The sequence below is a fragment of the Rutidosis leptorrhynchoides genome, chromosome 4, assembly GCF_046630445.1.
Source record: "Rutidosis leptorrhynchoides isolate AG116_Rl617_1_P2 chromosome 4, CSIRO_AGI_Rlap_v1, whole genome shotgun sequence".
Taxonomy (NCBI): domain Eukaryota; kingdom Viridiplantae; phylum Streptophyta; class Magnoliopsida; order Asterales; family Asteraceae; genus Rutidosis; species Rutidosis leptorrhynchoides.
This window is the reverse complement of record NC_092336.1, coordinates 413,621,154-413,765,332: the sequence shown is the minus strand read 5'-3', so window position 1 is coordinate 413,765,332 and position 144,179 is coordinate 413,621,154. Positions and strand designations below refer to the sequence as shown.

General features: G+C 33.9%; 2 protein-coding genes, 1 long non-coding RNA gene and 1 pseudogene across 3 annotated transcripts; 2 read left to right on the top strand and 2 right to left on the bottom strand.

Annotated features, from left to right (window-relative positions):
- Positions 1 to 38,198: 38,198 nt before the first annotated feature.
- On the bottom strand, positions 38,199 to 40,853 carry LOC139844365 (uncharacterized). The gene is made up of 5 exons (XR_011757916.1): positions 40,762 to 40,853; positions 40,579 to 40,674; positions 38,838 to 39,999; positions 38,544 to 38,676; positions 38,199 to 38,378 (listed from the first exon to the last, which is right to left on the bottom strand). It is a non-coding gene; the product is annotated as an uncharacterized lncRNA (long non-coding RNA).
- Positions 40,854 to 60,751: 19,898 nt separating this feature from the next.
- Positions 60,752 to 90,793, bottom strand: LOC139842019 (secoisolariciresinol dehydrogenase-like; annotated as a pseudogene).
- Positions 90,794 to 90,985: 192 nt separating this feature from the next.
- On the top strand, positions 90,986 to 111,265 carry LOC139842018 (uncharacterized). Its single transcript, XM_071832199.1, has 5 exons — positions 90,986 to 91,360; positions 91,404 to 91,577; positions 91,793 to 92,874; positions 93,113 to 93,558; positions 110,952 to 111,265. Exons 1-5 carry the CDS (start codon positions 90,986 to 90,988, stop codon positions 111,263 to 111,265), a joined length of 2,391 nt encoding a protein of 796 aa, XP_071688300.1.
- A 6,828-nt stretch (positions 111,266 to 118,093) lies between these two features.
- Positions 118,094 to 118,540, top strand: LOC139842017 (uncharacterized). The gene has a single exon (XM_071832198.1). It carries the CDS (start codon positions 118,094 to 118,096, stop codon positions 118,538 to 118,540), a length of 447 nt encoding a protein of 148 aa, XP_071688299.1.
- The last annotated feature ends 25,639 nt before the right edge of the window (positions 118,541 to 144,179 follow it).

Below are 144,179 nucleotides of genomic sequence, written 5' to 3'. Positions count from 1 at the left end.
TCTATATGATACATTTTACAAACATTGCATTCATTTTTGAAAAGACAAACTTCCATTACATCAAAAGTTGACGGCAGGCATACCATTTCATAATATATCTAACTATAATTGACTTAATAATAATCTTGATAAACGCGGCGACTCGAATGCAACGTCTTTTGAAATATGTCATGAATGACTCCAAGTAATATCTCTAAAATGAGCAAATGCACAACGGAAGATTTCTTTCATACCTGAGAATAAACATGCTTTCAAGTGTCAACCAAAAGGTTGGTGAGTTCATTAGTTTAATATAAATAATCATTTCATAATCTTAATAGACCACAAGATTTCATATTTTCATTTCTCATAAACATACGTCCCATGCATAGAGACAAAAATATCATTCATATGGATTGAACACCTGGTAACCGACATTCACAATATGCATATAAGAATATCCCCATCATTCCGGGATCCTCCTTCGGACATGATATAAATTTCAAAGTACTAAAGCATCCGGTACTTTGGATGGGGCTTGTTGGGCCCGATAGATCTATCTTTAGAGTTCGCGTCAATTAGGGTGTCTGTTCCCTAATTCTTAGATTACCAGACTAAAAGGGGCATATTCGATTTCGATCATTCAACCATATAATGTAGTTTCAATTACTTGTGTCTATTTCGTAAAACAGTTATAAAACAGCGCATGTATTCTCAGTCCCAAAAATATATATTGCAAAAGCATTTAAAAAGGGAATAATGGAACTCACCATCTTGTATTTTGTTGTAAAAATACATATTACAAAATTGAACAATTGTAGGGTTGACCTCGGATTCACGAACCTATATCATTTATATATATATATTAACACATATAATTATAATCGAACAAATTTATATATTATTATTAGTGATATAATTGTTATATATTACTCCTGATTTACAATTAAATCCCTAATTAATATAAACCTTTTTATTCCTCCTTATACGTATATTACATTACATATATACGTAAATATGTATGTATGTATGTAACTTACTCTTAATATACAATTAAATCCCTAATTTAGTATAACTACTATAAATTATAATATTATTTATACATGAAGACTTCCTCGAGTACCATTATTTTGCTGAAATGACTAAAAATTTTATAAAATTAAACTAGCGGGTTATACTTTTATTAAAAAAAATAATTTTATATAATAATTCTAAAATAATATAACTTATACCTTACTAACGATACGTTCTATGACAAATTTTCAATATACTCATATTTTCTCTAAATATTATGTAGTATATAATTTATATATAATTAAAACATATTAATGGTGAGAAAGAAAAAAAAAATGTAGACATTAAGTTTCTAACACCACCTAAAACTATTTTTAAAATTTGTCAACATTATGAGCTCTTAAACTTAAAAGAACTTTTAAAATTTATCAACACCATGACTTTTAAACTCAAAAGAATTTTTAAAATTTGTCAACTCCACGGTTTTAAACTCAAAAGAATTTTAAATTTTTTTTTTAAAATTTTTTTTTTTAACACACACTCGTGCAACGCACGAGCTCAAAAACCTAGCATATATATATATTCAAGAACTCGCATGTTACCAACTATTTAAAATTGAACAAATTATTCCATCTCACTCAAAGTGATCATTTTAAAACGTCCTCCTATCCACTAAATGTCTTTTTAATTGAATATTTTAAAATTTAAAATGTGGCCATTTGTATGAGGTAATGCCATTTCTATCTTTAATTATTTATCAAAAATTTGTTGATGGGACAATACAATGATAGGTGGACTAAAAGAATGCATGTAGATTTTTGGCGTGCATACATAATAGACTCATTATCCTTATAGATTAAATTTAATTGATTTCAACCAAGAGATTACATATTTTTATGTGGAGCAACTCCATTCCCAAAAGTAATTCAAAATAAGTAATATAGAATATTGTACGAGCTGCAGACTAAATGTTACTTTTTGATTATTAGTGTGCTTAAGCAGTGTAATTATCGAAATGAAATTATTATTTTAATTATTTGTATAGTTAAAGTTAATTAATGGTTTACAAAATAGTTCACACCATGTGCCAAGTTCCATCCCAAAAAGCAATAATTCTATAATTCTATAATATTACAAGATAACTTATTATTTGTACGAAAAAGTTATAAATGAATCAAGATATTATTTTTTTTTAATTTTATGCGGAGTATTATTTTAATCAATGCATTTATTTACTTAAATTTAAAATTAACTACCTACATATTTGGTCTAAGGTTCCACCATAAACATGATTCACTTACTTGCTTAATTCTAAAACAGCTCCTGTAATATCACATTAAGATCTAGTCAAAAATTTTAAACAAACATATAATTATCACATTACGTTTCTTATTATTTTGTATATATTTAAATTAATATTATATTATATTTACATTAATATTTAATATTTATATATATATATATATAATTTGTATTTAAGGGAGGTTATTTAAGCCTGATGAAATGATGAATATAAATAAATAAATAAATAAATAAATGAATACTATATGATATGTAAAACGGTACCGTAACAGTAGTAATGTCGAACAGGCTCGATTTCCGGCGTCTCCTATTATGATTTGTTCGTCGGAGAAAACTCTTCTGAGCGTGACTCGCTACCTGAGTCGGTGTTCATCATTTTTTTTTAACATCATCACATCTTCTTGAATCATCATTCCTCGTCTCGCTCATCTCGTTTCATTATCATTATATCCATCACTATTCATCTTCTTCTTCAAATCATCATACAATCTTCAACATCATGATCATCATTATCTTCCATCGTTGTGCTCATGTAACATCATCATTTCGCTACTGTTCTTCTTCTTTATTTCTCAGAACCAGAAACCTAAACTTACAGCAGCAACAGGGGTACTTCATGGTGGATTTAAGTGGGTTGGACGGTTGAAATTAATAACGGTTGGTGATGTATATTTCTATCAAGAAAGGTGGTGAAGTGGTGGTTTGTTGATGGTGGCGGGTGGTGGTGTACCATGGTGGTTCAAGGTGGTGTCGGATAGGGTGGAGATAGAAGGTTGGAGGATCATGGGTGATTAATATCATGTATGTATGTATATGTTTATATATATAGATATCATATATTTGGTATGATGAAATGAAAGAAATAAAAAAAAAAAAAACAAGAAAGAAGCAGTATCCAAATTTTGATATCGAGCAAGTGGGAAAATAATCATCTATATTACCTCTAAGTATTTTATAATATGGATATATTTAAAAAAATAGGTGGAGGGTTGAATGATTGAAAAGAGAAAGCAACAACTCAAATAATACTGTTTCAAATAGTAGCCAATATTAAGCAGCCAGATGTTTGTAGTCTTGTACCGACGGAGTGCAATATCGTGTCCCGTTGATAATTAGTGGCGGATAAAAGTCTTTCAGAAAAATCCCAAATTTTTACAATAATTATCTTTATTTATTTTAGTCATTATGGTATAAAATTGGTCATTAATTTATTAAATAAAAATTACATCAACTGTCCCTCTCATTTATGGGTGAAATATAAAAAGTGTTTAAATTTAATAATTAGATCCTAAATACATTTTTAGTAAGCCTAAAATTTATTGAACTTAATTTCGAATCACCGTTTATTTTAAAATCATATAAGTTCGAATTAAATTTGTTTAATATCCATCGAATGGTAATTGAGTGTTACTGTCGTTTACTAAATAGATTCGAAATCATAAAATATATATTTAATATACTTTATTTATATATAAGATATGTTTTAAATAATAATTATCATAATATCATATTTCATAACAATAACATTTAATATTTCAAATTATACTTCCAATTATTATTTATATATACACACACATATCTATTTACAAATAGTTATTCGTGAATCGTCGGAACTGGTCGAAGGTCAATGGATTCATGAAAATAGTTCAAACATTTTGAGATTTAATTTAATAGACTTTTCTTATCATGTCGAAACCATATAAAGATTAAGTTTAAATTTGGTTAAAAATTTCTGGGTCGTCACAGTACCTACCCGTTAAAGAAATTTTGTCCCGAAATTTGAGTGAGGTGGTCATGGTTAACAATAAAAAATGTTTTCATGACGAATATGAGTTGATAATTTGAGTTTTATCATCATTGAGTAATATGGATAAAAATAATTCGATTATTCGAAGAGTACGAATGAAGTTATCACCAAAGAGTGAAATAGGAAAGTAAAGATTCATCTTAATTTTTGACAGAGTCAGGGTTGAATTCCGGAATTCAAAGGATTTAAAGAAAATTTTCGAAATCTAAAAGATTTGATTCTTCGGCGAGTAAGGAAATTAAGATTTCTATAATTAAATGCGGTGATCTGCCTCGATTCCTCTGTCTGATATTTTCACTATAAATTTTACCTTTTTCGTTCCATTAATCTTCATCACTTCAATACTCAATTCCTAAATTCAAAAGATCGTGAAATGCTTAATCCAGTTCTGATCCTTGTCCTTATCCTGATTATCGCAACAATCATTCTCCTTTTTCAACTTCCACCGGAGGAATCCGTTTTTTTTCTACTATGCTTTAGGGATTATTGTATTTATAATCCTCCCGTGTCTTTATATTCCTATACGCACTGATATCCACGGTTTGTAATTTCGGTGTTGTTGTTGGGCTTTATATTTTCTCCTATATTTTGGATCTCTTTGCCTTTTTATTCTCTTCTCGACCTCTAGTTAAGCGAGTAATGGTCCAGAATTCGTAAATATGGAGTTTCGAATGAACTCCATGTTCTAAGCAAGAAAGAACGTGATCGCACGATTTGATTTGTCAAATTACCATAATCACTGAGAATAGAACTATCAAGAAGATACTTTCTTGATATGTTCAGAAGTTAAGCAGAATGAAAGAGCTATGTAACACGGCACATGATGACGTTATGAACTGTGAATCATCACGTTTCATTAGAAACTCAGCACGACTTACTGTAATATAATCACGTTGATCAAGTGTCATTATATTATACTAACCCATGCATCAGTTCCCAACATTACTTCAATAACATTCATATTTTAAGCTCGAAAATTTACAGAATATAGAAACTAACAGTTTCTATATGATGTAACACTGATAGCACGAAGAGATTAATAATTTCAGATAAGAATAGTTATGAAATTATCTTCAGAAATATGGTGGATATTTATAACGAAAGATACGATGATATCTTGGAATTTCTAATATCGAAGGATGGTGAAGAAATTTTTTTTTTCCGCAAGAGTTTGGAGTCAGAAGCAAGGTATTCGCTAAAGATTTCAGCAGGCATTGAATCATTTGGATTCTTTGAAGTCAAACTTATTCTTTGTGATTTGTCCACGGCTTCCTTCATAGTTTCGCATAATCCGCTTTTCGGTACTAAATTTTCTATTGAATGTTTCCAATATAATGATACACAGGAAACACGAAGAGGTATATAATTTCGGACGAGAATATTTATGAAAATATCCTCAGAAATATCGAAGATATTGATGATGATATTTTGGAATTTCTAAGTTCGATGGTTGATGAGGAAGATTTTCCGCAAGATTTTAACCTGAGTACGGAGCAAGATATTCGTTGAAGGTTTCATCGGATCCAGAATTACCTGGATTCTTTGAATATATGGTATGTCCTTGTATTTGTCCTTGGTCTCCTTCGTGGTTAGCTCAATCCGTTTTCCAGTTCTAACTTTTCTGAGCTTTTCCAACATTCAGAGTATCGATTCGTAAACTGGGTGCCTTTTCAAAATTTCAGAATTGAAGATCGTAATCCTAGGAGATAATTGTTATATGTATACATATAACTATTGATGTAGAAATGCTACGAAATTCGAAATACTGATTGCTGATTCCCGGTAATTGGTATGACAATTATTGTTACAGGGTATAGATGAATACAAGATGGGGTTTCAATGAATATAATGATTTTTCGAAAAGTCCAAATTTATTGAAGTTGCTGGTAATTTTACTGCTAATGTGGTGAAATATAAACGGTTCTCCGGGTACGATGACGACAGGCAAACTTATATAACGAGGTTATAATAAGGCTAATTCGAATGGAAGTTGAAGTTGATTTGTTAAAGCTGTGATAAAATTGGCTAATTTGAAAAAGAGTTGCAATGTTATTTTCGGTAATAACAATGCCAAAGGAGCTAACACAGACACGTGTTAAACTTCTACTTAGGGTCCAGGAGTTTTCAGGTGCATAACTATATGCGTCAATCTTTTCTTCCATAGATGAAGTGCGGTTGGTTCATCTTCTCAATTGTTTCTTAATTGAGAGGTTTCAAGAATCATGAAAGATTTGAACGCAGATTGTAATCGTCGAGATACAAATGAAGTTTAAGATGAATTCAAGTGGCAAACTTGAAGAATGTTTAGTTTCATATGTTATAATCAATATTTTAATTCATTTTAATTGTTCAATGTTATTAGTCCACAGTCGATAGTCCACAGTTGACAGTCCAATAATTCATATATAGTTTAATATATAATATTCGAATTAATTAATACGTGTCGTGACCTGTATTCGCCTCAGACTCGATCACAACTCAAAGTATATATATGATTATAGAATCAACCTCAACCCTGTATAGAGAACTCAATCATTACTGCATATAGAGTGTCTATGGTGATTCCAAATAATATATATAGATGCGTCGATATGATATGTCAAAACCTTGTATACGTGTCCCGATATTTAAAGTGCGTAAAATAAATGACAGAAATTAAATAACGATAAATAAAGTGCGTAAAGTAAATAACAGAAATTAAATGACAATAAATATAAATTGCGATAAAATAAATTGCGATAATTAAATTGCGATAAATAAAATATATTACGGAATTAACAGTTAGCTAGGAACAGTTAGCTAGAATTTTGTTAGCGTGGTTTCTTAATAAAATTTAATATTGTTAATTAGTCTGTTTCTAATCAATTTTTATTGTGTCCATTATTTCTTCATTATGCCACTTGTTGGATTCTGATAGGTCAAAATCCAAATATGAAATTGAATTTGAATGAAAATAGTTATTCTTTGGTGAACGGATATGTATCTAGGTGGTTGTAAATAGGATAGTGAATAACTGTTGAATCAGATTCGAAGAATATACAGTGTAACGTATTAATGTGAAATTTAAATATTCCTTGGGTATTACCTACCCGTTAAAATATTTTCACCATTAACAGTTTGTACAAAAGAATTTTTAATTACAATCTTTTTGAAAACATATATACATATATATTTTCTTCAGCTGTAATCATGGATTTAATGAGTCAATATGATATTAAACTAATTTAATTTATCGTTAGAACAAGAATATATAATCTCTAACATATTAGAGATTACAAAATCACCATGTCGAACGAAGATAAATGATGTAGAACAATAATTATATTCGAGGTACAGAATGAGATGTCGAGGCATGGATTGTAGATGGTACTGGTGTTGTTACTGATGGTTATGTCGATGTCGGTGATGTTGCTGAAGCTGGTAAGTTTTGCACCATGTTCTCCAAATTGATTACTCGAGCGCGAAGCTCGTTGACTTCTTCGATTACCCCGGGATGATTGTCGGTCGGAACGAGCGGATGAATAAGGTTTAGAATCTGAGTTATGATATAGTCGTGGCAAGATATTTGGGAAATGATGGTGAATTAGTGTTACGAACAGGTTCGCCGGTAAGTGCTTCAGGTTCTTCGCCAAAAGGTGAATTCGGTTAGTGGATGGGATCGCCTTCTGCACGTCTCCATTGATTAGATCGACTATGAATCCATCAGATGAATTGGGAATGGATGATTGGTTGATTTATTATGGTGTCGTTGTTTCCGGAGCTTAGATGACTATCCATTCTGAATAACTGTCGGGATAACTATCGGAATAGCTGTCGGAATCCGAGGGACTCGATCTAGTTGAGGGATTCATCTCGTACGATCAGATGAAAGATTTTCGATAAGAAATAAATTATAGGATGTAGATTAGTATCCTGCAATACATAATTTACATATACATATATAATACTAAAATCTCATAAGTTACGGAGGAATTTACGGAAGCTGTCAGGCAAAGATATCAATAACAGATACGCTAATATATGAATTAGCAGATACGCTAAGATATGAATTTTGTCTATACACTTTTCATGCAGTCAATGCAATAAGATGTGTCTAGACTAAGAATAATGAGCAGGTAATTTACTAAGGATGATAAGCAAATGATTTCTGACTAGAAATGATAAGTAAAGCTTATGACATGCAGACACGGTCGAAGTCCAGACTCACTAATGCCTCCTAACGACTTATCAGTTAGACACACTAATGCAGACCTGGTTCGCTAAGACCTCTGCTCTGATACCAACTGTGAAGACCCGTCCTAATCCATCCGGACGAAGTCCATATCGATTATAAACGATTCACAATAGTTGATTACATCGTGAGGTATTTGACCTCTATATGATACATTTTACAAACATTGCATTCATTTTTGAAAAGACAAACTTCCATTACATCAAAAGTTGACGGCAGGCATACCATTTCATAATATATCTAACTATAATTGACTTAATAATAATCTTGATAAACGCGGCGACTCGAATGCAACGTCTTTTGAAATATGTCATGAATGACTCCAAGTAATATCTCTAAAATGAGCAAATGCACAGCGGAAGATTTCTTTCATACCTGAGAATAAACATGCTTTCAAGTGTCAACCAAAAGGTTGGTGAGTTCATTAGTTTAACATAAATAATCATTTCATAATCTTAATAGACCACAAGATTTCATATTTCCGTTTCTCATAAACATACGTCCCATGCATAGAGACAAAAATATCATTCATATGGATTGAACACCTGGTAACCGACATTCACAATATGCATATAAGAATATCCCCATCATTCCGGGATCCTCCTTCAGACATGATATAAATTTTGAAGTACTAAAGCATCCGGTACTTTGGATGGGGCTTGTTGGGCCCGATAGATCTATCTTTAGAGTTCGCGTCAAATAGGGTGTCTGTTCCCTAATTCTTAGATTACCAGACTAAAAGGGGCATATTCGATTTCGATCATTCAACCATATAATGTAGTTTCAATTACTTGTGTCTATTTCGTAAAACAGTTATAAAACAGCGCATGTATTCTCAGTCCCAAAAATATATATTGCAAAAGCATTTAAAAAGGGAATAATGGAACTCACCATCTTGTATTTTGTAGTAAAAATACATATTACGAAATTGAACAATTGTAGGGTTGACCTCGGATTCACGAACCTATATCATTTATATATATATATTAAGACATATAATTATAATCGAACAAATTTATATATTATTATTAGTGATATAATTATTATATATTACTCCTGATTTACAATTAAATCCCTAATTAATATAAACCTTTTTATTCCTCCTTATACGTATATTACATTACATATATACGTAAATATGTATGTATGTATGTAACTTACTCTTAATATACAATTAAATCCCTAATTTAATATAACTACTATAAATTATAATATTATTTATACATGAAGACTTCCTCGAGTACCATTATTTTGCTGAAATGACTAACAATTTTATAAAATTAAACTCGCGGGTTATACTTTTATTAAAAAAATAATTTTATATAATAATTCTAAAATAATATAACTTATACCTTACTAACGATACGTTCTATGACAAATTTTCAATATACTCATATTTTCTCTAAATATTATGTAGTATATAATTTATATATAATTAAAACATATTAATGGTGAGAAAGAAAAAAAAATGTAGACATTAAGTTTCTAACACCACCTAAAACTACTTTTAAAATTTGTCAACATTATGAGCTCTTAAACTTAAAAGAACTTTTAAAATTTATCAACACCACGACTTTTAAACTCAAAAGAATTTTTAAAATTTGTCAACTCCACGGTTTTAAACTCAAAAGAATTTTAAATTTTTTTTTAAAATTTTTTTTTTAACACACACTCGTGCAACGCACGAGCTCAAAAACCTAGCATATATATATATTCAAGAACTCGCATGTTACCAACTATTTAAAATTGAACAAATTATTCCATCTCACTCAAAGTGATCATTTTAAAACGTCCTCCTATCCACTAAATGTCTTTTTAATTGAATATTTTAAAATTTAAAATGTGTCCATTTGTATGAGGTAATGCCATTTCTATCTTTAATTATTTATCAAAAATTTGTTGATGGGACAATACAATGATAGGTGGACTAAAAGAATGCATGTAGATTTTTGGCGTGCATACATAATAGACTCATTATCCTTATAGATTAAATTTAATTGATTTCAACCAAGAGATTACATATTTTTATGTGGAGCAACTCCATTCCCAAAAGTAATTCAAAATAAGTAATATAGAATATTGTACGAGCTGCAGACTAAATGTTACTTTTTGATTATTAGTGTGCTTAAGCAGTGTAATTATCGAAATGAAATTATTATTTTAATTATTTGTATAGTTAAAGTTAATTAATGGTTTACAAAATAGTTCACACCATGTGCCAAGTTCCATCCCAAAAAGCAATAATTCTATAATTCTATAATATTACAAGATAACTTATTATTTGTACGAAAAAGTTATAAATGAATCAAGATATTTTTTTTTAATTTTATGCGGAGTATTATTTTAATCAATGCATTTATTTACTTAAATTTAAAATTAACTACCTACATATTTGGTCTAAGGTTCCACCATAAACATGATTCACTTACTTGCTTAATTCTAAAACAGCTCCTGTAATATCACATTAAGATCTAGTCAAAAATTTTAAACAAACATATAATTATCACATTACGTTTCTTATTATTTTGTATATATTTAAATTAATATTATATTATATTTACATTAATATTTAATATTTATATATATATATAATTTGTATTTAAGGGAGGTTATTTAAGCCTGATGAAATGATGAATATAAATAAATAAATAAATAAATGAATACTATATGATATGTAAAACGGTACCGTAACAGTAGTAATGTCGAACAGGCTCGATTTCCGGCGTCTCCTATTATGATTTGTTCGTCGGAGAAAACTCTTCTGAGCGTGACTCGCTACCTGAGTCGGTGTTCATCATTTTTTTTTAACATCATCACATCTTCTTGAATCATCATTCCTCGTCTCGCTCATCTCGTTTCATTATCATTATATCCATCACTATTCATCTTCTTCTTCAAATCATCATACAATCTTCAACATCATGATCATCATTATCTTCCATCGTTGTGCTCATGTAACATCATCATTTCGCTATTGTTCTTCTTCTTTATTTCTCAGAACCAGAAACCTAAACTTACAGCAGCAACAGGGGTACTTCATGGTGGATTTAAGTGGGTTGGACGGTTGAAATTAATAACGGGTGGTGATGTATATTTCTATCAAGAAAGGTGGTGAAGTGGTGGTTTGTTGATGGTGGCGGGTGGTGGTGTGTGGTGTACCATGGTGGTTCAAGGTGGTGTCGGATAGGGCGGAGATAGAAGGTTGGAGGATCATGGGTGATTAATATCATGTATGTATGTATGTATATGTTTATATATATAGATATCATATATTTGGTATGATGAAATGAAAGAAATAAAAAAAAAAAAAACAAGAAAGAAGCAGTATCCAGATTTTGATATCGAGCAAGTGGGGAAATAATCATCTATATTACCTCTAAGTATTTTATAATATGGATATATTTAAAAAAAATAGGTGGAGGGTTGAATGATTGAAAAGAGAAAGCAACAACTCAAATAATACTGTTTCAAATAGTAGCCAATATTAAGCAGCCAGATGTTTGTAGTCTTGTACCGACGGAGTGCAATATCGTGTCCCGTTGATAATTAGTGGATGATAAAAGTCTTTCAGAAAAATCCCAAATTTTTACAATAATTATCTTTATTTATTTTAGTCATTATGGTATAAAATTGGTCATTAATTTATTAAATAAAAATTACATCAACTGTCCCTCTCATTTATGGGTGAAATATAAAAAGTGTTTAAATTTAATAATTAGATCCTAAATACATTTTTAGTAAGCCTAAAATTTATAGAACTTAATTTCGAATCACCGTTTATTTTAAAATCATATAAGTTCGAATTAAATTTGTTTAATATCCATCGAATGGTAATTGAGTGTTACTGTCGTTTACTAAATAGATTCGAAATCATAAAATATATATTTAATATACTTTATTTATATATAATATATGTTTTAAATAATAATTATCATAATATCATATTTCATAACAATAACATTTAATATTTCAAATTATACTTCCAATTATTATTTATATATACACACACATATCTATTTACAAATAGTTATTCGTGAATCGTCGGAACTGGTCGAAGGTCAATGGATTCATGAAAATAGTTCAAACATTTTGAGATTTAATTTAATAGACTTTTCTTATCATGTCGAAACCATATAAAGATTAAGTTTAAATTTGGTTGAAAATTTCCGGGTCGTCACACCCAGGACCTTTCGTTCCCTGACCACACACTCTAACCATCTGATCCACCTTATTCTCTGAAATATATCATACCTAATATCTATTTAGCCATTAACTGTTTCATTTTCTTCTTCAATACAAAACCCAGGACTATTCATCCTCATCAACATTATCTCAAAACATTATCAACTTCATACAACATCATAATCATGCGTTAACATCCTTCTTGCTTCATCATCATCATTCTCGCGTTATTATTATTATCACCATTAGTTTTTGCTAAACAGAAGTAATGACACTAGGAACTTAATAAGTGGGTATTGAATGGTTCGGTTTTAGTTTATTTCGAACAGAAACAGTAAAACCCAGCTTACCATATAGCTATTCATTATCACCCTTGTTTATCTTATTAACTATTCATCATCGTCTTCCCTATTTCGTTCCTGTTTCATCACCTTTGTTCGCTCAAAATATGAATAACAGTAGCTTAACAGAAAAAAATGATAGTTTACATGGGTGGTGTTCTTGAAGATGGTCGGTGGCGGTGATATATGAGGGTGGTGATTCAAGATGGTGGTTACAGCGATTGCAACAACAACCAAGTAGCGATGGTTTGCAGTAGTTTTGGTTGGATTCTCCATTGTACAACACTACTGTAACAGTGCAAAATAGAAGAATAATCGCAGCAGTCCCTAGTGGTGTACTGTGGTGGTTCACGGTGGAAGAGGGTGGCCGTAGGGTGTTGTCCATGTGTAAGACCCGAATATTTGTAGTGTATATAAGTGTAATGTTCGATACTTGAAACGGGGTTTTGGTTATATATTTAAAAGCAAGAAAGAAGCTGAACTGGAGGTGTCGCGCACCGCACGGCCTGGAGGCACACCGCGCCATCTGTCTGCGACAGATTCTCCTCTTCTTTTAAAATAGATATTTTGAGGGCATTTTGGTCAAAACACATTAGAGCCCGAATTTAATGCCTTGGATTAGTTTTGGAGCTTCATTCACTCCATTCCCAACAACCTTATCTTCTCCAATTAAACTCTAGAGAGAGAGTGCAATCCTTGAGTGAGAAAGCTCCATTAAAGGGTGAAAGAGGTTGAATCGGGTCTTGGTGCAAGTTATAAAGTCGTTCATCTAGTCGATAGCTACGTGGTGATTGTGTTGGTAAGTTATAAAACCCGATTTCTTACTTTAATTGCTTTAAGGGTTAGGGTTTGGGTTAGTATTGCACATAAAACCTATTTGTGAGTAATTTGGGGTTTTTGGGTAAGTTTGGGTCATGAAGACCCAAATGGTGACTAACCTAGGGTTTTGAAAGGATAAATGGTGTAAATGGGTCTTAAAGACCTAAGTAAATACTAATACACTTATAGTTAATGTTTGTGAGTGTGATTTGGGTTGTGGGTGACCCAAATGGGTGTGTTGACCTAGAAATGGGTCAAGTGGGTCTTTGACGACCTAGGTTGTCTTGCATGTATGAAACCGAGTTAACTTTGTGGTTAAAAGTGTGTTAAGACCTTAATTGGCTAAAGTTAGGGTTTTTGGTGAAGTTAACCCATTATTAGGGTTAAAGGTGCAAAATGGGTCGGGATTGCACTTAGGGTCAAAAGACTCTAGATTGTTAAGTGAGTTGCTTGACCGACTTGAGTTGTGAATTGATTATGTGCTAAAATGTAATAGGTACGTTACATTGACGTTGCAAGTTCGGTTATCTTACACGAAGACTTCGAGGTGAGTGGAATAATTATATGCGTATGTATATAATGTATCTATTTGTTGTAGCGTGAAAGGTGTAGTGTCGAGGTGTTAAGACACCACGTTTCACATGAAGAGTGTAGCATCGAGGTGTTAAGATGCCACTCGGGTGTAGCATCGAGGTGTTAAGATGCCACCTAGGAGTGTAGTGTCGAGGTGTTAAGACACCACTCCGTAAAAATAATGAGTGTTGCATCGAGGTGTTAAGATGCCACTCGGGGTGATGTGCCGAGGTGTTAAGGTGCCACCCTAGGGGTTAGTGGTGCGAGGTGTTAAGTGCCCTAACGGATGTTATGAACACCGATGGCGTTTTCGCGAGCGCCGTTCCCTTGTACTATTGGTCGACCATGGTTATTTGTGTTGTAAGCATATTATATTATTCGAGTTATATTTATATGCGAATGTTATGCTAGCTTGGGGGTATTGGTGATTTATAGCTTGTTATTGCGACGATAAGCTAATGTTGTTTGCTAGCATGTTTGCGGTTGTGTAAGTGTATGCAAGTAGGTATAATTATATATGTATTCGTATAATTATTGCATTTACTAAGCTTTGCTTACCCTCTCGTTGTTTACCATTTTATAGGTTCGGTTTTGGACAAGGGTAAGGGCATCGTTTTGGACTAGAGATCCCGCTTGATGCTAGGGGACGCTTTTGGCTTTAGTAGCTCTTGGAGTTTGACCGATAGTTGGGTAGTTTAATCTCAAACGCCATGCTCATTGTGTAGTTTGGAACTTAAACTTTTTGGTGGTCGAAACTCGTAAATTGTATTAAACTCGTAAAACGGCCGATGTGGGCCCCGCCTGTAAAACATTGATTTTATATTTGAAACAAGTTAGTTTTACATATTTGGATGTATGGTAAAAAGCGTTTCGTCTAAATGTGTCAGGAACTAGTCAATCTTTTTCGCATTTTGAGACTTTCCGGACAGTCCACTTTGGCGCGACGCGCCCCTACCTGGCGCGCCGCGCGGGTATGCTGCACAGGAATTTTTTTTTTTTTTTTCTATTTTCGCGTGGTTTGGTCGAGGGTTGGTTTGGGTTGTTACAACTGGTATCAGAGCATGGTCTAAGGGATTTAGGTGACTTGAGATAGGCGCCTAGACTTAGACTTTTTGTGTGTGCGCTATGTGGGACTTGTAGGACTTTGGGTCGGATCGGGATTGGTTTGTGCATAGGTTTATGTAAACTAATCATGCGCTATTTGTTATGTATGTTTAGCGAGCATCGAGCGAGATGGACGTTGTACTAGCAAGTTAATGTGACGTGCTCGCGTAACAATAATTAGCTACCATTGTTACGGGCGCAAATTGTGTCGAACAAGCAATATAAGATGATTGTTGAGCAAGATGGGGCAGTGTGGTGTATATGTATATACATACGTGTCATGTCTTTTTGTTTCGCCGCTTAACCTACTTCGTTTTATAGAATGAAGACGAGAAACGGACCCGATCATGATAACGGAAGTACAAGTGAGGACGCCGAGTTTTCGGCCAAGGTTGAGGCCGTCTTTAAAAAGTTAAAAGCGGATTTTCTTACGGACGTCCGAAAAGTCTTCCAAGATTCGGTCGATGGACAAGTGACCGATTTGATAAATGAACGAATGAAGGCCACTATCTAAGAGGCTCTTGATGCTAGAAACATTTATCCTCGTGGTGAAGGAGGTGAAGGAAGGCGGGACTTCCACTACAAGAACTTCAAGGATGCTCAACCCCCGATGTTTAATGGGGTGCGAAATCCCTTGAAAAGTACATGTTGGATCTCCGATATTGAGGGAGCTTTCCGTACCTCGGAATGTCCTCCCTAGAAGAAGGCGAGGTATGGCTCTAGCATGCTACGAGAAGAGGCTAAGTTATGGTGGGATGATAAAATCAACTTGTACGGTCAGGAACAATGTATGGGCTTGACGTGGGAAGAGTTTAAGAAGGAGTTTTTCAAGGAATACCGAACTTCTTCCGATCTCGATAGAATCCGGGACGAGTTGCACCATTTGCAACAAGGCTCAATGGACTTAGTTACTCTTAAGTCTACATTCTTGGCAAAGACTCATTTTTGCCCGGAATATGTGGGTGATGATCATAAGCTCATGAAGGATTTCTACCGTACTTTGAATGATGAGTACAAGGGGAAGATTAGTCGGGGTATGGCTAAGTCTTTTGATGAATTGTTCGAGTTGGCTCGGGGTTTTGCGCCGGAGGTTCCAAGAAAGAGTGATTTCATGTTTTCCAAAAGAAAATTTGAAGGTTTTAGTTACTCTAACGCCTCAAGCAAGAAGAACAAGAGCAAGAGGGGGGCCGAAAGTGTCAATAGTGCAAAGAAGGGCACCACCGATGGGTTTTCTTATACGTGCTACAATTGTGGGCAACCGGGTCATATGGCTCGAGAGTGTCCGAAACCACGTTCCGGGAACAAAGTCACTTGTTTTAATTGCGGTAAAGAAGGGCATAAGAAGCCGGAGTGTCCCGACTTGCAAAACGACAATGTGAGACGGTTAGAGAAGGCGGCGGGTATGGCTAGGGGTCGCAACTATTTGATGACCAATGATGAAGCTAAACAATCGCACGAAGTTGTCTCAGGTACTTACATGGTTAATTCTAATCCGGCAAGGATTCTTTTCGATAGAGGTGCAAATTTGTCGTTTGTGTCTCCTAAATTTGTGCCTAAACTTAATAGACCGTTAGCTAAGTTAAGTCGTCCGATAGAAGTCGAAATAGCGGACGGCAAGACGGTGCTAGTGGTTGATGTGTGTGAAAATTGTGATGTTGTTTTTGGTGCCGAAACCTTTAAAATTGATCTTATTCCAATGACCTTGGGCGACTTTGATATTGTCATTGGTATGGATTGGCTCGATCGTTATAGAGCCGATATTGCATGCCATGATAAGTTTATTCGTGTGAAGACCCTAAGTGGGGGAGAGTTAATTATTCATGGTGATAAGCGAAGGAGACCGGTGCCGATATGCACTTTTGCACGGGCACGTCATTTTGTTGTTACCGGTGGCATGGCTTTCCTTGCTCATGTTATTGATACTCGCAATGAGCCACCACCTATTCGTGAAATTCCGGTTGTTAGTGAATTCGAAGACGTTTTTCCGGACGAATTACCGGGTGTTCCGGCGGAAAGACAAGTTGAGTTTCGTATTGAGTTGGTTCCGGGAGCTACTCCCATTGCTAAAACTCCTTATCGTTTAGCACCAACGGAAATGCAAGAGTTGTTAAATCAAACCCAAGAGTTGCTCGAGAAGGGTTTTATTCGACCGAGTGCTTCGCCATGGGGCGCTCCGGTGTTATTTGTGAAGAAGAAGGATGGTAGTATGCGTATGTGCATTGATTACCGTGAGTTGAATAAAGTGACGATCAAGAATCGTTATCCATTACCTAGGATTGACGATTTATTGGATCAACTTCAAGGTGCAACGTATTTCTCCAAGATCGACCTACGGTCCGGCTATCACCAAATGCGGGTCCGTGAGGAAGACATAGAGAAAACGGCTTTTTGAACGCGTTACGGGCATTATGAGTTTGCAGTTATGCCCTTTGGTCTTACGAATGCACCGGCGGCATTCATGGATCTTATGAACCGAGTGTGCCAACCTATGTTGGACAAGTCGGTAATAGTGTTCATTGACGACATACTAGTCTACTCGAAAAGTATGAACGAACATGAACATCATTTGCGTGAAGTACTGAAGATGCTACAAAGGGAGAAGTTGTATGCAAAGTTCTCCAAATGTGAATTTTAGCTAAGGGAAGTTCAATTCCTTGGTCATATCGTGAACGAAAACAGGATTCAAGTAGATCCGGGGAAGATCGAAACGGTGAAGAGTTGGGGACGACCGACTACGCTTACGGAAATCCGAAGTTTTCTCGGATTGGCCGGTTATTATCGTCGGTTTATCCAAGACTTTTCTAAGATTGCTTCTCCATTGACGAAGTTGACGAGAAAGAATGCTAGGTTTGGTTGGGAGAACGAGCAAGAAATTGCTTTTCAATTGTTAAAAGTGAAGTTGTGTCAAGCTCCGGTGTTAGTGTTACCGGAAGGTGTTGAAGACATGGTGGTTTATTGTGATGCTTCCTTAAATGGTCTCGGGTGTGTTCTAATGCAAAGAGGTAAAGTCATCGCTTATGCCTCTCGACAATTAAAGGAACATGAAACGAGGTATCCGACTCATGAGCTTGAGTTGGCGGCGGTAGTGCATGAGTTGAAAATTTGGCGCCATTACTTGTATGGTGTCAAGTGTACGATTTATTCGGATCATAAGAGTTTGAAACATCTCTTTAATCAACGAGATTTGAATTATCGCCAACGTAGGTGGATGGATGTGGTGAAAGACTACGATTGTGAGATACTCTATCATCCGGGGAAGGCGAATGTTGTCGTGGATGCGTTGAGTCGAAAGAGTCAACATCCGGCGATAAAAGTGGGGTCGTTACGTTTGATTATTACCAACGATTTTCTTGAAAAGCTTAGTGAGATTCAAATAGAGGCTTATGTTCACAACAAGCATACGGAACGAATCGTGGGCCAATCGGAGTTCATTACTATGGGCTCGCGTGGTTTGTTGTCTTTTCAAGGAAGGGTGTGGGTGCCTAAGATGGGTAATTACCGACGAGTGCTACTCGATGAAGCACATAAGTCAAAATACTCCATTCATCCGGGCGCGACGAAAATGTATCTTGACTTGAAGAAAGATTATTGGTGGCCGGGCATGAAACGTGATGTTGTGAAGTATGTTGAGCAATGTGTCACGTGTTTACAAGTAAAAGTCGAACACCAAAATCCGTATGGTAGGCTGCAACCGTTAGAAATTCCGAAGTGGAAATGGGAACACATTACCATGGATTTCATTACAAAGTTACCTAAAACGGCGAGAACCCAATTCGATTCGATTTGGGTTATAGTTGACCGATTGACAAAAAGCGCTTTATTTCTTCCCATTAAAGAAGCGATATCGTCGGAGACCTTGGCTAAGTTGTTTATCAAGGAAGTGGTCTCGCGACATGGGGTTCCTATATCTATTATTTCGGATCGAGATACCCGTTTTACATCTCGGTTTTGGGAAAAGTTTCATGAAGATATGGGTACGCAATTGAAGTTGAGCACGGCATATCATCCTCAAACGGACGGTCAAACCGAACGTACGAATCAAACTTTGGAAGATATGCTACGAGCGTGCATCATTGACTTCGGTGGTAGTTGGGATGAGCATTTGCCTTTGGTGGAATTCTCGTACAATAATAGTTATCATACTAGTATCGGGATGCCACCTTACGAAATGCTTTATGGGCGTAGGTGTCGAACTCCCGTTTGTTGGGGAGAAGTGGGTCAAAGAGAGATCGGGAGTACCGATTTGGTTTTAGAGACCAATAGCAAGATCGATTTGATTCGGGAACATTTGAAAAAGGCTCAAGATAGGCAAAAGTCGTATGCCGATAGACGTAGGCGATTGATTGAGTTCCAAGAAGGCGATATGGTGATGCTTAAGGTTTCGCCATGGAAGGGTATTATTTGATTTCGAAAACGGGGAAAGTTAGCTCCTCGGTTTATTGGGCCATTCAAGGTTTTAGCTCGTGTTGGTGAAGTTGCGTATCGATTGGAATTACCCGAAGAGCTTGCGGGGATCCATAATACATTTCATGTTTCCCACCTCCGTAAGTGTCTTGCGGATGATTCCTCATGGATGCCTTTAGACGAGATCGAGCTAAAGAACAAGTTAGAATATGTCGAGGAACCGATTGCTATCCTTGACGAGAAGGTGAAAATGTTGAGAAATAAAGAGGTGAGAACTTTCAAGGTTCAATGGAGACGAAGTAAAGGTTCCGAGTTCACTTGGGAACCCGAAGAGTTCGTGTTGGTTTATCTTCCCTCGTGTCATGCGGCTTGGATTGCGAGGACGCAATCCGAATAAGTGGGGGAGAGTTGTAAGACCCGAATATTTGTAGTGTATATAAGTGTAATGTTCGATACTTGAAACGGGGTTTTGGTTATATATTTAAAAGCAAGAAAGAAGCTGAACTGGAGGTGTCGCGCGCCGCGCGGCCTGGTGGCGCGCCGCGCCATCTGTCTGCGACAGATTCTCCTCTTCTTTTAAAATAGATATTTTGAGGGCATTTTGGTCAAAACACATTGGAGCCCGAATTTAAGGCCTTGGATCAATTTTGGAGCTTCGTTCACTCCATTCCCAACAACCTTATCTTCTCCAATCAAACTCTAGAGAGAGAGTGCAATCCTTGAGTGAGAAAGCTCCATTAAAGGGTGAAAGAGGTTGAATCGGGTCTTGGTGCAAGTTATAAAGTCGTTCATCTAGTCGATAGCTATGTGGTGATTGTGTTGGTAAGTTATAAAACCCGATTTCTTACTTTAATTGCTTTAAGGGTTAGGGTTTGGGTTAGTATTGCACATAAAACCTATTTGTGAGTAATTTGGGGTTTTTAGGTAAGTTTGGGTCATGAAGACCCAAATGGTGACTAACCTAGGGTTTTGAAAGGATAAATGGTGTAAATGGGTCTTAAAGACCTAAGTAAATACTAATACACTTATAGTTAATGTTTGTGAGTGTGATTTGGGTTGTGGGTGACCCAAATGGGTGTGTTGACCTAGAAATGGGTCAAGTGGGTCTTTGACGACCTAGGTTGTCTTGCATGTATGAAACCGAGTTAACCTTGTGGTTAAAAGTGTGTTAAGACCTTAATTGGCTAAAGTTAGGGTTTTTGGTGAAGTTAACCCATTATTAGGGTTAAAGGTGCAAAATGGGTCGGGATTGCACTTAGGGGCAAAAGACTCTAGATTGTTAAGTGAGTTGCTTGACCGACTTGAGTTGTGAATTGATTATGTGCTAAAATGTAATAGGTACATTACATTGACGTTGCAAGTTCGGTTATCTTACACGAAGACTTCGAGGTGAGTGGAATAATTATATGCGTATGTATATAATGTATCTATTTGTTGTAGCGTGAAAGGTGTAGTGTCGAGGTGTTAAGACACCACGTTTCACGTGAAGAGTATAGCATCGAGGTGTTAAGATGCCACTCGGGTGTAGCATCGAGGTGTTAAGATGCCACCTAGGAGTGTAGTGTCTAGGTGTTAAGACACCACTCCGTAAAAATAATGAGTGTTGCATCGAGGTGTTAAGATGCCACTCGGGGTGATGTGCCGAGGTGTTAAGGTGCCACCCTAGGGGTTAGTGGTGTGAGGTGTTAAGTGCCCTAACGGATGTTATGAACATCGATGGCGTTTTCGCGAGCGCCGTTCCCTTGTACTATTGGTCGACCATGGTTATTTGTGTTGTAAGTATATTATATTATTCGAGTTATATTTATATGCGGATGTTATGCTAGCTTGGGGGTATTGGTGATTTATAGCTTGTTATTGCGACGATAAGCTAATGTTGTTTGCTAGCATGTTTGCGGTTGTGTAAGTGTATGCAAGTAGGTATAATTATATATGTATTCGTATAATTATTGCATTCACTAAGCTTTGCTTACCCTCTCGTTGTTTACCATTTTATAGGTTCGGTTTTGGACAAGGGTAAGGGCATCGTTTTGGACTAGAGATCCCGCTTGATGCTAGGGGACGCTTTTGGCTTTAGTAGCTCTTGGAGTTTGACCGATAGTTGGGTAGTTTAATCCCAAACGCCATGCTCATTGTGTAGTTTGGAACTTAAACTTTTTGGTGGTCGAAACTCGTAAATTGTATTAAACTCGTAAAACGGCCGATGTGGGCCCCGCCTGTAAAACATTGATTTTATATTTGAAACAAGTTAGTTTTACATATTTTGATGTATGGTAAAAAGCGTTTCGTCTAAATGTGTCGGGAACTAGTCAATCTTTTTCGCATTTTGAGACTTTCCGGACAGTCCACTTTGGCGCGCCGCGCCCCTACCTGGCGCGCCGCGCGGGTATGCTGCACAGGAATTTTTTTTTTTATTTTGTATTTTCGCGTGGTTTGGTCAAGGGTTGGTTTGGGTTGTTACACCATGGTGGTGATCAAGTTCCATGGATGGTGAACCAGAGATGGGAGATGATGGTTGATCGAAGAAGGAAGGAAAACAAGAGTGATGGGTGAGTCTTAAATACGAATTTTATCATGTATACATATATCTAAATTGGATAGTGATTGAGAAAAGTAAAAGAATCAGACAAGAAAACTCAAGTGGGTTTTGTTAATTTATGGTGATGGAGGGTGGCCTATTGGTCGAGTAAGATGATGGTTATGTTGTGGTTTGATCTGTGACAACCCAGAAATTTCCAACCAAATTTAAACTTTAATCTTTATATGTTTCCGACACGATAAGCAATATTTGTTAAGTTAAATTTCAAGAATTTTAAACTATGTTCATACATTCATTCAACCTCGACCAAGTTCCAACGATTCACGAACCATTAAACGAATATGATTATATATGTATATGTGTATATATATTATAACTTGAAACGTAAACAAAATATTAGATTAAATACTTTATATGATTGTATCTGTTTCAAAATGTTTATCAATGGAATTAGAAGATAAGATTAAATGATTGAATTATCAGATATATTGAATTATGATTACAAGTCTCTGTTGAAAGGCCCACGTTGATTTGAGAAATCTTTCCATTTTAACAATATTCGAAAAATGGTAAAGTGATTTATAAATAAGAATAAATTTTCAATCATTGAGAACTAGACAAAGGATAGTGGAAGATTGAATCTCATAAAGACTCGATTGATCTATTTAGTTTCAAACGTACAAAAACGTTTTCAGTTTAAAAAGAATTTTATTATTAAAACTTATATAACTTTTATAAATATCTAGAACCACTTTTGACAACTCATTACTTAACTAGTATGATAAAGATAATGATATTTATATTTTATTTTATTAAATATATATAACGATTTAAATTAATATTATATATATTTATACGCGTATTATACGTACATAGTTTTATACTTTTACTATACTTAAACTTTACCTTTACTTTATTTTTACTTTACTTTAACTTTAATAATTCACTTTAATAATTCATACTTTAATAATTCACTTTAATAATTCATACTTTAATAATTCACTTTAATAATTCATACTTCAATAATTCACTTTAATAATTCATACTTTAATAATTCACTTTAATAATTCAAAAATCTATTATAAATAGAATTCAATAGGTTTCATTATTTCATAGAAACTTGAAAATATTTTTCTCTAAATTCTCTCAATCGATTTACATATATATATTTACTCCGTATTATTTCAAGATATTATTAGTATACATAAAATATTACGACGGAGTGCTGTCCGAGTGGTTTCGAAATTGTTTTTCGAGTAGGATAGGATTAAGAAAATTATGGGTTATAGCTATGGAGGTGATTGAGTATGGTTCATGGGTATGCTCGTGAGGTCAATATAGTGTTTATCATTTCCGTTGCATCTACGTACCTTTCCTGCAATATTGAATCTCAATATTGATATGTGAGTACTCATAATTTAACTTTTATATACTAATAGTATATCCCTAACTAGTGCTCGAGTATTTAGGATTATGCATGCTTGTACTTTTGATATTGCCCTTAGACAGGTTAGGTTGAATCTTGAATTAGTTACACTTGCGGTTGAGATAAGGTATAAGATATGCATGTCCTTGAAAAGCTAGCGAAAAATTAAGAACTTTTTCTTTAGATATCGAATGGTTTCGATGAACGAATTAGAAGTTATAATCAATTGAATTTTCGATATTTTTATTAAAAATGATTATTATTATCGTCGTTTTTATCGTCGTTCTAGTTTTATCTCATTATTATGATTATTATTATCTTTATCAATAAAAGGGATTTATCATTAAAAATTGTTATTTTTTTATTATTACTATCGTTATTATCGTTAAAGTTATAATTAGTATTGTTATTATTATCTAATTATTATTATTATTATTATTATTATTATTATTATTATTATTATTATTATTATTATTATTATTATTATTATTATTAGTATTATTATTATTATTATCATTATTAATATATATATCATTATTTAAAAATGGTTATTGTTATTGTTATTATTATTATTACTATATTATCATTAAGATAATTATTAGTATTATCGTTAATAATTTTATAGTAACTATCATTATTAATATTAGTGTAATTAAAACAAATATTTGTAACACCTAATTATTTTGATTACTATTATTATCATTATTATGAACACAATATAAAAGACGATTAAAAGCTATTAAACCAAACGATTAGGAAATAATAAGTAAGAGTATCATGATGAAATTAAAATATTATAAGATATTGATTTAGATAAAATTATCGTTCTTATTATTTTTATCATTACTATTATTATTAAAAGTATCGTTAGTATTAAAACTATCATTTTAACAAAAATTATCATTTTAATAGAAATGTCATTGTTACTATAAAATATCATTATTATTATTATTATTTTAAATAGAATTATTATTTTAAAGATAATATTAAAAATTATCGTAAATATTAAAGTTATCATAATTAGAATTATCGTTTTATCATAATATCATCTTAGTAATTATAAATATTGATATTTTTATAATAATAATTGTTATTACAAAATAATACAACTTGTACTTACTATCATTATAGATATTATTTTATCAAATAAATATGTGATACAAACATATTTTAATACGTGTAATAACTTACTTTAATAAGACCTATCATATTATCTTTATGTTATTAAATGAACCCTATAAATTTTATTACTTAATATATATAAAAGTATATTTTATTATATAAATTTAATATAAAATTTTATTTATTAATAAATAAATTATATTATTTACTCTAATAAATCTTTTAAAAATATTTAAAAATATAAAACGACGATATTTAAACTATATATTAATCATGTATAGATTTTTGGAAATTATTTTGAGTCAAATTTACTTTTATTGACTTTTGCATATTAGTCTCGAGCATTAGGATTGTGGTACACTATAACTTGACCTAATTTGTTAGACAAATATTGACCAACACATAAATATATATAATTAATTTAGGTTCGTGAATTTGAGGCCAACCTTGCACTTGTTCAATGACATTATATGTATTTTTACTGCGAAATACAGTATGGTGAGTTTCATTTGCCTTTTTACCCTTTATATTTTTGGGACTGAGAATACATGCACTTTTATAAATGTTTGACGAAATAGACACAAGTAATTGAAACTACATTATATGGTTGAATTATCGAAATCGAATATGCCCCTTTTTATTAAAGTCTGGTAATCTAAGAATTAGAGAACAGACACCCTAATTGACGCGAATCCTAAAGATAGATCTATTGGGCCTAACAAACCCCATCCAAAGTACCGGATGCTTTAGTACTTCGAAATTTATATCATGTCCGAAGGAGGATCCCGGAATGATAGGGGATATTCTTATATGTATCTAGTTAATGTCGGTTACCAGGTGTTCACCATATGAATGATTATTTTTGTCTCTATGCATGGGACGTATATTTATGAGAACTGGAAATGAAATTCTTGTGGTCTATTAAAATGATGGAAATACATGATTATGATAAACTAATGAACTCACCAACCTTTTGGTTGACACTTTAAAGCATGTTTATTCTCAGGTGTTAAAGAAATCTTCCGCTGTGCATTTACTCATTTTAAAGATATTACTTGGAGTCTTTCATAGCATATTTCGAAGAACGTTTCATTCGAGTCATTGAGTTCATCAAAGATTATTATTAAATCAATTTATAGTTGGATAGTGGATATTATGAAATGGTATACATGCCTGACAATTTTCGATGTAAAGAAAGTTTGTCTTTTAAAAACGAATGCAATGTTTGTAAAATGTATCATATAGAGATCAAATACCTCGCAATGTAATCAACTATTGTGAATCGTTTATAATGTATATGAATGGGTCCTTTCAGTTGGTATCAGAGCGGTGGTCTTAGCGAACCAGGTCTCCATTAGTGTGTCTAACTGATAAGTCGATAGGATGCATTAGTGAGTCTGGACTTCGACCGTGTCTGCATGTCAAAATTTTTGCTTATCATTTTGTGTCAAAAATTAACTACTTATCATCCTCAGGAAATTACCTGCTTACCATTTTTAGTCTAAGACACGTCTTGCTGCATTGATTACATGAATAGTGTATAGACAAAAATTCATATCTTAGCATATCTGCTAAATCATATCTTATCGTATCTGTTACTTTAAACTTTGCCTGACATATCCCGCTAAGTCCTCCGTAATCTACGAAATCTTTTGATCTATATATATATATATATATATTCTATGTAATTAGAATACCATCCGTTAGCCAAAATCATTTCATATCGAAAAAAAAAATCCTTTATCCAATCGTACGAAATGGAATTCGTCATCAGTTCAAGTCACTCAGATTCCGAAATGGAATCCCATTCAAGCTCCGAAAGCAGTGTGACCGGAATAGATCAACCAATCAGTCATCACCTATTCTGGATGAATTGGGGATGGGTTTGTAGCCTCCTCAATCATTGGAGACAAAAAGAAGGTGATCCCTTCCATCCACCACATTGCCCTCTTGACGAAGAACCTGAAGCACTTACCGGCGAACCTGTCCGAAACACCATTTTCTCGCTCATTTCCAGAGTATCTCGTCACGATTATATATTACATCAAATTTTAGATTTTATTTATCCGCTCGTCCGAACCGAAAATCACCCAGGTGTAATAGAAGAAGTCAACGAACTTCGCGCTCGGGTAGTGGCTTTGGAGAATATGGTGCAGAGATTACAAACACCAGCAGCAGCATCAACAGCATAACCAGTACCACCATCATCAACGCCAACAGTACCATTACCACCTCCAACCACAACCGCGTCGTAAACCTCAACTTCACAATCTGTCCCACGAGCATCAACGTCATATGCACCATAGATACCAAGGAGTACCAACAACAATAACTAAAGAAGTATTAATTCATAACTTCATTGGAGAAACATTCCGCGGCGATTATGTAATCTCTTAAGTCTTAGAGATTATCTAATCTAGCCCTAACCATAAATCAGTTAAGCGAACCAAAATGATAGAAGGAAGAGTAGAAACCCTGACAAAAATGGTGTGTGATTAACAAGCTAAACTTGCTTTACCAACAGCATCAACAGTACCGTCAGCGTTACCAGCATCGTCAGTACAGTCAACATCCGAATCAACAACACAGATAACATCACAAACTCTGTCAGTTCAAGAATCACTGTGGACATCATTACGAATCAATAACGTGTATATTGTATCAACGAGTTATGAAGAATTAACTCATTCCCTCTGAAGAAATTATATGTATATTATATATATATATATATATATATATATATATATATATATATATATATATATATATATATATATATATATATATATATATATATATATATATATATATATATATATATATATATTGAAATAAATCTTTTCGTGCTAAGCTATTGTGTGTGAATCTTAACTACTCGGTTAATTCATATTACAAATATGCAATAATGTACGTCCTTCGGCCGCAACTTAACCAGCGTTAACTACAATCTCTGTCGCAATTCAACAAATTTCAATTCATAATAAATCAAGTATATATTTGATTTTACACTTTCATCATCGATGTACCCGAAGCTTTTCAGATAACATCATTCGTACTTTGCGAAATTCACAAGAATTCCACGAACCGAACATCATACATCAACAAATAACGAAGTATTGATTCATAATTTCAATGTCATTAAAGAAATACTGCGTAAAAGTTATGTGCTTTTTAAAGCCTTTAGGGATTATTCAATTCTAGTTTCAACCGTAAATCAAATGAGTTTAATTTAACATTAATTCATTAAATCTATGTTACATCTGAAGAAAATATACATATATATATTTTCATAAAGACTGTAATAAAATTCTTTTGTACAAAATATTAATTGTGAAATTTTTTTTAACGGGTAGGTAATACCCGAGACATATATAAATTCACAATTAATATGTTACATTCTTCGAATCTGATTCAGCAAATCATCCATTATACTCCCTACTTTCACAACAATATACATTCTTTTATAGAAATCAAAACAACCATACTCATTCAAAATTTAATTACATATTCTGATTTTGAAATCTCAAAATTCAACTTGAGATATGACCAAAATCATCACTCTTAGATCCTTACATCTTTCACAAGCTATATTTTGACTTCAAAACTGTGTTAGAACATCAAATGTATGTTAACGATTACAATCTGTGTTCAAACCCTTCGAAAATTTCTGAAGACACTTCGAATGATGAGCAATCGAGATGATGATCCAACCACATGTTACCCACAGTTATGTACCCGAAAAACTCTTGAAACCAAAGTAAAAGTTTAAACAACGTATCCGCATCAGATTCTTTGGCATTTATTAGCAAAAATAACTTTGCGACTCCTATTCAAAGTAGCCAGTTTTGTCACAGCTCCAGCAAGTCAACTTCGACTTTTCAGTCAGACTAACCTTATTATAACCTTGAGATATACACCAACGTTACCAGGGAACCTTTTACATTCCACCACATTATTAGCAGATGTACCAACAACTTCATTACCCTTTGACTTTAGCCTCTCCAAAAAGTCATTATAATTATTCATTGAAACCCCATCATTTACTCATTCGCATCTTGTAATGAGAATTGCCATATGAATCATTGGGAATTAGCAATCAGTATTTTGAAATCTCGCAGCATGTCTACGCCAATAGTTATATGTGTATATATAACGTCTATCTTCTGGACTTAATTTGAATGTGAAGTTTCTGAAAAACACTTCGAACTACGAATTGGTTCTCCGAAAAAGAAAAAAAATGCTGATGAAGCAGCAAAAACTATAAATGACTTTAAACGGTAAAAGCTGGATGATAATGATGAAGTGTGCTGGCAAAGCGCAGAAAAAGAGAAGATTTGGAACTGAAAAACGGATTGAGCAAAGTAGGAAGGAGGCTGTGGACAAATTACAAAGACTGAACCTGACTTCAAAGGATCCAAATGATTCAGTACCTGCTGAAGTCATTAACGAATACCTTGCTCCTGACTCTAAACCCCTGCGGACAATATTCTTCATCATCCTCTGATATTAGAAATTCTAAAATATCATCATATCTTTCATTATAAATATCCTCCATCTTTCTGAAGATATTTTCTTAATTTTTCTTATTTGAAATCATTTACCTCTTCGCGCTATCTGTATTACATCATAAAAGAAACTATTTTAGTTTCTAAATTCTGAAACATTCAAGTTTAAAATAGGAATAGTTTGAAGTAGTGTTGGGAACTGAAGCATGAATTAGTATAATATAATGACACTTGATCAATGTGATTATATTACAGTAAGTCATGCTGAGTTTCTAAATGTAACGTGATGATTCACAGATCATAACATCATCATGTGCTATGTTATACGACTCATGTATTCTATTTAACCTCTAAAATATCAAGAAAATATTTCTTGATGATTCGGCCTTTTCCAAGGTATTCTAGTAATTTGAAAGTCAAGATCGTGCCATCACAATTTCCTTCCTAGAACATTAACAATGTTCATTCCGAAATTCATATCTGTGAATTCTGGACCATTACAAGCGGTGCTTAATCGCAAGAAGAAGAAACAAAGGGACAAAACTCCGAAATAGAAATTGGGGTATAAATTGCAGCAAATAAAAGAGAGCATTAACTGTGAATGATAATGATTATAGAAGACAGAAACAGAGACTTTGAAATATAAGGGAACATATAAAGCCCAACGACAAACCAGAAATTATAAACCATAAATATCGATGCATATAGCAATATAAAGACACGGGAGAACTAGAAACACTATAAACCCAAGAGTATAGTAGAAGTAAATAGATTCTTTCGGTGATAGATGAAAAAGAAGAATGACCGATATGAAAGTTAGAAGTATATCGAGAATCAGAACTGGATGGAGCATATTGATGAATACTTTAAAATATGAGTTGAGGGGGAAAGAATAGAAGGTGATGAAACATGACTAGGAACTTAGAAATCAACAGATTTAACTCACACAATGGCAGAATAAGTGAATCAAACCCTCTAGTGAATAGGTTAAGTTTTTTTTTTTTGATTAATTTAGTCAAACCACAACTAAATCAAGTGTGATTAGATCAACACCTAGAGCTATTATTCACCACCTGGGTGATTTGGACTAAGAGAGAATCGGAGGAGCTCACTAGATCTGAGTGTGTGTAACAAATGAGAGGCTTAACCTAAAATGAAGAACATAAGACTTTATATACCCCTGCTGTTGACTCACCCATACGATTCATTCATCATACGTACAAGTTGGCTTCATCAGCCATACGGGTGATCACTCACTCGTGTCTTCTCATTTAGGTTGTAATTGTGGCTTAGCTCAGCATCAACCGTGCGTATTAGCCTGTCAGCCGTACTAGTGAGGCTTCACTCGTACGTCTGACTAAGTCTAACATAGTCAAACATCTAAATCTCGTTCCTGCAGTTCTTGTAACCACATACAAACACGGATAGGATAATAACGAGCAATCATGGTGGCCTGTAAATTGTTGTACCTGCAATGGACGTGGGTAGATGTCTAGGGACTTGCATAAAATGCATCAACAGAAGGTGTGAGTTGTAAGGAAACGAAGGAAGTGAATTTATAAGAAAATCTCCGACAGAACAATTAAAATGGACGATCGCATTTAAAACGGATCCTAATTCCCTTGATTACCGGAGAGTAAAATCTTATTAAGAAGATTTTCTTCAAATCCCTTGAAATCTGGGAATCAATCATATCTACGTCAAATGATAAGATGAATCTACACTTACTCATTTCACTCTTCTATGTTAGCTTCATTCGTACTCTTCATATAAATGGATTGTTTATCCAAATTATTCGCTGATGATAAAACTTTAATTTTCAGCCCGTATGCATCATGAAAACATACTTATTATCATTCACGACCTTTCCACTCAAATTTCGGGACGAAATTTCTTTAACGGGTAGGTACTGTGACAACCCGGAAATTTCCAACCAAATTTAAACTTTAATCTTTATATGTTTCTGACACGATAAGCAATATTTGTTAAGTTAAATTTCAAGAATTTTAAACTATGTTCATACATTCATTCAACCTCGACCAAGTTCCAACGATTCACGAACCATTAAACGAATATGATTATATATGTATATGTGTATATATATTATAACTTGAAACGTAAACAAAATATTAGATTAAATACTTTATATGATTGTATCTGTTTCAAAATGTTTATCAATGGAATTAGAAGATAAGATCAAATGATTGAATTATCAGATATATTGAATTATGATTACAAGTCTCTGATGAAAGGCCCACGTTGATTTGAGAAATCTTTCCATTTTAACAATATTCGGAAAATGGTAAAGTGATTTATAAATAAGAACAAATTGTCAATCATTGAGAACTAGACAAAGGATAGTGGAAGATTGAATCTCATAAAGACTCGATTGATCTATTTAGTTTCAAACGTACAAAAACGTTTTCAGTTTAAAAAGAACTTTATTATTAAAACGTATGTAACTTTTATAAATATCTAGAACCACTTTTGACAACTCATTACTTAACTAGTATGATAAAGATAATAATATTTATATTTTATTTTATTAAATATATATAACGATTTAAATTAATATTATATATATTTATACGCGTATTATACGTACATAGTTTTATACTTTTACTATACTTAAACTTTACCTTTACTTTATTTTTACTTTACTTTAACTTTAATAATTCACTTTAATAATTCATACTTTAATAATTCACTTTAATAATTCATACTTTAATAATTCATTTTAATAATTTATACTTTAATAATTCACTTTAATAATTCATACTTTAATAATTCACTTTAATAATTCAAAAATCTATTATAAATAGAATTCAATAGGTTTCATTATTTCATAGAAACTTGAAAATATTTTTCTCTAAATTATCTCAATCGATTTACATATATATATTTACTCCGTATTATTTCAAGATATTATTAGTATAAATAGAATATTACGACGGAGTGCTGTCCGAGTGGTTTCGAAATTGTTTTTCGAGTAGGATAGGATTAAGAAAATTATGGGTTATAGCTATGGAGGTGATTGAGTATGGTTCATGGGTATGCTCGTGAGGTCAATATAGTGTTTATCATTTCCGTTGCGTCTACGTACCTTTCCTGCAATATTGAATCTCAATATTGATATGTGAGTACTCATAATTTAACTTTTATATACTAATAGTGTATCCCTGACTAGTGCTCGAGTATTTAGGATTATGCATGCTTGTACTTTTGATATTGCCCTTAGACAGGTTAGGTTGAATCTTGAATTAGTTACACTTGCGGTTGAGATAAGGTATAAGATATGCATGTCCTTAAAAAGCTAGCGAAAAATTAAGAACGTTTCCTTTGGATATCGAATGGTTTCGATGAACGGATTAGAAGTTATAATCAATTGAATTTTCGATATTTTTATTAAAAATGATTATTATTATTATCGTCGTTTTTATCGTCGTTCTAGTTTTATCTTATTATTATCATTATTATTATCTTTATCAATAAAAGGGATTTATCATTAAAAATTGTTATTTTTTTTATTACTATCGTTATTATCGTTAAAGTTATAATTAGTATTATTATTATTATCCAATTATTATTATTATTATTATTATTGGTATTATTATTATTATCATTATTAATATATATATCATTATTTAAAAATAGTCATTGTTATTGTTATTATTATTATTACTATATCATCATTAAGATAATTATTAGTATTATCGTTAATAATGTTATAGTAACTATCATTATTAATATTAGTGTAATTAAAACAAATATTTGTAACACCTAATTATTTTGATTACTATTATTATCATTATTATGAACACGATATAAAAGATGATTAAAAGCTATTAAACCAAACGATTAGGAAATAATAAGTAAGAGTATCATGATAAAATTAAAATATTATAAGATATTGATTTAGATAAATTTATCGTTCTTATTATTTTTATCATTACTATTATTATTAAAAGTATCGTTAGTATTAAAACTATCATTTTAACAAAAATTATCATTTTAATAGAAATGTCATTGTTACTATAAAATATCATTATTATTATTATTTTAAATAGAATTATTATTTTAAAGATAATATTAAAAATTATCGTAAATATTAAAGTTATCATAATTAGAATTATCGTTTTATCATAATATCATCTTAGTAATTATAAATATTGATATTTTTATAATAATAATTGTTATTACAAAATAATACAACTTTTACTTACTATCATTATAGATATTATTTTATTAAATAAATATGTGATACAAACATATTTTACTACGTGTAATAACTTACTTTAATAAGACCTATCGTATTATCTTTATGATATTAAATGAACCCTATAAATTTTATTACTTAATATATATAAAAGTATATTTTATTATATAAATTTAATATAAAATTTTATTTATTAATAAATAAATTATATTATTTACTCAAATAAATCTTTTAAAAATATTTAAAAATATAAAACGACGATATTTAAACTATATATTAATCATGTATAGATTTTTGGAAATTATTTTGAGTCAAATTTACTTTTGTTGACTTTTGCATATTAGTCTCGAGCATTAGGATTGTGGTACACTATAACTTGACCTAATTTGTTAGACAAATATTGACCAACACATAAATATATATAATTAATTTAGGTTCGTGAATCCGAGGCCAACCTTGCACTTGTTCAATGACGTTATATGTATTTTTACTGCGAAATACAGTATGGTGAGTTTCATTTTCCTTTTTACCCTTTATATTTTTGGGACTGAGAATACATGCGCTTTTATAAATGTTTGACGAAATAGACACAAGTAATTGAAACTACATTCTATGGTTGAATTATCGAAATCAAATATGCCCCTTTTTATTAAAGTCTGGTAATCTAAGAATTAGGGAACAGACACCCTAATTGACGCGAATCCTAAAGATAGATCTATTGGGCCTAACAAACCCCATCCAAAGTACCGGATGCTTTAGTACTTCGAAATTTATATCATGTCCGAAGGAGGATCCCGGAATGATAGGGGATATTCTTATATGTATCTAGTTAATGTCGGTTACCAGGTGTTCACCATATGAATGATTATTTTTGTCTCTATGCATGGGACGTATATTTATGAGAACTGGAAATGAAATTCTTGTGGTCTATTAAAATGATGGAAATACATGATTATGATAAACTAATGAACTCACCAACCTTTTGGTTGACACTTTAAAGCATGTTTATTCTCAGGTGTTAAAGAAATCTTCCGCTGTGCATTTGATCATTTTAAAGATATTACTTGGAGTCTTTCATAGCATATTTCGAAGAAAGTTGCATTCGAGTCATTGAGTTCATCAAAGATTATTATTAAATCAATTTATAGTTGGATAGTGGATATTATGAAATGGTATGCATGCCTGTCAATTTTCGATGTAAAGAAAGTTTGTCTTTTAAAAACGAATGCAATGTTTGTAAAATGTATCATATAGAGGTCAAATACCTCGCAATGTAATCAACTATTGTGAATCGTTTATAATGTATATGAACGGGTCCTTTCATGATCGGTTGAAGATGATTCAAGGTGATGATGTGTGTGTCGACATGGTGAGAGTGAAGGTTGAAGAGGGTTCCAAGTGGTGGTGATTGAAGACAACCGAATGGTTTGATTCGATGGTTTCACTCAACCAAAAGCAAAAAAGAAAAATAAAATGTAGCAGACTTTTGAGAAGTGGTGGTATGTTATTGTCTATATCCATGAGTATATGTATAAAGATATAATAATAAATATCTTAACTAACACAATCACAATAATTCTGATTCATAAATCAAGTACAGTGACCAAATAGTAATAATGGTTGTTAAACGGATTGTCTTGTGTCGAGCAAATTGTGAAACATAAAATGGGTTTGTTACCTATCCCTCTCAGTATATATAATTCTAAATATTATAATGATTAATAATAATATATAGTACACTAGTAATCAATCATGTAATATAAACGTGTGATTACAGTGAAGCAGCCGGAGGTTTGTCCTACTACGGAGTGTTATATTGTGTCTATTGCTAAACAGTTACACATAAAAGTTTTCCGAAAAATCCCCAACTTTTAAATTAAGTCCATTTATTTATTCTGGTCATTATGGTATAAAATTCGATCAATAATTTATTAAATAAAAATTACATCAACTGTCCCTCTCAATTCTGGGTAAAATATAAAAAGTGTTAAAATTAAATAACTAGATCCTAAATACATTTTTAGTAAGCCTAAAATTTATAGAACTCATTTTCGTATCACCGTTTATTTTAAAATTACATAAGTTTGAATTTAACTTGAATAATATCAATCGGAACATTAAACGAGTATTACAATCATTTAATATTTATTTTAATATACTTTATTTATATATAGAGATATATTTTAAATAATAATTATTATAATATCCTATTTTTATTTTATTAATTTTTTTTAGTAACAACAACATATAATACTTCAAATTATATTTCGAATTATTATTTATATATACATACACAAAATATCTATTTACAATTAATTGTTCGTGAATCGTCGAGAGCAGTCGAAGGGTAAATGAATACATGAACACAGTTCAAAGTTTTTGGGATTTCAATATTACAGACATTGCTTATCGTGTCGAAACATATAAATATTAAGTTTAAATTTAGTCGAAAACTTCCGGGTCGTCACACCGTAACCATGATGTTTGACATTTTGATTTTAATTTATTACTCTGGGTTAATTGTCCTTTGTCCTGGCTTATTTGATACCTATCTGGATTTTACCCATAATAGTCCATCGGTCATAATTATAAAATGCTCGTCAAATTAACCTTATACCCGAAGTCAAATATTCCAACTAATTAGGGATTTAAACTGTAACAAGGTTTTAATACTTTGTTAATAATTACACCAGGTTATCGACTGCGTGTAATCCAAGGTTTTAATACTTTGTTAACAATTACACAAATTATCCTTGTATGTAATTCACCCTTGTTTTAATTAGTCCATGATACATTAATTTATTCACTTGGCCATAATGAATAATCAATTAACCAATCCAATTGATTAATTAAATGATTGTAAACGATGTCGTATAAACGTCACTAAATAGGACATTCGTAATCAATTTAATAATTATTAGATTAACTAATTTGAAGATAGGTTCGAAAGATTCCAATGAGTTGTCATTCAATTAGACAATACCCCCTACCTATTAATAGTCAATAGTCCAATGTTCACAAGTGTCGGTCTTTTGTCCAAACCCTAATTATGGTACAAAATCCAATAACCCCGTCTTAATATTTAGCCCAACATCACGATTACTTCGGCTCAGATAAGCATAATAATAACTTAGTTACGAGACATTAATTTAAAAAGGAAGAACATAGCTTACAGTGATTATTTATCGCGTAGCGTTACACGGACAGAGTTCATATATATATATATATATATATATATATATATATATATATATATATATATATATATATATATATATATATATATATATATATATATATATATGTATATATATATATATATATATTAGCTTACAGTGATTATTTATCGCGTAGCGTTACACGGACAGAGTTCCTACTTTAAAACCAGTAAAACATTTCTTACAATAACCCAATTATTATTAATCTTAACTTAAACTTAATATTATAAATAATAAATATAAATATAGTTTACAGAAAGAAAGAAAGAAGAGTGTGAAGGTGTAGTATCATTCGTCGAATTCGTTGGCTATTTATAGCACTTGGCCTGACATTTGCTTCCATGCGATCGCATGGAATTTGTGCCTCCAGACCATGCGATTGCATGGCCTCCTGATCCAGCTCATATGCTTGCCAAAAACGTGGGCGGCTCTTATATTTAATATATATAATATAATATATATAATTTTATATAATTATATATATATTATATTATATTCTTGTGCAATGTTGACTTGTAATTTTAGCTCCGTTGACTCGCGCGTTGATGCTCGGTTCATGTCTCGGTTCCGGATTTTCGAACGTCCTTTCGTATGCGTAGATATCTTGTACTTTGCGTTCCGCGACTTGTAATCTTGTAATTTTTAGACGTTTCTCATCAATAAATTGAACCACTTGGATTGTATCTTGTACATTTGAGCTTTTTGGTCATTTGCGTCTTCAAATCGTCATTTGCGTCTTCAGTCTTCGTACTTATTTATTTAAACGATTATTACATAAAAATAGAACAATAGTAACTAAAATCTTTACATATTAGGATAATATTGCGATTAAATATATGTTCTTTTGGAGCACTATACACATTTATTGGCCTTATCTCCGTGGCATCAGTTAACTATGGTGGTCCATGTTTGACTTGACTGCCTACTTGACCCAATATACTTGTTGTTTAGTTTCTCATATACTTAAAGATATGGGTTTAATTTATGTTTACCTCTTCTATCTCTAAACCCTCAAGCTTCTTCTCAAAGTGGGACAACAGAAGCATAACAAGGTTGCTTTAACTTTTTCAAATGTTCATTAGTGTTGCTTGTATGAAATTTGCTCAAACGTTTACCAAGCCACGATCATTTTGTTAATTAACATAACTACTGAACCGAAGTATTGTAACATCCCTAAATATAACGAAGTATTTGACGGTACGTATTCGGAATCATTGTATATACAATCTACAACATGTACACTTCTAATCAATAACGTAAGTTGATATGTAACAATATCTACCGAATGATGAAATTACCAAAAGTAACTTCAAAATCGTATATGTGATCTACAACATACCAAAATATTGCGTAATTTGATTTATGCAACAATATCAACAATGATAAAGTGATCAATAATCACTTCAAAACCCTAATTAACAAGATAGAAAGGTCAACATCAAAATCAGCTATTCAACATCAATTAACAAGTATTAGTCACTTCAATTACAACAATAATGAAACTGGAAGCTTATATGTATTAGTGATAAATAGACACATATAAACCTAAAACAACTTTAAGCCAACACCTAACCAAAAACAGTAACCCAAATGTCCCTGAAAGAGATAAACAACATCGTAATCAAACTCCAAGGTTTAAGTTCATTAAAGTCAATATATGAAAGTTGAATAAAAGTTAAACCCTAAACTTCACGAGAATTAATAGATGGCGTTCAAGAAAAAAAAAAAAAAAAAAAGAAAGAAAGAAGAAAGAAGTAACACCTGTCATAAAAAGAAGACGAATTGGATTAGAGATGAAGATTACCGAAACTCACTTCAGAACCCTTTAAAACCCGAAGCATCAAAATCACATCGAGTCAACATAAACAATCGGGTATCCAACGTCCAAATATACCTGAAAGAAGCATAAACAACGTCATAATCAAATTTCAAGCCTAAAGTTTATGAAAATTAATAGAGGAAGCGCGAATAAATCAAATCCTGAAGCTCATGAGAATCAATATATGAAAGGTTTAATAAAGCCAAAAAGAAAAGAAAAGAAAAAAAAAACAAAACCTGTGAAAAGAATTGGATGAACGTTTGGTGCAGATACGTATTATGAAATATAAAAGGTATAATATAATACTCTGAAAGATAAGATCGGAAGAAAGAGTCATCAGCTGTTAAACACAACTAGAAAGGGTTTGGCCGCGCGATGCGGCGGTTGCGTTTGAATATATGTGGCTCGATATTTGAGCATAGTATCGGTTCATAATTTGTACAAAATAACTATGTTTGTTTACGCAGCTGATGTTATATTAGAAACCCAGGAAAATGGCTATGCATGTAGACATAGCTTACATTACTTACTTTATTGTCTACTGATTATTTAGTACTCACTACATACATACTGATGGTCTTACACACTTACTACATAAAATGAAACTATAGGGTGTGAATTCGAAATGGTGTATAATTGGAGTCGGCTATAGGGTGTGAATTCGAAATGGTGGGCCGGGAAGCCAATAGCAGGTATGGTTTGGATGTCTGCCACCCGAACAGGTAAAGTTATGCACATTTAGATATTGAAGGGTCAAAATGATTACCTTAACGAAAATACTTCCAAACTCATTTTTAGGGCACCTGAATATTCCAACAAACTTAATACAACATACTTGACTTAGTTTATGTGACTATTACTCTATTTGATACCAAAATGATCAAACGGGTCAAAAGGGTCTAAATGGGTAGAAAACAACTTTAACTTTATAATACCCAAACGACCTTAGTTATCATCCCAAAGTGATTAACTCAAGTACCACAACCATATATCAAAGACCGAAAACCTACGACGGTAGTGAAGACCTTTTCAAATGATTCGAGAATTTCACTTCAAAATCCGAAATGGTTCCAACGAAATTAAAAACCTTATCGTTCAAACACAATCTCTACCGGGACAAAAAGCCACAAAATCCAAACCCGAAGGTTGGATGATAATCGTACAAACAAAAAGCCACAAAATCCAAAACCCTAGGGTTAAATCGAGACCACCACCACCCAAAAGATAAACCATTTGATCATGTGATTGTTTGCCAACGAAATCTTAAAAACTCAGGACTGATAAAGACAAAATAACTAAACAAAATAGAAACTGTAATTCTACATTTGACATAATAAACATGATATTACCTTTTGCAAGTAAAGACACAAACCGCAAATCGAAAATTCATCAAAGAACCTGAAAAAAAGCAACACAAACCACATTATAGGCATCCATATATGAAATAACTACTTAAAGTTATAAGTTTAAACACCAAAAATGTAAGTGAGTGACCCACCCATATTGATATAAAAATTACAGACAAAAATAAGAACCAAAATTGCCTCCAAAAATTATTATGTAAACGAAATAGAAAGTACAATTGTAGATGTTACAAATTATCAGTAAAAATATGAAGAATATAAAGAACTCTAAATTAGAACTATGTACGATAACTAAACAACCAACCTGCTCTAATAACTCCATTAGAAAGCAAATAATCAAAGTACATCCAAAATTTCCAAAACTAGTTCATTCACAAATATAACATTTACCAGTCTATTCCAAGAGTAACAGAGAACGAAACGAACATTGAAAAAACAAAAAACAAAGAACAATCCAACGAAAAAAAAGATGGTGAATTAGGCTGAAATATAATCACCAAATATTCATAACATTACCGCAACAATTTCAACTACTAAGTTAAATATCGGTGGATTTAAACAGAAATTAAAATCAGCAAACGATAAAATTCATAATTTTCATATAACAAATTACCTTTGAAAGGGAACTGAAATCGCTTGTAAAAAACCTATTGTTGTTGTTGTTGTTGTTGTTGTTGTTGTTCGTGTAACTCCACACCTCCATCTTCATCTAATTTAGGTACATATCACAAAGGGAAATTAGGTTACATATCAAAATAATAATGGGTATTATTTATTAAAGTAAACACCTCTTTACCTGGTGATTCGCGCTGCCTGACGACTGCCGTTGCTGCCTGACGACAACCGCCGGGTCCAACGGCAACACCGTCGCGGCTAACAGCGACGTTTGAAGTGTTTTCTGAAGGAAATGGCCAAAATGATGGTGGCATTTAGTATAAGGATAGTATAGTATAAGGAATAGGAAATGTGGCATATTGATTGTTATGCGAGGTTTATACGAAATAATTATATTTTTATTACGAAATACTATTAAATACGATACAATTTTACACAAAATTTTACACAAGTTATTTATTTATTTATAGAGTAGATATACCTAAACCTTGCTACAACACTTATAGGCAGTGTACATAATCGTACAGTAGTGTAATTTTTAGTAAGTCCGTTCGTTCCGCAGGGAGCTAGCCAAGTTTAACGCTATATTTTTCTAAAAACTATATATATATATATATATATATATATATATATATATATATATATATATATATATAAGTAGTATTATTATTATTATAAAAAGGGGGTTTTACCGTTTAATGACATATTTGTCGATTTTATGTCTTAAGTCACAATTAAAACCTAATGTAAAATATTAAATATACAAATGACTTAATTTAAAGCGTAAAGTAAATAATAAAAGTGCGATAATTTAAAGTGCGATAAATAAAATGACAATAAATAAAATTGCGATAATTAAAAAATAAAGGAATTATGCTTATTTAAACTTCCGTAATCATGATGTTTGACGTGTTGATTTTAATTTATTACCATGGGTTAATTGTCCTTTGTCCTGGATTATTCGATATGTCCATACGGTTTTGTCCTTAATAATCCATCAGTCATAAATATAAAGTGCGAGGATCTTCGTCAAATTATCCTTATACCCGAAGTCAAATATTCCAACTAATTGGGGATTCAAATTGTAACAAGGTTTTAATACTTTGTTTAATGAATACACCAGGTTATCGACTGCGTGTAATCCAAGGTTTTACTACTTTGTTAACAATTACACCAATTACCCTTGAATGTAATCCACACTTGTTTTAATGAGTCCATTAACTATTAATCCATCCCCGTATCCGGTTAAATGAACAATAATTTGTATTTATAGATATCCCGCCCACCGTACCCGATTAAGCGTATGTGGTTATATATAGATACGTCAAATTGTAACCTTTATATTAAATTAACGAGGTATCGTTTAGTTAATATAAAGCCCATTAATAGCCCATAGTCTAATTTCCATAAGTGTCGTTCTTTTGTTCAAACCCCAATTATGGTACAAAGCCCAATTACCCCGTCTTAATATTTAGTCCAACATCACGATTACTTCGATTTAAATAAGCATAATAATAACTTAGCTACAAGACATTAATTTAAAAAGGTTGAACATAACTTATAATGAGTATTAATTGTGTAGTGTTACACGGACGGAATTTCGACTTACAAACTTACAACATTCGCTACCATAACCTTATTATTATTAATCTTAAATTAAAATTAAAATTATAAATATAAATATAAATATATTTGAGAGATAGAGAGTAGATAATTTTTTGTGTAAAATTCGTCGACCAAACGTTGCAATTTATAGAACCTGACCTGCTACAGCCTCTCATGCGATCGCATGAATTTAAGGCTACCAGGCCATGCGATCGCATGACCTGCTTTTCCAGCTCACCAAGCAACAAAAACGTGGGCTGCTGCGTATTATTTAATATTTATAATATAATATATATAATTATATACATATTATATTATATTCATGTGCATCGTTGACTTGTAATTTTAGCTCCGTTGCGTCGCGCGTTGATAGTTGGTTCATGTCCCGGTTCCGGGTTTTCGAACGTACTTGCGTACTATTTAATATCTTGTACTTTGCATTTCGCGGCTCGTACTCTTGTCAATTTTAGACGTTTCTTATCAATAATTTGAACCACTTGGATTGTACTTTGTACTTTTTAGCTTTTTGGTCGTTTGCGTCTTCAATTCGTCGAATCCATCTTTTGTCTTCACCTTTTAATATTTAAACGAATATCACTTGTAAATAGAACAATTGCAACCAAAAACTTGTCTTTCTTGAAGGATAATGCTATGAAATATATGTTCGTTTTTAGCATTATCAAATATTCTCACACTTGAGCGTTGCTTGTCCTCAAGCAATATAGAACTTGAATATAACTTTACTAGAATCACTTCTTTATTCTTCACACTTTGTACATCAGTGATTTTAATACGGCGGTATGAACAATGATAGTAACGATGTGGTTTACGGTCCCACATGACTATGAAAATTTAGATCCTTTAAGGAAATTGGATCTTTATGAAAACTTTTGATCTTTTGAAAATTCAATCTAGCTTTTACCCTAGATAAATTTTCCGGAATAACCCTTCACCGGTGTTTGCAAATTGTTTTTGTGGGTTTTGTGGGTTTCAGATTTGAAAATTTTAGCTCAAAACTTGCGGTTTTGTGTCACCCACTTGCTAACCTTGTATTGGGAAAGCAACACGTCCAGTTTACTTGCTTCGTATATTACCTTTCGGTAAACTACCGTCCGGTTGTAAAGGAAAGCGTTGAACAAGCAACTGTTAAGGCAATGTCCCGTGACATGCTTTTGATTATGGTCTATATCGTGTCGGATGCAATTACTATCCTTTTTAGGAGCAATAGTAAAGATCACCCTATAATTTTTCGGTCTGGCACAAGGTCCTGTCTTCGACCATGCTATGAAACCACCGTTCTTACGGTTGACACCCGATTTGGTTCAGGTGACCTAATGAATTCTAGGTGAATTCCTAGGATTTTACGTTCAATGGTAATGAACGCATTGAAAATAGGGTTTTCAGAAAACAAATCGGTTTGTAATTTGATCAAAATATTTTCTCGTTCAAGCTCGAGTTTAGATATCTTTGAATTCCATGAGTTTGAATTCTCAATCTTTAAGGTCAATCTCAAGGATTGAGTAATATCAGTCTTAAAAGCTGATTTTTGATCTTTAAGGAGATTATCTGAAAGGGCCCGTCCTAATCCATCCGGACAAAGTCCACATCGGTTATGAACGATTCACAACAGTTGATTACATCGCGAGGTACTTGACCTCTATATAATACATTTTACAAACATTGCATTCATTTTTGAAAAGACAATCTTTCATTACATCTACGGGTGACGACATGCATACCATTTCATAATATATCTTACTATAATTGACTTAATAATAATCTTGATGAACTCAACGACTCGAATGCAACGTCTTTTGAAATATGTCATGAATGACTCCAATTAATAACTCTAAAATGAGCAAAAGCACAACGGAAGATTTCTTTCATACCTGAGAATAAACATGCTTTAAAGTATCAACCAAAAGGTTGGTGAGTTCATTAGTTTATCATAAACAAACATTTCATAATTTTAATAGACCACAAGATTTCATATTTCCAATTCTCATAAATAAACGTCCCATGCATAGAGACAAAAATATCATTCATATGGATTGAACACCTGGTAACCGACATTAACAATATGCATATAGAATATCCCCATCATTCCGGGATCCTCCTTCAGACATGATATAAATTTCGAAGTACTAAAGCATCCGGTACTTTGGATGGGGCTTGTTGGGCCCGATAGATCTATCTTTAGGATTCGCGTCAATTAGGGTGTCTGTTCCCTAATTCTTAGATTACCAGACTAAATAAAAAGGGGCATATTCGATTTCGATAATTCAACCATAGAATGTAGTTTCACGTACTTGTGTCTATTTTGTAAATCATTTATAAAAATTGCGCATGTATTCTCAGCCCAAAAATATAAAGGGTAAAAAGGTAAATGAAACTCACCAGACAACTTCAGAAATAAATCACAGAGATGTGACCGAAAATCGGAATGCAAGTAACCGTAGACCCCAACCTAGAGAACATATGTTGGTCAATAAGTGTCTAATAAGCTAGGTCGGTCTATAGGGTTCGTATAGTCTTATTGCTCAAGTCCTACTCATAAATTTAGCAAAAGTCAACAAAAGTCAAAGTAAGTCAAATGTAAGTCAAACGCAAGTCAAACACAGTCAACATAGTCAACACCAGTCAACAATCTCATAATATTACTCAAGTTGGTCAAATAGTCAAACATAGGTCAAACTTAAGTTATACATTTTTATTTAGTAAAAACAATATTATTTACATATGTGTATATGTAGTAACTTTACAGATGATTTCGAGTCCCACCAAATCTGATATAATACTTTGGGTCGTGACCTTTGGAAAGTATGTCATCCCACCTTTCTATAGACAGTTTATTTGACAAAGACGGAGTTACAGTTTGAAAGTTATGACCTCGCGAAAACAGTCCTTCAAAACACTAAATGCTGAGTTTTGCTGTTGTTAACAGCATTGGATTCTCGACAAAATCATACATATAACATATCGTTTTAAAGCTTGTCGTAAATACTTTCAATATCAATTAATGGTTTTTATCCAAACTTAACCAATTTCAACTTATGAGTCCGCAAAGTAGGCTCGAGAGTCATTTTTGACACTTTTGTTAAAAATGCTAAAACTTTCGGTTAACGATCCAAATTTGAATCCGGCTGACCTGAGTTAACCAAATTTGTATCACAGCTCAAATATGACATTTTAGATGTGTTGGTGACTTTCGTTTTCCAAAATTATGCATATAGGTCAATTTATTCACGTTTGACCCGAATAGGTCATAAATCTCTCTTTAAACCAAAATAGACCCAAAACTCATTTTTAAAGCACCAAAACTTGCAGGCATACTTAAATCAACATATAGGATTTGTTTATGCTGACCGTTATCCATTTTGACATTTTTAGACTCAAACGGGTCAAGTGTCCAAATGGACGGTCCAAGTTCGGGTGTCCATTTTCGCATGCAATTATCTCAAAATCTAGAAACTTTTAAGATACAAACACCTATATGAAAACTTAACTACTAATCATGAACTTTTCAAATATAAAATCCACATTTTCCAGAACTCAAGTTAATTAAACATATTGGCCTGTTTAGTTTGTAGTTAACACGTATTGTCACAAATTTTCACGCGCGTCATACAACAACGGACATAATTCATAACACATAAAACATGGTAACATAGAAAACTCCAGATCAAAAGTAGACTCAAAATAGATTCCAAAAAGTCTAGCCAGGGCCTCATACGATGTCTACAAGTCAGGTTTCAGAAGAGGTACATTTATGGTTCGTTAAATCAGTTTCTGACTACGCACCAATCTCGTAATGGCTATAACCGGAGCTAGGGACATGCAAATCAAGCTAGGTCAGTGGTCCTAGTTCAAGGACAAGTCAAATTACCACATATCCAAAAATGAGAAACTTTTGTTTAGCCAATTGGTACAGTTTATTCAATCAAATTGGACATTCTGTTTCAGCTCAATTTAGAAGTTACCAAATCTACGGCCTTAGTGTTCACAATGTATCGGGTTTCAGAGGTTTCAATAAACTAGACATTTATCACATAACATACAAAGTTCAATAATCCAGAAGGCTAAGGTCTCAAAAGGTGTACAACTCTTACTATAAAACTATAGGTGCATACGTTACAGATTTGGACAGAATGCAGGTTACCATTTCGACACGCACATTACTCAAGCTTCAAAAATCCAAATGATGCAAGGCCTAGATGAAACGTTAACTACAACATATGAAATTTTCAGATATGCAAAGTCCTAAATCACTATCATACTTCAAATAAATTTAAAAGTCAGTTTTATAATACTGAGCAAATCAGTTTTTCATATACGATCAATTAAGCATAACGGGAGTATTACAAATCCAAATAGCATGATATCCTAGTCTAACTTGAGTGTTTTTAAATTCTCTACACAATTATGATCAGTTTAAAATTCAATTCTATGTCCATTTTCCAGAATTCGACATAATCACATATTCATCACAAAAACTTCAATCAATCATATCTTAAGCATACGGTAATGAAAATACGCGAATCTAAAGCCTAAAATTATTAATTTTTTGAGAGGATTTTAATTATATCATAATATTTAACATTCAAGAAAACCAAGTTTCTGTAACCACACAAAACAAATTCGGGATTAAACATAAACACATCAAACGAGCAATATAACACATACAATCATGTATAATCATATAGACTTGAGCAATAGACACTATATCTACCCTAATATGTAACAAAAACATGAAAACCCAAAAATTTGAGTTTTTAAAACTTACACAAATCATGAAATTGTTGGTATGGATGTGTAGAGCTCTTCGAGAGGAATCCGAATATATAAACGATTTTATGATCCATCAAGTTTTTAAGGTGTTCTTGAGTGATAAAAGATTGATGATGATGATGAATAGTAGTGGGTGTTCTTGAGAAAAAAATTGGGTGTTTGATAAAATGAATCTGGAAAGGGCAATAATATAGATAGCTTAGATAAGGTCACGGGTGTTTTACTGGTTAATCACGGGTATAGATATAACACGGTGTAATAATTAAATAAACTCGGGTATTAAATGTATAGTCACGGGTTGGTATTTAATTTTTATCTGTTATCTAAAACCCAATGTATTTTAGTTTAATATGATTCAATGATTGGTTAATTTTATATTTATAAAAATTAGATATATATCTATATTGTTTTAAACCTTTTAAAATTCTTGACGTCATACCTAGTTGGTGTGTTTCATTATTTATTATATTTTTAATAAGCCTATAATTTATAAAACTCATTTTCGGATCATCGTTTATTTTAAAATCACATAAGTTCCTTTTTAACTCGTTTACTATCAATTGAATGACAATTGAGCGTTACCGTTGTTTACTAAATAACTTCGAAATCATTAAATATATATTCTATACACTTTATTTATATGTATATATACTTTCTAAATAATATTTATTATATATTATTATTATTTACGTAATTAATTCTAACAATTACAATATATAATATTTCATTTTATTATTTACATACATACATATATATATATATATATATATATATATATATATATATATATATATATATATATATATATATATATATATATACATATCTATTTACAAGTAATCGTATTGTGAGTCATCGGGAAAAGTCAAAGGTCAAATGGATTCATAAAAATAGTTCAAAATTTTTGAGACTCAACTTTACAGACTTTGCTTATCGTGTCGAAATCAAGTAAGAATTAAGTTTAAATTTGGTCAGAAATTTCCGGGTCGTCACATTATCCTTTCTGGGGATCTGATTCATTAGTCTTATAAGCTAATTTGCACGGTGCCCCCCATTGTACGAGACAGATCCTCTCATGGTTAGGATAAGTCTGACCACTTGGCGACCCTGTTTGATGCTGTGGTCCGTGGATTTCCAGCTGATTTTCGAGAAAACTTTTCAAGATTTTTCGTAGACTCTACAACTGGTCTGGACGACAACTTCCTGACCTAAATCAAGAAGCGCGTGTATTTTTTTCTCGGAAGACTTTACTTCCTTTTAAATTCCATTTATATTACAATAAACTGGGTAAAACCGATTAATATCGTCCAAAACAAAAGTATTTTCAATTATTTTTACAAAAATATGTGATATATGTTCTAAATAACTTGGTAAATTTTTCCCACACTTGGATTTTATTTTCCTTTCTTTACCTTTTTATTCTCCTCTATTCCATTTTAAATGAATTCAAGCATTTTGGGTTGTTTCTCAATTTATATCCTTTTCGAGGTAACAATAATTTCGGTGTTAACACCTAGTTTTATCGTTCATAAATATGTATAAACATGATTTTGAATTCATTTATTTGAAAATTTTTAAAAATTTTATTAGAATTGGGTAGTCAGTATATAAGACTAGGGCTGTTCTTAAGAGCACTAGATTCTAATACAACTATTGCGTTACTAGTATTTTTAATGGTAATCAAGTGTTTAAAATTTTAAAACCCGAAAGAATTTAACCTCTTCCCACACTTAAGATCTTGCAATGCCCTCATTTGCAAGAAATCAGTAACAATTTAAATTATTGAGGGTGATTAGTGTAAAAAGATGATTAAAATTTTACCAAAGTTTCCAAACATATTATTGTATGCTTTGAATGATAAATGGTGCACATCATTTGTTCATTCCGTCTGTTGTTACATCACACTTGTTTTTCATTTTGTCGTCAAAATTAATAGCTTTTGCTGAACTTAATGCCAGTCTTTGAAAATGCGCTGTTTTACCCTGTTGTGTACATGAGATAAAATACATACAATACAAATATAAACATGCATGTTAATTTGAAATGGGACTTAATATCCCACTTTCAAATTACAAAAATGAGGTCGTGGTCAAGTACGTGGCCGAGGACGAGGGCAAGGATATTTCAAACGTGGAGGCAATAATTCTTACAAAAATCAAGAAAGAAGCCAAGATTTTCACTCAACAAGAGGTCGCGGGAGAGGCTACACAAGTAGAAGGCCAGGGTATGACAACTCTCAAACTAAATGCTATAATTGTCATAAATTTGGCCAATATGCTTCGGAATGTGAGAAGTCAAACAATTCCATGCAAGAAAGAGTAAATTTTACATAAGAAGATAACGAAGCCGTGAAAAACACTTTGTTACTAGCATGCAAAGGTGAAGACAACGGAGAATCGAATTTGTGGTATCTTGACACGGGTGCAAGCAACCATATATGCGGTGACAAAAGCATGTTTATGGAGTTAGACGAGGTAATAAGTGGAAATATCACCTTCGAAGATTCCTCTAAAGTCTCGGTTAAAGGCAAAGGTAAGATCCTCATCCGCTTGAAAAATGGAAGGCATCAATTTATCTCTAACATGTATTATGTGCCCAATATGAAGACGAACATACTGAGTATTGGACAACTCTTAGAAAAAGGCTATGATATTCAAATGATAAATAGTAGTCTTTCTTTAAGAGACCAAAAAGGAGGTTTGATTGCTAAAGTGCCAATCTCAACGAATATGATGTTTCTGCTAAATATTCAACATGACATTCCAAGATGTTTAAAAGCATGTTTCAAAGATAATTCTTGGCTTTGGCATATGAGATACGGGCACTTCAATTTTGGAGGCTTAAAATTATTATCAAGTAAAGGAATGGTGAAGGGTTTGCCTCCAATTAATCATCCGGATCAAATATTTGAGGGATGCCTTCTAGGAAAGCACTTTCGAAACAGTTTTCCAATAGAGGCTTCTAGTAGAGTGAAGAAACCTCTAGAAATTATTCACACGGATGTGTGTGGACCCATCAGTCCACCGTCTCTCAGTAAAAATAGATATATTCTTCTATTCATTGATGATTTTAGTCGAAAGACATGGGTCTATTTTCTAAAAGAGAAGTCGGAAGCTTTTGGAATGTTCAAGAAGTTTAAAGTGTTTGTGGAGAATCAAATTGGTCTCACCATAAAGGCGATGAGCTCCGATCGTGGAGGAGAGTTCACATCCAAGGAATTCAAGGAATTTTGTGACAACAATGGCTTACGAGGTCCTCTAACTCTTCCGTATTCACCTTAGCAAAATGGTGTTGCGGAAAGAAAGAATAGGACCATCCTTGATATGGCTCGGAGTATGTTAAAGAGTAAAAGGATGCCTAAGGAGTTTTGGGTTGAGGCAGTGGATTGTGCGATCAATCTAGCAAATCTCTCGCCCACTAGAAGCGTCAAGAACAAAACGCCCATTGAAGCTTGGAGTGGAAGGAAGCCTGGCATCTCACACCTACGAGTGTTTGGAAGTGTGGCATATGCTCATGTGCTAGATCAGAAGAGGACGAAGCTTGATGATAAAAGCGAGAAGCTCATATTCGTGGGCTATGACTCAAGTTCAAAGGGTTACAAGCTATACAATCCCAAGACCGGTAAGTAATCTCAAGTCGAGATGTGGTGTTCGATGAAGAAGTAACATGGGATTGGAATGTTCCCGAAGATGAGAATTATGATTTTCTCCCTTATCCGTTCGAGAGTGCTATAAGGAACGAAGAATATCTAGAGGTTCCAGAGCCTTCTAGTACACTATCTCCACACTCGCCACATACTCCAACCACACCAGATGAAGCGACATCAACATCAGGAAGAGAATCAAGTAGGCTACAACTTCACATAAGGAGCATTGAGGAGTTGTACGAGGTAACTCAGCCTATGGAGGATCTAGCATTGTTCTGCCTTCTCGCCGATTGTGATCCAATAAGCTATGAAGACGCAGCAAAAAGCGAAAAGTGGAAACGTGCCATGGACGAGGAGATTCAAGCAATCAAGAAAAAGATACGTGGGATCTTGCCACACTACCAAAAGGGCATAAGGTTAGTGGTGTAAAGTGGGTGTACAAGGCCAAGAAGAATTCCAAAGGTGAAGTTGAAAGATACAAGGCAAGGTTGGAGGCGAAGGGATATAGTCAACGAGCTGGCACAGACTATGACGAGGTATTTGCTCCCGTCGCTCATCTAGAAACTATAAGATTAATAATCTCACTTGCGGCTCAGCATAATTGGAAGATTTATCAAATGGATGTAAAATTCGCGTTCCTTAATGGCCACTTAGAAGAAGAAGTCTATATAGAACAACCTTTGGGATACATCGTGAAAGGCCAAGAGAATAAGGTGCTGAAATTGAAAAAGGCCGTATACGGGTTAAAGCAAGTGCCTCGTGCATGGAATAGTAGGATAGACAAGTATTTCTAGCAAAATGACTTTACAAAATGCCCACATGAGCATGCTCTCTACACCAAAGTAAGCAAGGATGGAGATGTTATGCTTGTGTGCATATACGTGGATGACTTGATATTCACCGGTAGTAATCCCAGAATGTTCGAGAAGTTCAAGAAAGCAATGGTTCGGGAGTTCGAGATGACTGACATTCGACATATGGCTTACTATCTTGGGATTGTGGTGAAACAAAAGAAAGAAGGAATATTCATATCCCAAGAAGGTTATGCAAAGGAGGTGCTGAAGAAGTTTAAGATGAATGACTGCAAGTCAATGAACACACAGGTGGATTGTAATCTCAAATTGTCAAAAGATGATGAAGGGTACTTGGTTGACACAATAGAATAGAAGAGTTTGGTTGTGTAGCGACCCGATAAAATCGTCATTTTTCGTTTAATTCTAACTATGCTATGCACTTCCGATTAACATGAAACTTGACCAACATGCTCACATATGATTATATAACTTAGAAAAATTGTTGGAAACCCGACCCGACCCCGTTGACTTTGACTTTGACCAAGTTTGACTTTTAGTCAAACTTAACCTAATACTTATGCAATCGTTCTAATCCTCTTTTATACTTGATTCTTGCATGAAACTTAACAACTTGATTCACATGCTATATAATTGAGTCGTAACGAGCCATAGGACTAATTGAACACATTTCGCCCGACCTTGTGTCGTAACCGGTAATTGATACAACTTACTTGTTTAGGTCAAGACTAGCAATTGTCCTTGCACACGTTTACTTGTGAAGTACTTTATTACTCGTGCACTCAAGGTGAGATCATAGTCCCACTTTTACTCTTTTAAACTTACGTTTGGGATGAGAAAACATAAATGTTTTATTTTACAAAGTGAACACAAGTACGAAAACAAACATTCTACATACGAGTTAGAACAAAATCCTCAATTCGATTATCATTAGTTACACTTGCCGGGTGTAAGCGAGAACTTATGTTATATGGCCATACGGGTTTGACAAGCCCTCATTCGGACGGTTCGCTACCGTTATTGGATGAAATATATTTTCGAGAAACAGTGTATGTTCTAACACTATTGTGATGAGGTTCTATGGATGGAAAGTTAAGCCTTGATAATTGGGTGCTCGTGATAACAAATTTTAGAATGGTTTACTATTATTTCAATATTATAAATCTTGTGGTTCATTTGTACTTACTTACTTACTTACTTAAACCTATGATTTCACCAACGTTTTCGTTGACAGATTTCTATGTTTCTCTCAGGTCTTTGAACGATATGTGATACATGCTTCCGCTCATTATTTTGATACTTGAATTGGATGTCGAGTATATATGCATACATGGAGCGTCTTTTGACTTTATTTTAAACTGTGTCACATAGGTTTCATTTGTACTTATAACTTTGTAACGTAACTAATGGTTGAACTATTCTTGTAAACTTTGAAACAATCTTTACATTTGAAATGAATGCGACATATTTTGGTCAAACGTTATTTTAAAGACTTATGACCACGTAACGGGACCTAAGTAGACGGCGCCGTCAATGACGATTTTTTTGGGTCGCTACAGATGGTATCAGAGCCAGGTTGTAGGGATTTAGAGTTCATTGGTGTCAACCCCGAGTCATTGGGTGCATTATTGAGTCTAGACTACAACCGGCATATAGACTTGAAGTAGGAGTTACTTGACTACTTTTGCATTTATACTCGAACTCTTTCATTCATATCTAACTCTTATTCTATCTTGATCTCACGTTGTTTAATTTGATTGACACGCCACCTTGACTTTGTGAAATAATGTCGAATGCACATATGAATTAGGGTAATATAATTGCCGGGATTATATTACGGTGACTCATATGAACATTCCGACATTAAGACATAAAGAATTTAAGGCGAGTCAAGGAAAATTTTCTCTTTATCCTTATTCCACATCACGATTAGTATTATTGAGAATACTAATCAACGATATTCTTGCGTTTTCAAGGAACAATGGCACACCGAGGTCAACACAATACACTTCTCGAGACTCTCGAACAAGCTCTTCAACGAATGATAGCCACCACTGTGGATGCGGCCATGGCTTGTAACTCCTCCTCCAATAACAACAATCATGGAGCCGGTAATTCAAACGAGGCGTGCTCCTACAAGAAATTCATTGGGTGCAAACCTCCCACTTTCGATGGAACCGGGGGACCGGTTGCTCTCACCCGATGGTTTGAACAAACCGAAGTTTTTTTTAGCATAAGTGGTTGTCGGGACCAAGATAAGGTCAAGTTTTCCACCCTCACTTTCGCCGGTATTGTTCTCTCATGGTGGACAACGTATGCACAATCTGTGGGTACCGATGAGGCCCACATACTCTCTTGGACCGAATTAAGAGAAAGAATGATCACCAAATACTTCCCGCGCGAAGAGACTCGAAGGCTGGAACATGGACTAAGAAACTTAAAAACGGTCCGGAATGACCTCGAAGCTTACAATCAACGGTTTGCCGAACTAGCCTTAATGTGTCCAAACCTCATGACTCCCGAGTCCCTAAGAGTTGAACTTTACATGGATGGCCTCCCTAAGAGCATTCGGCACAGGGCAATGTCATCCAAACCCGCTAACCTACAAGAGGCTTTAACGATGGCCCGCCAATTTATAGAAATGGTGGATGAAATTGAAGCGCCGGCACCAACGGCCGCGAATCAATCGGGTGGCAACAAAAGAAAATGGGAAACCTCCCCATCAAGCAACTACAACAACAACTTCGCCAAGAAGCCTTTCACCTCCGACGGTAAGATAGGGTATGTCGGAAATCTACCTTATTGTAACAAGTACCGCAAACATCATTTGGTGGAATGTGGCAAATCATTTTGCAACAAATGTCAAAGAAGTGGCCATGTGGCCCATGATTCTAAAAGTACCGCCCCCGTCGCTCAAAAGGGGCCCAATGTACCAAAAACGGGTGTTTGTTATAAATGTGGCCAACCGGGTCATTTTGGAAATGCATGCCCAAAGAATAAAGTTAAAACCAACGCACGCGGTTGAACTTTCAACATTAACGCCAAGGATGCCCGAGATGATGATGAGCTAGTCACGGGTACGTTTCTTCTTAATAACTCTTACGTTTCTTGCTTATTCGATTCGGGTGCCGATAAATGTTTTGTATCCAAGACTTTAACTAATTCTTTTATCACTCCACCACTTCCCTTAGATACTACTTATATCATTCAGGTGACCAACAGAAAACTATTGCGGGCCGACAATTTTATCGGAGGGTGTACGTTGAAATTTTTGGGTAAAAAGTTTGAAATTGACTTGATACCTATACAACTAGGGAGCTCAAAACCTATTCGTTAGGAAGAAAATGTTTCCCCACAAATATGTATTGATTATCGTGAACTAAATAATTTCCGGTTAAGAACCGATACCCTTTCCCCCGTATCAATGACCTCCTAATCAATTACAAGGATTCCATGTGTATTCCAAAATCAACCTCCATTTGGGTTATCATCAATTAAGGGTTAAGGGAGAAGATGTCTCCAAAACCGCTTTCCGAACTCGTTGCGATAGATATGAATTTCTTTAGTGTCGTTCAGTAGCTAAAACTCTGTCCGTATTCATGGATCTTATGAATCGCGTATGTAAACTTATCTAGACAAATCCGTCATCTTATTCAAAGGTGAAGACTTAACCTATTCAATTCAAGCGAAGAAGAAAACGAACAACGTCTCCGTCTTACGCATGAACTCTAGAGAAGGAACAACTCTATGCTAAAGTCTCCAAGTGTGAATTTTGGCTAACGAAGTCCAAATTTTAGACCATGTTATTAGTAGTCAAGGTATAAAAGTCGATCCCGCAGAAATCAAGCCATACGTAATTGGGAAACTCTCACGACTCCGACTTATATTCGTAAATTTTTGGATCTCGCCGGGTATACCGAAGATTCATTTCTGACTTTTCTGTATTCTCGACATTTAACCTCGTTAACTCATGAAGTAAAGAAATTCGTTTGGTCCATCGAACAAGAATCGACATTTCGTATCTTTAAGAAGAAGTTAACCATCGCACCTATCCTATCTCTTCCCGAAGGCACTGATGATTTTGTTGCATGTTGTGACGCCTCCAAACAAGGTTTTGGGTGTATGTTAATACCACGAAGGAAAGTTATTGCCTACTCTTCTCGACAGTTGAAATCTCACTAACGAAACTACTTGACACGCGAACTTGAATTAAGAACCGTTGTCTTTGCACTTATAATGTGGAGACACTATCTTTATGGGACCAAAGGTACCATTCTCACCAACCACAAAAAGCCTCCAACACATTTTCGATCAAAAATAACTCAACCCGAGACAACGACGGTGAAATGAAACATTAAATGATTACCATCCGGGCAAGACAAATGTCGTAGCCGATGCCTTGAGCCGAAAGGAAAGAATTAAACCTCTCCATGTCCGAACCTTGAACGTGATTATCCACACCAACCTCGCTAGCCGGATTCGTGTAGCACAAAATGGAACTTAAATATTAAAATATTTCTAAGTGAACACCTGGAAGGCCTTCTCTCTCGACTCGAGATCAAAGAGACTGAAATTCGTTATTTTGCCTGAAGAAATTTGGATACCTAATTACGGGCTCGATCAACTTTCTCATCACCACGTACCACGTTATATAACTTCGTTATTTCACTATTACCGTATGATATTACCGGGACCCAAGATAACACACAGTCCAGGGATACCTCTTTCTTCATTGACTTATCATCCTTATGCTTCCGATAAATAGTCAGCTACTACTCAACTCCGAAATATATAACTACGTGTACTATCTCGTTTCCACCAAATCTCAGCATTTGACCACAAAATGCGCGATGCGACTGTATCAGAATGAAAACCCCTCCTATCATTACGCTCATACTTCCGTATAAGGAAATCTTATCATCCAATCTCTCAATGGAGAGAGACTCAGCACACCATACCAATATTCACCACGAAGGGGAAATAATCTAATCGAACTTATTCAGAAACCGACGAGATGAAGGAATTCTATTCCAACACGGTGTGCCATCGTCAATTATCTCGAATAGAGATGCTCGTTCCACTTCTAGATTTACAAGAAACCTTGGGAACACGTTTAAACATGAGTACCGCGTATCATCCAAAACAGATCAAGCGAACATACGATTCAAACCTCAGAAGACATATTACGAACTTGTATTATTGCCTTTAGCCGATTCCTTTTACGATGATAGTTATCATTAGAGTATTAACGCAGCACGTTTTCGAAACTTTATATGGCCGCAAATGTTGTTCTCCTATTCGTTGGGCCGAAGTAGGTAACAAGCAAATCACCAGATCCGAACTCATTCAAGAAGTAACAGTTGGGATAGTTCAATTCAAGAAAGGCTCAAGACGGCCGTAGTCGCCAAAAGAGTTATGCCGATGTTAGACGTAAACCTCTCGAACTCCACGTGAGTGACCGCGAAATATTGAGAAATCTCACATTGGAAAGGTGTAATCCGTTCCGGGAACGTGGAAAGTTAACTCCGCGATATATTGATCCTTTTGAAAGCTTAGGGCGTATTGGACCAGCTACATACCGTTTAGATCTTCTGACTCAATTAAGTTTCCATTTATCCTGCATTCCAGATATCAAACTTAGAGAAGTGTCCTGCGGAACATGAACTTGTTACTCTTTTAGATGAGCTTACTATTGATGACAAACTCCACTTCATAGGAGAACCGGTTTAAATTATGTATTGTGAAACCAAACCGTAGACAACGTAAAATCCCGACTGTCAAAGTTCGTCGGAATGCCCAAGGAAGTACCTTCACTTATTCGTAAAATTGACAACGCGAGGTCTCGAGGAAGAGACATCGACTACTACTTCCAACTAAATTTCGGGATGAAATTTCTTTTAAGGTGTGGGTAATGTAACATCCCGCATTTTTTCGTAAAATTATTTTAACGCCCGTCTTTTTATTTTATATAAAACTCTTCGTATCTAGATTCGTATCTTCCGTTACTTAGCGTTTCTAATATTCACGTTGTTTAATTATAACATCTCTCGTTTACTCTAGCGTAATTAAAATATTCGTTTGGTTAATTCCCGCACCCGACTACAAACTTGAGGGACTAATCTTGTCTCTTGTCCAAACATGGTCAACTAGTCACCACCTCCCACCACTCACCTCTCATTCTTCTGTTATCTCCTTCTCACTACTTCCACTTTTCTCTCATTTCTTCAAACAAGGATCCATCATCCAAATTCGATCTAGGAAGCTTACAACAAAACAAATTACATATTTGGAATCCCCTCTTCATCCTCTACAACTTGATACAAATTTCATCTCGTTTGGGTAACTTTCTAAAAACTCTAGATTTCATGTTCTTAGTGTTTTTGACTTGAAATGGTTATAATTAGTGTCTATGGCTCAAGTCTAACATGAATATGTGTTTGGTTTGCTCGATTTGTTGTTTTGAGTAACTAGCTTGAATGTGAAAAATGGGTTAGTTTAATATTTGTTTTTGGTTTGTTAAATGTTGTTAAATGTTAAACCTTATGTATTAAAAGTGATACTAGCATCATTAGCTTGGTTTTGGTATGTTGGATGACATGAAAACCTTACATTAACATGATTAATGATTTTGTGATTCTTGACTAGGGTTTGATAGATTTTAAAATGAACTTTTGATGCATTAAATGCTTTGCAATATTGTTAGTAAGTGTTTAATTGCAATGTATATTTAATTACCTTCGAAACGGCATATCGTATATGTAAATTGGATTCCCGAATCATGAAATGCGTTTTACGAACTTGAAACTTTGATAATGGACTTTAACGATCATTCGAAGAGGATTTGGTCATTTTAAATGATGTAATTATTTGATGATATGTGTTTAGTTGTATTCCTCATCAAAATACCTTTCCAACGATATAAAATACGTGTTGTAAGTGTTTTCGATTCATAAATTGTGTTTGATTGAAGTTTGGCTCGACACTTAGAAAATTTTCAGCAACTCACCAGGTCAGTTGATTGGGACGCCATCCCAATCCCTTGGACGCCGTCCCACCCTTCACTGCTGGACGCCGTCCAGCCATTCTGGACGCCGTCCAGATGATCTATGAGGGGCTGTCCAAAATTGTCATTTTTCGTTTAATTCTAACTATGCTACGCACCTCCGATTAACATGAAACTTGGCCAACATGCTCACATATGATTATATAACTTAGAAAAATTGTCGGATACCCGACCCGACCCCGTTGACTTTGACTTTGACCAAGTTTGACTTTTAGTCAAACTTAACCAAAAACTTATGCAATCGTTCTAATCCTCTTTTATACTTGATTCTTGCATGAAACTTGACAACTTGATTCACATGCTATATAATCGAGTCGTAACGAGCCATATGACTAGTTGAACACATTTCGCCTGACCTTGTGTCGTAACCGGTAATTGATACAACTTACTTGTTTAGGTCAAGACTAGCAATTGTCCTTGCACACGTTTACTTGTGAAGTACTTTATTACTCGTGCACTCAAGGTGAGATCATAGTCCCACTTTTACTCTTTTAAACTTACATTTGGGATGAGAAAACATAAACGTTTCATTTTACAAAGTGAACACAAGTACGAAAACAAACATTCTACATACGAGTTAGAACAAAATCCTCAATTCGATTATCATTAGTTACACTTGCCGGGTGTAAGCGAGAACTTATGTTGTATGGCCATACGGGTTTGACAAACCCTCATTCGAACGGTTCGCTACCGTTATTGGATGAAATATATTTTCGAGAAACAGTGTATGTTCTAACACTATTGTGATGGGGTTCTATGGATGGAAAGTTAAGCTTTGATAATTGGGTGCTCGTGATAACAAATTTTAGAATGGTTTACTATTATTTCAATGTTATAAATCTTGTGGTTCATTTGTACTTACTTACTTACTTACTTAAACCTATGATTTCACCAACGTTTTCGTTGACAGATTTCTATGTTTTTCTCAGGTCTTTGAACGATATGTGATACATGCTTCCGCTCATTATTTTGATACTTGCATTGGATGTCGAGTATATATGCATACATGGAGCGTCTTTTGACTTTATTTTAAACTGTGTCGCATAGGTTTCATTTGTACTTATAACTTTGTAACGTAACTAATGGTTGAACTATTCTTGTAAACTTTGAAGCAATCTTTACATTTGAAATGAATGCGACATATTTTGGTCAAACGTTATTTTAAAGACTTATGACCACGTAACGGGACCTAAGTAGACGGCGCCGTCAATGACGATTTTGTCGGGTCGCTACAGGTTGGAAGTCTCAGGTACCTAACATGCACAAGGCCAGATATTCTCTACGGAGTTAGACTAGTAAGTCGATATATGGAAGCACCTACGATAAATCACTTGAAGGCAGCTAAGAGGAAACTTCGCTACATCAAAGGTACGGTTGACTATGGTCTGTTTTATTCACCTTCTGATCACTTCAAGCTAGTTAGATATAGTGATAGTGATTGGGCTAGAGACAAAGATGATCGTAAGAGTACGAGTGGTTTCGTATTCTATATGGGAGATACGACATTCACTTGGAGTTCGAAGAAGCAACCCATTGTGACTTTGTCAACGTGTGAAGCCGAGTTTGTAGCAACAACATCGTGCACCTGTCATGCAGTATGGCTCAGGAAGTTACTAAATGAGCTTACATTTTTTCAAAAGGAAGCTACAGAGTTATATGTGGATAATAAGTCTGCGATTGCTCTAGCAAAGAATCCAGTCTTCCATGATCGAAACAAGCACATCGATACGAAATACCATTACATCAGGGAGTGTGTAACAAATAAAGAGGTGCAGATAAAGTACACGAAGTCATTTGACCAAGTTGCAGATATTTTCACAAAGCCTCTAAAACACGAGACGTTTCAGAGATTACGGAATATGCTCGGAGTGACGGAATCAAGTTTAAGGGGGGCTGTTGGAAATTAAACTTGATTTTGGGTCATGTGTTTTGGATTTGGGCTTGCAAATATACAAGTATATGGATCAAAATTGTAGTTCAATATCTAGAAACTTCATGTAATATGTAGTAGTCAAAGTGTGTAGAATAATCATGTAAAATATCTAAGTCTAGAAAATAATTAGGAAATATCTAGATATTAGTTGATGATGAAGTGTTCTAGAGTGTTCCATTGTGTAGTATAAATAAGGGGTTTCACCCCTCATTTGTAATCAAGCAATGAGTAATAAAAAGAAAAGTTTTTAAGATCAATCAAACTTCTAAATCATCAATCATCTTTTCTACAAATAATATATACATAGCCTCCTATTTCTAACAGTCACTTGCTAAAAAAAAGAGCAGTTTTAGCAACATCCTCAGTTTTAAGTGTTACACTCTTAAGATTTGCTACCGAAATATTCTTATCTTCTATTGTCTCATCATCAAGCCTAAATAAATTCTTTATAAGTGAAGTAGCCATTGCAAAAGGTGACAAACAATTAACTCGAATACCGAATTGCCCAAGCTCTACCGCTAAATTTTTTGTTAAACCAACTATAGCGTGCTTTGAGCAAGTATAAGCATGTGTAGTCGCACCACAAATATTTGAAGCACTACTAGATGATAATATACAACCACTTTGTTGTGCAACCATAACTCTAGCAGCATGTTTCATCCCCAAAAAGACGCCAGTAATGTTAATATTAACTACGCGTTCGAAGTCTGCTTTTTCATTGTCGATAACACGATCCTTGTTAGGATCACTTATGCCTGCATTATTGAACATGATGTCTAGTTTTCCATAAGTGGAAACCGCAATATATATCTACGACGTTTTTAATATCTTCTTCGCTTGTCACATCACAATGAACATATATCGAGTTTGAAGTGCCTAAGGCTTCACAAAGTGCTTCACCAAGGAGGTCTTGGATATCCGCTATGACGACTTTTGCACCATGTTCGACAAAAAGTTTTGCGGTGCATTCTCCAACACCACTTGCTCCTCCGGTTATTAGAGCTACCTTACCCTCTAATCTACATGAGTTAAAAATTATATAAATAATAAAATAAAATAATCTTAGGGTTTAAACAAACATAAAACACTAACATACTATAATGAGTTTGTTAATTAATTCAAGCACATTTTCTTGATCATATAATCACAAGATTTTGATCTACACTAAATACTTTCAAAATCTGGTAATAGCATAATACGCGTTATAATAACAAACAGTGTATGCGCGTTTATTATAACAAAAGCGTAAATTCAATAAAATACAACTTGCATGAGTTGAAAGCAATTAAAGATAATCTTCTTGTTGGTTGCCATCGCCTTTGGAGATAATCAAATGTGTTTTTAATGCTTGTGGATGCAAGTATGGCCCTTACATGGAATTTATATAAGCCAAGTATATACGGAGTACTTTATACCCCTGAATCTTCGGAACGAATTTTTTTATTTATTTAGTTATTATTTTTTGTGTGCAAAAACAATCATATAAATAGATGGATCTAAAATCAACAAATACAAACCGATATAATGAACAACAAAAACTAACCATATTCAACCCCCACAACATACATGAAACAAACAAACAAGCAAATCAAATCAAATCAAATTTAATCACCAACAGAGTTGACTAAAACTAACAAGACATGCTATAAAACCACCAAAACTATAACGAACAGTACCTAAAGTATCGGAAGGACCAAACGAGTTAGGGTGAAGAGGGTGAGTTATTTCAAGGAGAGTAATGGATGCATCTAGTTTTACCAACTCGTAGGTTGGTACCGTGGATTGCGTTTCATCGAAGTATTATGGATAAGTTGAATCTCTTTCTTTCGAGGGATTTCTTTTGTTGGTTGGCTATGTCTCGTAGTTTGTAGCTATAAGTGCCAAAAAGGACTTCACGGTTTGTTACAATTTTCATCACATAGTTTGGTCAATACAACTATAGAGTTCACATGTTTTAATTCTATTGTCCATTATTTCTTTTAGCTAGGATTTTTTAAATTAATTATTCACTTCTATAAATGAAAAAGAATAATATAATAAAGTTCTTTTGTGCCCCTACGTATGCATGTAAGACAAAAATGGTTAGTAAAAGTAAGGGTTAAGAGTGGAAAGATAAAAAAATACGTGTGACAATAACTTTTTCTTAAATTGTGTATATTTTTCTTGGGATAACAGATTTGGGACGGAAGAAGTATATTGTACCTTGTTGATTTTCTTTAAATCGAAATCTCTACGGTTAGTTTTGTATATGTATAGAATTAAATCTGGCATGTAGAGGCTTGTAGGAGTTTCAAAGGTGTAGTGCTGTAATGAGTTAGTATCATCTATGTCTTTTCATAAAAGTCCTTAATATTTATTTTATTCGCAATTTTCGTTGGAAAGAAATGTTGATCTATATATTATGTGATTGTTTCTGGACGAATACATTATGAACGTTTATCATTATGTTGTACACCTATAACGTAATAAGCGTGTGAAATGAATCGGTTAAAGGTCTGTTAAAATTATACTTGTTTCCAATCTTATTCTGTTTAATATGTTTCTTATGATTGTGTGTTTGCTTTTGCTAGGTTGTTTCTACCTTTGGTCTTCATATGCTAAAGTTGTTGAAGGTTGAGTTGCTGCTGCTCATTTACATTCTTGGAGGTATCCTGTGACAAGTGTTAAATAGTTCAAGGGGTATTTGTGCTCTTTATCAAACTCACACGCTCCTCTCTCTGTCATATAAATAGACGTGTTGCTGTCTGCCCAAGATCATCCATTCTCAATCACGATTCAACCCTAACTTTAGGGTATCTATTCATCACTTCTGCTGCTGCTTATTATGTTGATCAGTGCTCAATTGTTTGAAATGGCCCGTTCATATTGATTATAAACGTTCCATATTAATTGATTTCGTTGCGAGGTTTTGACCTCTATATGAGACGTTTTTCAAAGACTGCATTCATTTTTAAAACAACCATAATCTTTATTTTATCAATAAAGGTTTTAAAAATATTACGTAGATTATCAAATAATGATAATCTAAAATATACTGTTTACACACGACCATTACATAATGGTTTATAATAGAAATATATTACATCGACATATGTTTCTTGAATGCAGTTTTTACACAATATCATACAATCATGGACTCCAAATCTTGTCCTTATTTTAGTATGCAACAGCGGAAGCTCTTAGTATTCACCTGAGAATAAATATGCTTTAAACGTCAACAAAAATGTTGGTGAGTTATAGGTTTAACCTATATATATCAAATCGTAACAATAGACCACAAGATTTCATATTTCAAAACACATCCCATACATAGAGATAAAAATCATTCATACGGTGAACACCTAGTAACCGACATTAACAAGATGCATATATAAGAATATCCCCATCATTCCGGGACACCCTTCGGATATGATATAAATTTTGAAGTACTAAAGCATCCGGTACTTTGGATGGGGTTTGTTAGGCCCAATAGATCTATTTTTAGGATTCGCGTCAATTAGGGTGTCTGTTCCCTAATTCTTAGATTACCAGACTTAATAAAAAGGGGCATATTCGATTTCGATAATTCAACCATAGAATGCAGTTTCACGTACTTGTGTCTATTTTGTAAATCGTTTATAAAACCTGCATGTATTCTCATCCCAAAAATATTAGATTTTAAAAGTGGGACTATAACTTACTTTCACAGATATTTCCTTCCTCGGAAATAAGACTTGGCACGGATCGATTCATGAACCTATACAAATATGTACATATATATCAAAGTATGATCAAAATATAATTACAACCATTTTTATTATGTTTTAAAGATTTGAGTGTATTAAGTCAGCTGTCCTCGTTAGTAACCTGCAACTAGTTGTCCACAGTTAGATGTACAGAAATAAATAGATATATATTATCTTGAATCAATCCACGACCCAGTGTATACACGTCTCAGGCTAGATCACAACTCAAAGTATATATATTTTTGAAATCAACCTCAACCCTGTATAGCTAACTCCAACATTACTGCAATAGAGTGTCTATGGTTGTTCCAAATAATATATATACATGGGTCGATATGATATGTCAAAACATTTGCATACGTGTCTATGGTATCTCAAGATTACATAATATATTAGAATACATGTATAATACAATATAAGTTAGCTAGGATATGATTTGTATAGATTTGTTAAACATTTCCCGTAGCTAAAAAGATCAAAAATATCCAATCTTGTTTTACCCATAACTTCTTCATTTTAAATCCGTTTTGAGTGAATCAAATTGCTATGGTTTCATATTGAACTCTAATTTAAGAATCCAAACAGAAAAAGTATAGGTTTATAGTCAGAAATTTAAGTTACATGTCAATTACTAAAGAGGTAGTCATTTCCGTCGAAAGAACGACATCTTGATGACCATTTTGAAAAACATACTTTCACTTTGAGTTTAACCAAGATTTTTGGATATAGTTTCATGTTCATATGAAAAATCATTTTCCCAAAAGAACAACTTTTAAATCAAAGTTTATCATAGTTTTTAATTATCCAAACCAAAACAGCCCCCGGTTTCACTACGACGGCGTATATCCGATTTTATGGTGTTCATCGTGTTTCCAGGTTTTAAATCATTAAGTTAGCATATCATATAGATATAGAACATGTGTTTAGTTGATTTTAAAAGTCAATTTAGAAGGATTAACTTTTGTTTGCGAACAAGTTTAGAATTAACTAAACTATGTTCTAGTGATTACAAGTTTAAACCTTCGAATAAGATAGCTTTATATGTATGAATCGAATGATGTTATGAACATCATTACTACCTCAATTTTTCTGGATAAAACTACTGGAAATGATAAAAATGGATCTAGCTTCAAAGGATCCTTGGATGGCTTGAAAGTTCTTGAAGCAGAATCATGACACGAAAACAGTTCAAGTAAGATTTTCACTCGAAATAAGATTGTTATAGTTGTAGAAATTGAATCAAAGTTTGAATATGAATATTACCTTGAATTAGAAAGATAACCTACTGTAAATAACAAAGGTTCATTGATCTTAGATGATTACTTGGAATGGATTAGAAAGCTTGGAAGTAGACTTGCAAACTTGGAAGTATTCTTGATTTTTATGAAACTATACTTATGGAATTTATGAAGAACACTTAGAACTTGAAGATGGAACTTGAGAGAGATCAATTAGATGAAGAAAATTGAAGAATGAAAGTGTTTGTAGGTGTTTTTGGTCGTTGGTATATGGATTAGATATAAAGGATATGTAATTTTGTTTTCATGTAAATAAGTCATGAATGATTACTAATATTTTTGTAATTTTATGAGATATTTCATGCTAGTTGCCAAATGATGGTTCCCACATGTGTTAGGTGACTCACATGGGCTGATAAGAGCTGATAATTGGAGTGTATATACTAATAGTACATACATCTAAAAGCTGTGTATTGTACGAGTACGAATACGGGTGCATACGAGTAGAATTGTTGATGAAACTGAACGAGGATGTAATTGTAAGCAATTTTGTTAAGTAGAAGTACTTTGATATGTGTCTTGAAGTCTTTCAAAAGTTTAAGAATACATATCAAAACACAACATGTATATACATTCTAATGGATTCGTTAAGTCTTCGTTAGTCGTTACATGTAAGTGTTGTTTTGAAACCTTTAAGTTAACGATCTCAAGTAATGTTGTAGACCCAATGTTTATTATATCAAATGAGATGTTAAATTATTATATTATCTTGATATTATGATGTATGAATATCTCTTAATATGATATATACATTAAAATATCGTTACAACGATAATCGTTACATATAAGTCTCGTTTCGTAATTCTTGAGTTAGTAGTCTTGTTTTTACATATGTAGTTCATTGTTAACACACTTAATGATATATTTAAATATCATTTTATCATGTTAAATATAGTGTATCAATATCTTAATATGATACATATGTATTTAGTAGACGTTATCATAACGATAATCGTTATATATATCATTTCGAGTTTCTTAACTTAGTAATCTAATTTCTTATGTATATCACACATTGTTAATATATTTAGTGAGATACTTACTCATCATAATCTTATGTCAACCATATATATATGTCCATATATACCACAACATGTAGTTTTTACAATTTTGTAACGTTCTTGAATCGCCAGTCAAATTGGGTGATCAATTGTCTATATGAAACTTATTTCATTTAATCAAGTCTTAACAAGTTTGATTTCTTAACACATTGGAAATATTTAGTCATGTAAATATCAATCTCAATTAATATATATAAACATGGAAAAGTTCGGGTCACTACAGTACCTACCCGTTAAATAAATTTCATCCCGAAATTTTAAGCTGTTGAAGGTGTTGACGAATCTTCTGAAAATAGATGCGGGTATTTCTTCTTCATCTGATCTTCACGCTCCCAGGTGAACTCGGGTCCTCTACGAGCATTTCATTGAACCTTAACAATCGGTATCTTGTTTTGCTTAAGTCTCTTAACCTCACGATCCATTATTTCGACGGGTTCTTCAATGAATTGAAGTTTTTTATTGATTTGGATTTTGTCCAACGGAATAGTGAGATTTTCTTTAGCAAAATATTTCTTCAAATTCGAGACGTGGAAAGTGTTATGTACAGCCGCGAGTTGTTGAGGTAGCTCCAGTTGGTAAGCTACTGGTCCGACACAATCTACAATCTTGAATGGTCCAATGTACCTTGGATTTAGTTTCCCCCGTTTACCAAATCGAACAACGCCTTTCCAAGGTGAAACCTTAAGCATGACCTGTAACACCCCGTTTTTCCTGTACATATCAAAAGGTACATACTTAATCATTTATACGTTTGAAACTCGCTAGTTTATGCGTAATTGTATAGATATATGTGTGTATATATATATATATACTTGATAATGTGTGCGCATACAAGTTTATGCATGGGCCTTGATAGCGTTAAGTGTAACATCCCGCCTTTTTCCGTTTATTTTTCCTTTATACTATTTCAAACTCCGTTATATGTTTATAACATCTCCCGTTAATACGCGTTTCAAAATATCTTGTGTAGGTAATTTAATGCACCCGATTCAAAGTTGAGGGACTAGTTTTGCCAAGAGGCCAAAGATTTGACTAGGTCAGCTAGTCAAACCTTCAACCTCATCCACTCATCATTTTCTCATTTTCTTTTCTCTTTTCTTCTCCTACTTTCACATTTTCTTTCAATTCACCACATCAAGGAATCATCATCCATTTAATTTCTAGCAAGCTTCAATTCAAACAAAATACATATTTGGAATCCTTGCAACATCCTCTTCGATTCCATACCGATTTCATCAATTTTGGGTAACTTTCTAAAATCACTAATTTTATGTGTTCTTGAGATTTTTGAGTTAAAAGGTTGTTGATTAGTGTCTATGGCTCAAGTCTAGTATGATTATGTGATTTGTATGCTTGTTCTTGTTATTTTGATGTAACTAGTTCATATTGAAAGATAACATGCTTAACCTTGAGATTTGAGTGTTTATATGTTGTTAGATGCTAAGACTTCATGTTTTAATTATGCTCCTAGTGTTACTAGCTTTATTTTGATGTAAAGTTTGATTAAGGAAACCTCCTAAACTTGATTATGAAATTTGGTGAATTTAGTTTAGGGTTTGATGAACTTGAAATGAATCTTAGATGCATTGAATGATTGCCATGTTGTTTTGTTTGCGTTTAGTTGTATTGTATGCTTGATTATCTTCAAAACGGCGTATTACACATGTGCATTAATTTCCCGAATCATAATATGGCATTTATGAACTTGGAGTAATAAATGATGAGCATTAATGGTGATTTTGATATGAGTTTGTTTGGTTTTGATTGAGTAAATGCGTTTAGTTATTCTCCTTGTCAAATTACCTTTCTAATGATATATGATATGCGTTTTAAGTGTTTTCGGTGCATGAGATGTGTTAAATTGTATTTTGGTTCGTGACTTGGACCATTTTTCTACAAACTGCATGTTTCTCAGGTATTGCGCGCCGCGCATATACCCGCGCGCCGTGCAGAATTAGAAATCCCATATGTTTGCCTTCGTGGTTAAGTTCTGACCAGGATTTACACTTGGGTGCGCGCCGCGCAACCCATAGCGCGCCGCGCATACTGCCCAGCTCATTTTGTCTTTGTTTTTCATGTCACAAAAATGTTTCCCGCTTTACTATAACCCCGTTTACCATGAAACGTGACTATTATGCTCGTATATGACTTCTCATCATGAGAAAATTGTCGGACACCCGACCCGACCCCGTTGACTTTGACTTTGACCAAGTTTGACTTTTAGTCAAACTTAACCAAACGATTATACAATCGTTCTAACATGCTTAACTACTTGTGTCGTGCATGAAACTTGACAAATTGATCCACGTGCTATATTAATCGAGTCGTAACGAGCCATAGGACTAATTGAACATCTTTGACCCTTCGTGACTATCGTTATTGATACAACCTATTTGTTTAGGTCAAGACTAGCATTGTTTCTTGCACGTTTACTTGTTGAAGTACTTTTATAACTCTCGCACTCAAGGTGAGATCATAGTCCCACTTTTACTCTTTTTGAACTTATATTTGGGATGAGAAAACATAAACGATTCTTTTGAACTAAGTGAACACAAGAACGGGAAAACAAACATTCTACATACGAGTTTAGAACAAAAATCCTCAATTCGATTATCATTAGTTACACTTGACGGGTGTAAGCGAGAACTTATGTTATATGGCCATATGGGTTGACAACCCTCATCTCTGACGGTTCGCTACCGTCTACGGATGAAATATATTTTCGAGAATCAGTGTTTGTTCTAGCACTATGGATGGGGTATACAATGGATGGAATGTTAAGCTTTGATAATTGGGTGCTCGTGAATATTAACTTTTAGAATGTATTACTATTATTTCAACTTTGCAAACCTTGTGGTTCGACTTACTTACTTTTGCTCACTTACTTACTTAAACCTATGATTTCACCAACGTTTTCGTTGACAGATTTCTATGTTTTTCTCAGGTCTTGCACGATATGTGATACATGCTTCCGCTCATTATTTGATACTTGCATTGGATGTCGAGTATACGTGCATTTCATGGAGCGTCTTTTGACTTTACTTTAAACCGTGTCGCCTAGATTTCATTCGTATTATAACGTTGTAACTTAACTATTGGTTGAACAATTCTTGTAAACTTTGAAACAATCTTTATTTTGAAATGAAGGCGACATATTTTGGTCAAAAGTTATCTAAAAGACTTATAATCAGGTAATGGGACCCACGTAGCCGACGCTGTCACTTGACGATTTGTCGGGGTCGCTACATTAAGTCTTATGAGACTATTATTGAAGGTTAGGCGAATGTAGGAGGCGGGATTTAAGTGTACGAATTAAATAAAATCAAATTTTGTTAAGGTTGTCGAAGTGTCCAGGTGACGGCCAATGCCGCGCCGCGACAAACTGGGCCGCGCCGCGGCATATAAAGCAAATCCAGATCAGAATGTGGGTTAAGAGAGGTTGTTTTTCCTTCGTAATGTCGCGCCGCGACATATAGCGCCGCGCCGCGGCATCTCTGCTTTTTTGACTCCGATGTTTACTCTATTTAAAAGGGTTTTAGGGGTAATTTGGTCTTTTCGCGTGTAGATCAGATTTGAGCATTTAATCACAACCACTTGTTCATTTAATGTAATTTCTTTTCTCTTTTCTTCCCAATTTCTCTCCCAAAACTTAAAACCCATTTGGATTAAAAGTGAGATTTGGAGTTGGAGAATTGTGAATCAAACCTTGGAGCAAGATTTAAAGTTGTTCCTTGTATCTCTAGCTACGCGTTGATAGTCTCGGTAAGTTCTAACTCTAAGTTTTGAGTTTTAATTGATTAATGACTAGGGTTTGATTACTAGAGACTTGTATGACCCATTTCGGGGTAAAATGGGTGAAATTTGAGTCATGTTGTTGTTATGGAACCCTAATAACCATAATCTAGGGTTTGGTTTAATGAAATGGAGTTTGTAGGTGTTAATGGTATTGTCAAGCATTAAACACTTGTTAAAATGTTATTGAAATGGTAAATAGGTCATGTTTGACAAGTTTGGTAGTGAAAGTGTTAAATGGATCCAAAATGGGCTAGTTGACCTAGTTTGGGCGAAATGGGTATAAATTACCCTAAGTTTGTGTTAATTGAGGTTAGTAGACTTTAATGCACTAGCTTTAGTGGTTAAAGTCGGGTCTTGGCCATTTAAGGGCGGTATTGGTGTGGTTGAGTCATTTAATGCGAATTGGGTCATTAAATGCTCAAGTAAGTGTAATGTGGTTAATTCCACTAGTTGGTGTATTGAATGTGCACTTAATGAATTAGGTACATTGCCTTGAAGTTCGGACGTGCATAATTATCATCCTTGTGTCAAGGTGAGTGGAATAAGTATACATGTACGTATATGATGTGTTTACTTGTAGAAATGGATATGTGTTGTCCAAGTTAGTGATATATGTGTTGTACGCTAACGGTTTTAAGAACGGATATATGTTGTCCAATTTAGTGTTATATGTGTTGTACACTAATGATTTATGAATGGATATGTGTTGTCCGATTTAGTGTTATATGTGTTGTACACTAATGATTTTATAAACGGATATGTGTTGTCCAAGGGTCAGTGATATATGTGTTGTGCACTAACGGTTGTTATGAACACCAATGGGAAATTAGAGTACCATTCCTTTTACGATTGGTTAACCATGGTTGTATGAATTGTGCATTAGCATACTTAAATATGAACTATATGCTTTTGTTATTGCTAGCTCAATGTGGATTGCGATTATTGGTATATGCATAATGTTTTGCATGGTTGTCTAATTGCTAGCTTGTGTACTGTATTGTGTAAGTGTTTGCAAGTAGATATATTATATATGTGTATGTATAATTATTGCATTCACTAAGCATTAGCTTACCCCCTCTCGTTGTTTATCTTTTTAGATGCAGGTGTGGACAAGGGCAAGGGGGTTATTGGGCACTAGGTGTCCTTGTTGATGTTATGACGAAGCTTTTGGAAGTTGACCAACGTTTTGGGTAGTTTATTCCCAAACCATGCTCAAGGGGTCGTTTGGATTATAAACTATCATCTGTAGTTGGTCAAACTTGTATAATATTCGTTAATGGCCTTTGTGCCTTTTTGTAAACATTAAACTCGTAGTATGTTTTTAATGAAGCGTGTGGAATGGTTTACATATTTAATTGGCGCGTAAATGTGTATCATTTAAAAAAAAAAAACTTATCGTACGGAGTACGGGTTGGGTTATTTCAAGTGGTATCAGAGCATGGTCTAAGGGATTTAGGCGACTTGAGATAGGTGCCTAGACTTAGACTTTATTGTGCATGCGCTTTTATGCGGGACTTGTAGGACTTTGGGTCAAATCGGGAATTGTTAGTACTTTGGTTTATGTGAACTAACCTCGTGCTAATTGAATTGTGTTGTGTTTAGCAATCATCAAGTGAGATGGACGTTGTACTAGCGAGTTAATGCGACGTGTTCGCGTAACAATGATTAGCTACCATTGTTACGGGTGCAAATCGTGTCAAACAAGTAATGTACGATGATTGTTGAGTAAGATGGAGTAGTGTGGGGTATACGTATTTGCATACGTGTTATGTCCTTTTGTTTTGTTCGTTGTTTAATCTTTTCCGTTTTATAGAATGAAGATGAGAAACGGACACGACACCGAAAATGGGGGTACGAGTGAGGACGTTGAGTTCACGGCCAAAGTTGAGGCCATCTTTAAACGTCAAAAGGCGGAGTTCCTCGAGGATGTTAAGAAAATGTTTCTAGATACGATTGATGAGAAATTAGTCAATGTAGTCAAGGAGCAAGTGAAGGCCATTCATCAAGAGGATAAGTGAAGGCCGTTCAGTTTGTGGATGATAGGTAGTACTCATGTCTAGACGAGTCCCCAATGCTTGTTGCAACGTCTGCCAGAACCTTGAAACAAATCTACCATCCCTATCAGAGATAATAGAGACGGGTATTCCATGTCTGGAGACAACCACCTTCAAATACAATCGCGCTAACTTCTTCATTTTGTCATCTTCTCTCATTGGCAGGAAGTGTGCTGACTTGGTGAGACGATCAACTATTACCCAAATAGTATCATAACCACTTGCAGTCCTTGGGAATTTAGTAATGAAATCCATGGTAATGTTTTCCCATTTTCATTCCGGGATTTCAGGTTGTTATAGTAGACCTGATGGTTTCTGATGTTCATCTTTGACCTTAGAACACGTCAAACATTCTCCTACATATTTAGCAATATCGGCTTTCATACCCGGCCACCAAAAGTGTTTCTTGAGATCTTTATAGATCTTCCCCGCTCCGGGATGTATTGAATATCTGGTTTTATATGCTTCTTTAAGTACCATTTCTCTCACATCTCCAAACCTTGTTACCCAAATTCTATCAGCCCTATATCGGGTTCCGTCTTCCCGAATATTAAGATGTTTCTCTGATCCTTTGGGTATCTCATTCTTCAACTTTCCTTTTTTTTACAACCCCCTGTTGCGCCTCCTTTATTTGAGTAGTAAGGTTAGTACGAATAATTATATTCATAACTTTTACCCGTATAGGTTCTCTGTCCTTTCTACTCAAAGCATCCGCTACCACATTCGCCTTCCCCGGGTGGTATCGAATCTCAAAATCATAATCATTCAACAGTTCAATCCACCTGCGTTGTCTCATATTCAGTTGCTTCTGATTAAATATATGTTGGAGACTTTTGTGGTCGGTATATATAATACTTTTGACTCCATATAAATAATGCCTCCAAGTCTTTAATGCAAAAACAACAGCACCCAATTCCAAATCGTGAGTTGTATAATTTTGCTCATGAATCTTCAATTGTCTAGACGCATAAGCAATCACCTTAGTTCGTTGCATTAATACACAACCGAGACCTTGCTTTGATGCGTCACAATAAATCACAAAATCATCATTCCCTTCAGGCAATGACAATATAGGTGCCGTAGTTAGCTTTTTCTTCAATAACTAAAACGCCTCCTCTTGTTCATCTTTCCATTCAAATTTCTTCCCTTTATCCGTTAATGCAGTCAAGGGTTTTGCTATTTTGGAGAAATCTTGGATGAATCTTCTGTAGTAACCAGCCAATCCTAAAAATTGACGTATATGCTTCGGAGTTTTTGGGGTTTCCCACTTTTCAACGGTTTCGATCTTTGCCGGGTCCACCTGGATACCTTCTTTGTTCACTATGTGACCGAGGAATTGAACTTCTTCCAACCAAAATGCACACTTTGAAAACTTAGCGTATAGTTTTTCTTTCCTAAATACTTCTAGCACTTTTCTCAAATGTTCTTCGTGCTCTTGATCATTCTTTGAGTAAATAAGTATGTCATCGATGAAAACAATGACAAACTTGTCAAGATATGGCCCACACACTCGGTTCATAAGGTCCATGAACACAGCTGGTGCGTTAGTCAATCCAAACGGCATAACCATAAACTCGTAATGACCATAACGCGTCTTAAAAGCAGTTTTTGGAATATCATCCTCCTTTACTCGCATTTGATGATATCCAGAACGTAAATCGATTTTCGAATAAACCGATGAGCCTTGTAGTTGATCAAATAAGTCGTCAATTCTCGGCAGTGTATAACGGTTTTTGATGGTAAGTTTATTCTACTCTCTGTAGTCAATACACAACCTAAATGTACCATCCTTCTTCTTGACAAACAAAACAGGAGCTCCCCATGGTGATGTGCTTGGTCGAATGAAACCACGTTCTAATAGTTCTTGAAGTTGGCTTTGCAGTTCTTTCATCTCGCTGGGTGCGAGTCTGTAAGGAGCACGAGCTATTGGTGCAGCTCCTGGTACAAGATCTATTTGAAATTCAACAGATCGATGTGGAGGTAGTCCCGGTAATTCTTTCGAAAATACATCGGGAAATTCTTTTGCGACGGGAACATCATTGATGCTCTTTTCTTCAGTTTGTACTTTCTCGACGTGTGCTAGAACAGCATAGCAACCTTTTCTTATTAGTTTTTGTGCCTTCAAATTACTAATAAGATGTAGCTTCGTGTTGCCCTTTTCTCCGTACACCATTAAGGGTTCTCCTTCTTCTCGTACAATGCGAATTGCATTTTTGTAACATACGATCTCTGCTTTCATCTCCTTCAGCTAGTCCATGCCAACTATTACATCAAAACTCCCTAACTCTACTGGTATCAAATCATTCTTAAATATTTCGCTACCCAGTTTAATTTCTCGATTTCAGCATATATAATCTGCTGAAATTAATTTACCGTTTGCTAATTCGAGTAAAAATTTACTATCCAATGGCGTCAATGGACAACTTAATTTAGCACAAAAATCTCTACTCATATAGCTTCTATCCGCACCCAAATCAAATAAAACGTAAGAAGATTTATTGTCAATAAGAAACATACCCGTAACAAGCTCCGGGTCTTCCTGTGCCTCTGCCGCATTAATATTGAAAACTCTTCCGCGGCCTTGTCCATTCGTGTTCTCCTGGTTCGGGAAATTTCTAATAATGTGGCCCGGTTTTCCACATTTATAACAAACTACATTGGCATAACTTGCCCCGACACTACTTGCTCCGCCATTACTCGTTCTGACACCATTTGTTCCTTTCGTTCTGTTAACCCCTGGTCCGTAGACCACACACTTTTCCACGCTATGTGTAACATCCCGCACTTTTCCGTTAAATTATTTTTAACGCCGTCTTTTTTTTTAATAATACCCTTCGTATCTATATTCGTATCCTTTGTTAAGTAACGTTTTAAAAATTCTCGTTATCGGATTGTAATATCTCCCGTACTCCCGTGTAACTTAAAATAATTCGTTCGGTTATTTCTCGCACCCGATTCAAAGTTGAGGGACCAAACTCGCCAAAGGATCAAACCTTTGACTAGGTCAAAGGGTCAACTCTCCCTTTCATCCATTCATTTCACCTCCTCTTTCTTTTTACTACTTTCAAATCCTCTCAACATTCAACCACAAATTCATCATCTAAATCCGGATTAGGGAGCTAGCAACAAAACAAAATACATATTCGTGATCCCCTCTTCATCCTCTTCGATTTGATACCAACTTCATCACTTTTGGGTAACATTTCTAAAACACTAGATTTCTTTAAATTCGTGTTCTTGACTTAAAAGTGTGTTCATTAGTGTCTATGGCTCATTGTGATGTCGTGTATGTAATTTGTATGCTCGATTTGTTGTTTTTGGTGTAACTAGTTCATTATGAAAATTGCTTGCTAAATCTTTGATTTTAGATGACCAAATGTTGTTAGATTGTTAAAGTGCATGTTTTAAAAGTGTTACTAGCATCATTAGCTTCATGTTGATGTATAGGTTGATTAAGGAAACTTCATTAACATGATTATTGTTTTTGTGATACTTGACTAGGGTTTGATAAGCTTTAGATAAACTTTTGATGCGTTGAATGCTTGTTAACGTTATTGATAAGTGTTTAGTTGTATTACATGCTTCATTACCTTCGAAACGGCATATCATATGTATAAATTGGATTCCCGAGTCTTGAATTGCAAATTGATGAACTTGAAACTTGAAATGAACCTTTATTGATCACTTGACGGGATTTAGGTTATTGTATATGATGTTTTTGCTTGATGAAAAGTGCTTAGATGTGTTCCTTGTCGAAAGAGCTTTCCGATGATATAAAATACTTGTTCTAATTGTTAGCGGATCATAAAATGTGATTGTTTGATATTTGGTTCGTGCACTTAGAAAATGCAGCAAACAGGGCCTGGAAACCAACCAGGACGCCGTCCAAAAACTCAGGACGCCGTCCCACTTTTAAAACCTGGACGCCGTCTAGGAATGCAGGACGCCGTCCCACTCTTCAAAACGGGACGCCGTCCAGACATATGGGACGCCGTCCCAATAGCCTAAAACTGGCTGTTTGCTTAGCCATTTGACGAAAAATGTTTGGGATGTCCTAGACCCCCATTTCACATGATAATTGTTCTAACATGCTTATATATGATTAAAAACCTTAGAAAAATAGTTCGAGCCCCGACCCGAACATGTTGACTTTTCCGTTGACCTTGACCCGACCAAGTTTGACTTTTTGTCAAACTTAATCAAATACTTATGCAATCCTTCTAATATGATTCTTTACTTGTATCTTGCATGAAACTTGACAATTTGATTCACATGCTACTTAATCGAGTCGTAACGAGCCATAGGACTAATTGAACAACTTTGACCGATTGTGTTTACCGTTATTTGATACAACCTATATGTTTAGGTCAAGACTAGCTTTGTCTTCGCACGCGTTTACTTGTTGAAGTACTTTATTAAATTTCGCGCTCAAGGTGAGATCATAGTCCCACTTTTTAATCACTTTTATTCTTTACATCGTGGGCTGAGAAACACATACATTTCATACTTATTTACTTTTCATGCTTTTACATTGTGAACAAATACGAATACAAAGATGCATATGAGTTTGAACAAAAGTCCTCAATCCAATTATCATTAGTTCCACTTGCAGGGTGTAAGTGTAAGCGTGTAATTATGTTGTGTGGCCATACGGGTTTAACAAACCCTCATTCAGACGGTTCGCTACCGTTAGTGAATGAAATATAATTTCAACAATGTATAGTGTAAGTTCTAACACTAAATTCAAAATTCAGAGGGAAGATTCGGTTAAGCCTTGATAATTGGGTGCTCGTGATACAAATACTATTTTGGAATGTGAACGATTCTGGTTGAACAATTCTTAAAGAACCTTGTGGTTCAATACAATTTACTTGCTAAACCTATGATTTCACCAACGTTTTTCGTTGACAGATTTCTATGTTTTTCTCAGGTCTTGCACGATATGTGATACATGCTTCCGCTCATTATTTGATACTTGCATTGGATGTCGAGTATACATGCATTTCATGGAGCGTCTTTTGACTTTACTTTAAACCGTGTCGCCTAGATTTCATTTGTACTTATAACCTTGTAACTTAACTTTTGGTTGAACAATTCTTGTAAACTTTGAAACAATCTTTATTTTGAAATGAAGGCGACATATTTTGGTCAAACGTTATCTTAAAGACTTATAATCAGGTAATGGGACCCACGTAGCCGACGCCGTCACTTGACGATTTGTCGGGGTCGCTACAGTTGGTATCAGAGCCTTGGTTGTAGGGATTTAGAGTTCATTTGTGTCCACCCCGAGTCATAGGGTACATAGGTGAATCTAGACTACAACCGGCATATAGACTGCAGTAGGAATTACTTGACTATTTGTGCATTTATACTCGAACTCTTCTATGATATCTAACTCGTATTCGATCTTGATCTTATGTTGATAAATTTTGTTGACGCGCCACCTTGACTTTATGAAGTAATGTTAAATGCACATGAGAATCAGGGTAATATAATTTCCGGGATTATATTACGGTGATTCACATGGACGTTCCGACATTATGACATAAAGAATTTAGGGCGAGTCAAGGAAAATTTTCTCTCTATCCTTATTCCATACTCCGGTTAGTATTGTTGAAAATACTAACCAACGATATTCTTGTGTCTTGAAGGAACAATGGCTCCTCGTCGTGTACGCCGCAATGAAACTCCCGAACAAGCTCTCGAACGGATGATAGCTACCGCCGTAGATGCGGCCATGGCCGGTCACTCATCCAACAACAATAATAATAACAACCACAACAACAACAACAACAACAATGGAGCCCAAAACTCAAACGAGGGATGCTCCTATAAAGCTTTCATGGGGTGCAAACCTCACACTTTTGATGGAACCGGGGGACCGGTCGTGCTCACCCGATGGTTTGAGCAAACGGAAGCCGTCTTTAGCATAAGCGGTTGTCGGGACCAAGACAAGGTCAAATACTCCACTCACACTTTCTCCGGAATTGCTCTAACATGGTGGAACACCTATGTTCAATCGGTGGGTACCGATGAAGCTCATGCACTCTCTTGGGCCGATCTAAAGGAAAAGATGATTGTTGAATATTTTCCGCGCGAAGAAACCCGAAAGCTTGAGGGAGAACTAAGAGCTTTGAAAGCGGTCGGAGACGATCTTAAAGCTTATAATCAACGCTTCGCCGAACTATCCTTGATGTGTCCTAATCTTGTTAACCCCGAATCTCAAAGGATTGAACTCTACATGCTCGGTCTTCCAAAAAGCATCAAACAAGGGGTGATGTCATCCAAACCCACTACTCATCAAGCCGCTATGAACATGGCTCGCCAACTAATTGAAACGGTTGACGAAATCGTAGTTCCGGCACCTAAGGCCGAGGATAAATCGGGCGGCAACAAAAGAAAGTGGGAACCCTCTCAATCAAGCAACAACAACTTTGCTAAGAAGCCTTACACCTCCGACGGCAAGAGGGGTTATACCGGACACCTACCGTATTGTAACGAGTGCTACAAACATCATTTAGGCGAATGTGGCAAACCATTTTGCTTGAAGTGTCAAAGAAGTGGCCATGTAGCCCACGATTGTAGGAATACCGTTTCCGTCGCTCAAAAGGAGCACAATGCACCCAAGACGGGTGTTTGTTTTGAATGTGGCCAACCGGGTCATTTTAGGAGTGCGTGCCCAAATAAGAAAATCAACCCCAACGCACGCCGTTAAACTTTCAACATCAACGCCTAGGATACCCGAGACGACGATGGACTAGTCACGGGTATGTTTCTTCTCGAAATTCTCACGTTTCATGTTTATTCGATTCGGTTACCGTTAGACGTTTTATAAACAAGTCTTTGACTCGTGCTCTTTACATTCCACTTTTTCCCCTAGATACTACTTAGACGATTTAAGTGACCAACGGAAAAATATTGTGTGCCTATAAATTTTATTGGAGGATATACGTTAAGACTTTTGACTTGACACCTATAGAACTAGGGAGCTCGAAAACCTATTCGTAAAAAAAAAAAAAAAAAAAAAAAAAAAAAATGTTTCCCCATCATCTTGTATAGATTATTGTGAACTGAGTAATTTTCGGTTGGAAACCGATACCCTCTCCCTCGCATCCATGACCTCATGATTTCTTGCATGAATCCCGTGTGTATTCCAAAACGACCTCCGTTCCGGTTATCATCAATTGGGGGTTAAGTGAGACGATGTCTCCTAAGCCATTTCCGAACTCGCAACGTTAGTTGTAAATCCCTCTTAGTACCGTTTGATTTATTTAGGACTTCGTCCGTATCCATAAAACCTCCTAAACCACGTATGCAAACTTATCTAGACAAATCTGTTATCGTATTTATAGATGACATCTTAACTTATTCAAGTAAAGAAGGAAAACGAACAACATCACCATCTTACGCTCGAACTTTTGAGAAAAGAGCAACTCTATACCAAATTCTCCAAGTGAGAATTTCTGTTGAAAGAAGTCCAAATTTTCTATACCATAATGTTAATGGTCAAGGCATTACAATCAATCTCGAAATCAAGCCACATGTAATCAGGAAACTCTCCCCACTCAGACTTGTATTCGTAAAATCTTAGATCTCGCCTGTTATCACCGAAGATTCATTTCTGACTTTTCTCGTGTTACACGACTTTTAAACTCGTTAACTCACTAAGGAAAAACTATAAACCTCTACGTGCCCGAATCTTGAGCGTGATTCTTCACACCAACATTTCTAGTTAAATTCGTTATTTTGCAAGGAGAAGTCGAATACTAAATTGTGGATCCGATCAATTTTCTCGTCATCACGTACCACACTACATACCCCTGATATTTCACCATTACCGTCTGATATTACTGGAATTTAAGATGACACACAATCCAACGATACTTCACTCTTCTTTGACTTAACGCCCTTGTGTTTCTGATAATCGGCCAACTATTATGCAACCCCGAACTATACAACTACGTGTACTATCTCGTTTCTCTTTCAGACTTCAACTTTTGACAACTAGAAGCACGTTATGGCAACCTCGAGATGTAAGCTCATCCTATTCAAAGTCCTCATTTCACTCCTATCCTCATCGCTCGCATTTCCGTTTAAGGAAACTCCTGGTAACATTTCTCCATGGATAGATAAACTCCTCATATTATATTAGTATTCGCCACGAGGGTGAATAGTCCTAACGAACATTTTTCGAACCCTAACTGACTTGTTCAAACATATCTTAAGAGATTCTATTCCAACACGGAGTATCTTTGTCAAATATCCCGTATCGAAATACTCGCTTCGCCTCTAGTTTTACAAGAACCCTTGGAGACCCGCTTAGACATGAGTACCGCGTACCACCCACAAACAGACGAACCGAACAAACGAACGATTTACGTCTTCAAAAGACATGTTTCAAACTTGCATGGTCGCTTTTAGTAGATCCCTCTTACAACAGTAGTTACCACTCGTGTGTTCACACGCACTTTCCAAAACCCTATATGACCGCTAATGTCATACCCCTATTCGTTGGACCAAAGCATGTGGCAAACAAAACACCGAATCTTAACTCATCCAAGAAACAACAATTGAGATAATCCAAGTCCGAGAAGGGCTCGAGACGACCCGTAGTCGCCCAAAAGAGTCATACCAAACTTAGATGAAAACCTCACAAATCCCAGTGTGTAACCGCGTAATATTGAGAAACCGCACCTTGGAAAGGTGTAATCCAATTTGGGAAATCGAGAAAGGCTATATCCGCAATATCGAACCTTTTGAAACCTTGGGGCGTATTGGAACCGCTTCCTATCGTTTAGAACTTCAGACTCAATTAAGTTTCCGTTTATCCTACATTTCGTGTAACAAACTTAGAAACGTGTCATGCGGAACAGGAATGTGCAATCCTTTTAGATGCACCAACTATTGATGACAAACTCCTCTTCATGGGAAAACTGATTGAAATCATGGATCGTGAAATCGAACTTCAATACAACGTAACACCCCGACTGTCCAGATTCGTGGAATGACCAAGATAGTACCTTCACTCATTCGTAGAGTTACTACTCTAAGTCTTGAGTAAGAGATATCGACTATTACTTCCATCTAAATTTCGGGACGAAATTTCTTTTGAGATGTGGATAATGTAACATCCCGCACTTTTCCGTTAAATTATTTTTAACGCCGTCTTTTTTTTTTTAATAATACCCTTCGTATCTATATTCGTATCCTTTGTTAAGTAACGTTTTAAAAATTCTCGTTATCGGATTGTAATATCTCCCGTACTCCCGTGTAACTTAAAATAATTCGTTCGGTTATTTCTCGCACCCGATTCAAAGTTGAGGGACCAAACTCGCCAAAGGATCAAACCTTTGACTAGGTCAAAGGGTCAACTCTCCCTTTCATCCATTCATTTCACCTCCTCTTTCTTTTTACTACTTTCAAATCCTCTCAACATTCAACCACAAATTCATCATCTAAATCCGGATTAGGGAGCTAGCAACAAAACAAAATACATATTCGTGATCCCCTCTTCATCCTCTTCGATTTGATACCAACTTCATCACTTTTGGGTAACATTTCTAAAACACTAGATTTCTTTAAATTCGTGTTCTTGACTTAAAAGTGTGTTCATTAGTGTCTATGGCTCATTGTGATGTCGTGTATGTAATTTGTATGCTCGATTTGTTGTTTTTGGTGTAACTAGTTCATTATGAAAATTGCTTGCTAAATCTTTGATTTTAGATGACCAAATGTTGTTAGATTGTTAAAGTGCATGTTTTAAAAGTGTTACTAGCATCATTAGCTTCATGTTGATGTATAGGTTGATTAAGGAAACTTCATTAACATGATTATTGTTTTTGTGATACTTGACTAGGGTTTGATAAGCTTTAGATAAACTTTTGATGCGTTGAATGCTTGTTAACGTTATTGATAAGTGTTTAGTTGTATTACATGCTTCATTACCTTCGAAACGGCATATCATATGTATAAATTGGATTCCCGAGTCTTGAATTGCAAATTGATGAACTTGAAACTTGAAATGAACCTTTATTGATCACTTGACGGGATTTAGGTTATTGTATATGATGTTTTTGCTTGATGAAAAGTGCTTAGATGTGTTCCTTGTCGAAAGAGCTTTCCGATGATATAAAATACTTGTTCTAATTGTTAGCGGATCATAAAATGTGATTGTTTGATATTTGGTTCGTGCACTTAGAAAATGCAGCAAACAGGGCCTGGAAACCAACCAGGACGCCGTCCAAAAACTCAGGACGCCGTCCCACTTTTAAAACCTGGACGCCGTCTAGGAATGCAGGACGCCATCCCACTCTTCAAAACGGGACGCCGTCCAGACATATGGGACGCCGTCCCAATAGCCTAAAACTGGCTGTTTGCTTAGCCATTTGACGAAAAATGTTTGGGATGTCCTAGACCCCCATTTCACATGATAATTGTTCTAACATGCTTATATATGATTAAAAACCTTAGAAAAATAGTTCGAGCCCCGACCCGAACATGTTGACTTTTCCGTTGACCTTGACCCGACCAAGTTTGACTTTTTGTCAAACTTAATCAAATACTTATGCAATCCTTCTAATATGATTCTTTACTTGTATCTTGCATGAAACTTGACAATTTGATTCACATGCTACTTAATCGAGTCGTAACGAGCCATAGGACTAATTGAACAACTTTGACCGATTGTGTTTACCGTTATTTGATACAACCTATATGTTTAGGTCAAGACTAGCTTTGTCTTCGCACGCGTTTACTTGTTGAAGTACTTTATTAACTTTCGCGCTCAAGGTGAGATCATAGTCCCACTTTTTAATCACTTTTATTCTTTACATCGTGGGCTGAGAAACACATACATTTCATACTTATTTACTTTTCATGCTTTTACATTGTGAACAAATACGAATACAAAGATGCATATGAGTTTGAACAAAAGTCCTCAATCCAATTATCATTAGTTCCACTTGCAGGGTGTAAGTGTAAGCGTGTAATTATGTTGTGTGGCCATACGGGTTTAACAAACCCTCATTCAGACGGTTCGCTACCGTTAGTGAATGAAATATAATTTCAACAATGTATAGTGTAAGTTCTAACACTAAATTCAAAATTCAGAGGGAAGATTCGGTTAAGCCTTGATAATTGGGTGCTCGTGATACAAATACTATTTTGGAATGTGAACGATTCTGGTTGAACAATTCTTAAAGAACCTTGTGGTTCAATACAATTTACTTGCTAAACCTATGATTTCACCAACGTTTTTCGTTGACAGATTTCTATGTTTTTCTCAGGTCTTGCACGATATGTGATACATGCTTCCGCTCATTATTTGATACTTGCATTGGATGTCGAGTATACATGCATTTCATGGAGCGTCTTTTGACTTTACTTTAAACCGTGTCGCCTAGATTTCATTTGTACTTATAACCTTGTAACTTAACTTTTGGTTGAACAATTCTTGTAAACTTTGAAACAATCTTTATTTTGAAATGAAGGCGACATATTTTGGTCAAACGTTATCTTAAAGACTTATAATCAGGTAATGGGACCCACGTAGCCGACGCCGTCACTTGACGATTTGTCGGGGTCGCTACACTATGACCATTTCTTTTACACTTGTTGCAAAATTTGGTGCAGAACCCCGAGTGATACTTTTCACACCTTTGGCATAGCTGCTCCTGATTGTTGTTGTTGTTGCGGTTGTTATTGTTGTTGGGATGATTGTTGTAGTTGTTGTTGTTGTTGTTGTTGTGCCGTTTGTTGTAGTTGCGATTGATGTTGCGATTTTTGGGATAGTTGTTGTTGTTTTGGTGACTCTTATCACCGTTTTCCTCCCACTTTCTTTTGACTAACTTCACATTGGCCTCTTCGGCCGCCTGTTCTTTAATTTTTCCCTCAATCTGGTTCACTAGTTTGTGAGCCATTCTACATGCCTTTTGTATGGAGGCAGGCTCGTGTGAACTTATATCTTCTTGGATTCTCTCCGGTAACCCTTTCACAAACGCGTCGATCTTCTCTTTTTCATCTTCGAACGCTCTCGGACACAATAGGCACAATTCTGTGAATCGTCTTTCGTACGAAGTAATATCGAATCCCTGTGTTCGTAACCCTCTAAGTTCTGACTTGAGCTTATTGACCTCGGTTCTGGGATGGTACTTCTCGTTCATCAAGTGCTTGAATGCTGACCACGGTAGCGCGTAAGCAGCATCTTGTCCCACTTGCTCTAGATAGGTATTCCACCATGTTAATGCAATACCTGTGAAGGTATGCATAGCGTACTTTACTTTGTCTCCTTCAGCACACTTACTTATGGCAAACACCGATTCAACTTTCTCGGTCCACCGTTTCAATCCGATTGGTCCTTCGGTTCCATCAAATTCTGAAGGTTTGCAGGCAGTGAATTCCTTGTAGGAGCATCCTACACGATTTCTTGCGCAGTTAGCTGTATTGCTAGATTCAGAGTTATTGTTGGTATGTAGCGCGGCCTGTACTGCGGCTATGTTTGAAGCAAGAAAGGCACGAAATTCCTCTTCGCTCATATTCAAGGTGTGTCGAGTAGTCGGTGCCATTTCCTTCAAAATAGTCAAATGAAACAAGTTAATCATACATAATATTAAGAGTAGTCAATAGTATCTCGTAGCATAATATGAACTTATTTATAAAAGCTTTTTCTTCATATTAGCGTTTTATAAGTTTAAATTCGGGTACTACCTATCCGTTAAGTTCATACTTAGTAGCTAATATACAATTCAACTACTACAATTCCATATGAAAAACTGATTATAATAATATATCACATACAAATATTCTTCAAACTTACAACTTCGCTATATTACATATAACATGAAATATAGTACACTATGATACAGGGCAGTTTTGAAGATAAATCTAGTTAATACGCAAGTTGTTCAGCAAAGAAAATAAAGACACGTAATTCATAAGTCCAGAAACAAGTCATGCATTCTGGTTTTACTAAGACGACTTCCCATCCTTGGTCTTGTGGAAAATAACCATTATGACCATTAGCTAGGCAGCATGTTGTAATGTCGTCAAACGGGAGAGGGTTTCGTAATGTCCAACAGCCCCGTAATAATCTAAAAACCTTGTTTCTCACCCCAACTACGGAATCCGTCACTTGTGGGAAACTTTTATTTAAAAGCTGCAATCCGATGTTCTTTTTCTCACTTTGGTAAGAAGCGAACATCACTAACCCGTAAGCATAACATGCTTCTTTATGTTGCATGTTAGAAGCTCTTAATCCTATGTTGGGATATGTTGAGTCAAAATAGGTTCTTAACCCGTAGCGTAAAATTGCATTTGGGTTCCCCGTATTTAACGCTTTAAAGAAAACACGGCATAACTTAAAGTCTCCCAATGTGATATACCCCACCTATCAAAGGAAAGCCTTTTATAAACTAAGACATTTCTGGAAAGTCTTTCAAATGTTTGACAAGTTAATTTCGCCATAACTAAATGTGCTGATGAATTCTGACCGACTCTAGACAAGATTTTCTCAATCATATCCTCTGGTAGGTCTTCTAAAATATTCGGTTGTCTACCCTTAACGTCCATTTTGTTTTTATACTGTAAAATAGACAAGGATTAGATTCGTAATAACAAACAATACAAGTAATTTTTACATAGAACATAAAAGTACAAGCACACTACAATACATTTATTACACAACATGCTCACACCCCTCTAATCTGAATCACTGGTTTCTTCTTCTTCGGACTTGGTTCTTTTTTCTAATCTTCTAGGGATATATGATGTTCCTCTAATACGAGTCGTCATTTTTCACATTGGTTTAGAAAAACCTGGTGGTTTAGAGGTTCCCGGATTATTGTCACGATATTAAAAATACGGGTGTTTACGGTACATATAAAGTTCATCGGGGTCGGAATCAGATTTCTCTATTTTGATGCCTTTTCCCTTATTATTTTCTTTTGCCTCATTAAATTAGGTCGGGCTAATTTCTATAACATCATTGGAATCCTCATCAGGATCCGATTCATCGGAAAATTGGTAATTTTCCCAATATTTTCCTTCCTTAGCGGAAACACCATTGACCATTATTAACTTTGGTCCATTGGTTGAAGATTTTCTTTTATTTGACCGGTTTTCTGTGGTTCCTACTATTCCCCCCTCCGGAACCTCTTCTTCTTCCAGTTCCTCTTCTTCTGGTTCCTCTTCTTCCGGTTCCTCTTCTTCTGGTTCCGTTTCCTCTTCTTTCGGTTCTTCGGGAACTTGTGAATCTTGTCAATATATATTCGACACTTCGTTATTATTAGGTGAGTCAATGGGATTTTTGCTAGAGGTAGACATCTATCACACAATATCAAACATGTTAAGAGATTAATATATCACATAATATTTACATGTTAATAATATATAGTTTCCAACAAAAATGTTAAGCAATCATTTTTAAAGAAAACACGGTCGAAGTCCAGACTCACTAATGCATCCTAACAAACTCGATAAGACACACTAATGCAAATTTTCTGGTTCTCTAAGACCAACGCTCAGATACCAACTGAAATGTCCCGTTCATATTGATTATAAACGTTCCATATTAATTGATTTCGTTGCGAGGTTTTGACCTCTATATGAGACGTTTTCCAAAGACTGCATTCATTTTTAAAACAACCATAACCTTTATTTTATCAATAAAGGTTTTAAAAACATTACGTAGATTATCAAATAATGATAATCTAAAATATACTGTTTACACACGACCATTACATAATGGTTTACAATAGAAATATATTACATCGACATATGTTTCTTGAATGCAGTTTTTACACAATATCATACAATCATGGACTCCAAATCTTGTCCTTATTTTAATATGCAACAGCGGAAGCTCTTAGTATTCACCTGAGAATAAATATGCTTTAAACGTCAACAAAAATGTTGATGAGTTATAGGTTTAACCTATATATATCAAATCGTAACAATAGACCACAAGATTTCATATTTCAATACACATCCCATACATAGAGATAAAAATCATTCATATGGTGAACACCTGGTAACCGACATTAACAAGATGCATATATAAGAATATCCCATCATTCCGGGGCACCCTTCGGATATGATATAAATTTCAAAGTACTAAAGCATCCGGTACTTTGGATGGGGTTTGTTAGGCCCAATAGATCTATCTTTAGGATTCGCGTCAATTAGGGTGTCTGTTCCCTAATTCTTAGATTACCAGATTTAATAAAAAGGGGCATATTCGATTTCGATAATTCAACCATAGAATGTAGTTTCACGTACTTGTGTCTATTTTGTAAATCATTTATAAAACCTGCATGTATTCTCATCCCAAAAATATTAGATTTTAAAAGTGGGACTATAACTCACTTTCACAGATATTTCCTTCCTCGGAAATAAGACTTGGCCACGGATCGATTCACGAACCTATACAAATATGTACATATATATCAAAGTATGATCAAAATATAATTACAACCATTTTTGTTATGTTTTAAAGATTTGAGTGTATTAAGTCAGCTGTCCTCGTTAGTAACCTACAACTAGTTGTCAACAGTTAGATGTACAGAAATAAATCGATATATATATATATATATATATATATATATATATATATATATATATATATATATATATATATATATATATATATATATATATATATATATATATTATCTTGAATCAATCCACGACCCAGTGTATACATGTCTCAGGCTAGATCACAACTCAAAGTATATATATTTTTGAAATCAACCTCAACCCTGTATAGCTAACTCCAACATTACTGCATATAGAGTGTCTATGGTTGTTCCAAATAATATATATACATGGGTCGATATGATATGTCAACACATTTACATACGTGTCTATGGTATCCCAAGATTACATATTATATTAGAATACATGTATAATACAATATAAGTTAGCTAGGATATGATTTGTATATATTTGTTAAACATTTCCCGTTGCTAAAAAGATCAAAAATATCTAATCTTGTTTTACCCATAACTTCTTCATTTTAAATCCGTTTTGAGTGAATCAAATTGCTATGGTTTCATATTTAACTCTAATTTAAGAATCCAAACATAAAAAGTATAGGTTTATAGTCAGAAATGTTTTAAGTTACATGTCAATTACTAAAGAGGTAGTCATTTTCGTCGAAAGAACGACATCTTGATGACCATTTTGAAAAACATACTTTCACTTTGAGTTTAACCAAGATTTTTGGATATAGTTTCATGTTCATATGAAAAATCATTTTCCCAGAAGAACAACTTTTAAATCAAAGTTTATCATAGTTTTTAATTATCCAAACCAAAACAGCCCCCGGTTTCACTACGACGGCGTATATCCGATTTTATGGTGTTCATCGTGTTTCCAGGTTTTAAATCATTAAGTTAGCATATCATATAGATATAGAATATGTGTTTAGTTGATTTTAAAAGTCAAGTTAGAAGGATTAACTTTTGTTTGCGAACAAGTTTAGAATTAACTAAACTATGTTCTAGTGATTACAAGTTTAAACCTTCGAATAAGATAGCTTTATATGTATGAATCGAATGATGTTATGAACGTCATTACTACCTCAAGTTTTCTGGATAAAACTACTGGAAATGAGAAAAATGGATCTAGCTTCAAAGGATCCTTGGATGGCTTGAAAGTTCTTGAAGCAGAATCATGACACGAAAATAGTTCAAGTAAGATTTTCACTCGAAATAAGATTGTTATAGTTGTAGAAATTGAATCAAAGTTTGAATATGAATATTACCTTGAATTAGAAAGATAACCTACTGTAAATAACAAAGGTTCCTTGATCTTAGATGATTACTTGGAATGGATTAGAAAGCTTGGAAGTAGACTTGCAAACTTGGAAGTATTCTTGATTTTTATGAAACTATACTTATGGAATTTATGAAGAACACTTAGAACTTGAAGATGGAACTTGAGAGAGATCAATTAGATAAAGAAAATTGAAGAATGAAAGTGTTTGTAGGTGTTTTTGGTCGTTGGTATATGGATTAGATTTAAAGGATATGTAATTTTATTTTCATGTAAATAAGTCATGAATGATTACTAATATTTTTGTAATTTTATGAGATATTTCATGCTATTTACCAAATGATGGTTCCCACATGTGTTAGGTGACTCACATGGGCTGCTAAGAGCTGATCATTGGAGTGTATATACTAATAGTACATACATCTAAAAGCTGTGTATTGTACGAGTACGAATACGGGTGCATATGAGTAGAATTGTTGATGAAACTGAACGAGGATGTAATTGTAAGCATTTTTGTTAAGTAGAAGTACTTTGATATGTGTCTTGAAGTCTTTCAAAAGTGTAAGAATACATATCAAAACACAACATGTATATACATTCTAATGGAGTCGTTAAGTCTTCGTTAGTCGTTACATGTAAGTGTTGTTTTGAAACCTTTAAGTTAACGATCTCAATTAATGTTATTAACCCAATGTTTATTATATCAAATGAGATGTTAAATTATTATATTATCATGATATTATGATGTATGAATATCTCTTAATATGATATATACATTAAAATATCGTTACAACGATAATCGTTACATATAAGTCTCGTTTCGTAATTCTTGAGTTAGTAGTCTTGTTTTTACATATGTAGTTCATTGTTAACACACTTAATGATATATTTAAATATCATTTTAACATGTTAAATATAGTGTATCAATATCTTAATATGATACATATGTATTTAGTAGACGTTATCATAACGATAATCGTTATATATATCATTTCGAGTTTCTTAACTTAGTAATCTAATTTCTTATGTATGTCACACATTGTTAATATATTTAGTGAGATACTTACTCATCATAATCTTATGTCAACCATATATATATGTCCATATATACCACAACATGTAGTTTTTACAATTTTGTAACGCTCATGAATCGCCGGTCAACTTGGGTGATCAATTGTCTATATGAAACTTATTTTATTTAATCAAGTCTTAACAAGTTTGATTGCTTAACACGTTGGAAATATTTAGTCATGTAAATATCAATCTCAATTAATACATATAAACATGGAAAAGTTCAGGTCACTACATTGTTCAAGTGTTACTGTCGTTATTGTTTATAGTATTTGTTGTATTCATATTCTATCAAGTGTAATAATTTCGACTGTGATTTCCAATAATATCGATGGTGATTTGATCTTTGGTGTGAAGCTGCACTGTTATTATTTTGGTTGTTGTTTTCATACATGGTACCAGAGCGTGGTTCTCTAATTAATTGTGATCCGGCTGTTCAAATTGAAGAAATTGAAACCCTATTTTCTTAATTAGGGTTGGGCATGTTCTTTCTTCTCCGCTATTCTGTACTCTGCTGTTGCTTGTAGCTGTGATAGGGTTTATTCCCTATAGGGGAGTACCGTTCTCTCTCACTCTGTCTTTTGTTTTTCATTTTATTTTACCCCTTGTTGACCTAATCCCAGTGCCCATTTCTTGATCTACATTCTTGAAACGTGTGAATACCTGATCAAGCACTTGGTTGATTATTGACCTTATTTATTTATTTATTCATTATCTGTTTTGTGTTTATTTGTTGGTTTCTGCTGTCTACTTTACGGTTGATTGATCTGTGTTTTTTGCTAGTATGTCTGGGGATGATGATATTGGACCATCAAAGACTACTCAAGTGAGTAGCCTTGATTTTGGTGATCCTCTTTACTTACATGCTAGTGACACCAGCACCACTTCTCTTATCTCCTTAAAACTTAAGGGGACCGAGAACTACAATGTCTGGAGTAGGGCTATGACTTTAGCTCTGCAAACTAAGAATAAATTTGGCTTTGTTGATGGTTCTTACATAAAGAGTCAAACTGATAATGTGCTTATGTTACAATGGGATAGGTGCAACTCTGTTGTACTATCCTGGATACTAAAATCTATCTCTGAAGAATTGTTTTCTGGGCAAGTGTTTGCCAAATCTGCTCAAACTGTTTGTGAAGAATTAAAGGAGAATGGTTCTGTTACCTTCAATTTACACCAAAAAACTTAATTCTTTAACTCAGGGCAACTTCACTGTGTCAGACTACTATCATAAATTAAATGCTTTATGGAAACAATTTGATGCTCTTGTTAAGTCACCTACTTGTGTGTGTGATGCTAATAAGGAATTCAAAACTCACAATGATTTAATTAAACTTATGCAATTCCTCATGGGTCTTGATGAGTCTTATGCTTATGTAAGGAGAAATATTCTTTTAATTGACCCTCTTCCAAGTGTTAAAACTGCTTTTACCATTGTCTCAAGAGAGGAATAACCTAGGTTATCCTCTCATTCTAGTCTTTCTGGGCCTGGTAGAAATCAAAATTCTGCCTTTTTTGTGTCCAAGACTTTTGATAACAAAAGAAGGATTGGTAATGGACCTAACCCTAATCTTAAGTGTACTAAATGTAGAAACTTGGTCACACAATAGATAGGTGCTATGAAATTGTTGGTTATCCCCATGGGTGGGTTAAAAAGGCTGATCCTAAACCTGTCATGAGTAATAACTCTGTGTCTAATATTAATACTACTGAAAGTGTGTCTCAACCCTTTAATGCTGAAAAAATTTCCCAACTCATGAGTCTACTGCATAATCAATCCACACAAGGGAATGCTCATGCCAATATGGCAGGTAGTTTCTTAAACTGTAATGTTGTTTTCAACTCTAAGTTTGACACATTCTTTAAATCCAATGGTACTATTAACAATGGCTTTAATGACAAATGGATAATTGATTCTGGAGAAACCAGACATATGACTGGATCTTGTGAAGGTCTAGTTAATGTGTTTGATGTTTCAAAACTTAACATGACTGTAGGACATCCAAATGGCACTTTAGCTAAGATCACTAATATTGGAAACTTACAGCTTTCAAAAAACTTTATCTTAAAGGATGTTTTGGTCATACCAGGATATTGTGTCAATCTTCTTTCTGTTAACAAACTTTTAAAAGATTACAACATGTTCATTGGTTTCACAAGTGGAAACTGTTTCATTCAGGATTTGGATCTAAAGAAGGTTGTAGGGATTGGTAATGCTGTTGATGGTCTATACTTGTTTGATAAAGGTAATGGCATTGTCTCAAATAAGAGTAGCATGAGTCCAAGTTTAAATGATAAGTGTTATGGGTCTGCTAACCTGTGGCACAGCAGATTGGGACACCCTTCCACTCATGTCCTTAAGATTCTCAAGGACAGAATTGGGGTCAATCCTGATTCTGCTGGTGATGTCTGTGAAATCTTTCATAAGGCAAAACAGTCAAGGGATCCCTTTCCTTTGAGTGACCATACTTCCTCAAAAATAGGTGATCTAATTCATCTGGATGTGTGGGGCCCTTATAAAGTCAACAGCTATGGTGGGTTCAAATCTTTCCTCACCATTGTTGATGACAACTCTAGAGCTATGTGGGTGTACTTGCTAAAAACCAAAATTGATGTTTTTGATAATATTCTGTGTTTTGTTAATCTCATTAAAACTCTTAGTTTAATGCTAAGGTAAAAATGTTTAGAAGTGACAATGGTACTGAATTTGTTAATAAAAAAATGGAAGATTTTTGTGTTGAGAATGACATCATTCATCAAACCAGTTGTGTCTATACCCTCAACAAAATGGCATTGTTGAAAGGAAGCATAGACACTTGTTAAATGTGGCTAGGTCCTTGTTATTTCAAAGTAATATACCTTTGTGTTATTGGTCTGATTGTATTCTGATTGCCACTTATATTATCAACAGGCTGCCCTCATCTGTGTTACATGGAAAGTCCCCTTTTGAAATGATTTATGATTCTGTTCCTAATCTCTTCCACATGAGAGTGTTTGGATGTCTTTGTTTTGCTAGTACTCTTTATAATAGTGATAAGTTTTGTAGTAAGTCTGAAAAATGTGTCTTTTTGGGTTACTCAAATGTCAAAAAAGGATATAAGCTTCTGAGTCTTGAGTCAAAAACTATTTTGTTCTCTAGGGATGTAAAGTCTTATGAAACTATATTTCCTTATAATCCAAAATCAAAAAATAATAATATATCTAGTGATAATGATCACACAAACTCTTTTGAGTCTGTCATTTTTGAACCAAACACTTCTCAAAGTCCCAATGATGATGGGGGAGACAATACTGAAGAAGACAGTGGCAGTGATCATGATCCCATTAAGACTTCAGAGGAGGAGATTGAGATCCATGGTACCACTAATTCAAGTGATTCTAAGTCAAACCCTGAGGGCACTGATAATGCTAAAAACGAACATATATTTCATAGCATTATTCCTCAAGAAAGACAAGCTTTTAGTTGCAATTGTTCTATTTACAAGTGATATTCGTTTAAATAATAAAAGGTGAAGACAAAAGACAGATTCGACGAATTGAAGACGCAAACGACCAAAAAGCTCAAAAGTATAAAAGACAATCAAAGAGGTTCCAATTATTGATAAGAAACGTCTCGAATTTACAAGAGTACAAGATTTAAAACGCAAAGTACAAGATATTAAATTGTACGCAAGGACGTTCGAAAATCCGGAACCGGGACCAGAGTCAACTCTCAACGCTCGACGCAACGGACTAAAAATTACAAGTTAACTATGTATATAAATATAATATAATATATAATTAATTATATTAATTATATATATATTATATTTATAAATAAAAACCGTCGGCAGAGAAAGACTCCAAAGTTGTGAGCTGTAATTTCAATCTCCGCGACTCGCGGAGTTTGAAGGCAAAAATACCGCGAGTCGCGGAGCCCCAAAAGTCGAAAATCCCTATAAAGCTCGCGCATTCTGATCGTAAAAATTCACCAAATATATCCATCTCTCTATCTATATCGTATATATTTATATTTATATTTTAATTTTAATTTTAATTTTAATTTTAATCCTAATAATAAGGGTATGTTAGCGAATGTTGTAAGGGTTTAAGTCGAAATTCTGTCCGTGTAACGCTACGCTATTTTTAATCATTGTAAGTTATGTTCAACCTTTTTATATTAATGTCTCGTAGCTAAGTTATTATTATGCTTATATAAAACGAAGTAATCATGATGTTGGGCTAATTACTAAAATTGGGTAATTGGGCTTTGTACCATAATTGGGGTTTGGACAAAAGAACGACACTTGTGGAAATTAGACTATGGGCTATTAATGGGCTTTATATTTGTTTAACTAAATGATAGTTTGTTAATGTTAATATAAAGATTTACAATTGGGCGTCCTTATAAATTACCATATACACTCAATCGGACACGATGGGCGGGGTATTTATATGTACGAATAATCGTTCATCTAACCGGACACGGGAATGGATTAATAGCCACTAGAATAATTAAAACAGGGGTGAAATTATGTACAAAGGACACTTGGTATAATTGATAACAAAATATTAAAACCTTGGGTTACACTCAGTCGACAACCTGGTGTAATTATTAAACAAAGTATTAAAATCTTGTTACAGTTTAAATCCCCAATTAGTTGGAATATTTAACTTCGGGTATAAGAATAATTTGACGAGGACACTCGCACTTTATATTTATGACTGATGGACTGTTATGGACAAAAACCAGACGGACATATTAAATAATCCAGGACAAAGGACAATTAACCCATGGGCATAAAACTAAAATCAACACGTCAAACATCATGATTACGGAAGTTTAAATAAGCATAATTCTTTTATTTCATATTTAATTTCCTTTATTTTATATTTAATTGCACTTCTAATTATCGCACTTTTATTTATTGTTATTTAATCGCACTTTTAATTATCGTACTTTTTAATTATCGCAATTTTATTTTATCGCACTTTTATTTATTGCAATTTCATTATCGTTATTTATTTTACGCTTTAAATTAAGTCTTTTATTCATTTAATATTTTACATTAGGTTTTAACTGCGACTAAAGTTTTAAAATCAACAAACCGGTCATTAAACGGTAAAAACCCCCCTTTATAATAATAATATTACTTATATATATATATTTGTATTTTTATAAAAAGTAAACTAATATAGCGTTAAGCTTTGTTTAAAAAGATTCCATGTGGAACGAACCAGACTTACTAAAAACTACACTACTGTACGATTAGGTACACTGCCTATAAGTGTTGTAGCAAGGTTTAAGTATATCCGTTCTCTAAATAAATAAATATCTTGTGTAAAATTGTATCGTATTTAATAGTATTTTCTGCTAAAATTAATAACTATTTTATATACCCCTCGCGAAACATCAATTATTTTTGGCGCCGCTGCCGGGGAATCTCTTAAAAGCCGGAAGCGCAACGCTACAAAAAAAAAAAAAAGATTTTTAGTTTACTTCTATTAAAAGTCGCTTTTATAAAAATACGTTTTAAATATTCGAAAATATAAAAAGAAAAACAAAAATATAAGTATTTTTAAGATTTTGTTAAATATTTAAGTTTTATAAAGTTTTTTTATTTTTATTTTATAAAAACATCAAGTATTTTTGGCGCCGCTGCCGGGGAATCTCTTAAAAGCCGGAAGCGCAACGCTACAAAAAAAAAAGAGATTTTTAGTTTACTTCTATTAAAAGTCGCTTTTATAAAAATACGTTTTAAATATTCGAAAATATAAAAAGAAAAACAAAAATATAAGTATTTTTAAGATGTTGTTAAATATTTAAGTTTTATAAAGTTTCTTTATTTTTATTTTATAAAAACATAAGTTTTATTTAAGTATTTTGTTTTTATTTAAAAACATAAAAAAATATATATAAATCTAGTTTTAAGCATTTTATTTATTAAAATTATAAAGTAGTTCTATTTTATTTAAGTTTTTAAAATATAAGTTTTTATACACATATTTTTTTTAACAGAAAAATTAAAAACAGAGAAAAAAAAATAAATAAAGAAAAACGCGTCGAATTTAAATAACCTGTCAGCTGAATTTTGGAACCCCGCGAGTCGCGGGGTTTGAAGCTTTGAATACCGCAAGTCGAGGAGACCATCTGACACAGCTGACCAGAACCCTAATCAAGCATTAATTACGGGTAATTATAATAATTATTAATATAAAACCCTAATTATCAATTATTATTAAAATTAAGTTTTATTTTAAAATTTCTTTTATTTAATTTGTTTTATTTAGTTTAATTAGTTTAATTAAATTGTAAAATTAGTAGTTTTATTAAATAAATAATATAAAAATAATATTTTTAAAAAAATTGTACTTTTTACAACTTTTTGTATACTTTTATATTTTGTCCCTTTTTAATCGTTTTAACGTAATATTTGTATTTTTCGCTCATATTTAATTTTAAACTTAGTTTTTGCCATAGTCATTTTTACTCCTAGATTTTTAGGCTTTGCCGTAGAATTCCTTAAGTGCTTTTTCTCTAGACTAAGATTTAGGTACTTTAGAATTTTGCGACGCCTTTTTAAGTTTTAGTTTCTTTTTAAGTTAATTCCATTTGGGATTTAGTTTTTCTTGTAAGCTTTAATATTTTTAGACGACTTTTACCTATGTACCAATTATCATTCCAATTAGTAATCTCAATTTGCGATTATAATTTTAAGTTAGTTGTAGTAATAAGGTTAGGTTAGTCAAGTATTTTTAAGTTTTATAAGTTTCTTTAATTTTTCCGTCACCTTTTATTTTTCAACCATTTTTCTTTTTCGACATTTTTCCGACGAACTCTTTTTCTTTCTTATTTCTCGCTTTTCTAGTTTTAGGACATAGATTTTTATTCTACTTCTTATCTAAATTTCTTAAAATTACGAAAATTTATTTTAAGTGGTTAAATTGATAGACATCAAAATTTTCTGGTTCGTAGTAATAGTTGGATTTGTACGTGGACCGGGTTATTGGAGCCAAACAATCCTCAATTATATTGAGACCAAACGAATCCTGCCCCTCTGCTGCATCTTTTGGCTATTCGAAACGTGGGCAAAATCAGAAAAGTCTATTAATTGGATAACTTATTATAATTTTTCTTTCCTTTTAAAAACTAATAGGATATTCAGTGAATGCACCGAGCAAGACGTTCATCACCTTTTGTACGTTCACCACCTGTAACTAGATCAAGACATTTAGCAAATATAACCGCCGTTGATTTTTCTTTAGAATCGTCATCCAGTCGACCAAGTACTTCAGTTCAAATTTCCGATAATCCATTCTTTGAACCCGACCTCACAATTGAGAATCCGGAGAATATTCAGGAACGGTTCGTAGATCCTGAACCACTAAACTTTCCTCCGGAACCACCAATCATTCAAACAGAGATTGTTGAGGAACGAACCATTAAATCAGAATCATCTAGTGATACCGATTCAACAAATTCAATTATGGAGAATCTGGAACCTTTAAGTATGGAAGACCGAATGAGAGCTAAACGCACTGGCCAAGGTCACGCAATTACTCATCCAGACATTAATGCGCCAGATTATGAAATCAAAGGACAAATTCTACACATGGTGACTAATCAATGCCAATTTAGTGGTGCGCTGAAGGAAGATCCAAATGAACATCTACGTACCTTTAATAGGATCTGCACACTATTTAAAATTCGAGAAGTGGAGGATGAACAGATATATCTCATGTTATTTCCCTGGACTTTAAAGGGAGAAGCCAAAGAATGGTTGGAATCGTTACCTGAAGGGGCGATTGATACATGGGATGTTTTAGTTGACAAATTTCTTAAACAATTCTTTCCTGCATCTAAAGCCGTAAGACTTCAAGCCGAAATTGTTACGTTTACACAGAAACCGAATGAAACTCTATATGAGGCGTGGACAAGATATGGAAAGTTATTAAGAGGATGTCCGCAACATGGTTTAGACACCTGTCAAATAGTACAAATATTCTACCAAGGATGCGACATCACTACAAGAAAAGACATAGATATAGCAGCTGGTGGTTCTATTATGAAGAAAACCGAAACTGATGCTTACAAAATAATTGATAACACTGCTTCCCACTCACATGAGTGGCACCAAGAAAAAGATATCGTTAGATCATCTAAAGCAGCTAGAGCCGATTCTAGCCATGACTTAGATTCCATTTCCGCAAAGATAGATGCTGTGGAAAGACGAATGGAAAAGATGACTAAGGATATTCACTCAATACGAATTAGTTGTGAGCAGTGTGGAGGACCACATTTGACAAAAGATTGTCTCAGTATTGAATTAACAATGGAACAAAGAGAGAATATTTCATACATAAACCAAAGGCCTGGAAATAATTATCAGAATAATTATCAACCGCCAAGACCGATTTACAATCAAAACCAGAATTATAACCGAAATATTCCATACAACAACCAACAAGGTCCTAGCAATCAACAAGAATCCAATAATACTTACAATCAGTAAAGACCTAATTTTCAAAACAAGCCACCACAACAAACCGATGATAAAAAGCCGAATTTAGAAGATATGATGACGAAGCTAGTTAAAACTCAAACGCAGTTTTTCACATCTCAGAAACAAACAAATGAACAAAATGCTCAAGCATTTAGAAATCAACAAGCTTCTATTCAAAATCTAGAACAAGAAGTGAGTAACCTAGCAAGGTTAATAGGTAAAAGAAAACCGGGAAGTCTACCTAGTGATACAAATGCTAACCCCCGGAATGAAACAGCTAAAGCTATTACCACGAGAAGTGGTACAACACTTAAACCACCGGAAATACCTGTAACTTCTGATGAAACTATTCCTACTCCACAAGAACCACAACCTGATCAAGATAAGGAAAAAGAACCGGTAGTTGAAAAGGTTAATGAAGATAACACAGTTAAGGCTAAACCTTATGTTAAACCATACCAACCACCACTTCCTTACCCGAGTAAAATGAAGAAAGAGAAACTTGAAGCCGAGCAATCCAAATTTTTGGATATGTTTAAACAGATAAATGTAAATCTACCTTTCATTGATGTGATTTCAGGAATGCCTAGATATGCTAAATTCTTGAAAGATCTAATCTCAAATAGAAAGAAAATGGAAGAACTCTCGGCTGTTACTATGAATGCTAATTGTTCAGCAGTGCTGTTGAATAAGATACCAGAAAAACTATCTGATCCAGGAAGTTTCACAATTCCATGTTTTCTGGGTAGTCTTAGTTCAATAGAAGCATTGGCAGACTTAGGTGCTAGTATAAATTTAATGCCATATTCACTATACACTAAACTAGACCTTGGAGAATTGAAACCAACCAGAATAAGCATACAACTAGCCGATAGATCAATAAAATATCCTAGAGGGATAATGGAGAACATGCTAGTTAAAGTTGGTACTTTAGTATTTCCAGTAGATTTTGTTGTTCTGGACATGGAAGAAGATTCTCAAGTTCCTCTCATATTAGGAAGACCATTCTTAAACACGGCTAAAGCAATGATAGACGTGTTCGGTAAGAAATTGACCCTAAGTATAGAGGATGAGAGTGTTACCTTTTCAGTTGATAGAGCAATGCAACAACCACAATCTGCAGATGATACATGTTATTATATTCAAACTATAGATGCACATGCAGAATTATTAGAAGAATTTCCAGAATTACAAGGAACAGGAGAATGTTCTTTAGGAGAAGGTAATGAACCAATTGATGAAGCTGAAATGTTAGCTACACTAATAGCTAATAGATATGAACCAACAACAGAAGAAATTCAAATGCTAAAAGAAGAAGACAGATATCGATATAAATCATCGATAGAAGAACCTCCGAAATTAGAGTTAAAACCACTTCCAAACCATTTGGAATACGCTTATTTACATGGTGAATCTGAATTACCTGTAATAATATCGTCTTCTCTTACTGAAAATGAGAAATCACACCTCATTTCTATGTTGAAAGATCATAAACCAGCCATTGCATGGAAGATTCATGATATTAAAGGAATAAGTCCTTCGTATTGCACACATAAAATCCTTATGGAGGAAGGTCATAAAACGTATGTGCAACGCCAACGAAGACTAAATCCTAATATGCAAGATGTAGTTAAGAAAGAGATTATTAAACTGCTAGATGCAGGTTTAATTTATCCAATCTCTGATAGTCCATGGGTAAGCCCAGTTCAATGCGTGCCTAAGAAGGGTGGCATGACTGTCATTACAAATGAGAAAAATGAGCTTATTCCTACTAGGACTGTAACAGGATGGCGTGTGTGTATTAATTATAGAAAATTAAATGACGCCACCAGAAAAGATCACTTTCCCTTACCTTTCATAGATCAAATGTTGGAAAAATTAGCCGGAAATAGTTACTATTGTTTTCTAGATGGATTTTCCGGATATTTTCAAATTCCAATAGCACCCGAAGATCAAGAGAAAACCACATTCACGTGCCCTTATGGTACTTTTGCTTACAAACGCATGCCATTTGGACTTTGCAACGCCCCTGCAACTTTTCAAAGGTGTATGATGGCAATTTTTCACGACATGATAGAAGAATGCATGGAAGTATTCATGGATGACTTTTCAGTCTTCGGTGATACATTTGAATCATGTCTAGTTAATCTTGAACGAATGCTTATTAGATGCGAACAATCAAATCTAGTACTTAATTGGGAGAAATGCCATTTCATGGTTAAAGAAGGCATCGTTCTTGGACATAAAATTTCAAAAGAAGGAATTGAAGTGGATAGAGCTAAAGTAGATGTAATTGCTAAACTTCCACATCCCACCAATGTTAGAGGAGTTAGGAGTTTTCTAGGGCATGTCGGTTTTTACCGACGTTTCATAAAAGATTTTTCTAAAATTGCCACTCCTATGAATAAACTCCTAGAAAAGGATGCTCCATTCATCTTTTCAGATGAGTGTATCAAATCTTTTAATATTCTTAAAGAAAAACTCACTAATGCGCCGATCATGATAACGCCAAATTGGAATCTACCATTTGAACTAATGTGCGATGCAAGTGATTTTGCAATGGGAGCCGTTTTAGGACAAAGGATTGAAAAACGATTTCAACCTATATATTATGCTAGTAAGACGTTACAAGGAGCACAAACGAACTATACAACTACTGAAAAAGAACTCCTTGCTATTGTCTTTGCTTTTGACAAATTTTGATCATATCTCGTTCTAGCAAAAACGGTGGTCTATACCGACCATTCTGCTCTTAGATACCTATTTTCAAAACAAGATGCTAAACCAAGATTAATCCGTTGGATCTTACTCTTACAAGAGTTTGATATTGAAATCCGAGATAAAAGAGGAGCAGAAAATCTCGCTGCTGATCATCTTTCTCGTCTTGAAAATCCTGAGTTAGAAGTTCTAAATGAATCGGCCATACAAGACAACTTTCCTGATGAATATCTATTAAAGATAGATTATAATGAAATCCCATGGTTTGCAGACTATGCAAACTACTTAGTTTGTGGATTCCTTGAAAAAGGATTATCGTACCAAAGACGAAAGAAATTCTTCAGTGATATAAAACACTATTTCTGGGAAGATCCACATCTGTTTAAAAGTTGTCCCGATGGAATAATACGCCGATGTGTATTTGGAGATGAAGCTAGTAAAATTTTAAACCATTGTCACACAGGACCAACAGGAGGGCATTATGGGCCTCAACTAACAGCAAGAAAAGTTTATGAAGCTGGATTCTATTGGCCTACAATTTACAAAGACGCACACCTACTTTGCAAATCCTGTGATGCCTGTCAAAGGGCCAGAAAAATAAGTCAACGTGATGAAATGCCACAAAATGTCATCCAAGTATGTGAAGTATTTGACATTTGGGGTATTGACTTTATGGGTCCATTTCCAAAATCTCATAATAATCTATATATACTCGTAGCCATTGATTATGTATCTAAATGGGCGGAAGCACAAGCTCTCCCAACTAACGATGCACGAGTTGTAGTCAACTTTTTAAAACGTCTTTTTGCAAGGTTTGGAACACCGAAAGCTTTAATAAGTGATCGGGGTACTCATTTCTGTAATAATCAACTTGAGAAAGTTCTTAAAAGATATGGAGTAACTCATAAAATCTCCACCGCATATCATCCACAAACAAGTGGACAAGTTGAAAATACCAACCGAGCTTTAAAATGTATTCTAGAGAAAACCGTAGGATCAAATCCAAAGGAATGGTCCATTAAATTGGAGGATGCACTCTGGGCTTTTAGAACAGCCTACAAAACTCCAATTGGAACCACACCTTTTAGACTTGTTTATGGAAAAGCATGTCATCTTCAGTAGAAATTGAACACAAAGCATTTTGGGCTTTGAAGGCATGTAATCTTGATTTACATGAAGCCGGACGTCTACGATTAAGTCAACTAAATGAATTAGAAGAATTAAGACATGAAGCATACGATAATTCGTTAATCTATAAAGAAAGAACGAAGAAATGGCATGATAAAAGAATCAGAAGTTCAAAAGAATTTAAAGAAGGAGACAGAGTTCTTCTTTTCAATTCACGATTCAAGCTATTTCCTGGAAAATTGAAATCAAGATGGTCTGGACCATTCATAGTCAAAAGAGTTTTCCCATACGGAACGATAGAATTGATAAATTCAAATGGGATTGAATTTAAAGTTAATGGTCACAGAGTTAAACATTACATACATGGTCCGATGGAAGTCGACAACGAAGTTAATCACAATTTCGACACCACAGCTAACTAAGTGTGGGGAGAATCAAGTCTTTAAAGGATAATATGTATTTCTGTTAGAGTTAGATTGTCTGTTTTCATATAGTTCTCGAAAATGGAACCCGAATGGTCTTTCCCTAGCAGACCCTAAAGAACTAGTCTTCTCCCCCCATTCTGAATTTTTATTTTTTTAGGTTTTTACAAAATGAAGACTGCCTGTGAACTAAACCATGGTCTAATGCTACACGCTTTGATCACTAAAAGAAATAATGACATACTACCAAGTGAAATAGTATCAGTAATCAGAGAAAGAATGGACGGAGTTAGAAAAGAATCCAGATGCGAAGATAATAAGTTACAATTTGGTAAAGGAAAATCAAAATCCGCAGCGAAAAGAAGAGCACGACACCTAGAAAGATGTCACAAATGCGGAAAATGGTCACATGGAGGTAAATGTTCAAATAATCAAACCTATTCAAATACAGAATTTGTTACTTTATGCAGAGACGGACAGTTCATATGTTTAGAAGAAAAGACACTGAATGCTCGAGGTTACGCCTATGTAGCTATGGAAAACCAATTAAACCGACTATCTTATGAATGGGATAGATCATATAACTAAGAAATCTATTTCACAGGTATGTTTGTACAGTTTTTATTTTATTTTATTTTTATTTTTAACCTTTTGATAATAAACGCTAATTTGTTCGCTAAAAAGTATTAAATTGGTATTGAATAAAATTAGGTTTGGCGACCGAAATTATTGATATCATTCAAAAATTTATTACATCACTGCGAAATTTAACGTTTATTCTTAAGGTATAAATATCTTTAAACAATCAACCCAAAATATTTCAAAAATTCGTCATGAGTTAAATTAGGTCTTGGAACCGAAATTACTTTACCGAAAAGAGGGGCGCATATTTTTGATAATATTTGATTGACTAAAGTGGGATAAAAAGCCAAAAAGATTTTTAATTTTATTTTTACCATGTTTTTAAAATTAATATTTAAATCTTAAATTAATATTGTAAACTTTGTAAAAACAATATATTTAAAATTGTAAATATTTGAAAAATTAATATAAGTTTGGTATGAATTTATAAATTTTTAAATTAAGTTTGGTGTGAATTTTTAATTTTTAAAATATAAATTTTTAATTTTATGCATTTCAAATTTTAAGTTTGGTGTGAATTTTTAATATAAATTTTGAATTTTATATTTAAGTTGTGTGAATTTAAAAACAAAAATTTACTTTATCTCATTAAGTTAAAAATATGATTTTTAAAATTCGTCGTAAGTTGAAGACTAGGTCTTTGAACCGAAATTGCTTTACCCAAGGGAGGGACGAGAACTTTTAATATCATTATTTTTAATCTTATTGATTTAAAGTATGCCAAAAACATTAAAAAAACCCAAAAATCTTAGCTTTTAAAACAATCGCTACAAAAAGACAAATTTTAAAATTTTGTCGAAGGACGGACTAGGACATCGATCCGAAACGACCTCGTCCTAAATAACAAAGGAAACAAAATTTTAAAATTAATTAATTAATTGTTTTAATAAGTTATTATAAAAAAAAAAAAAAAATACCAAACTCCGCGACTCGCGGAGTTTGAAGGGTATTTCACCGCGAGTCGCGGGAGTACCGGATTACAGAAAAAAAATAAAGAGCTGCAACAGCTCAGTTTCACTCCCCACAACAGAAAAAAAACTGCGAATATCCATCGAAAAAACCCGAAAAATACACCCCAAAATCACAATTTTTAACCGTTAATCACCAAATCTTTTACTAAAATCATGTTGAGAAGGATGCTATCTAGGAATTACTCAAGAAAAACGGTAAATTTCTACACCTAAACACCATTTAATCCGAAATTTGGTGTTCTTGAACAATTTTTCCCCAATTTGATTTTGATGCTTTTTAGTGTAATTAGGCTTAAATTGTTTATGTATTATGCTTGTATAACCTAGATTGATGCTGTTTAACATGATTAGAAGCCTAAAACTTCAAATTTTGAGTAATCTAGGGTTTGTGTTCTTGAGCAAATTTGGGGCTTTTTGATATAAACAGGTTATGGCCGATTTTTGTCATGAATTGTTGCTAAATTAAGTAGTGTAACATGTCTAGGTAGTTAAAAGATCCAAACTTTGAGCCTAAACATGGTTTTGAGAATTAAAGTGGACTTTTTCAAGTCTAAAAATTCATGAACTTTTATGGCCGATTTTTGTCATGAATTGTTGCTAAATTAAGTAGTGTAACATGTCTAGGTAGTTAAAAGATCCAAACTTTGAGCCTAAACATGGTTTGGAGAATTAAAGTGGACTTTTTCAAGTCTAAAAATTCATGAACTTGATTTTTGAAAGATAATGCCATTTGAGACTTGTTTAATTGCTAGTAATGATTATTTTGACATGTTATTTGAGTTGAATGCTTATGAACTTGGCGAACATTTTCGTATATGCTTATTTGAAAAAGTGTAGATTTGATAAAAATGTGAAAATAAGCTTAAGTTTAATATAAATTGATAATGTCATTGTAATTATTTTGATTGATGATTTTGCTGACACTAATGCATATTTGGATGCACAAAAATTGTGTTTGATGTGTTTTGCAGACTGAAAGGGGTGAATCTTCATCCCAAGCCCGTAATGCTCCTGCTGAGAATGCGGAACAACAGGAGGTGGATAACTACTACAAGCAGGATATACCTCATCCAGTCATGACCTTTTCTGATATGCACTTGGAAGAGTTGCACCCGAACCTGAGATTTGACAGACTTTGGATAGATTATCCAAAATATCAACGGGGTTTGCATACTCTTCATTCTAAGGTTGTTGAGGTACCGAGGGTCATAGAATGGGGACCCTTAGAAGCTGTAGAATTGGCCGGGCCAATTAGAGAATTACTTGTACAGAGGTATGGTAATTCTACTTTTAATGACTGGGTACATTTATTCACCATGCGTAGACCTGTATATAAAGTATGGTGTGAAGAATTGTTATGTAGTATAGAGTTGAATGATCAGGTGGCTAGTTTAACCGATCGTTCTTTTATTAGATTTTTGTTAGGCGGTTCGATGCGCCACATGTCTTTACTGGACATGGCTCAGGTTTTACGTATATATACGCCTGAGGAGTTAGCATCTGCCGATTGTAGAGGGTTGATACTAAACGGTAGAAAGATAGATGAAAATTTTGATACACACGGTGTGTGGAGTCAAATGACAAGCCATCACCGTTTCAAAGGGGGAAATTACTCTTATTTGGATATAGATAGAGCTGAATTAAGAGTGATTCATAGGTTTTTAGCTAATTCGATTACACAAAGGGGTAAGAACAAGGAAAAAGTAAATGAACAAGATTTGTTTTACCATATGTGTATTCGAGACCCACAAAGCGCTGTAAGTATACCATATTGTGTGGGTTATTATTTATCAGCTATGGTTCGGGGGATGCGACCGCATAGCATAATAGGAGGTGGTATTTTTATTACTTTGATTGGTGAATATCTCGGTGTGGATATAAGTCGGGGGGGATTATTAGAAGAAGAACCAGAACCCCGCGATACTATAGGTTTAAATGTATACCATGGTGCGAAAGTTTTAAAAAGACGAAATAACGCCGCAGTACCATACCATGGTAGACATCCACAGGTTGAGAGAAACCAACAGTAAGGTAATGTAGGAGGGGGGAATGAGATGCAAGAAATGCAAAGGTTTATAGCTTCTCAGGAGTACGAAAATGCTAGACAGAGAGCATTTGAAGATTGGCAAGTTCATCAGAACCAAATCATAGCTCATTGCCAACATATAGGTAGAAACTATATTCCTACACCGAAACCCATCTTCCCTCCCTGGTCTATAGAGATGCAGCCACCATATCCTACGAATAACCCTGCCGAAGCATTCTATAGCACCTATGGTTATGCCTGGAACCCCTATTGGTACCAGTATCATCCCTAGTATAATTATTTTTTTTTTTTGTAATTTGTAATTATTGATACGTTTAATACTTTTGTTAATATTGTAATCATTTTTATAATTATCTAACTTTTATTCTTAGATTTTAATAATTTTTGAATGTGGGGTAATATACCAAACTTCAAAAATATGTATATATGTTTGCAGTTTATCTTATGTACACAACAGGGTAAAACAACGCATTTTCAAAGACTGGCATTAAGTTCAGCAAAAGCAACTAATTTTGACGACAAGATGCAAAATATATGTGAAATAACAACAAGACGGAATGAACAAATGATGTGCACCATTTATCATTCAGCAAACAAACGCCAATATATTTGGAAACTTTGGTAAAAATTTAATCATTTTTACACAAATCACCCTCAATAATTTAAATTGTTACTGATTTCTTGCAAATGAGGGCATTGCAAGATCTTAAGTGTGGGAAGGGGTTAAATTCTTTCGGATTTTAAAATTTTTATCTTAAACACTTGGTTACCATTAAAAATACTAGTAAAGCAGTAGTTGTATTAGAATCTAGTGCTCTCTGATAATAAAGAACAGCCCTAGTCTTATATACTGACTACCCAATTCTAGTAAAATTTTTCAAAATTTTTAATTAAATGAACTCAAAATCATGTTTATACATATTTATGAACGATAAAACTAGGTTTTAACACCGAAATTATTGTAACCTCGGAAAGGACATAAATTGAGAAACAAACCAAAATGTTAAAATTCATTTAAAATGGAATAGAGGACGATAAAAAGGAAAATAAAAGCCAAGTGTGGGAAAATTTACCAAGTTATCTAAAACATATATCACATATTTCTGTAACAAATAACTGAAAATACTTTTGCTTTGGACTAAACTAAACTGTTTTACCCGATGAAAGAAAAGAAAAGATGGATCTACACGATGAATCAATTCCATCATTAAAAGGAAGTAAAGTCTTCCGAAATAGACACACGCTTCTTGATTTAGGTCATGAAGTTGTCGTCCAGACCAGCTGTAGGTTGACGAAAAATCTAGAAAAGTCATCACTAAAATTAGCAGGAAATCCACGGACCTCAGCATTAAACAGGGTCGCCAAGTGGTCAGATTTATCCTAACCATGAAAAGGATTTATCTCGTACAATGGGGGGGCACCATGCAAATTAGCTGGATAAGACTAATGAATCAGATCCCCAGAAAGGATAATCTCCTTAAAGATTAAAAATCAGCTTTTAAGACTGATATTACTCAATCCTAGAGATTGACCTTAAAGATTGAGAATTCAAACTCATGGAATTCAATGATATCTAAACTTGAGCTTGAACGAGAAAATATTTTGATCAAAATTACAAACCGATTTGTTTTCTGAAAACCCTATTTTCAATGCGTTCATTACCATTGAACGTAAAATTCTAGGAATTCACCTGGAATTCATTAGGTCACCTGAACTAAAACGGGTGTCAACCGTAAGAACGGTGGTTGCATAGTGGTCAAAGACAGGACCTTGTGCCATACCGAAAAATTATAAGGGTGAGCTTTACTATTGCTCCTACCAAGGATAGTAATTGCGTCCGACACGTTATAGACCATAATTAAAAGCATGTCAGGGGACATTGCCTTAACAGTTGCTTGTTCAACGCTTTCCTTTACAATCGGACGGTAGTTTACCGAAAGGTAATATACGGGACAAGTAAACTGGACGTGTTGCTTTCCAAATACAAGGTTAGCAAGTGGGTGACACAAAACCGCAAGTTTTGAGCTAAAATTTTCAAATCTGAAACCCACCAAACCCACAAAAATATTTTGCAAACACCGGTAAAGGGTTATTCCGGAAAACTTATCTAGGGTAAAAAACTAGATTTAATTTTCAAAAGATCAAATGTTTTCATAAAGATCCAATTTCCTTAATGGATCTAAATTTTTATAGTCATGTGGGACTGTAAACCATATCATTACTACCATTGTTTATACCGCCGTATAGAAATCACTGATGTACAAAGTGTGAAGAATAAAGAAGTGATTCTAGTATTTCAAGACGATATTGCTTGAGGACAAGCAACGCTCAAGTGTGGGAATATTTGATAATGCTAAAAACGAACATATATTTCATAGCATTATTCCTCAAGAAAGACAAGCTTTTAGTTGCAATTGTTCTATTTACAAGTGATATTCGTTTAAATAATAAAAGGTGAAGACAAAAGACAGATTCGACGAATTGAAGATGCAAACGACCAAAAAGCTCAAAAGTACAAAAGACAATCAAAGAGGTTCCAATTATTGATAAGAAACGTCTCGAATTTACAAGAGTACAAGATTTAAAACGCAAAGTACAAGATATTAAATTGTACGCAAGGACGTTCGAAAATCCGGAACCGGGACCAGAGTCAACTCTCAACGCTCGACGCAACGGACTAAAAATTACAAGTTAACTATGTATATAAATATAATATAATATATAATTAATTATATTAATTATATATATATTATATTTATAAATAAAAACCGTCGGCAGAGAAAGACTCCAAAGTTGTGAGCTGTAATTTCAATCTCCGCGACTCGCTGAGTTTGAAGGCAAAAATACCGCGAGTCGCGGAGCCCCAAAAGTCGAAAATCCCTATAAAGCTCGCGCATTCTGATCGTAAAAATTCACCAAATATATCCATCTCTCTATCTATATCGTATATATTTATATTTATATTTTAATTTTAATTTTAATTTTAATTTTAATCCTAATAATAAGGGTATGTTAGCGAATGTTGTAAGGGTTTAAGTCGAAATTCTGTCCGTGTAACGCTACGCTATTTTTAATCATTGTAAGTTATGTTCAACCTTTTTATATTAATGTCTCGTAGCTAAGTTATTATTATGCTTATTTAAAACGAAGTAATCATGATGTTGGGCTAATTACTAAAATTGGGTAATTGGGCTTTGTACCATAATTGGGGTTTGGACAAAAGAACGACACTTGTGGAAATTAGACTATGGGCTATTAATGGGCTTTATATTTGTTTAACTAAATGATAGTTTGTTAATGTTAATATAAAGATTTACAATTGGGCATCCTTATAAATTACCATATACACTCAATCGGACACGATGAGCGGGGTATTTATATGTACGAATAATCGTTCATCTAACCGGACACGGGAATGGATTAATAGCCACTAGAATAATTAAAACAGGGGTGAAATTATGTACAAAGGACACTTGGTATAATTGATAACAAAATATTAAAACCTTGGGTTACACTCAGTCGACAACCTGGTGTAATTATTAAACAAAGTATTAAAATCTTGTTACAGTTTAAATCCCCAATTAGTTGGAATATTTAACTTCGGGTATAAGAATAATTTGACGAGGACACTCGCACTTTATATTTATGACTGATGGACTGTTATGGACAAAAACCAGACGAACATATTAAATAATCCAGGACAAAGGACAATTAACCCATTGGCATAAAACTAAAATCAACACGTCAAACATCATGATTACGGAAGTTTAAATAAGCATAATTCTTTTATTTCATATTTAATTTCCTTTATTTTATATTTAATTGCACTTCTAATTATCGCACTTTTATTTATTGTTATTTAATCGCACTTTTAATTATCGTACTTTTTAATTATCGCAATTTTATTTTATCTCACTTTTATTTATTTCAATTTCATTATCGTTATTTATTTTACGCTTTAAATTAAGTCTTTTATTTATTTAATATTTTACATTAGGTTTTAACTGCGACTAAAGTTTTAAAATCGACAAACCGGTCATTAAACGGTAAAAACCCCCCTTTATAATAATAATATTACTTATATATATATTTGTATTTTTATAAAAAGTAAACTAATATAGCGTTAAGCTTTGTTTAAAAAGATTCCCTGTGGAACGAACCGGACTTACTAAAAACTACACTACTGTACGATTAGGTACACTGCCTATAAGTGTTGTAGCAAGGTTTAAGTATATCCGTTCTCTAAATAAATAAATATCTTGTGTAAAATTGTATCGTATTTAATAGTATTTTCTGCTAAAATTAATAACTATTTTATATACCCCTCGCGAAACATCAGGCACCTCATCTACCACATCATCTTCTTCTGAAAATGACCCTGGACAAAGTAACACAGATCATGGTAGCATAAATGAACCAAGTGGGAACCCAGATAACTTAAGAAGGTCTAGTAGGACTAGAACCTTTCCCTCTAAATTCAATGACTATTATGTCAACTTTAAGGTGAGATACCCTATGAGCAATTATTGTAATTATTTAGGTATGCATGATGATGTCAAATGTTTTAGTGCTACCCTTAACAAGGCTGTTGAACCTCATTCTTATGAAGAAGCCTGCAAAAACCCAAAATGGGTAGAAGCAATGAACAATTAGAATGAAGCATTGCATATAAACAACACTTGGGTTGTTTATGACCTGCCAATTGGTAGGAAAGCTATAGGCTGCAAATGGATATTCAAAATCAAGTATAAGTCTAGTGGTGAGGTTGAGAGATACAAGGCTAGACTTGTTGCCAAGGTTACAGTCAAAGAGAAGGTCTGGACAATGATGAGACCTTCTCACCTATGGGAAAAATGGTTACTATTAGATGTATGTTAAACCTTGCTGTTCAATATGATTGAGATTTGTTTCAACTTGACATTAACAATGCTTTCCTATATGGCGATTTATGTGAAGATGTTTATATGGAACTTCCAAAAGGTTTTGAATCTGATAATAAGTCTAAGTTTGTAAGTTAACCAAGTCTTTGTATGGGTTAAAACAAGCCCCTAGGATGTGGAATGCCAAGTTAACCTCTGCCTTACTTGATTATGGTTTTGTGCAAAGCAACAATGATTTCTCCTTATATATTCTGTCTAAAGATAACACATTTGTTGCTCTCCTTGTCTATGTTGATGATATTATCATCACTGGTAATGATAATTCTGAAGTCAATAAGGTCAAAAGTTTTCTTAATTCTAGATTCATGATTAAAGATCTTGGACAACTTAAATACTTTCTGGGCATTGAAATCATAAAAGATAACCTTTGTCTGTGTTTGTCCCAAAGGAAATATTGTCTTGACCTGTTAAGTGAATTTGGTATGTCAGGGTGTAAGCCTATTGATACTCCCTTAGAGGTGAACTCTGTTCTAGCTTCTAAAGCTACTAAAGGTGACGAGTTTCTCAATAATATTGTTGAGTATCAAAAATTTATTGGAAAACTTATCTACCTAACCCATACTAGACCTGATATATCCTATGTTGTCCAAACCCTTAGTCAACATATGCATGCTCCCTTACAATCTCATGTCAAGGCTGCTCTAAGGGTTTTGAGATACCTCAAAGGTTCACCTGGAAAAGGTGTGCATATAAAAAAGTCTAGTGATATGTTTAATTTGTGTGCATACTCTGAATCAGATTGGGGAAAATGTCTTGATTCTAGAAAATCTCTATCTGGTTACTGTGTGTTTTTATGTGGATTCCTTATTTCCTGGAAAAGTAAGAAACAACCCACTGTCTCCAGGTCATCCACTGAATCTGAGTATAGATCCATAGCTGCTACTACTTGTGAGATCATATGGGTTCTAAAGTTGTTAAAGGATTTTAGCATTCAAGATATATTATCTGTTCATATGTATTGTGACAACAATTCTGCTATTCTTCTTGCTGCCAATCCTGTCTTTCATGAAAGATCCAAGCACTTTGAGATAGATGTTCATATTGTGAGAGAAAATAATTTATTTGGAATGCTTAGATTGGAATATGTTGACACAAAGAGTCAAATTGCTTATGTGTTTACAAAAGGCCTTCCCAAAGCTCAATATCAGTTCTTATCTCATAAGTTGGGATTATTGGACTGCTTCCAGAATAAGATTTAGGGAGGATGTTAAAATTATACTTGTTTCCAATCTTATTCTATTTAATATGTGTTCTTATGATTGTGTGTTTGCTTTTGCTAGGTTGTTTCTACCTTTGGTCTTCATATGCTAAAGTTGTTGAAGGTTGAGTTGCTGCTGCTCATTTACATTCTTAGAGTCGTCCTGTGTCAAGTGTTAAATAGTTCAAGGGGTATTTGTGCTCTTTATCAAACTCACACGCTCCTCTCTCTGTCATATAAATAGACGTGTTGCTGTCTGCCCAAGATCATCCATTCTCAATCATGATTCAACCCTAACTTTAGGGTTTCTGTTCATCACTTCTGCTGCTACTTATTATGTTGATTAGTGCTCAATTGTTCAAGTGTTCCTGTCTTTATTGTTTATAGTATTTGTTGTATTCATATTCTATCAAGTGTAATAATTTCGACCTGTGATTTCCAATAATATCGATGGTGATTTGATCTTTGGTGTGAAGCTGCACTGTTATTATTTTGGTTGCTGTTTTCGTACAAGGAGCATCTGTGACTGTTGGGCCCATTAGAGTGAATGAAGCCTATATATATATATGATAACTCCTAAATTATACATGTTTTGAATACATTTTGAGGAGTTATTTTGATATTTTAAAGTCATTTTGAAACTAAAATACACAAAAATGGGTAAAAATGAGAAAAAGGTATTTCTAATGATTTTATCAAAGTTATGTATCAAACAGGATCAAAAACACAGCAAATTTCAGAACGGCTACATGAAGCCGCCGGCATGGGTTCCATGAAGCCGCCGACTTTGGGTTCACATGTGCAGAATGTTCCAGAATCTTCGTAAAATTGAAAAAACTTGTTGATCAAGAAAAAGGCAGAGGAAGCCGCCGGCATGGTACTGAAGCTACCGGCCTAATTGACACGGTTTCTCAACTTGTTGATCAAGTTCAAGCAAAAATGGAAACAAAATAAAAAAGATTTGGCGAATCTACGAAGCCGCCGGGATTTCCTGAAGTGGCTTAAGTATGACGGCTAAAAAGGCTTTAGCTTGCGGATTAAGTTTAACTTGCGAAAGGAGTCACCGACCTAAGGCAAGCCGCCGGCTTCCCTCTGAAGCTGCCGACTTGTCCACCGTTCCTGAACAGTATAAATAAAGGCCTCTGGTCTCAGTTTTCATATGTATTAGTTTTCAGAATTCAATAATTCCGGTTAGGTCATTTTTTTAAAGGTTTTCTCTAAACTCTTAGGTTAGATTTAGTCATTATAATCAAGATTCAAGTTTTAATTCAAGTTATTTTACATCTACCTTCTTTTTAAGGTATGATTCTATCCTTATTTTATTGTTTGACTTATTTTATTTATTGTATTCATTTCTGTTCGTCTTCTGCTATGAACTAAACGTTCATAGTGGTTACTTGTACGGAGATTGAACTTCATCTGAGAATCAGATGAAGCCACCGGCCTCACCCCAAGCCGCCGGATTGATGGGAAGGAAGCCGCCGACTTCAGTGCTTCATCCGTACAGTTTCTGGTTCTTTTCCAGATATGTGTGGTCGAGTTTCTGTGATAATTTTTAAACTGTTTCGAATCTGTTATGTCTTAATATGCTTGTTTGTCATGCTTAATGATTAGATAACATGATTTTAGGGTTGATTAGTACTTGATCCGACGATCTATTATTCGATTCATGCTACTTGTTTAGATCTAGTCCATCAAACTTGTTAAATTGAATTGCATGCAATTAAGTTAAACAGCATAATAGTGATAAACTTGTTTAATTGGAATTACACTTATATAATAAAGTTTGATATTGTTAGGCTTAATCAAAGAACCTTCGATTGGATGTGTTTAATTAATGATTACATGAAAACTAAGTAGTAATTGACTTTCAGCTAGTAACTTGAGTTGATCTGCTTGATGTTTAATAGCTTATATAATTTGTCAGTCTATTTGCATGTTGATCCGCATCATAAGGTTGACATGTATCATGTAATTGAATTAAATGCCAAGAATTGAGATATTAGTCATGCACATCACATGTCTAGTATATGCTTTAAGTCCTGCTTATTAAATGATATGCAACACTTGTCTTAACCTGCTTAGGGATAATAATTGGTCTATGATTGTTATCTTGATTTGTGTTAATATAAGTTATGAAACTTGTCTAATATGATTCTCGTATGAGTTATTCGTTTATGTAGCTGCTTTTATTTATAATTGTTTAATTTGAATCTTTTACTTTATTGCTTTATTTTATTTATCTTAAATCATCTCTTTCCTAAGAGATAAGAATCTATCTCATAAAAGACATAAAAATGTATCCTTAGTTCTTTAATAAGAGCTAAGCTATAAACAACTTATAACGCATCTACGCTCCCTTGGGACGATAATCTAAAATACTACTTCTGATCGGGTCTTGTTGCTCGTTAGGGTGTTAAAGTGTATAAAATAAAGTTTTTATAAATTTAAAAGTTGAAAAGCAAATTAAGCACTACTGCACACACGCTGTTGATACATCAATATATATATATATATATATATATATATATATATATATATATATATATATATATATATATATATATATATATATATATATTGAAATGAGAACATTTTTATTTATAACTTTTGGAGGAACAAATATGAGTGATGTGTCTAGTTGATCATTGGTTAGTATTTTTAAAGCATTTATGTGGTTAGTTAATGTATAAAAGGGTATACCTGTAAATTGACACTAACTTCCTCCCTATTATTTGGTTCTACATCTTATTTTCTTTTTTATCTTCCAAATCTAGTAACCTCTCACATTTTATATGACATTTTTTTATTAGTTTAATAAATCAAGACAATGGCAAAAAAAAAAAAAAAAAAAGACGATTTCTCTAATAATTAGCACACACGAAATATATTCTGACAGTCTAAAAATATTGTTAGTTTTCATTTTTCAAAGTAGTTTTGTATACACAGACTATATATTTATTTATTGGGTAATAGTTGTAGCTGTTTCTTGTTCTACTTTAGTGGTTGCAATCGATATATTTATTTCTATATATTAGATTTTAGATACGTAGTATCAGATACTTTTAGGTAGAGGAGGTGATTATAGGATTGCTAATTTTTATTTCTTTATATACTTGTAGTATTTTTCCTTCTAATCTGTTATAAGCTAGATTTTGGGTTAGGTTACTTATTGACTTATTATTTCTTTTTATACTGCCTTTAGCTCTGGTTGTCTTTTATTTTGGTTGAGTTGATCTGTTTATTTTATTTATTTATTTTTTTCTCGATCTCACATGATAGGGTAAGATAGATGCTAGAAGTTCACATGGTTACTTGAGGTCATGTCCTTCTAGCTCAGGGGTGGGTAGGTGTATAGGGCCTAGAAGCGGCAATAGGGTAGCGAAGCCGGTTAGGATTAGAGTGGGTAGTTGGAATGTAGGTACTCTGACTAGCAAACGGTATGAACTTGACGAGACTTTACGTAACCGTAAAGTGGAAATTTTATGTGTCCAAGAGACTAGATGGAAGGGTTTAGGGGCGGTAAAGATCAATGACTACAAGTTGTGGTTCTCAAGGTCTAGGGTAGCTAGGAACGAGGTAGGAATCTTTATAGGTCCGCCTTATAAGGATAATATTGTAGATGTAAGTAGACGTAGCGATAGGATTTTGATGGTTAGGTTAGTAATCCAGGAAGAAACCTTCATGGTCATTAGCTTGTACGCACCCCATTCGGATCTAGGAGAAGCTGAAAAGAGATGCTTTTGGGAATCGTTAGATGAGGTTGTAAGGATGTGCCCTCCGGACCATCGTTTACTTATTGGGGGGGGGGGATCTAAATGGGCATATAGGAACTGATGCGGAGGGCTATGTGGGTGTCCATGGGGGCTTTGGGTACGAAGTTAGAAATGAGGAAGGGATCTCCATTCTCGAATTTGCTGTCGCTCACGATTTGGTAGTGGCGAATTCTTTCTTCAGGAAGATGGATGCCCAACTAGAACTTTCCATAGTGGGGGTCATAGTACCCAGATTGACTTTTTGTTGCTTCGAAAAGGGGACCTTAGGACTTGTGGAGACTGTAAGGTCCTAAAGGCCTTGACCTGCTCCTCCCAACACAGATTGTTGGTCATGGATTTGGTTCTCCAAAGACGGGTTACCAAGAGTGTGAGGCCCGTCCAACCTAGAATCTTGTGGAAGAAGTTGAACGGAGAGAAGGCAGAGACCTTTAAAACTCTGGTCGTAGAAAGAGTTGATGCAGAAGTGGAAATGGTTGCTCATGATGATGCGGATCGGATGTGGAATTTCCTAGCGACCACCATTAGAGAGGTAGCCAAAGAAGCCTTAGGTGTGGCTGTAGGAACATCGAAAGGCCATAGGTCTAATAGAGAATCTTGGTGGCTTAGTGATGAGGTTCAAAGCAAAGTTGCATTTAAGCAACAAAGGATTAGGGAGCTCATCACTTGTAGGAAAGGGACTCTTGCGGATAGAACTAGGGTGGAAGAGAGATATAGAGAAGCCAAAAGAGAAGCTAAGAAGGCTGTAGCCTACGCAAAAGAAAAGGCGTATGAATATTTGTATAGGAAGCTTGACTCCAAAGAAGGAGCTAATGATATTTACAAGATAGCCAAAGCTAGGGAGCGAAGACGCAGAGACCTAGATAACATCAAGTTTATCAAAAACGAAGCAGGTCAAACTTTAGTAAAGGAAGACGAAATTAGGAAAAGATGGGAAGGGTATTTCTCATCTCTCTTTGTGAGGGGAAGACCCGGATGTCATGAAGATCGGCACGACTCTAATATAGGACTATCCCTGAACACTATAGACTGTGATAGGATCAACCAGGAGGAAGTAAGATTGGCACTACGAAAGATAGGGAGAAATAGAGCTGTAGGACCGGACCAGATCCCCATTGAGGCATGGCGGTGTCTTAGAGATGATGATGTTAGGTGGTTGACTTGCCTTTTCAATAAGACGTTTAGAAGTTCTAAAATGCCTATGGAATGGAGATTCAGCGAGACTATTCCTATCTACAAGAATAAAGGGGATGCTCAAATTTGTAGTAACTATAGAGGTATAAAGTTACTCAGTCATACTATGAAGCTTTGGGAGAGAGTGATTGAGACTAGACTTCGACGCGAAACGAATGTTTCGGAGAATCAATTTGGTTTCATGCCAGGGAGCTCTTCGATCGAGGATATCCATATTATTAGGAATCTTATGGAGAAGTATAGAGAAAAGCAAAAGAACTTAGAGATGGTGTTCTTAGACTTGGAAAAGACCTATGATTGAGTTCCACGAAACTTGATTTGGAAGACTCTTAATGATAGAGGTATTCCGGGTAGATATATTAGAATTATTAGAGATATGTACGAAGGAGTGAAGTCTTGCGTTCGAACGCCTGTGGGAAATACCGAAGTTTTCCTAATAGAAGTAGGCCTACATCAGGGATCGGCCCTTAGCCCGTTTCTTTTCACTTTGATCCTTGACGGACTGTCTCGAGGGATACAGGGGTGTATCCCTTGGTGTCTAATTTTTGCCGATGATATTGTGCTTGTTTCGGAATCTAAGGATGAGCTTAATAGAAGACTAGAGCAATGGAGGGTGGCCTTAGAAAGGAATGGCCTGCAAATTAGTAGACATAAGACGGAATATCTTAGGTGTCATTTCAATAGGAACGGAGATGAACAAGATGATGGTGTGAACGTCTGCATTGGATACCAGATCTTGCATCTACAAACTTCGTTTAGATACCTAGGCTCGGTGCTACACAAATCGGGGGAGAATAGACGAAGACGTGTTGCATCGTATTAAGGTAGGTTGGATGAAGTGGAGAGCAACGACTGGAGTCTTGTGCGACAAGAAGATCCCCTTCAAGCTGAAAGGGAAATTCTTCAAGGTGGCAATTAGACCTGCCATGTTATATGGATCGGAGTGTTGGCCAATGATGAAGGCGCAAGAGAGAAGGATAGAGGTGGTAGAGATGAGGATGCTTAGGTGGACGTGTGGTAAAACCATGATGGATATGATTCCAAATAGTGTTTTTAGGGAGCACTTAGAAGTTAGAAGTATCGTCGACAAGCTAAGAGAAGTACGACTACGATGGTTCGGGCATGTGATAAGGTGACCTCTTACTGCGCCCGTTAGGAGAGTCGAGACACTTTTAGTTGACGACGTAAGGAGAAGGGGTAGACCCATTCATAGGTGGGAGGATAGAATAAAGCTCGATATGAAGGAGCTTCTACTGACCGAGGACATGACTTCTGATAGGAATGCGTGGAGGACTATAATTAGAATAGACGAGTAGGTTTTGTATTTTTATCATCACTTTTATTATTATTATTATTATTATTATTATTATTATTATTATTATTATTATTATTATTATTATTATTATTATTATTATTATTATTATTATTATTATTATTATTATTATTATCATTATTATTATTATTATTATTATTATTTGTATTATTATTTTTATTAATATTATTATTATTATTATTATTATTATAATTATTATAATTATTATAATTATAATTATTATTATTATTACTATTATTATTATTATTATTATTATTATTATTATTATCATCATCATTACTATTATTATTATTATTATTATTATTATTATTATTATTATTATTATTATTATTATTATTATTATTATTATTATTATTATTATTATTATTATTATTATTATTATTATTATTATTATTATTATTATTAGTGCTATTATTACGATTATGATTATGATTTTTATTATGTTTATGATTATTATTATCATTATGATTAGTAGTACTACAATTATTATTATTATTATTATTATTATTTATATTATTATTATTATTATTATTATTATTATTATTATTATTATTATTATTATTATTATTATTATTATTATAAACTTAAAAGTTTTAAAACTTACAAAAAATTAGTGGGAAGCCTAGAGACAATCTGAGCCCCCACACCTCTAGCAATAGCAAAACCTATCCTAGTAAAAATATGAGCAGCAGCACCGGCACCAATATCTTGACCTATCGAACTCTTCTGAACCCGCTTTAGCAAAGAAACAGCCTCCTTCTCTAATTCCCCAAGGGAAGAAAATGAGAAAGGAATGAAACCATAACCAATCGCCTGACAGCTAGATTCGTACTTGACCCGCTTCCGACGAGCCACATCAACCACAGCACGTCCAGGGACAAAGTCAGAAAGCCCAGACTGTGTCAAAGGAGAAGACCCTGTCAAGTCAACACAAACATCGCGACCAGACTGTGATGACCCGAGAATTTCCGACCAAATTTAAACTTAATCTTTATATGATTTCGACACGATAAGCAAAGTCTGTAAAGTTATGTCTCAATAATTTTGAACTGATTCCTTTATGCAAATACCCTTCGACCACTTCCGACGATTCACGAACAATTAATTATAAATAAATATGTGTGTATTAATATTAAGTGTAATATATAAACAATATAACTATATGAACTATTTTGTTAGACATCAATGTTAGTTTGTTTTTCTATGTTATATATATATGATAATTATAATACTTTTTTTTAGGAATGATAGATGATATATATATAATAGCAAAAGTAGTACTCCGTTTAAATTGATGCATAAAGATAGAAAACGGTATATTAATTAATTACTAATACATACTTCTCACCTAATGACTAATCACGTGTTGACGATTGATCCAACAATAATTCACATAATGTACCTTTATTGTTGTATTAATGTAATTAGTTATTTGCATGTGACCAAACCAAAAACATATTCTCAACTTTGTATCTCAATAATTATTTCTTTAATGGATCCATCGATACAAGTTGTTACTCTCCCTATTCCTTTCTCTAATTTAAATACTTAAAGTAATGCATCATAATCTGACTTTCAAGATTTTTGTGTCTTCTAATCCACCTTTCTGTTATCCATCCTCCATCATAGATATATATAAATCTATATATATATATATATATATATATATATATATATATATATATATATATATATATATATATATATGAATATACATTTACTACACATACTAAATAAAAGATCTTTACCATATTCATAAACAATCAATCATGAACCATCATCAAATTTTTTTTTACAAACACATTTGGACTCTGTTGATAACCGATAACAACCATCATCATTATACTGTTCAAGACTGCTACGGTTATGCTTGAAACCACCACCACTCTATACAAACTGTTTGATCACCATAATTGCAACCTGCTGCTGCAGTGATTTTCTGTTTCAATCCAAGAACAACTCAAAACGAACTCCATCTCACCACCACTATGATCACATAAACTGCCACCTTCTCCATTGTTGCTGCTATCATTTTGTACACTGTTGTGATACATTTTTCTACTCCTTCTCATCGTGTCACTGCTACAGAATCCGATGTGATTGTTCCTGTTATTGATTGAAGATCAAACAGCCACAGAATTGCCATCTCCCATTACCAACCCACTTTCTAAATTATTTTCTGTTTCATTCCTAAAAACCCATTTAGTTATCATTACCCACAATCATAAAACCCAGGTTCAGATTAATCACAATCAATCAAAGAGATACATGACAATAGAACACAATTTGTACAATCGTAATTAGAGAAAGAGTTAGAGAAGAACAATATACCATGGAGTGTAAAATTACTGATCCAGCTCTGCAAATATTTCCTTGGCAATAGCACAAGTATGATTCTGCCATTGGTGATGATCTGGGCAATAGAAAAGACCAGGAGAGAGAGCTGGTACAATTTTAATCTGTGTGTATGATCACTTATTTATCTGATTTTCTCAATTGCCATTGTAACTATGAAGATACTAAAACCTTGAATTTAACAAGACAAGTTATCAATTGCAAAGAAATTAAAATACAAACTACAAATTATGAAAAATTATGAATATATGTAAATACACAGAAAAATATATGTATATTACAAATTAATCAGAAATCTAAAATACTCCGTATAATTTATGAACAAATTAATGGACTCATATCTTTAAACTAATTAATTCGATCGGTGTCAAGTTCAAAAACCCTAATTTCACCGTAACCCCATTACATCGGTAAGAAGTGAAATTGAAGGGCTAGTTAATTCGTCAATATGATAAATGATTCAAATTGAAGCAGCTTAAAATCATGAGAACTAATTTCGAATCCAAATAAATCGTCATACCAGATGATATTGATGAACAACGATGAAGATTTGATGATGACTCTGCATGATGATGATATTGAATCGATGCTCGATTAAACCTTTATGATCTTTGATTGATCTGTTGAAGAACCAAAGAAAAACCCAAAACAATCGTGATACGTTTTCTCTGCATAATATTTTATTCTGTTTTCTTGATCTGATTTGGGCAGACACATAAAAACGCGTATAAGTTTTATTATTATTATTATTATTATTATTATTATTATTATTATTATTATTATTATTATTATTATTATTATTATTATTATTATTATTATTATTATTATTAATATAAACATTTCTAATAGAATTATCACCAAAATTTGTATTATTATGATAGCCATTATTATTATTATTAAGAATTCCATATAAAGATTTCAAAATATATTATAAATTATTATATTTAATACGCTAATGTTATTTAAATTTGCATATAATATTATTAATAACATGTATATAGTTATTATATATTAACTAAATATATTCATAAAAAAATAAATTGTAATATATATTACAGAACATTGATATAATATTAATTAGACATTATTATAAAATTTTATATATATAAACATAAATTAAAACATTATATAACAAATATAAACATTAAAATATAACACTGTATTAATAATATAAACATAAATAAATTATATAAGTTATAAATAAATTATCAAAATATTTTAATAAAGAATCACTAATTTAGTATTAATAATTGAATATTATGATAATGTCATAGTATATATATATTAAGGATGTAATAGATAAATAAAGTATATGTTGGAATTTAACATAAAACTTTTATAAATATTATATAATTAATATTTGATTTATTACCATTATACGTTTATGATATTATCTGATATATAATACTGATATAGGTTCGTGAATCCGTGGCCAACCCTGCATTGTTCAGTTGTTCAATATAGTCATATCTATTTTTACTACAAAATACATTAGGTGAGTTTTCATTACTCCCTTTTTATATATATTTTTGGGACTGAGAATACATGCGCTGTTTTATAACTGTTTTACGAAATAGACACAAGTAAATGAAATTACATTCTATGGTTGGATTATTTAACCGAATATGCCCCTTAATTAGTCTGGTAATCTAAGAATTAGGGAACAGACACCCTAATTGACGCGAACTCTAAAGATAGATCTATCGGGCCCAACAAGCCCCATCCAAAGTACCGGATGCTTTAGTACTTCGAAATTTATATCATGTCCGAAGGAGGATCCCGGAATGTTGGGGATATTCTTATATACATATTGTGAATGTCGGTTACCAGGTGTTCAATCCATATGAATGATATTTTTGTCTCTATGCATGGGACGTATGTTTATGAGAAATGGAAATATGAAATCTTGTGGTCTATTAAAATTATGAAATGATTATTTATGTTAAACTAATGAACTCACCAACCTTTTGGTTGACACTTTAAAGCATGTTTATTCTCAGGTATGAAAGAAATCTTCCGCTGTGCATTTGCTCACCTTAGAGATATTACTTGGAGTCATTCATGACATATTTCAAAAAACGTTGCATTCGAGTCGTTGAGTTCATCAAGATCATTATTAAGTCAATTATAGTTAGATATATTATGAAATGGTATGCATGCCGTCAACTTTCAATGTAATGAAGAATTGTCTTTTCAAAAACGAATGCAATGTTTGTAAAATGTATCATATAGAGGTCAAGTACCTCGCGATGTAATCCACTGTTGTGAAACGTTTATATTCGATATGGACTTCGTCCGGATGGATTAGGACGGGTCTTCACAGTTGGTATCAGAGCGGTGGTCTTAGCGAACCGGTTCTGCATTAGTGTGTCTAACTGATAAGTCGTTAGGATGCATTAGTGAGTCTGGACTTCGACCGTGTCTGCATGTCAAAAGTTTTGCTTATCACTTTGTGTCAAAAATTACCTGCTTATCATTCTCAGAGAATCACTTGCTTATCATTCTTAGTCTAGACACGTTTTACTGCATTGATTGCATGATTAGTGTATGGACAAAATTCATATCTTAGCATATCTGCTAATTCATATCTTAGCGTATCTGTTATTATAAACTTTGCCTGACATTTTCTGTAGATTCCTCCGTAACTTATGGGATTTTAGTATTATATATGCATATGTAAATTATGTATTGCAGGGTACTAATCTACATCCTATAATCTATTTCTTATCGAAAATCCTTCATCTGATTGTACGGGATGAATCCCTCAACCAGTTCGAGTCCCTCAGATTTCGATAGCTATTCCGATAGTATTCCGACAGCTATTCCGACATGGATACTCACCTAAGCTCTGAAAGCAATGTCACTAGAATGAATCAATCAATCAGCCATTCCCAATTCATCTGATGCATTCGTAGTCAACTTAATCAATGGAGACGCGAAGAAGGCGATCCCTTCCACCAACCGAATTCACCTCTTGACGAAGAACCCGAAGCATTTACCAGTGAACTAGTCCGAAACACCATTTTCACCCTCATTTCCTGAATAACTCGCTATGATTATATTCTATCTAAAATTCTAAACCTCATTCATTCGCTCGTTCTTACCGACAATCATCCCGGAATAATAGAAGAAGTCAAAGAGCTTCGCACCCTAGTTGTAGCCTTGAAAAGGATGGTGTAAAACGTACCAGCTTCAGCAACATCACTGGCACCAACAGTACCACCACCACCAACAACATCCGCATCCCACACCTCAACATCACAATCTGTCCCATGAACATCAACATCATACGCATCATAAATACCAAGGAGTACCAACAACAATTAACAATGAAGTATTGAACCATAACTTCATTAATATTCTACGAAGAATATGTGGATCCTGATAATTAACGATGAAGTATTGATCCATAACTTCATCAATATTCTGCGAAGAATATGTAGATCCTAATAGTTTTAGAGATTACGTATTCTAACTTAAATCGAAAATCAAATGAGTCTAATATTGACTCATTAAATCCATAATTACATCTGAAGAAAATATATATGTATATATATTTTCATAAAGATTGGGATTAAAAATTCTTCCGTACAAACTGTTAATGATGAAAATATTTTAACGGGTAGGTAATACCCGAGGAATAATTAGAATTTCACATTAATTAGTTATACTGTACATTCTTCAAATCCGATTCAACAGTCATTTCCTATCCTACTTACATCCACAGATATATGAATCCGTTCACCACAGCATAACCATTTTCAATCAAATTTCATATTTGGATTTTGACCTATCAGAATCCAACAGGTGGCATAATGAAGAAAACATTTGATGGAATAAAATTTGTTAGAAACAAACAAATTAACTATGAGAAATTTTGTTAAGAACCCACGCTAAAAAAATCCTAGCTAACTATTCCTAGCTAACTGTGGACTAATCAATTGAGGAATACCAACAGTGGACAATTAAAATGAATTAAAATATTGATTATAACATATGAAACTAAACAAATCTTCAAGTTGCCACTTGATTTCATTTTAAACCCCATTCGTATCATCACAATTACAATCTGCGTTCAAACCTTTCATAATTCTTGAAAACATCTCAATCGAGAGGATGAACCAACCGCACTTCATCTACGGAAGGAAAGAGTTATGCATATAGCTATGCACCTGAAAATACTCGGAACCTGAGTAAACATTTAACATGTATCTGTGTTAGATCCTTTAGCATTATTATTACCCAAAGTAACTTCATAATCCCTTTTTCAAAGTAGTAAATTTTGTCACAGCTCCAACAAGTCAACTTCGACTTTTCACTCGGTTTAGCTTATTATAACCCTGATATAAAAGTTCCCTTTTGTCATCAATACCGGAAAACCGTTTATATCTCACTACATTAGCAGTAAACGTACCAGCAACCTCGTTGCTTCTTGGCTTAAATCTCTCTGACAAATCATCATATTTATTCCTTGAAACCCTAAAATACACTCATCCGCATCTTGTAACGAGAACTGCCATAACAATTACCAGGAATCAGCAATCAGTACTTTAAAAACTTACAGCATATCTACATCAACAGTTATATGTATGACATTTATCTCTTAGAATTATGATCTCTCATTCTGAAATTCTGAAAAGCACTCAGTCACAAACCAATACTCTGAATGTTGAAAAAGCTGAATGAAGCAGCAGAAACCATAGACAACCGTAAACGACCTTAATCATTGGAAGCTTGATGATAAAGAATAGTATGTTGGAAAAGCTCAGAAAAGTTGGAACTGGAAAACGGATTGAGCTAACCACGAAGGAGAACAAGGACAAATACAAGGACCATACCCTATATTCAAAGAATCCAGATAATTCTGGATCCGTTGAAATCTTTAGAGAATATCTTGCTCTTTACTCTAAACCCTTGCGGACAATAGTTTCTATCATTCTCTGATCTTAGATATTCCGAGATATTATCGTATCTTTTATTATAAATATCCTCCATATTTTTGAAGATATATTTTCATAACTATTCTTATCTGAAATCATTAATCTCTTCGTGCTATCAGTATTACATCATATAGAAACTGTTAGTTTCTATATTCTGTAAACTTTCGAGCTTAAAATAGGAATGTTATTGAAGTAATGTTAGGAACTGATGCATGAATTAGTATAATATAATGACACTTGATCAACATGATTATATTACAGTAAGTCATGCTGAGTTCTAATGGGACATGATGGTTCACAGTAGATCATACCACCATCATGTGTCATGTTACATAACTCTTTCATTCTAATTAACTTCTGAACATATCAAGAAAATATATTATTGATAGCTCTATTCTCAATGATTCTGGTAATTTGACGAATGAAATCGTGCTATTACGTTCTTTCTTGATTATAACATTAAATTCATTCGAAACTCCATACTTACAAATTCTAGACCATTACTCGTTTTACTAGAGATCGAGAGAAGATTAAAAAGACAAAGAGCTCCGAAACATAAAGGAAGATATAAAACTCGACAACAACACTGAAATTACAATAATTAAAAATTAAAACATCACGATAATTAAAAATTTAAAAGATTACAATCAAACTACTCGTCGTCGTCAATTGTCATCTGCAAGGTAGCGTTCACCAGTCATTTCACCATCCGTGAGGTACTCTGGAGACATCGATATTTCTCTTGATGCCTCAACTGCTGCTTCAGTCAAGAACCGCATACAAAGAAATGCGTTTACCGCGATCTTCAATGGTATCTTTTATAAAGTACCATTGATCATCGGTACACAGAAAACTTGCCCTACAATCCGCATCATAATCGTCTTTATAAAAGAACACAGACGTGAATTCACACGGAACTTTTTCCTTCAGAAAGGATAGTAAGTCTTGTAAACCAACATCAAGAATGTCGATATCTTCAAACGAAATACTGTCGCCCCCACTTATATTCCTTCATTTGATTACGGAAATCACCTCTGTAATGAACATCGAATGAAACAATCATTGGGGGAAGTGTTAACATTTTTCAGTTTGGGAGTGTTTGATTTTGATTTTGAGAAAGGTGGAAATATAAAAGAAATATATGTTTGAGTGTATAAAATGAAATATATGGTTGGTGTTTTTATAGTGTAAAAGTGACCGTTGGGATAGCCGTTGGAAATTTTTTTATTTTACTAACGGCTAAAAATTTGGGCAAGTTTTTGGGCGAAGGTGGACGATGCCCGTTGGGACCTCTCTCATAATAGTTTCATTCGTACTCTTCGAATAATCGAATTATTTTTATCTGTATTATTCAATAATGATAAACTCTATTTATCAGCTCATATTCGTCAGGAAAACATATTTATTGTTAGCCATGACGACCTCACTCAAATTTCGGGACGAAATTTCTTTAACGGGTAGGTACTGTGATGACCCGGGAATTTCCGACCAAATTTAAACTTAATCTTTATATGATTTCGACACGATAAGCAAAGTCTGTAAAGTTATGTCTCAATAATTTTGAACTGATTCCTTTATGCAAATACCCTTCGACCACTTCCGACGATTCACGAACAATTAATTATAAATAAATATATGTGTATTAATATTAAGTGTAATATATAAACAATATAACTATATGAACTATTTTGTTAGACATCAATGTTAGTTTGTTTTTCTATGTTATATATACATGATAATTATAATACTTTTTTTTAGGAATGATAGATGATATATATATATATATATATATATATATATATATATAATAGCAAAAGTAGTACTCCATTAAAATTGATGCATAAAGATAGAAAACGGTATATTAATTAATTACTAATACATACTTCTCACCTAATGACTAATCACGTGTTGACGATTGATCCAACAAATAATTCACATAATGTACCTTTATTGTTGTCTTAATGTAATTAGTTATTTGCATGTGACCAAACCAAAAACATATTCTCATCTTTGTATCTCAATAATTATTTCTTTAATGGATCCATCAATACAAGTTGTTACTCTCCCTATTCCTTTCTCTAATTTAAATACTTAAAGTAATGCATCATAATCTGACTTTCAAGATTTTTGTGTCTTGTAATCCACCTTTCTGTTATCCATCCTCCATCATAGATATATATATATATATATATATATATATATATATATATATATATATATATATATATATATATATATATATATATATATATATATATATATATATATATATATATATATATGAATATACATTTACTACACATACTAAATAAAAGATCTTTACCATATTCATAAACAATCAATCATGATCCATCATCAAATTTTTTTTTACAAACACATTTGGACTCTGTTGATAACCGATAACAACCATCATCATTATACTGTTCAAGACTGCTACGGTTATGCTTGAAACCACCACCACTCTATACAAACTGTTTGATCACCATAATTGCAACCTGCTGCTGCAGTGATTTTCTGTTTCAATCCAAGAACAACTCAAAACGAACTCCATCTCACCACCACTATGATCACATAAACTGCCACCTTCTCCATTGTTGCTGCTATCATTTTGTACACTGTTGTGATACATTTTTCTACTCCTTCTCATCGTGTCACTGCTACAGAACCCGATGTGATTGTTCCTATTATTGATTGAAGATCAAACAGCCACAGAATTGCCATCTCCCATTACCAACCCACTTTCTAAATTATTTTCTGTTTCATTCCTAAAAACCCATTTAGTTATCATTACCCACAATCATAAAACCCAGGTTCAGATTAATCACAATCAATCAAAGAGATACATGACAATAGAACACAATTTGTACAATCGTAATTAGAGAAAGAGTTAGAGAAGAACAATATACCATGGAGTGTAAAATTACTGATCCAGCTCTGCAAATATTTCCTTGGCAATAGCACAAGTATGATTCTGCCATTGGTGATGATCTGGGCAATAGAAAAGACCAGGAGAGAGAGCTGGTACAATTTTAATCTGTGTGTATGATCACTTATTTATCTGATTTTCTCAATTGCCATTGTAACTATGAAGATACTAAAACCTTGAATTTAACAAGACAAGTTATCAATTGCAAAGAAATTAAAATACAAACTATAAATTATGAAAAATTATGAATATATGTAAATACACAGAAAAATATATGTATATTACAAATTAATCAGAAATCTAAAATACTCCGTATAATTTATGAACAAATTAATGGACTCATATCTTTAAACTAATTAATTCGATCGGTGTCAAGTTCAAAAACCCTAATTTCACCGTAACCCCATTACATCGGTAAGAAGTGAAATTGAAGGGCTAGTTAATTCGTCAATATGATAAATGATTCAAATTGAAGTAGCTTAAAATCATGAGAACTAATTTCGAATCCAAATAAATCGTCATACCAGATGATATTGATGAACAACGATGAAGATTTGATGATGACTCTGCATGATGATGATATTGAATCGATGCTCGATTAAACCTTTATGATCTTTGATTGATCTGTTGAAGAACCAAAGAAAAACCCAAAACAATCGTGATACGTTTTCTCTGCATAATATTTTATTCTGTTTTCTTGATCTGATTTGGGCAGACACATAAAAACGCGTATAAGTTTTATTATTATTATTATTATTATTATTATTATTATTATTATTATTATTATTATTATTATTATTATTATTATTATTATTACAAACATTTCTAATAGAATTATCACCAAAATTTGTATTATTATGATAGCCATTATTATTATTATTATTAAGAATTCCATATAAAGATTTCAAAATATATTATAAATTATTATATTTAATACGCTAATGTTATTTAAATTTGCATATAATATTATTAATAACATGTATATAGTTATTATATATTAACTAAATATATTCATAAAAAAATAAATTGTAATATATATTACAGAACATTGATATAATATTAATTAGACATTATTATAAAATTTTATATATATATAAACATAAATTAAAACATTATATAACAAATATAAACATTAAAATATAACACTGTATTAATAATATAAACATAAATAAATTATATAAGTTATAAATAAATTATCAAAATATTTTAATAAAGAATCACTAATTTAGTATTAATAATTAAATATTATGATAATGTCATAGTATATATATATTAAGGATGTAATAGATAAATAAAGTATATGTTGGAATTTAACATAAAACTTTTATAAATATTATATAATTAATATTTGATTTATTACCATTATACGTTTATGATATTATCTGATATATAATACTGATATAGGTTCGTGAATCCGTGGCCAACCCTGCATTGTTCAGTTGTTCAATATAGTCATATGTATTTTTACTACAAAATACATTAGGTGAGTTTTCATTACTCCCTTTTTATATATATTTTTGGGACTGAGAATACATGCGCTGTTTTATAACTGTTTTACGAAATAGACACAAGTAAATGAAATTACATTCTATGGTTGGATTATTTAACCGAATATGCCCCTTAATTAGTCTGGTAATCTAAGAATTAGGGAACAGACACCCTAATTGACGCGAACTCTAAAGATAGATCTATCGGGCCCAACAAGCCCCATCCAAAGTACCGGATGCTTTAGTACTTCGAAATTTATATCATGTCCGAAGGAGGATCCCGGAATGATGGGGATATTCTTATATACATATTGTGAATGTCGGTTACCAGGTGTTCAATCCATATGAATGATATTTTTGTCTCTATGCATGGGACGTATGTTTATGAGAAATGGAAATATGAAATCTTGTGGTCTATTAAAATTATGAAATGATTATTTATGTTAAACTAATGAACTCACCAACCTTTTGGTTGACACTTTAAAGCATGTTTATTCTCAGGTATGAAAGAAATCTTCCGATGTGCATTTGCTCACCTTAGAGATATTACTTGGAGTCATTCATGACATATTTCAAAAAACGTTGCATTCGAGTCGTTGAGTTCATCAAGATCATTATTAAGTCAATTATAGTTAGATATATTATGAAATGGTATGCATGCTGTCAACTTTCAATGTAATGAAGAATTGTCTTTTCAAAAACGAATGCAATGTTTGTAAAATGTATCAAATAGAGGTCAAGTACCTCGCGATGTAATCCACTGTTGTGAAACGTTTATATTCGATATGGACTTCGTCCGGATGGATTAGGACGGGTCTTCACAGTTGGTATTAGAGCGGTGGTCTTAGCGAACCGGTTCTGCATTAGTGTGTCTAACTGATAAGTCGTTAGGATGCATTAGTGAGTCTGGACTTCGACCGTGTCTGCATGTCAAAAGTTTTGCTTATCACTTTGTGTCAAAAATTACCTGCTTATCATTCTTAGAGAATTACTTGCTTATCATTCTTAGTCTAGACACGTTTTACTGCATTGATTGCATGATTAGTGTATGGACAAAATTCATATCTTAGCATATCTGCTAATTCATATCTTAGCGTATCTGTTATTATAAACTTTGCCTGACATTTTCTGTAGATTCCTCCGTAACTTATGGGATTTTAGTATTATATATGCATATGTAAATTATGTATTGCAGGGTACTAATCTACATCCTATAATCTATTTCTTATCGAAAATCCTTCATCTGATTGTACTGGATGAATCCCTCAACCAGTTCGAGTCCCTCAGATTTCGATAGCTATTCCGATAGTATTCCGACAGCTATTCCGACATGGATACTCACCTAAGCTCCGAAAGCGATGTCACTAGAATGAATCAATCAATCAGCCATTCCCAATTCATCTGATGCATTCGTAGTCAACTTAATCAATGGAGACGCGAAGAAGGCGATCCCTTCCACCAACCGAATTCACCTCTTGACGAAGAACCCGAAGCATTTACCAGTGAACTAGTCCGAAACACCATTTTCACCCTAATTGTAGTGACCCGAACTTTTCCATGTTTATATATATTAATTGAGATTGATATTTACATGATTAAATGTTTCCAACATGTTAAGCAATCAAAATTGTTAAGACTTGATTAATTGAAATATGTTTCATATAGACAATTGACCACCCAAGTTGACCGGTGATTCACGAACGTTAAAACTTGTAAAAACTATATGATGACATATATATGGATATATATATAGTTAACATGATACTATGATAAGTAAACATATCATTAAGTATATTAACAATGAACTACATATGTAAAAACAAGACTACTAACTTAATGATTTTTAAACGAGACATATATGTAACGATTATCGTTGTAAAGATATTTAATGTATATATATCATATTAAGAGATATTCATACATGATAATATCATGATAATATAATAATTTAAAATCTCATTTGATATTATAAACATTGGGTTAACAACATTTAACAAGATCGTTAACCTAAAGGTTTCAAAACAACACTTACATGTAACGACTAACGATGACTTAACGACTCAGTTAAAATGTATATACATGTAGTGTTTTAATATGTATTTATACACTTTTGAAAGACTTCAATACACTTATCAAAATACTTCTACTTAACAAAAATGCTTACAATTACATCCTCGTTCAGTTTCATCAACAATTCTACTCGTATGCACCCGTATTCGTACTCGTACAATACACAGCTTTTAGATGTATGTACTATTGGTATATACACTCCAATGATCAGCTCTTAGCAGCCCATGTGAGTCACCTAACACATGTGGGAACCATCATTTGGAAACTAGCATGAAATATCTCATAAAATTACAAAAATATGAGTAATCATTCATGACTTATTTACATGAAAACAAAATTACATATCCTTTATATCTAATCCATACACCAACGACCAAAAACACCTACAAACACTTTCATTCTTCAATTTTCTTCATCTAATTGATCTCTCTCAAGTTCTATCTTCAAGTTCTAAGTGTTCTTCATAAATTCCAAAAGTTCTAGTTTCATAAAATCAAGAATACTTTCAAGTTTGCTAGCTCACTTCCAATCTTGTAAGGTGATCATCCAACCTCAAGAAATCTTTATTTCTTACAGTAGGTTATCATTCTAATACAAGGTAATAATCATATTCAAACTTTGGTTCAATTTCTATAACTATAACAATCTTATTTCAAGTGATGATCTTACTTGAACTTGTTTTCGTGTCATGATTCTGCTTCAAGAACTTCGAGCCATCCAAGGATCCATTGAAGCTAGATCCATTTTTCACTTTTCCAGTAGGTTTATCCAAGGAACTTAAGGTAGTAATGATGTTCATAACATCATTTGATTCATACATATAAAGCTATCTTATTCGAAGGTTTAAACTTGTAATCACTAGAACATAGTTTAGTTAATTCTAAACTTGTTCGCAAACAAAAGTTAATCCTTCTAACTTAACTTTTAAAATCAACTAAACACATGTTCTATATCTATATGATATGCTAACTTAATGATTTAAATCCTGGAAACACGAAAAATACCGTAAAACCGGATTTACGCCGTCGTAGTAACACCGCGGGCTGTTTTGGGTTAGTTAATTAAAAACTATGATAAACTTTGATTTAAAAGTTGTTATTCTGAGAAAATGATTTTTATTATGAACATGAAACTATATCCAAAAATTATGGTTAAACTCAAAGTGGAAGTATGTTTTCTAAAATGGTCATCTAGACGTCGTTCTTTCGACTGAAATGACTACCTTTACAAAAACGACTTGTAACTTATTTTTCCGACTATAAACCTATACTTTTTCTGTTTATATTCATAAAATAGAGTCCAATATGAAACCATATCAATTTGATTCACTCAAAACGGATTTAAAATGAAGAAGTTATGGGTAAAACAAGATTGGATAATTTTTCTCATTTTAGCTACGTGAAAATTAGTAACAAATCTATTCCAACCATAACTTAATCAACTTGTATTGTATATTATGTAATCTTGAGATACCATAGACACGTATACAACGTTTCGACCTATCATGTCGACACATCTATATATATTTTGGAACAACCATAGACACTCTATATGTGAATGTTGGAGTTAGCTATACAGGGTTGAGGTTGATTCCAAAATATATATAGTTTGAGTTGTGATCAATACTGAGATACGTATACACTGGGTCGTGGATTGATTCAAGATAATATTTATCGATTTATTTCTGTACATCTAACTGTGGACAACTAGTTGTAGGTTACTAACGAGGACAGCTGACTTAATAAACTTAAAACATCAAAATATATTAAAAGTGTTGTAAATATATTTTGAACATACTTTGATATATATGTATATATTGTTATAGGTTCGTGAATCAACCAGTGGCCAAGTCTTACTTCCCGACGAAGTAAAAATCTGTGAAAGTGAGTTATAGTCCCACTTTTAAAATCTAATATTTTTGGGATGAGAATACATGCAGGTTTTATAAATGATTTACAAAATAGACACAAGTACGTGAAACTACATTCTATGGTTGAATTATCGAAATCGAATATGTCCCTTTTTATTAAGTCTGGTAATCTAAGAATTAGGGAACAGACACCCTAATTGACGCGAATCCTAAAGATAGATCTATTGGGCCTAACAAACCCCATCCAAAGTACCGGATGCTTTAGTACTTCGAAATTTATATCATATCCGAAGGGTGTCCCGGAATGATGGGGATATTCTTATATATGCATCTTGTTATTGTCGGTTACCAGGTGTTCACCATATGAATGATTTTTATCTCTATGTATGGGATGTGTATTGAAATATGAAATCTTGTGGTCTATTGTTACGATTTGATATATATAGGTTAAACCTATAACTCACCAACATTTTTGTTGACGTTTAAAGCATGTTTATTCTTAGGTGAATATTAAGAGCTTCCGCTGTTGCATACTAAAATAAGGACAAGATTTGGAGTCCATGTTTGTATGATATTGTGTAAAAACTGCATTCAAGAAACTGATTTCGATGTAACATATTTGTATTGCAAACCATTATGTAATGGTCGTGTGTAAACAGGATATTTTAGATTATCATTATTTGATAATCTACGTAAAGTTTTTTAAACCTTTATTTATGAAATAAATGTTATGGTTTGTTTTAAAAATGAATGCAGTCTTTGAAAAACGTCTCATATAGAGGTCAAAACCTCGCAACGAAATCAATTAATATGGAACGTTTTTAATCAATAAGAACGGGACATTTCAGTTGGTATCAGAGCGTTGGTCTTAGAGAACCAGAATTTTTCATTGGTGTGTCTTATCGAGTTTGTTAGGATGCATTAGTGAATCTGGACTTCGACCGTGTTTACTTGAAAAATGATTGCTTAACAAATTTTGTTGGAAACTATATATTTTTAACATGTGAATATTATGTGATATATTAATCTCTTAACGCGTTTGATATTATGTGATAGATGTCTACCTCTAGAACAAGTCCCATTGACTCACCTAATAATAATGAAGAGTCAAATGTAAATTGGAATGATTCGTGGACTGATTCACAAGTTCCCGAAGAGGAACCGGAAGAAGAGTCGGAACCGGAAGAAGAATCGGAACCGGAAGAAGAATCGGAACCGGATGAAGAAATAGAACCGGTGGGGGAAATAATAAAACGGTTAAGTAAAAGAAAATCCTCAACCAACCGACCAAGGTTAATTATGGTCAATGGTGTTTCCGCCAAGGAAGCAAAATATTGGGAGGATTACCAATTCTCCGATGAATCGGATTCCGACGAGAATTCCGATGATGTTATAGAAATTACCCCAACTGAATTTAAAAAGGCAAAAGAAAATAATAAGGGAAAGGGCATAAAAATAGAGAAATCTAATTCCAACCCCGATGAACTTTATATGTATCGTCAACGCCCGAAGTCCTTAAGTTGTAACAATGACCCGGGAACCTCTAAACCACCAGGTTTTTCTAAACCAATGTGGACAACGACGGCTCGTATTAGGGGAACATCATATATCCCTAGAAACTTGGCAAAACGAACCAAAACCGAAGAAGAAGAAACGAGTGAGTCGGAATAAGATAGTTGTATTCGTGTGGTGTAATATATGTAATATAGTGTTCTTATGCTTTATGATATATGTAAAAATTGCTTGTATTGATAAGTATTTTTTTATGAATCTAACTCTTGTCTATTTTACAGTTTAAAAACACAAAATCGATAGACAACTCAATATTTTAAGAGACCTACCCGGAGACATGATTGATGAAATCTTGTCTAGAGTCGGCCAGAATTCCTCGGCACAACTATTTAAGGCGAGATCAGTTTGTAAGACATTCGAAGAACGTTCCAAGAATGTCTTGGTTTATAAGAGACTTTCGTTTGAAAGATGGGGGATATCACATTGGGAAACCCATAAGTTACGATGTGTTTACTTTGACGCATATATTGCGGGGAACCCAAATGCTATTTTACGCAACGGGTTAAGAAATTATTTTGACTCAATATATCCGAATATTGGACTTCGTGATTTAGAAAAAGCGGCTAACATGCAACATAAAGAAGCATGTTATGCTTACGGATTAGTAATGTTCGCTTCTCACCAAAGTGAGAACAAGAACATCGGGCTACAACTATTAAACAAAACGTTTCCACAAGTGACGGAGTCGGTAATTGGGGTAAGAAATGAGGTTTTTAGATTATTACGGGACTGTTGGACATTACGTAACCCTCGTCCCTTTGACGACGTTACAACACGCTGTCTTATCAACGGCCATAACGGTTATGTTGCACAAGACCAAGGATGGGAAGTAGTCCTAGTAAAACCAGAATGCATGACTTGTTTCTGGACGTATGAATTACGTGTCTTTATTGCCTTTGCTGAACGACTTGTGTACTAGCTAGAATTATCTTCACAACTATCTTGTATCAAAGTTATTGTGTGCTATATTTCATGCTTTATGTAAAATAAGCGGTATTGTAAGTTTGTAAAATATTGTATAAAAGTTTGAACGCGAAATATTATTATAATCAGTTTTTCATATAGAATTGTAGTAGTTGAATTGTATATTAGCTACTAAGTATGAACTTAACGGGTAGGTACTACCCGAATTTAAACTTATAAAACGCTAATATGAAGAAAAAGCTTTTATAAATGAGTTCATATTATGCTACGAAATACTATTAACTACTCTTAATATTCTGTATGATTAACTTGTTCCATTTAACTATTTTGAAGGAAATGGCACCGACTACTCGACACACCGTGAATATGAATGAAGAGGAATTCCGTACTTTTCTAGCTTCAAACATAGCCGCAGTACAGGCTGCGCTACATACCAACAATAACCTTGGATCTAGCAGTACAGGAAATCGTGTAGGATGCACCTACAAAGAATTCACTGCCTGCAAACCTTTGGAATTTGATGGAACCGAAGGACCGATCGGATTGAAACGGTGGACCGAGAAGGTTGAATCGGTGTTTGCCATAAGTAAGTGTACTGAAGAGGACAAAGTGAAGTACGCTACGCATACCTTCACAGGTTCTGCGTTAACATGGTGGAATACCTATCTAGAGCAAGTGGGACAAGATGATGCGTACGCACTACCGTGGTCAGCATTCAAGCACTTGATGAACGAGAAGTACCGTCCCAGAACCGAGGTCAATAAGCTCAAGACAGAACTTAGAGGGTTACGAACCCAAGGATTTGATATTACCACGTACGAAAGACGATTCACAGAATTGTGCCTATTGTGTCCGGGAGCATTCGAAGATGAGGAAGAGAAGATCGACGCGTTTGTGAAAGGATTACCGGAAAGAATCCAAGAAGATATAAGTTCACACGAGCCCGCCTCCATACAACAGGCATGTAGAATGGCTCACAAACTAGTGAACCAGATTGAAGAAAGAATTAAAGAACAGACTGCTGAAGAGGCCAATGTGAAGCAAGTCAAAAGAAAGTGGGAGGAAAACGGTGATAAGAATCACCAATACAACAACAACAGCAATTACAACAATAATCGCAACAATTATCCCAACAATCGCAACATCAATCGCAACTACAACAAATGGCCCAACAACAACAACAACAACAACAACAACAACAGCAACTACAACAATCATCCCAACAACAATAATAACCGCAACAACAACAACAATCAGAAGCAGCTATGCCAAAGGTGTGAAAAGAATCACTCGGGGTTCTGCACCAAATTTTGCAACAAGTGTAAAAGAAATGGTCATAGCGCGGCGAAGTGTGAGGTCTACGGACCAGGGGTTAATAGAACGAAAGGAACAAATGGTGTCGGAACGAGTAATGGCGGAGCAAGTAGTGTCGGAGCAAGTTATGCCAATGTAGTTTGTTATAAATGTGGAAAACCAGGCCACATTATTAGAAATTGCCCGAACCAGGAGAACACGAATGGACAAGGCCGTGGAAGAGTTTTCAATATTAATGCGGTAGAGGCACAGGAAGACCCGGAGCTTGTTACGGGTACGTTTCTTATTGACAATAAATCTGCTTACGTTTTATTTGATTCGGGTGCGGATGGAAGCTATATGAGTAGAGATTTTTGTGCTAAATTAAGTTGTCTATTGACGCCTTTGGATAGTAAATTTTTACTCGAATTAGCAAATGGTAAATTAATTTCAGCAGATAATATATGTCGGAATCGAGAAATTAAACTGGTTAGCGAAACATTTAAGATTGATTTGATACCAGTAGAGTTAGGGAGTTTTGATGTGATAATCGGTATGGACTGGTTGAAAGAAGTGAAAGCGGAGATCGTTTGTTACAAAAATGCAATTCGCATTATACGAGAAAAAGGAAAACCCTTAATGGTGTACGGAGAAAAGGGCAACACGAAGCTACATCTTATTAGTAATTTGAAGGCACAAAAACTAATAAGAAAAGGTTGCTATGCTGTTCTAGCACACGTCGAGAAAGTACAAACTGAAGAAAAGAGCATCAATGATGTTCCCATTGCAAAAGAATTTCCCGATGTATTTCCAAAAGAATTACCGGGATTACCCCCACATCGATCCGTTGAATTTCAAATAGATCTTGTACCAGGAGCTGCACCAATAGCTCGTGCTCCTTACAGACTCGCACCCAGCGAGATGAAAGAACTGCAAAGCCAATTACAAGAACTTTTAGAGCGTGGTTTCATTCGACCAAGCACATCACCGTGGGGAGCTCCTGTTTTGTTTGTCAAGAAGAAAGATGGTACATTCAGGTTGTGTATCGACTACCGAGAGTTGAACAAACTTACCATCAAGAACCGCTACCCACTACCGAGAATCGACGACTTATTTGATCAACTACAAGGCTCGTCTGTTTATTCAAAGATTGACTTACGTTCCGGGTATCATCAAATGCGGGTGAAAGAAGATGATATTCCAAAGACTGCTTTCAGAACACGTTACGGTCATTACGAGTTTATGGTCATGCCGTTTGGTTTAACTAATGCACCAGCTGTGTTCATGGATCTTATGAACCGAGTGTGTGGACCATACCTTGACAAGTTTGTCATTGTTTTCATTGATGACATACTTATTTACTCAAAGAATGACCAAGAACACGGTGAACATTTGAGAAAGGTGTTAGAAGTATTGAGGAAGGAAGAATTGTACGCTAAGTTTTCAAAGTGTGCATTTTGGTTGGAAGAAGTTCAATTCCTCGGTCACATAGTGAACAAAGAAGGTATTAAGGTGGATCCGGCAAAGATAGAAACTGTTGAAAAGTGGGAAACCCCGAAAACTCCGAAACACATACGCCAGTTTTTAGGACTAGCTGGTTACTACAGAAGGTTCATCCAAGACTTTTCCAGAATAGCAAAACCCTTGACTGCATTAACGCATAAAGGGAAGAAATTTGAATGGAATGATGAACAAGAGAAAGCGTTTCAGTTATTGAAGAAAAAGCTAACTACGGCACCTATATTGTCATTGCCTGAAGGGAATGATGATTTTGTGATTTATTGTGATGCATCAAAGCAAGGTCTCGGTTGTGTATTAATGCAACGAACGAAGGTGATTGCTTATGCGTCTAGACAATTGAAGATTCACGAACAAAATTATACGACGCATGATTTGGAATTAGGCGCGGTTGTTTTTGCATTAAAGACTTGGAGGCACTACTTATATGGGGTCAAAAGTATTATATATACCGACCACAAAAGTCTTCAACACATATTTAATCAGAAACAACTGAATATGAGGCAGCGTAGGTGGATTGAATTATTGAATGATTACGACTTTGAGATTCGTTACCATCCGGGGAAGGCAAATGTGGTAGCCGATGCCTTGAGCAGGAAGGACAGAGAACCCATTCGAGTAAAATCTATGAATATAATGATTCATAATAACATTACTACTCAAATAAAGGAGGCGCAACAAGGAGTTTTAAAAGAGGGAAATTTAAAGGATGAAATACCCAAAGGATCGGAGAAGCATCTTAATATTCGGGAAGACGGAACCCGGTATAGGGCTGAAAGGATTTGGGTACCAAAATTTGGAGATATGAGAGAAATGGTACTTAGAGAAGCTCATAAAACCAGATACTCAATACATCCTGGAACGGGGAAGATGTACAAGGATCTCAAGAAACATTTTTGGTGGCCGGGTATGAAAGCCGATGTTGCTAAATACGTAGGAGAATGTTTGACGTGTTCTAAGGTCAAAGCTGAGCATCAGAAACCATCAGGTCTACTTCAACAACCCGAAATCCCGGAATGATGGGGATATTCTTATATATGCATCATGTTATTGTCGGTTACCAGGTGTTCACCATATGAATGATTTTTATCTCTATGTATGGTATATGTATTGAAATATGAAATCTTGTGGTCTATTGTTACGATTTGATATATATAGGTTAAACCTATAACTCACCAACATTTTTGTTGACGTTTAAAGCATGTTTATTCTCAGGTGAATATTAAGAGCTTCCGCTGTTGCATACTAAAATAAGGACAAGATTTGGAGTCCATGTTTGTATGATATTGTGTAAAAACTGCATTCAAGAAACTGATTTCGATGTAACATATTTGTATTGCAAACCATTATGTAATGGTCGTGTGTAAACAGGATATTTTAGATTATCATTATTTGATAATCTACGTAAAGTTTTTTAAACCTTTATTTATGAAATAAAGGTTATGGTTTGTTTTAAAAATGAATGCAGTCTTTGAAAAACGTCTCATATAGAGGTCAAAACCTCGCAACGAAATCAATTAATATGGAACGTTTTTAATCAATAAGAACGGGACATTTCACTCATTTCCTGAATAACTCGCTATGATTATATTCTATCTAAAATTCTAAACCTCATTCATTCGCTCGTTCTTACCGACAATCATACCGGAATAATAGAAGAAGTCAAAGAGCTTCGCACCCGAGTTGTAGCCTTGAAAAGGATGGTGTAAAACGTACCAGCTTCAGCAACATCACTGGCACCAACAGTACCACCACCACCAACAACATCCGCATCCCACACCTCAACATCACAATCTGTCCCATGAACATCAACATCATACGCATCATAAATACCAAGGAGTACCAACAACAATTAACAATGAAGTATTGAACCATAACTTCATTAATATTCTGCGAAGAATATGTGGATCCTGATAATTAACGATGAAGTATTGATCCATAACTTCATCAATATTCTGCGAAGAATATGTAGATCCTAATAGTTTTAGAGATTACGTATTCTAACTTAAATCGAAAATCAAATGAGTCTAATATTGACTCATTAAATCCATAATTACATCTGAAGAAAATATATATGTATATATATTTTCATAAAGATTGGGATTAAAAATTCTTCCGTACAAACTGTTAATGATGAAAATATTTTAACGGGTAGGTAATACCCGAGGAATAATTAGAATTTCACATTAATTAGTTATACTGTACATTCTTCAAATCCGATTCAACAGTCATTTCCTATCCTACTTACATCCACAGATATATGAATCCGTTCACCACAGCATAACCATTTTCAATCAAATTTCATATTTGGATTTTGACCTATCAGAATCCAACAGGTGGCATAATGAAGAAAACATTTGATGGAATAAAATTTGTAGAAACAAACAAATTAACTATGAGAAATTTTGTTAAGAACCCACGCTAAAAAAATCCTAGCTAACTATTCCTAGCTAACTGTGGACTAATCAATTGAGGAATACCAACAGTGGACAATTAAAATGAATTAAAATATTGATTATAACATATGAAACTAAACAAATCTTCAAGTTGCCACTTGATTTCATTTTAAACCCCATTCGTATCATCACAATTACAATCTGCGTTCAAACCTTTCATAATTCTTGAAAACATCTCAATCGAGAGGATGAACCAACCGCACTTCATCTACGGAAGGAAAGAGTTATGCATATAGCTATGCACCTGAAAATACTCGGAACCTGAGTAAACATTTAACATGTATCTGTGTTAGATCCTTTAGCATTATTATTACCCAAAGTAACTTCATAATCCCTTTTTCAAAGTAGTAAATTTTGTCACAGCTCCAACAAGTCAACTTCGACTTTTCACTCGGTTTAGCTTATTATAACCCTGATATAAAAGTTCCCTTTTGTCATCAATACCGGAAAACCGTTTATATCTCACTACATTAGCAGTAAACGTACCAGCAACCTCGTTGCTTCTTGGCTTAAATCTCTCTGACAAATCATCATATTTATTCCTTGAAACCCTAAAATACACTCATCCGCATCTTGTAACGAGAACTGCCATAACAATTACCAGGAATCAGCAATCAGTACTTTAAAAACTTACAGCATATCTACATCAACAGTTATATGTATGACATTTATCTCTTAGAATTATGATCTCTCATTCTGAAATTCTGAAAAGCACTCAGTCACAAACCAATACTATGAATGTTGAAAAAGCTGAATGAAGCAGCAGAAACCATAGACAACCGTAAACGACCTTAATCATTGGAAGCTTGATGATAAAGAATAGTATGTTGGAAAAGCTCAGAAAAGTTAGAACTGGAAAACGGATTGAGCTAACCACGAAGGAGAACAAGGACAAATACAAGGACCATACCCTATATTCAAAGAATCCAGATAATTCTGGATCCGTTGAAATCTTTAGAGAATATCTTGCTCTTTACTCTAAACCCTTGCGGACAATAGTTTCTATCATTCTCTGATCTTAGATATTCCAAGATATTATCGTATCTTTTATTATAAATATCCTCCATATTTTTGAAGATATATTTTCATAACTATTCTTATCTGAAATCATTAATCTCTTCGTGCTATCAGTATTACATCATATAGAAACTGTTAGTTTCTATATTCTGTAAACTTTCGAGCTTAAAATAGGAATGTTATTGAAGTAATGTTAGGAACTGATGCATGAATTAGTATAATATAATGACACTTGATCAACGTGATTATATTACAGTAAGTCATGCTGAGTTCTAATGGGACATGATGGTTCACAGTAGATCATACCACCATCATGTGTCATGTTACATAACTCTTTCATTCTAATTAACTTCTGAACATATCAAGAAAGTATATTATTGATAGCTCTATTCTCAATGATTCTGGTAATTTGACGAATGAAATCGTGCTATTACGTTCTTTCTTGATTATAACATTAAATTCATTCGAAACTCCATACTTACAAATTCTAGACCATTACTCGTTTTACTAGAGATCGAGAGAAGATTAAAAAGACAAAGAGCTCCGAAACATAAAGGAAGATATAAAACTCGACAACAACACTGAAATTACAATAATTAAAAATTAAAACATCACGACAATTAAAAATTTAAAAGATTACAATCAAACTACTCGTCGTCGTCAATTGTCATCTGCAAGGTAGCGTTCACCAGTCATTTCAC

Bases quoted from the DNA above. Each gene is read 5' to 3' on its own strand.
- LOC139842018 (XM_071832199.1), top strand. From the start codon at position 90,986: ATGTCTGGGGATGATGATATTGGACCATCAAAGACTACTCAAGTGAGT. The intron at 91,578-91,792 runs GTAAGGAGAAAT...TACTAAATGTAG, and splicing joins TTGATGAGTCTTATGCTTAT to AAACTTGGTCACACAATAGA. The intron at 92,875-93,112 runs GTAAAAATGTTT...TATTATCAACAG, and splicing joins ACTCTTAGTTTAATGCTAAG to GCTGCCCTCATCTGTGTTAC.
- LOC139842017 (XM_071832198.1), top strand. From the start codon at position 118,094: ATGTACGAAGGAGTGAAGTCTTGCGTTCGAACGCCTGTGGGAAATACC.